Here is a 122099-nt window from a genome sequence, read left to right on the forward strand (position 1 = left end):
CTGAAGGTAGATAGCACAGCACCTTGGAAAATGCAAGGCAATTATCTCTCCACATGGGCTCTGTGGGAAACTTGCTGGGTACAGGGAACATAGTTTCAGAACTCAGCGAGTTGTGTTTTGAGTTTTTGGCTCCTAGGAACATGAAAATGGAAGGCAGAATACTGCCAAAATTATATGTAAACTGGTGCATTTTACCAAAATGGGGCTGGATTCCCCCCCTGCCTCTTAAATGGTGCTAATCCTCCATAGGTAACTCACTGTTTCAGCATGAGAGAACTGTATTTTTCTCATTAAACATACCTACATCCAGAAAAGGTCAAGGAAAGTTATTACGGTTGCAAAGAAAAGCACACATAAGAGTTAGGAAACGTCACCATTTTTATACACACACACGCTTTTGCCAATGAAAATAATTCACACCTGCCAAGCAGCAGCTTGTCTGTCAATCTCAAAATTAGCTGGGTGGGTAAAAATGTTTGCAATCTATAAATATTTGGGAAAAATTAATTCTAGAAAAGAAGAGCAAAACCCAAACTGTAGAACACTTAAAACTATTTCCATTATCCTCTTAACAGAACCAGCCCTAAATACACAATCTTTGCAATCATACACTTACGCGAGGCAGTTAAAGTGGGCCACCTTTTCCCACAAATAGTACTCTCTACCCTGATTGTAAGCTACAAAGAATGAACAGAAGGCGGCTGATATAACTTCACCTGCAGAATTTGATCAGACAACCTTAACTTCTCAAATAAAGGTCCCACTTTACACATTTCAATTTGTGGTGAACTGTGAAAACTTTTCTAGAGGGGCATAAAATGTTCTGTAGCGGGTGGGAAACGTTGGGGTGCGGGGACGTAGTCAGGGCAGCGCAGAGACAGCGAGAGCTAAAAAGAGTTGTTCTTTCCAGGCATTCAAGCAGTCGAGTGCTAAAACCTGATCTGTTTGCTTTCCTAACACCTGAAAAGCACACCCCCAAAAATACATGCTTTAAAATGATGCCTTCAAGCAAATGAGTAGCAAAAGCCTCTGCCCAACTCTAGAGCTAGTCAAGCTATTTCAAAGCTAGATATTTTTGATAGGATAAACTTTGTCATAAAAAATGTTACCATTCTGTGACCCTCTCTACCCAATGCCCAGGGAAGGTCAATGGACATTGGGCCCTCTAATGCCCTTAGGCCTAATTGAAAATCCAAGCCTAAACTAAACGTAATTAAACATTTTGTTCTGTAAAGGAACTGCACTTCTTTAAGGGCTGGTCTTAATTCTCCTCTCGCTTATGCTAGTGTAAACTGGGAATAACTCCATGAGCGCTACACTGATGTTGTGAGCGCAGAAGGAAACCCAATGTACACAGGCAGCATGGGTGGGATTACGAAAAGCACTCAGCATTTGGCCAACTCTGGCTCCACTGTGAAACGGGTGGGAGTTTTAATCATTGACTCAGTGGGGAACAGACTCAGGTCAACATTGAGTGCTTTCAAAAATCTCATTCTATACGCCGATCAATTTATAATTACATCTAGCTCTTATCTAGCACTTTGCATCAGTAGCTCTCAAAACACTTCAAAATCGCTAATGTATTTAGTCTCTCAGCAATCCGGTGAAATAGGAGAGGGTTATTATCCCCATTTTACACATGGGAAACTGAGGCATATAGCGGTTGAATGGCTTACCAAGGTCAGTGGTAGAATGCAGAATTCAACTCAGGTCTCAAGGCCTCGGTGCGGATCCTACATACTGGCCCATCCTTATGGCACAAATTGGCTCAGTGTCAGCATAATAATCCCTGCTAGTAACAGACTTTCATAGATGTAATGATGTGAATAGTATTACAGCTCATCTTTGAGCGTTGCACCTTTCTCATGCCTTTTCAATGTCTTACAGCTACCATTTATATTGATCTATGTGGGGCAGTACTTTTCTTTCCAAAATCTTGTGATTTCAGCATGACTTTCTCTCTGATAATAAGGGTACATCGTCTTCCTGGCTCCTGGCTGTCAGATCTTTGCTTTGTAACACACAGCTTGGGAAAAAAGAAAGTGAAACCCTCAGAAAACAGCTGATGTATTTCCTGAAAAAGATTAGGGTCAAATAAAGTGATCACATACGGCTGGAGCCCTTATTAAATACAGACATCCTTATAATAATAATAATATACTGGGGTATTCAATTACAATTTATATTACAGTAGCAGCTAACGGCCCCAACTGAGATCAGGACCCCATGTGATGTCCAGAATGTATGGTCTTTCTGAAATGAATGGTCTGATGGAATATATTTGCCTTTTAAAATAGATGTATGCTACAGCATCGATAGGCACAGTATAAAAACCTGGAGAGAGAGAGAGAGAGAATTTAACACAGAGAAAAATAAATCATCTGGACAGTTTCAATCTTTTCTTTAATTTTCTCACCTTTTTTTCCTCCCAGATTTTATGAAAAGGTTGTCAAGATGCACAGTATCTCTCATCAGATATTTATTTATTCATTTAAAATATTAATATGGGAGAATCCTATTACAATACTGCCACACAGGAAGAAGCAGCCAGAAACAGACATGGATTGCAGCCCGGCAGACAGTATTAAACGTAACACCTTTTTTCCCCTGCTTTTATTTTATCCCTTCATTGACTCCAGTTGCAAAGAAATCTGCAAGTGCTTTCCCACCATGCACAGGAAACTGAGTTGTACAGACACTGTTTGTTTGAAATGGTAAAATATAATCGGTGTCAGGCGGAGATCCAATATGAGTGGCCAAGATGTCAGCCTTTAGTTACTCACTTTTGAGGCCTGATGTGCAGAGAGTACTGAGCACCCACTCTCTGAAACTCAGGCCCCTTTATTATAATACCTAGCTGTTCTCGTCGGTGGGTCTTGAAGTATTTACAAAGGAAGTCAGTCAAAGGAAGTTACATATGGGGAAATTGAGGCACAAAGTAGCAAAGTGACTTGACCAAGGTCACCCAGCAGGCCAGGGAAAAAATGCAGGTCTCCTGTATCCCATTCTGGTGCACTACCCATTGAGCAACACTACCTCCCTCTTTATGGCATCTCCAATTGGCCACCCCACAACCTGAGGCACTCAGCCTCACTTGTCCTTTTGAAAATCTTGCCTGCGGATGTTTTTAAATGCTGACTTTATTTTCCTTCCACTCCAGTAGACACTGCAGCATTGTGTTTTCTGGATGACTCCACCTAGCAGAGACGGCACAGAGCTCAGCCCCCTGCTTCCCTTGTTCGTGCTCAAACTCAGTGGTCAAAGTTTGCTCGTTGCAGCTCAGTTCTCATAACACCACATTTAGCACAGCTTGCCCTTTGTACTGGAGAAAGGAGCAGGGCTGAACTGGCATCACCTGCCAGCTCTAGGGAAAGCAGCCCCTCCAGGCCACAGCTGAGGGCACTGGAAGCAAGGCAATGTGGAGAATCTCACGCTTGGCTTTCTCTGCAGATTCGGCATAAGTCTTAGACTGGCTCTAGTCTCGTCCCCTCGCTCCTGGATTTTCCAAAGTCCCCAGCTCCTGTTGTTATTTTGTATTGTGGCCACAGCTAGGGGCCCCAACAGGGATCAAGCCCGCCTTGTGCTAGACCCTGGAAAAGATGCATGACACAACAATGAGGACAATAGGGCCCCGTGGCGGGAAAAGCTGCCCCCAGCTGTGGGGTCGTTTCAGAATGGGCCCGCCCCCAGCCTGTGCCAGTTCACCAGCTTCACTTGTGGCAGTGGTTTGGCGGGGCAGGCATGCCCGCGCTAGCTTGAATGCAGCCCGAGTAACAATAGCGGTGTAGCTGCTGTAGGATGCATGATGGCATTGGCTAGCCGCTCCAGGCTGTACCTTAGGTCCTGGGAAGGCTGTGCTCTGGAGGCTAGCCAATGCTGCCAGCCTGCTGCCATTACCCGAGCTAGCTTTGATCTAGGGGCATGCCAACACGGGTTGCAAGCACACCTCCTGACTGCAGGACAGACATAACCCGCCCCCCACATGTTAAAATGGGCCCTCCTTGGGGCCTGCTTCAGTGTACTTGGGCATGTGAAACCAAACAGCCCCTAAAACTAAGGGCAAAAAGCAGGGTAAGGACAAAGGCCTGCTTGAGACTTGACTGCCACAGTCTCCATGGGCATACACACACTCGCCAGGTCTGTTCACAGGAGTGGGCACACGCTCAGTAGCATCCAGAACATATTTTGACACGCAAAGCCCATCGTCCCATGACACGGGGTGCTGAGCACTTTTGAACAGCTGACCCTTGACCTACAGGTCAGCGAGACATTGGGTGTCATTGTCACATAGCAGGTGTGCATTCCAAGAGCTTCCCTGCGTACCTGAAAGTGGTGAGATTTGCACACACCTTGCTGGAAAAAGCCATTCTTTGTCAGCAGCCACCACTTTCTTGAAAGGGTGAAAGAAAGAAGAATTAGTAGGGGAAGCTAAAGTGGATGGGAACCTGGGAGACAGTGACCATGAGATGGTCGAGTTCAGGATCCTGACACGAGGAAGAAAGGAAAGCAGCAGAATACGGACCCTGGACTTCAGAAAAGCAGACTTTGACTCCCTCAGGGAACTGCTGGGCAAGATCCCCTGGGAGAATAACATGAGGGGGAAAGGAGTCCAGGAGAGCTGGCTGTATTTTAAAGAATCCTTATTGAGATTACAGGGACAAACCATCCCGCTGTGTAGAAACAATAGTAAATATGGCAGGCGACCAGCTTGGCTTAACAGTGAAATCCTTGCTGATCTTAAATACAAAAAAGAAGCTTACAAGAAGTGGAAGATTGGACAAATGACCAAGGATGAGTATAAAAATATTGCTTGGGCATGCAGGAGTGAAATCAGGAAGGCCAAATCACACCTGGAGTTGCAGCTAGCAAGAGATGTTAAGAGTAACAAGAAGGGTTTCTTCAGGTATGTTAGCAACAAGAAGAAAGTCAAGGAAAGTGTGGGCCCCTTACTGAATGAGGGAGGCAACCTAGTGACAGAGGATGTGGAAAAAGCTAATGTACTCAATGCTTTTTTTGCCTCTGTCTTCACGAAGAAGGTCAGCTCCCAGACTACTGCACTGGGCAGCACAGCATGGGGAGGAGGTGACCAGCCCTCTGTGGAGGAAGAAGTGGTTCAGGACTATTTAGAAAAGCTGGACGTGCACAAGTCCATGGGGCCGGATGCACTGCATCTGAGAGTGCTAAAGGAGTTGGCAGATATGATTGCAGAGCCATTGGCCATTATCTTTGAAAACTCATGGCGATCGGGGGAAGTCCCGGATGACTGGAAAAAGGCTAATATAGTGCCCATCTTTAAAAAAGGGAAGGAGGAGGATCCTGGGAACTACAGGCCAGTCAGCCTCACCTCAGTCCCTGGAAAAAGCATGGAGCAGGTCCTCAAGGAATCAATTCTGAAGCACTTAGAGGAGAGGAAAGTGATCAGGAACAGTCAGCATGGATTCACCAAGGGTAAGTCATGCCTGACTAATCTAATTGCCTTCTATGACGAGATAACTGGTTCTGTGGATGAAGGGAAAGCAGTGGACGTGTTGTTCCTTGAATTTAGCAAAGCTTTTGACACAGTCTCCCACAGTATTCTTGCCAGCAAGTTAAAGAAGTATGGGCTGGATGAATGGACTGTAAGGTGGATAGAAAGCTGGCTAGACTGTTGGGCTCAACGGGTAATGATCAATGGCTCCATGTCTAGTTGGCAGCCGGTATCAAGTGGAGTGCCCCAAGGGTCGGTCCTGGGGCAGGTTCCGTTCAATATTATCATAAATGATCTGGAGGATGGTGTGGATTGCACCCTCAGCAAGTTTGCAAATGACACTAAACTGGGAGGAGAGGTAGATATGCTGGAGGGTAGGGAGAGGATACAGAGGGACCTAGACAAATTGGAGGATTGGGCCAAAAGAAATCTGATGAGGTTCAACAAGGCCAAGTTCAGGGTCCTGCACTTAGGACGGAAGAATCCAATGCACCGCTACAGACTAGGGACCAAATGGCTAGGCAGCAGTTCTGCAGATAAGGATGTAGGGATTACAGTGGACGAGAAGCTGGATGAGTCAACAGTGTGCCCTTGTTGCCAAGAAGGCTAGTGGCATTTTGGGATGTATAAGTAGGGGCATTGCCAGCAGATCGAGGGACGTGATCGTTCCCCTCTATTCGACACTGGTGAGGCCTCATCTGGAGTACTGTGTCCAGTTTTGGGCCCCACACTACAAGAAGGATGTGGAGAAATTGGAGAGAGTCCAGCGGAGGGCAACAAAAATGATTAGGGGACTGGAACACGTGAGTTATGAGGAGAGGCTGAGGGAACTGGGGATATTTAGTCTACGGAAGAGAAGAATGAGGGGGGATTTGATAGCTGCTTTCAACTACCTGAAAGGGGGTTCCAAAGAGGATGGCTCTAGACTGTTCTCAGTGGTAGCAGATGACAGAACAAGGAGTAATGGTCTCAAGTTGCAGTGGGGGAGATTTAGGTTGGATATTAGGAAAAACTTTTTCACTAGGAGGGTGGTGAAACACTGGAATGCATTACCTAGGGAGATGGTGGAATCTCCTTCCTTAGAAGTTTTTAAGGTCAGGCTTGACAAAGCCCTGGCTGGGATGATTTAATTGGGCGCAATTTGATTAATTTGAGCAGGGGGTTGGACTAGATGACATCCTGAGGTCCCTTCCAACCCTAATATTCTATGATTCTATGAATGTAGCTTTACGCAATTAACATGGTAGCAAATGGCCTTAGCGTTGCTCCATATGGTGTGTAATTTAAATCATGCATCTTGAATGCTGCTAAAATTGATACAACACAATTTTAAAGTGGACAGATGTTTAATTACACAAATTGCCTCCATTTCTGAGATTTTTTTTTAAACAAACAATAAATAGAATCAAATCGGACATGCTCCCCTGACATTGAGGCATCCAAAATAGGTTTGGGGAAAAAGAAGTGTAAATCATGGCACATGCCTGAAATTCTATTTTTACCCTTAAGAACACAACACTAGTGCCTGGGAGTGGTTTCCATTCACTGTGCTTATGCTTTAGTGTAAGTTATTAGGCTGGCGGAGCAACCTATCGTCCAGGTCAGGGGGCTGCCCAAATACAGCTCACACAATGTGGAATCAAAATGACAAAAGGAAAGAAACTTCGGAGGCCCAATCCTCCTGCCCTGACACAGCCATAACACGGAGGGGTGGCTGACTTTAGGAGTACAGCCAGCAAATTCCTCCCGTTCCTCAGAACTCTTGGGGGTGCTCACTTCTTATTCAGGGAGATGAAGCCCTGGCTGGAGATAGAGGGACTGCGGGAGAGGAACTGACCTCGCTGGATAAGGGTTGAATTAACACTTTTTGGGGGGTGGGGGTAGTGGGGGGAGGGAGACAGACACATCTAGGTTCCAAAGAGAAAAGGAAGAAAACCAAGGAGGGGCTGAGATGTGTTCCCCCGGGTCCTGCCAGTGCCCCCTCCCCCCCCGTCCATTAATGTCACCTACCTAATCCCATTCGCTGCCGCGAGCATGAGGAATGACTCACCTGCGTGCCCGAGGCTTGGACGGTTGGGGCCTTTGTGCATTTTGAACATTCCTAGGGCCACACAGAGCTGCAGACCTGTGACGGTACCACCCCACTGACCGCAGGCCTGGGTGAGACATGCATAATTTATCCCCTCAGGAGTAAGGCTCAGTGCATCCTCTGTGGGGAAAAAAAAAAATAATAAAACCCTATAACCAGCGGGGAGCGGGCGGGGGGAGGGGAGGGCGAAATGCCATAAATTTTAATTTGGAGAGGTTCCTCCTCATCCCCCGCATTGGTGTTGTGGGGTTCTTTGTGATAACTTGGGGCCTGATCTGGCCAACACTTGCTGGCAGGTATAAAGACAGGTCCTGTTCCCATTGGAGTCAATAGCAAAACCCAATAAACTTCAATGGGATCAGAGTCAGGCCATTTATCGATTCCTATTGCAAAAAGCACCATTGATTTAAATGGAACTCCACGCCCTAATCGATGCTAGGTAAGGACTGTTTTGTAGCTAACAGTGCTTTTGTTGGCAAACAATTCAAAAAGTTTTTGCAAGAAGGAAAACAAACCCTAGATCACTGAAAGTTTGAATAAGGTAGATGGGGACATGTACCATCCACTCACTCTGCTGTGAGCCGATGTCACAGGGGAAAGGGTAGGAGGGTTTAATAAGGGGAATCCACATACCAGAAATCTGCTTTCCTGAAATGAAAACTAAAAAAAAAAAAAAAAAATCAAGGCGGCCTTCTGCAATGTCACTTGTTCTTTTAGAATGCAGATATTAAGTGTCTGCAATGGCTGTTGATCTGTGCTTTTAACTCCTCTTCAATAATATATTTTGTTGCATGACATGCCTGTAAAAGCTAGCCCCTCACGGCATAGTCACATACTTGGTGCAGCTTTATACAGAACTGACGTAAGACACTCCTAGTTTTCATAGCCCAGCAAAAAGAGAAAATAAGGCAAAAACAAGGTATATCATTAGGGCCTTACCAAATTAACGGTCCATTTTGGTCAATTTCAGAGTCATAGGATTTTAAAAAATCATAAATTTCATGGTTTCAGCCTATTTACATCTAAAATTTCATGGTGGTGTAATTGTAGGGCTCGTGACCCAAGAAGGAGTTGTGTGGGGGGGTCACTGAAGGGGGGAAGGGTTGCGGTATTACCACCCTTACTTCAGCGGTGCTGCCGTCAGAGCTGGGCAGCTGGAGAGCGGCGGCTCTGAAGCCAGAGCCACTGCCAGCCGCAGTGCAGAAGTAAGGATGGCATGTATGGCATGCATGATATTGCCACCCTTTCTTCTGCTGGTGGGATGCTGCCTTCAGAGCTGGGCGCCTGGCCAACAGATGCTACTCTCTGGCTGCCCGGCTCTGAAGGCAACGCAGAACTAAGGGTGGCAATACCGCGACTCCCCCCGCAGCTCCCTTTTGGGTCAGGACCCTCAATCTGAGAAGCGCTGGTCTCCCCTGTGAAATCTGTATAGTATGGGATAAAAGCATGCAAAAGACCAGATTTCACTGGGGGGAGGTAGCGGGCGGGGGAAGAGACCAGATTTCATGGTCCGTGACACGTTCTTCATGGCCGAGAATTAGTTAGGGCCCTATATATTATATATGCAACTATGATATAATGCTTATAAACGCTAAATTTGCATATATAGTTAAGCCAAGCTATTTTCATTGAGACCCCTCCTTTCCTCTCAGAATGAAATTTTGCAACATACTCCTTAAAATTATACCTCTTTATAACATTTTGCAGGAGAGATACAACTTTCTCAAATAAGGGCTGTTTTCAATGACTTAAAGCTAAAATGTTCTTTTAATTATAGTTTCAATCCTTCCACCTGCATTTCAATGTTTGATACAAAGACCAGTTTACAAGGTACACATACTTATAACCCTTACTTGCATGAGTAATGATTATATTAAGACACATGATTAGTTCCATGGAGGTCAGTTGGCCTACTCATATATGTAAGAATTAGTTATGTGATTAAGAATAAACTAATCAGGCCCATACTACAAACACGATATTGACCTGTATTTTACTTTGGGACCTTCGAGTCTGAGACTCAAAATGTATTCAATTTCCAGTCTTCCATATACACTTTTCCATCTCATTTTAATCGGGGCACATCTCCTTACATATATTTTTGTGGGGTTGTTTTTATATTATTTGAGTGAACATTAGTAAATAAACTTTATTTTAAAAGTTGATCTAGCTTTAATATGAAATTTAATTCACAAATGAAATATGTAACCATTTCAGAGCAGGATCTTGCATCAGGGTTAATTAACTTCACTCCTTGCACCTTGTCAAGGTTCCTTCCCCACTCTGAACTCTAGGGTACAGATGTGGGGACCTGCATGAAAGACCCCCTAAGCTTATTCTTACCAGCTTAGGTTGAACGCTGCCATGACCAAAGTGTTACACAAAGAACAGGGGAAGTGTACACTTGGAAATATCCCCCCAAGCACTAGAACCCCTTTTCTGGGGAAGGCTTGATAAAAATCCTCACCAATTTGCATAGGTGAACACAGACCCAAACCCTTGGATCTTAAGAACAATGAAAAACAATCAGGTTCTTAAAAGAAGAATTTTAATTAAAGAAAAAGTAAAAGAATCACCTCTGTGATGGTAAATACCTTACAGAGTAATCAGATTCAAAACATAGAGAACCCCCCTAGGCAAAACCTTAAGTTACAAAAAGACACAAAAACAGGAATATACATTCCATTCAGCACAACTTATTTTATCAGCCATTTAAACAAAACAGAATCTAACGCATCTCTAACTAGATTGCTTACTGACTTTTTACAGGAGTTCTGACCTGCATTCCTGCTCTGGTTCCGGCAAAAGCACCACACAGACAGACAAGACCTTTGTTCCTCCTTCCACCCCAGTTTTGAAAGTATCTTGTCTCCTCATTGGTCATTTTGGTCAGGTGCCAGAGAGGTTATCTTAGCTGCTTAACCCTTTACAGGTGAAAGGGTTTTTCCTCTGGCCAGGAGGGATTTAAAGGTGTTTACCTTTATATTTATGACACCCTTTATATTTATGACACACCCATATAAAGTCTTATTGATTTCAGTGGGACGTCACTAGAGTGCAAGGTCCAGGATACCACAACTTGGATTTGGGATTTTACTGTATATTGTAACTCCCAGAGAAGTGCTGAGACCGTATTTTCAGGATTTAAATTTGAACGCAAATGTATCTCAGATTTTTAAAATAAGAACAGCAATTATTTCTAGAAGGGGAAACCCTACTGATCTAAAACCCAAAACATTTACTTTTGCAAAATCAGTAAAATTAATGCTTCCTAAAAAATCAGCAAATACTAGTGATGAATTCAATCCATTATCAGACTGATTATTGTTTGGAAATATATTTTCAAATTTATCTGTTCCACAGATAAACCAATTTGTTATAAAAAGACATCTACGCTTATAACCTTGTAACTCAGGTTTTCAAGAAAGTTCACGAAGGAATAGCTTGGTTTCAGTATTAACATAAACCTATCGGCTGTTCAAATAAGCAGGCATAAACTAATTATTTACTTGTCTTTCATTTGATGATCAGGTTTTCTGCTTGCAAGGGCAAAACGTAGGTCATTCTGATCCTCCTTCCTGCTCTCACAATCTAGTTCAGAAGCTCTGTTTTTCTGCAACCTTCTGCTGTGTATACATTTAAATTTTCCTACAGTCCCCAGAACTTCAGTTGCTGACAGAATGTTAACACCACCTATCAAATGGGAAGCAGAATCTATTTTCAGAGCTTCAAAATTAATTAAAAAGCATCCACTTTGACAGGGTAAATAATCATGCTTAATATTGACTAGATAACATTTGAAGTAATTTACAAAGCAGGGAAGAGTATAAAGTGATTGTCTTCAAAGATACAGTTGGTATTTGTGTATGATCTGATATTACAACTACCAGGGAACACCGATATTGATCACAGTGCTTGAAAACTCAGGACCGTAAACACTGAGGCTTTTGTACCGATTTTAAGAATAGTCTTTCAAATATTGTTTTTTAAAACAGTCACTGAGAAGACTCAGGGCACTGAGGATATTGCTCATGCAAATTTTAAACTACAGGAGCGTACAAAGCATCTTTCAATTGCATCCTTTCCTTCCTTCCTTTCTTTCTTGGCTTTACTGAATCTAAAAACCAGCAATGTAGATTTCCTTTTTATTTACTCTGGCAATTGAAAGAGGAAGATGCAATTTGATGTGGTGAAACCCGTTCCTTCTCTGTTCCTCCTACAAATCAAAACAAATTTACAAAGACAAAAGAATGGATTCTTTGGCTTGATATTCACCCTTAGCCACCCATGTATCACACATAATTAGCAAGTGAAACCTACAAATTAGATGTCGTAATTTGGTAATTATACCACAGTCTGGTACTTTTTAACCTTTTCTTACCCAAACTAGAACACTCAAATGTTATTTTTGTTTTTCACAAAACAAATGGCAAAAATGAATGCCCTATCTGCCCACATACTGTCAATCTTTCATTCTGAAAATGGAATATTTGTGGTAAATTAAGTTTATATATATCATGGAAACATGCATTATTGTTCTAAATGTAGGATGTCTATCTAGGACTTTAATAGAAAGCTAATTACAAAAAAACTTCACATGTGAAGGCTAGGGACATATGCCCGACCTTATTCACACACCCACAAAATGCAGTATTTACTGTATTTCTTAACCAAAGATATGTACAAGGGGATTGCATATTAAAGAAAGTTGTGCATATGAATGTTGGCGTGAAAACAACTTGCACTGTTCTAACAGTGTAACATCCAGGCATTTTATGTGCAGTGCCTGCTCTATTTATTAGAATTGTTCTCATGAAAACTCGAAAAAGATTTGCTTATGTTAAATGAGTAGTCAAGTGATCCTTGCCCTCCGCGCACACTCACAGAGAAACTGCAAAGAGAAGAGAAGCAGGATACATATTTTATAACTATTTGCCTATATGATATGATGGGCCTGATCCAAAACAGATGAAAGACTCTCACAGATTTCAATGGATCAGGCCCTCTATTTGTTCGGACACTCATTTGTCATAACTGAGTAAGCAGCCCTTTTCAGTATCTCCTGAATCTGGTAGTTCTTAGTCTTAATTTATAGCTGGAAATCTGATTAGAATCAACATTTTTGTTAATTGAAAAATTGCTCCCACACAACAATACCATAACTGAAATCGGGGGAAGGAAGAATAATTCTTTCAAAGGGCTTTAAAGTGTGGGGGGAAAATTCTAAAAATGATTTGCAAATTGCTGGAAACACAAATAACCCCTGCTGTTGATCTCAGACCATTTGGTTTCTTCTGCAGTGTAATTATTGTTACCCAGCTATGGCCCTGATTCTGAAAGCCTAATTTTAAACACATGACCAGTCCGATAGGGATTATCACTATACAGGAATATGCAACAGCAATGTTAATGCCATTGGCTATCAAAGATTGATTCTTTGGTCTATTCTGCACACCTTGCTATTGTGGTATTTATTTAAAAGAAGGCTTGAAAACAAAATAAGTTATGCTTTTCAGTTCTCTCATTGCAGTGTCTTTTTTCACCCCACTAGCCTTTGACTGTCTTCCATTCCCATTGGCTGGGCAGCACTCTTTGGGAAATGTCTCTCTTCTCAGAGGCTGGCAGTAAAGAGCACACATTAACTAACAGGCTGATAGCTCTTGGAAATGCTCTGGATATATCAATATAATTAGAAATCCAATTAATATTTTTCTGTGCCGGCTTTTTCAAACAGAAAAAGCCAGTTGATAGTGCTCTAAGGCTTTGCTATTTTTACTTAATGGCACTAGGGAAAGTGCTGACAAACGGCTCTTTCGTTCCTTTGATGAAGTCCCTGATAGCAAAAGTAAATTAAGGCCAATCTTCCCAAATTGTGACATAAAACTTAATAAATAACTGACTGTCCTTTTCTTTTATAACACTCAAAATGAGCTATTTTCTAAAATACCAGGCTGACCGGATGCCAGCTCATGCCAAGGGGCCCCTGCCTCAGTGGAACACTGACAAATAGAGCTGGATCAGCCTGGTTCACCTCTGTGTTAGTATTGTTAAAAATAGGTATTAGAATTATGCAAATGTGCTAGACTTTATTGCATGCTTGTATGTTGCTGTCTGCATTAATCTGACTTATAACATCTGCATCCCATATTGTAAGGTAATATTTAAGCATTTGTCTTAAGCCTCTGGGACTGTGTAAAATCACCAGACGGGAGGGAGACATTAACTAGCATAAAGTGCTGATCTCCAACAGAAGGTGTTACATCCTGGCCAACAAGGAAGGCCCGTCAACACCAGACAAACTATTGTGAAACATGAAAGGGGACAAAAAACTTTGTTCATTGGTCTCCCTCCAGCCCCATGAAGATGAGTCATGCAAGTGAATTTCTCCCATCAGATAACTTTGCAGCTCAAAGCACAAGTGGGGAAGGGAATAAAAACTCCTAATCAAAAGGAACTGTATCTCTATGCTACTTAGACTCTGGAGGGCACAGTTTTCTAGGCATAAGCAAGAGATCCCTAGCTGTTTAGCCTGGGTTAGCCCTAAAGGACGTGTAGAACTAGCGTATTCTAGAAGCTTCTATTATCTTCTGAAACTTAAGATTGTAACTCATTTGTGTACATATGTTTACCTGCTTTAAGCTTGTAAGTAACGCTCTTGTTTCCTTTTTCCATTAATAAATCTGTATATAGTTTATTACAGGACTGGCTACAAGTGTCGTCTTTGGCGTGAGATCTAAGGAGCAACTGACCTGGGATAAGTGACCGGACCTTTGGGATTGGGAATAACCTGAGTATTGCTGGTCTGTGCTGGAAGGGACCATCTATCACAAAGGCAGGCTCGTCTGGGTGGTGAGAGAGATCAGAATATCCAGGGCGACTGTCTATGCCTCCATGTTCAGGCTGTTACAGTAACTGAGGAATTAACACTTGATATTTGGCTGGTGAAATCTAAGTGCAGGACTCACAACCAATTTAGTGTTTGCGCCCTGCTCCTTATTTGTCTGCTCTGATGTTGGTACTTGTGCTCTCGAGCCACTGCAAGACAGCTTGACAATGGTAAAAATTAAAAAAAAGCCAAATGATAAACTAATCTTTTGCCTGATTACATTAATGCAGAAAATGTTATGGAAAGAGGAATACAAAAACACTTGAGCAGATGTTTTACTGTTTTTAGAGGGCACTTTCTTCAGTTCTAGGCTAATGAAGATGGGTTGCAGGGCTTTATCGTTTTAGGATACGCTACTCCTTGCAGTCTGATAACATAAGAGGGCATTTGATGCCACGCGTTAACTGGAAAGCAAACATACAAATAACAATACAGTGTTTAGCACTTTATGGCATTTTCATCTTCAAAGCATTTACCTGTTTAATCTACACAACTATCTGAAGTGGCACTGATCTAGGTTATTAAGGTATATGCTTATACGTAAACATATAATTCTATACAATATACATTTCTTGTCTTTCATTTCAAAGGATTGTCACCAGTCCTCTGACAATGCAAAACCAAACACACACTCTGAAGAGATGAAAGACAAAATAAAACCCAATCATGTAAATAAGCCTTTGTCACTTTTCCCAGACTTCAACTAACAATTGGGAAAGTATGGACCACGTGAGGGAATTCTAGATAACTTAGGTCTGGATGTAATCAGAGCCCTTTCTTCAGCTGTTGGGTTTGGTTTGGTTTGAGTGGAGGTCCGCTACCAGCAATGTGACCTGGGGGGATACACAGGGTCATTATGGCAGTAGCCAAAAATCACGGTTTTCCCTCAGGTCCCAACCTGCAGTTGAACCCAGCAGTGCACACCCCAGAACCTGTGTGGAGCCTCATTCACCTGAGACATACATTGCCTTGTCCTGCATCTCGTGTAGTCATTTATTCTGTGCAAAATAAGTGGAAGACACTGAGCACAATTTTCTAAGCACCTGAGTGATTTAGGAGCCTAAATCATATTGAAAATCAATAGGACTTAAGCCCAGGATGGGGCGGGGGGCAGCTGGGAACACATGATAGGTTGTAAGCTGTCATAGGCAAGCAGAAGTAATTAATGGCTTGTTTTTTCATGCCAGAATGGAGGCGATGGAGATTAATTTCCCCAGCGTGGTGACCATTTGGGGAAGGGATTGATTAGCAGCCACACATAACCCTGCTCTGCTGTCACATACAGTGACCCTGAATCACCTGGACTAGCCCCACATCATGCAGACCTGGCAGAGCACAAGGAGGCCTGTGAAAGAATTACATCTCCTGGGGCTGAAGGCCATTCAATGCACCACGGAGGAGCATCAGCCCATGCAATCTCCTCCCAGCGGCCTGTTTGCACAGCCTCAGGGAAGCAGTCAGCACAGTGACCTCGCTCTACTTCTGCGGCACTGGCCTGTTCTCCTAATGCTCCCTTCCCCTGTCCTCACCTTTGAATCCTCGGTCACTACCAGCAATACGTTACCCTGAAGCACCCGACACCCTGCCCATCTCACTTTGCAATGCAGCTGTTGCCCGTTTTCAACCACCTGCCCTCCTAATCACTTCACTATTTCACCTCATCCATCTGTTCTCCATTCCCCTTATTACTTTCCATCCTCTTCTCACCCCATGAGTTCCTCTGCCTCGTCTCCTACCACCTCACCTCCTCCCTCTTATCCCCTCGACGCCACTGCCTCCTCTCCCCCATCACCTCAGCATCGTCTCCTCCCCTCACTCAAGCGTCATTCATACCTCCACATCCTTCTTATTTTTCAACTTGCTTCGCCCAGTCCAGGCCCGCCCTTCATACCAGATGCCTGCCTGTCCTGCAGAACAACTCTGGAGAGGTCACAGGACTATGCCAAATTATGGCCGCCTTTTGTTATCCATGGCTAATTCTGCAACTTGTCCCAGCTATCACATTCCCCCTCAGCTCTTTTTCCTTCTCATAATTGTTAACTCTTTCTGTCCTCCGTCATCTTCCCAGCTCATTTCTGCAGGCCAAAGACTATGTACTTGGGTCCCCTATCCAAGAAATGTTTCCAACTGCTACTACGGCTTACTCCTCCACTTGTCTCCTCCTAGACTTTCCTTCCACCATCTTTCTCCTGCCTTCTGCCCTCTCCATTCCATGGCCCTAAGGTCACTGATAGCCTCCTCCTTACTATAACCACCCCTTCCTGTTCTTCTCCATCTCCCCAGTGCCTGTGAAACTCTTCCCTCAAGGCTAGCTCTCTCCTCCCCTGGTTCCACCCTACTCCAGGCTTCCATAACGCTATGGTATCCCTGTCTTTTTCCTACCTTGCTGGCCATTCCAAACTCTTCTTCTTTGATGGCTCCTCATCCTACCCTTACTCCATACCTCTTTAGGTGCCACGGTTTAGGTTAGGTGCCAAGACCCTCACTGTGGCTTATTCCCAATGTTACCTCTCTATGCCTGGCCTCTTCTTCAATGACTAGTCCTGAATCTCCAGGACTGGACAGATATTAAGCATGGCATAGCAGACCAACAGAATTGTACAAGTTAGAGGTGGAAAAGTTCTATGAGCTTATCCACTCCAGCCCCATGGGGTCATTACATGATTATTTCCTACCTACCTACATTTACTGGAGATGTATTTATTCTAGTTATAAACATCCCAAGGGATAGCCATGGAAGGTGATGGGGTACAGAGGAAGTATAGAGGGGGACAGGGCAGAAATAATTCTTTATCCACTTGTAAAACTTTCAACATTTTGTATTTTCTGGATATAAGTCTCTTAGGCACTTAGGGGCCAATCCTCCTCTACTGAAGTAAAGGGGAATTTTGTCATTGACTTGAATGTCCTTCAAGTTTTCAAGATAGCAAAAGGGGCCCTCTCCCCATCCCCATATTGTTAGCTACTTCCACATTGCACCCTGACGTAACTCTCTCACATAGCTATATCTTCCATGGACCTGCTAATGTCTGCTGGAGGGGGGCCTCACAAGACCTGGTGGGGCAAGGGTTCCCTTCCTCCTGCTGCTGACCTCATACATCAGCTTGGTTGACTAAAAACACAGGGAAATTCCCCCAAACAAAAAACTTTATTGAAACAAGCGTGACGGTGGAAAGTGTGTTCCAATGGAGTCCACAACACTAGTCAAAAATTCTACACGTTAAAAAAAAACCTCCAACAGCAACAACCCCAAATGACCCAATTGTTAAGAAGTCTGGAAATGAACAGTCCAGAGATTCAGCCAGTTCCTCACTGCCCTATAACCACTGGCTCCAATTTGGGGTTCCACTGTGGCCCCTCTTGATTAGCTCCATTGAAGGAAGAGAGCAGAAAAACCAGCAAGCCAGCCTCTCGGGAATTCTTTCTGCACAGGAGGATTCCCCAGGTGACACAAAACCTGCAGAATGGCTCTGTGCTACCTTTTCCTGCAGTCCCCGGAACAGGACTTGTCTGGTTTACATCCGAGTCAAACCACTTCCTGGCCAGCCACAGAATCTAGGGCGGGGTGAGCACCCTTCCACTTTGCCTGCCCTTCTGCCCCAGCCAAGTTGCACCAAAGCTTATCTCAGCCACAGAGCGACGATCACTCTACCAGACTTACCCACCCGACAGTAACATTCCCCGCTTTGCAATCTGCAAAAATATGTGTAAAGGTCAAATGGACAAATTCCTGGGAGATGATGATGCTGAGAATTTGACATTTATACCGCAGTAGCACTGACAGAAGAGTCAGGGCCCTGTTATGCTAGAGACGGTACAAACTTAGGGTAAAGCTCTCTTGCCCAGAGCGCTTACAGAGTCCTGCTACTGTGCTTGGAGAAGTATTATTATTTCCGGAGGAGCTTTTCAACATGTCAATCAATCAATCTTCCTTCCTTCCAGCAAGGGCTTTCCTAGTCCATACTAAAGGGCCTGAGATGGAAGAACTGGCCCAGTTTAAAGAAGAATCCCAGGAGACTTCAATATGAACATAAAAATAAACTGACTTAATTTGATTAATTTCTCTCCATTCCAGCATTGACTACTTGAGCTTTTAGTTATTTCAGCTTTCGGAAGCGGGGGGTGGGGGGTTAAGAAACTGGAGTAGGGGACAGCCAGCCTTCCAGCCCACCCCACCTCCCTCTCCTTGCTGCAAGGGGAAAGGAATTCACTCTGCGGATCTGCTCTCTGCCAGTTCCATTGCACAGCGAGCCTGTGGTTTTCCTTTATTTTATCACTGAAGGAAATTAAGGTCAGCACTCACAGGGTTAATGAGGGGGGGAGTGGGGAGAGGAACTCTGCAATGTTTTCCTAGCTCCAAAGTGGAGGCTTGCGTGTCTCAAAATCGGTGACAAATGTTCCAGCCGTTAAGCAAAACTTTGTTTATATTGCGTGCCTCTCAACAGAAATGAAGAACTGGGGAAACAATCCACACAAGTGCCTGGCAATCTACTCTGGTTCTCTCTTAGCGAATATGACAAGCTCACCTGCTGCGGGAGGCTGGAAATAAAAAGGACAATCTCACACTATCAATAAAACATGAGCCCCAGCCCAATTGCAGGCCGAGTTAACCACCAGAGACCGAGTGTAATGCTTCGTTTGGTCGATGATGGAAGTGCTTTAGCCTGAGGTAACTTTCGGGGAGGCCATGTTTGCGTGCAAGCCTTCACTTAAAGCGAGACAGGGCAGCCAAGCTAATGTTCACACGAGTGTAAACGTACAGAGAAATGCACGAACCGCATGAGATGTTACATCACTCAAGCCAGTCAGCTTTGGTAGTGGCCTCATGTTTTATTGAAGCTTCCTCCTCAGAGGACAGCTAAAAATTCACTCAGCGCCTGCAGAGAAGTGTCTGTTTTGGCTGTAGAGAATGGTTCCCAATCACAGAAAGATAAAAACATCAAAATAAGCTAATAGGGATATGCCTTGAAATGCAGTCCCTAGTGGGCATGGGGCCAGGTTTCAGGGGGGGCCACATTAAGCACAGATCAAGGGTTTGCAGTGCGCAGCCGCACTTGGATCCTGCGAGCTGCGATACGGCAGGCAAGCAGCTGTAAGCGGATGCTGCTCTAGTGAAGGCAAACAGGCAAGGGAATTGGCTAGAAAGATGGAGAAACCCATCCTCAGAGCTTGTTATAAATCAGTGCAGGGCGGAGAGGTTTTCCCCCCTCCCCCCATCAAGCCAAAGGGGTGTGCATATGTCCAGGGGTGGGCAAGGAGAACTGATTGATTGTGTTTCCAGAATTCATTAGCAAAGTCTGGATAAAAATGGGTGAGATTCTCTTCACTGCTGTAGGCCTCTGTGGGGGTGCAGAGAGGCTGTCAATCGCATGCAAACGGCTGGGAGAATTCCCTCCGCACAGGTTTGGCCTCGGACAGCTATAGACTGTCCTACGTGGGCCTCATCACAACCCCGCCTGCAGGGGGTGTGCCAGGAGTAATGAACCCCGCCCGCCAACTCCCCACCCTGCCCCACGCCTCTGGAAGGCGCAGCCCCTAACTATTTGTTCCAGGAAATCTTTAAATCGCTGCAGGCATTAATTCTGCTTTCTTGCTCTTCCTTTAGATAAATTCCTGAGCAAAAATTAGCATCGGTCCGTTTCGATTTTGAGTTGTCTCCTAAACCATAAACTTGCTGGGGCAGGGAGTGCGTGTGCGCTGTGGGGGTGGGTCCTGATGCTTGTTTGTGTCCTTATGTGCGTTTGTGTCCTTATGTGCAACCGCTCTAGGAAGAATAAATACAGAATTATGACAACTGCTCAGTTCTGTATGTCTTTGCCACAATCCTGGTTTGTTAGGTCTTTGAATGACACTACCATTAATATTCATTCATGGGGCAAATGATTCAGTTGGGGGTGAGTTTAAAAAGGGTATTTCCACTGTGTTTTAGTTGGAGTGAGAGTCTTTTCAGCATTATTACAGACTCCTGGTGAGCAGGGATAGAATTACAGCTTTAAATCGCACGCTGAGTTTTGAGTCTGTGTGTAGCAGTGTGTGGTGGGAGGTAGACGGGTGTTTGTTGCTTAGAGTAACATGTGAGAAACCTCTCTCCTGACCCAGTTTGCCAATTATGGGTCAGAGCTGGGGATAGAAAATGCAGATTTTCTCTTCATCTGCTAAATTGCAGGGGGTTGGCTGTAATTATTAGCTACAGCACTTGCCTTTGGGCAGTGGGACTGGCTGGCTCATTGATATATTATGTAGGCCACTGATAAGAAACAGCATTGTCAGATCAGTACTACAATGGAGGATCAAAGGGGATAGGTGAAATGTTTGCATAGCTATTTAGTCATCTAAATACATACATTATTGGCCAAATAATTCACTGTTTACTGACAAGTAATAACCACAACTAAAATTCCTTTAAAAAAAAGTTTTTTTGGCATGTAGTTAGCATTTTATCCTTTTTTAAATTTTAGTGTACAGAGGGGAATTGTATATGAAATTCTATCACTTACAGCAAAAGTTTAAAGAACTGCTGATATCTCCTGGAAAACTTTGAAAAACCTTCTGTTTAGCCTGAGAACATTCCATTTCTCTATCATATATTTTTCTGTTTTTCTTCCTGTTTTGTTTAATTATGGATAAGTGACATCCAGTGACAACAAAGCTACCAGAACTTTGGCCAAGATATTAAAAAATAAGGATCTAAAATTAGGCTTATAAATAGAGCTGTTCAGGAAATTAATTCCTCCCCATCCCTAATAAAACTTCAAAGAAAAAAATCATTAATTTTTTTCTTTGAAATTCTTCATGTTTTGGGTAACAGAAAACTGATTTTTTCCCCCCTGAAAAATGAAAAAAAAAAGTTTTTGGCTGAAAATCCATTTTTTTCCCTCATAAAAAACAGATCTCTTTTCCCTGCAAAAGGTTGATTAATCAAAAAAACATATTTTATGAAAAAAATGTTTGGTGGGAAGTGTTTGACCAGTTTTTCTCATAAGTTTATATTCAAGATTCTACATAAATTGTCTGACTTTCACAAGTATTGACACCCAGCAGCTCCCATTTACTTCAGGGAGATGCTAGGTTCTTAGAAGTTTTGAAAATCAGGCCACTTATTTAAATACTTAAGGAAGGATCAAAGAGTCTAACCTTAGGTACTGATTTTTTAAAATCATGGCCTTTGTTTCTGAAGAATTTGTCTACTGAGGTTGATGCTTGTTCCCAACCTGGAGTCACTACGCTGTGAGAGCGCAACTGGTGACAACTAGGGAACGGCCCAGACTGCAAACTCTGAATCCATATCTGGACTAATGCCTCCTCCTCCCATTGCTAAGTAGATAAGCTGACTACTTAAAAATCTGGACTACAAAAATTGGCATTATACACATTTTGGGGAGGTTTGCTCTCTTACAGGTTGATTTTCATAGATTCATAGAGTTTAAGGGCAGAAGGGACCATTATATCAGCTAGTCTGATCTCCTGCACAACACAGGCCATTAACTGTCATTCAGTTATGAAGGGCAAATGGCAGTTAGATGAGTAACTCCCTTTGAAAGTCAGTGGAAATTGGCCACCTAACTGCCCTTTGTGCCTTTGAAAGTCTCCCCTGTTGTCCCCATCTCTTAGAATTCTGGCTCACAAATATACAAATGAATCCTAGATGGTCTCGGGCCAGATCCTCACCGAGCCTATAGTGACCTCAAGAGAGCTACTTTGATTTACACCAGCTGAGGATTTGGTGGTTTGGCTTTAGGCTTCAATGCCACAGAATGCAAGAATGTAAAGATCTTCTTAACTTGAAACCGTGACCTTCACTCAGCAACAGTTCGGCCCGGGTCATTGATTTTATTTGGTCACAGGTTAGAATGAATTAGTTGGGGATTGGTCCTGCTTTGAGCAGGGGGTTGGACTAGATGACCTCCTGAGATCCCTTCCAACCCTGATATTCTATGATTCTATGAATGGGTTTGGTTATTTAGCAATGAGCAGAGCTGGCCTGAGCTTTTCAGCCAGAGCTGTAAAACAAATTTTACCCCCTCAGCAAGTATCAGTGATTCCTGTCCGCCATTATCACACAAGACCCACCTCAGGACTTTGGACTGGGTTAGAAAAATGGGTCTTTAGGGCATGGATAAGGCGTGAAGCTCAAGAAGGAGAAGGGAGAACGGGCGGGGGCGGGGGGTGGGAGGATGGGAAAAGGAACTGGAGAAAAGCAAGAGAAGTGTAGGTGAATGCAACTGTAACAGCCAGCGCTGCAGGGAAATGAACTAAAACTCGGTCTGAATCTCCAGAGTTTGAGCTAAAAGAACCAGGCTCGGGGGTGGCGTGGGGACTTGTAACAGCCTCGCATCCTCTGCAGATCAGGCCCAGAGGGAGTGGCAACATGCTGACCAGTGGGCTCCACAAGCAGGAGGAGTGCAGAGGAGAGAGAATGCAGAGATTCAAAGCAGATGCAAGACAGAAGAAGAAGAAGAAGGAGGGGAGATGAGATACACAGAAAGTGAGACAATAAAATGTAAATAGCCATCAAAGAATGACATCAAATAGAACACGAGTGAAAAATCGGCCTCATGAGACGACGGGTGGAGATTTTCAAAAAGGGCACACAGCACCAGGTTAGCTGCTGCTGAAGATGATTCTGGGTACACAGCATTTTTGAAAATCAGGTTACCTACTTTGGCCAAATTTAGGCCCCCTACCCTGGGCCCTTAGGTTATGCAGGAGCAGGTGGTCTGCAATGACAATAGTAAGGACCCTGACTTGCCATCCCGTACAGTCAGAGGGAGTCATATGGGCCTGTGGAGATGGCCTGGCATAATATACAAGTGAAGGTGGAGTCACCACAGGTAAGGGCAGGGTTATGTAAATGAGCCCGTCTAGGTGGACCCCATGTCAGCAGCAGGTAGCAGAGGGCCTGCCGCGGGTGTCCTAGCCTATAGTGGTTTACCTCGCCAGTCCTGGGCCAGAGGGAACGTGGCTCCCACGCATGTCGTGCTGCTCAGCTGAGCCTCGGCATCCTACCAGAAAGAGAGAGGCAGGCCCAAAGACAGCCCTAGCACAGGCCAGGTTGTCCCGCTGACACAAGGCCCTTGCCCAGGCTGCAGCATGCAGGCGGACATTGACCTACCCAAGGACTTTGGGGATTTGCATAGGACTTGCTGGGTTGTGAGAAACCGGCTTCACTTACTTCCTTTCAGTGCAGTAACAGCCACTCCTTACACAGCCAGGGTGTGATATGGGAGATGGCTTACACAACTGCTCAAACAGCCTATCCTGCAATACTGGCGTACCGTCTTCCTAAAACCGGCCTTAGCAGCTTCACCTTAGGCCTCTGGTTTTGGAAACAGAAGCTGGTTTGAAAAGAAACCAGATCAGTAGAATGGGGGAGATGAAAGCAGAGCCGGGAACAAAACAAAGAAGAGGAGAATGTTTACGTCAACTGACATTAGCGAGAGCCGCTGTGTTCTATTTCTGTAATCATTTTCTCACTACGTTGGCAAAGGTTTTGGTCTTTCCATGAGTCGTGAGACTGGCTTAAAAAATAACGAGATTTAAGATGTAATAAACCTTGGATTTTTTTTTTTTAATGTGCATCTGGTTTTTGAACCTTTAGGGGCCAAGCTTTCAAGCTTCTCTTTGCAGTCATGGGGGCTAGAAATTTTTTTTTTTTTTTAAATGAAAGCTGAGAGTCTCTCACACACTCACATGACTCCCGGGGCCAAGGCTTTGACAAACACAGCAAATATCACTAGACTTGTGCTGAGCTGGCAACACTTTCACACACAAATAAATTAGAGGAACAGCCCCCATCGTGCCACTGTTTCAGCTGCTGTTGCACTTTGCAGTGTTGGTGCAGTCACACCCATTAAGGGAGGTAGTGGTGCCTAGGGGTTGGACTCAGAAGACCTAGGTTCAATTCCCAGCTCTGCCACTGGTTTATTGGGTGCTTAAGGCAAATCACGTCCCCTCCCCGTGCCTCAGTTTCCCTGTGTTTAAAGGAGATAATGATACAGGCCTCTTCATAGAATCAGAAGATCAGGGCTGGAAGGGACGTCAGGAGGTCATCTAGCCCAACCCTCTGCTCAAAGCAGGACCAATCCCCAATTTTTGCCCCAGATCCCTAAATGGCCCCCTCAAGGATTGAACCCACAACCCTGGGTTTAAACAGGCCAATGCTAGACTTTGATAACTATGGACGAAAAGCACTGTATGGGAGTTAGGTAGCATGAAAAGGACACCCTCTGACAAACAGCACAGTGTCAGCTCTGTCTCAGAAATCTAATCATAGCACAGAGTAAAAATCCAGACGCTGTTTCACTTCCCCTTCTCCCTCCATCAGATCAACTGACGGAAAGCGGTTGTACAGCCAGCGAGAAGTGGAGAATTGTGGGCCCATCTAATCACTGCTCAGACAATCGGCCACGCATTTGGAGAAGGTTAGGGAAATAGGACAGTGAATCATAATCAAGATGGCGGGGGGGAGGAGAGTGAAAATCATACCTGTGGCAAAAATATGGATCCTGCTAGGGGAGGAGGAAAAATCAGAGCCAGTTGGGAATATGTGGCCTGCCTGTTTCTTTCTTTACAATAGCTCTGGGTGATCTCCGCAATCATGTGACTGCCTCCTGCAAACACCTGTATGTGTCAGAGGGATACAGCTGTACGGTGCCTCTGCTGATCCATTAGCAGCATGTGCCGCGTGCCAGTTGCTGGCCTTTAGGGAAGAAGGAAATGCATTAGAGAGATGGAGGCAGACACAGAGGGAAAAAAAAAAAAAAAGTCTGCAACCAGACTTAAACCTGCTCTTCTGATTGCTGCACTCTTAATCTTCATACCTTACATTGCTTCCCCCACCCATCTTCCCTTTTGCTCCTTCATGCTGTAGCAAGGGTGTTGAATATAGTGCAAGCACCGCCATAATTTGGGGGTAATTACTTTACATTTTGGGGGTCCCAGGTATCTATGTGGTATCCATCCAGCTCTAACAAACAAACAGAACTCCACAAATCCCCCAGCACTGCATAACCAGCCAGCAGAACTGCAGACAGCGTGTGTTATAATGCTGTATTTTCAATGACTACTTACAGAGGAGGCATTCCTCTCATCCACTATTCATATTATGACAGCACCAAGAGAGCAGGGGCTGAGTGTGTCAGGCGCTGCATACACAAACCCCGCCCCAGAAAGCTTACAGTGGAAATCATTATTCCCACTGCACACACACCTAACAGGCACAGAGGGAGGCCGTAACTCAGCCAGCATTACAGAGGTTGTATTTTCACTAGGAAAAGAGATGGATTAACTCATGGATTTTAACTTGAGTTTACTAACTTGGTGTAAATTCCTATGGAAGACAAGGCAGGTAGGTTGCAGTTGTCACATAAGCTAGCAGGTCATGTGAAAGACTAGGACCCCCCAGTCCTTACCCTTACCTGCTAACTCATGTGAAAGTGATGAAGTGCTGTGTCTTGATTGGGATTTTACCTCAAGTTAAGACACTTCCCCCACACCCACTCCAAGTGAAGACGCTGGCCAACAGGAGGGAGGGTGGTTGTGCTAGGAACAGAATGCAGCTCGCCGGAGTGCCGGTGTCTGGCCTGAGCCACCAGACCACCCTCTCTAGCCATTTACTTGAATCATTGAACTGTTTTATTTTGTAAAGAGAGGTCATGATTCTCCACTGTTGTGCACCTGGCACAGTCGCTTGCAGCAGGACAAAGTTGAGGTAAAAATGGAACCCACTTAGGATGTGCTGTGTTATACGTACTTTGCACAGGTGGGCATGACTGCTCAAGGTGCAAGGCACAGAAGAATCAGGCCCAGAGAGCTGACAAATGCTTCACGTCACGTGCTTTGTTTAACATATTCACTTTTTTCTTGTTCACAGTCTACATTTATTTCTTTGGGTTTAAAATACACCTGCCCATCCCCGCAGGTACAATACAATATTTATTTACAACACCATGCAAACATATAAATGGCTACAATTAACCCCTCACCCCATCCAAAGTACAACTCACCCTGTCCATTCAACCGTCCTCCCTATTCCACCAGGGAATCCCCAGTGCAACATTCCCTGAAAGGGGAGATTGTGGGGGGTTAATTTCAGGGCCAAGGCGACATCACTGAATATTCGCTGTCTCCACTCTTACTCAAGCCTGTTCACAGTCCAACCGCAGGAGAACCATCTTTGCGTTTTGCTGAAGTAGTAGCCTTGCAGGTATTGTCATCCTGCCATTTTCTCATAAACATCCTATAGACCGGGGGTAGTCCATTGTTTTGTGTCAAGGTCCAAATTTCTTGGTCAAGGTATAGTCTCGGTCCAGACTCCAGAGACATTTTTCATATGGCAATAGCAACAAAAATAAATAATAAAACAAAACCAAAAAGATTTTGTGGTCCGGTCAAAAGCGTCTGGTGGTCCAGATTTGGCCCCCCACTCCATCAGTTGACTACCCCTACAAATAGACTTATCAAAAACAGAGCAGGGACAGATTTTCACAAGTGATCAGCACCCACAAGCGGACCTGGTTTTTCAAAAAGTTCAGCTCCCAGTTAGTCAATAGCCAAGTCCCCGGTTTAGGGTCTGCAGAAGGATACTGCCCATTATGTGTTACATCAGCAAAGCCACCAGGCGGAATGACTGATCAACATTTCCAGTCTCAGGTCTCCTAGATTGGCATTTGATCTTACACAAGTAGAGATTTAATTAGAGAGGGGTTGTTAATAACTTAACAAATGCTAATGAAGAACAGTCTGAGTGCCCTCCCTCTGGCAACCTAGTAATAGCAACATGCCTAACACTACATAGGAATAGCAGATCCAGTTAAGTGAGAATCTAAATGGGGTTTGTCACCTTTGACAACAGTGACTCAAGGCAGTCAGGGCCCCTTTGTGATACTAGCCTGAGTAGGGATGAGGAAGGAGCATGAGTTGAAGCTCCTGGGCACAGTTTTATACCTCCAGGACTCCACTGAACTCAGCCAGGTTCACCAATCAGATCCATGGAGTTCCTTAGGAATTCTTCCATCAAGGAGGAGAGTTCGCTCAGCTGTGGTTCTGTCCCATTAATCTATTGATCCCACAGGATCCATGTGGATCTCAGGGGGTCCGCAGAAGGCAAAGGAGCATCTGCATTAGATGGCACGTTGACTCTGCTCTAGGTCCAACCAACATGCTGCTTCCTGGGTCCTCCTGTACTAGCGCATGCCCCTGAAGGAGGATCTCCACTACACACAAGGGCAAGCCAGTGTATGAGAATACAGCCTCTCTCTGTACTAATTTCTGTTTGTTCCCAGAACAAGTTTTAGGAGGAGAATCTGAAGCAGCCTCGCCGACTCCCCCACCTCCTTGAAGCTGTGCCAGGATAAAACCCTGCAATGTCCCCATGGAGGAGCGTCAATGGGACTGGGAAGCAAAGGGGTGTATATGCCACAGGTCTCCAGGCTCAGCTCCAGCTCCGTGCACTGATGGGGATATGGGACTACACTCCTCTGTGCCTTAGTTTCCCATCTGTAAAATGGTGGTGAGTAGCACTGACATCTCACAGGCGGGTGTGGAAGAGTCATTGGATGCGTAGGTGTAAAGTACTGTGACACTGAGGCAATACATGAATACCATTATTGTCCTTAAGAAGTATCCCTTGTATTGAGTAGAACCTGCAGCCACAACTTTGCAACCTTTTCCTTTCTGATCAGCACTCATGGATCCCTTTCTCTTAATATAAACAAATACTCCTGTAAATTTGAACTTTAATGAGTAGAAGTGAGCGTCACGTAAAGAAAAAAAAATCAGTTCAAGTTACGGATTCCAGATCCGGTTATTTCTCCTTGGAATGCACCAGGGATTTGAACCTGCTCCCATTCCAGTTGATGGAAAGGGCCTCCATTGAGCCTAGCAGCATGGGCTCAAGCCCTAAGTCTGGGGCAGAAATCAAGAATTCCCCCAGTTGTCAGTTACCACTATCCTAATCTCTGCATCTCAGAAGAAAAGCAACTCTCGGGCCAATGTTTTCAAAGATAGGAGCAGAAAGTTAAGCTCCTAAGAGCCCTTGTTTAGACTCCTAAATAAGAAGGCTTGGCAGAATTCGATTTTTTTTAATGTAATTTCAACAGATAATATGGATGTTTAATTGTAAGTATTTTTTTCTATTTTATCCATTTATATTTTCACAATTATGCAAAATGATGGGTTTTAGCCATTTTTTTCCTATTTTTATTTATTTAAATTTTCACAGTTGCAGAAAATTATGGGAGAAGCAACCCATGGTGGTGGTCGGGAGGACACAGACAATTATTTAGTGACTGCAGACATTAAGATTCAAAAAGTCACAGCTTTACAACCATTAAAACACAAAATGCCAGCATCTCACGTCAAAATATACACATCATAAATATCTTTATCTTGAATTCTCATAAGTTCTCAAGCCGCATTTTTCTTCCTGTGTCTATTTGTGAATTCTGATAATTATCCACGGAAATATTGTAATTTGTGTGCGTTCACGTGTGTGGGGGGGAGTGAAACTGACGTTTACCAACATTTACCAATAAAAATCTAATCCTTCCAAGCCTATAAAGAAGCCATCTGATTTTCAAAACTGCTAAACTCCCAGTTAAATTAACAACAGCTGTGTGGTGTTCAACACTTTTGAAAATTAGCTCATTTACTTATGGGGAAATTTTCAAAAGAACCGAAGCCCCAAAAGAAGCAGAAGTCCCACTGATTTTCATGGGCACATGTATTCCTAAATCCCATAGGTATCTCTGACAATCTCCCCTGTACATTCCTAAATAGGGACTTAGGAGCCAAACTTTAAACTGCTGGTTTTGAAAATCTTGAACTTAATTTACTGTTGCCAAACCAAGACACAAAAGGACACCATATTCCAATTCATATGCTTCTCTCATGGGGGGGGGGGGGGCATATTTAAACAGACCGATATCTAGATAGACAAAATAGACTTGATAGATCCTTGTGTGCTCAGCACAGCAGGAAAGAGGCTGACCACCCACTTATTGTTTTGCATATTCCCTTGCGGTTAATATTGTTGCTGAGTTATAATCTCTTGTCCGTCTGACAGCCGTAAAAAGAAGAGCAGTTTAACTGTAGTTCTAACCCTACATTATAAGGTGACAAACTGGATCCAGGTAGTACTTTTGGCATAAGACTGTAGATGGGGGGGTTGGGGGGGGGGAGAAGAACAGCCCCTGTTTATTGTAAGTGAGCGCTCCTTGTCACTTCAGATTTTCTATTTATGTCCCTGCTTGGAGCTTGTCAGCCCACATGGATTAGAAATTAAACTGTAAACAAGCCTTTTCCATTTCCTGCCTAAGGAAGGATTAGCATATATTAAAACATGCTCAGGGGCTTTGCACTTTCTGTAATGAAACCTGTTCAAACAAATTGATATGCAGCCACTAAATAAACTTAGCAGCTGGAGGAAACATGGTTCTCTTTCCTAATTTGCCTCCCCCCCCCCCCAATCAACCTCTTCCCCAAATTAACGTCATCCATTTTGGTTTCTGTAACTAACCCGGGGTGCACATGTTCTGGGCAATGAATTTGGAATGGGCAGAAGAATAGATCCGCAAAGCGAATTCCCGAAGCAAAGGATGTGGGACTTGACTCTGCTACCAAAACCACTCACACGGGAAAGAGCATGCGGGAGAAAGGGTAAGTAAACAGGACAGCACTATATGCTAGGGGCATTAAGCAAGTATCAGTCAGACGGTCTGCAAACACCTTCAGTTAGGGTGACCAACACCCTGATATTATCGGGACTGTCCCTATATCAGGGGCGGTGTCTTATATAAGCAATTTTATCCCCCACCCTCCCCCAAAAAAGGTGTCCCAATTTTTCATACTTGCGATCTGGTCACCCTACCTTCAATAACAGTCTGAATGGGAGCTGAGCTTGTTTGAAAAAATCTGGCCTTAAGTGTTGTTGGTTTGTTTGTAAGTTACCAAAATGACACCCGAAAACTGCCAGTCAGACTGCGACTTGGATCGGAAGGTTTGTTTCATTAACATTTGGCACCACTATATAGATTGAGGGGTGGGGGTGGGGAACAGAAGTAAAGATAAAAGTATTGCCGTGAGCGAACATCAATGGTTTTCGTAACGGCGGTGCTGAAAACACAACAGCATTTAAGTCATTAGCATCTAGTTCATATTAAAGATGCTTCTTAAGTGGCACGCATCAGTATCGCTTGTACCCATGTGGCACATTTGTGCAGGAGTTGGCTGGTCCTCTTTCATAGCAGCTGTATCATTGCAAGGAGAGACCAAGTACTTCATTATCTTACTTCCTCTTTCCCCTAATCTAAGTCAGAATCTTCGTATTGATATTAGTATTAATTCCAGTAGCAGCTAGGAGACCAAACCACAACCAAGCCCCATTGTGCCAGGCGCTGGATACAGATGGAATAAGAGGCAGTCCCTTCCCTGAAGAGCTTTTGATCTAAATAGACAAAGAAAACATCATCATCCCCATTTCAAAGATGGGGAACTGAGGCCCAGAGAAGTTACGGCTGGGGTTTTCCACCGAGCCCATTTGAGTACTTCACTCCTTTTAGGTTCCTTCTAAAGCCCCAGCCAAACAGACTTGTCGGAGATCCTCCAGGAAAGCCGCGGCACAACCAGGAATGAAAGCCAGAAATCCCAAGACCCAGGCCAGTGCCTTAACCATGAGTTAGGTTGCGTAGGAGGCAGTTTTGGCTGGAATTAGCCAAGCACAGGTGTTACCATACTGTTCAGCCTATGACCCAGGGCTAGAATCAGCCTTGGCATATACAAGCAGGATGTGTTTATTCCAAACCTGACGCTGCTAACACCTATTGTAAAGCATTTCCTTCTGGGTACCTCCACAACAGCTTTTGCACTAAACCATAAAGAGCGTTTAGTCGAAGATAAATGGGAAATAGGCCCTGGCTGTTATGAAATGAAGTCTGCTTTCGTTGGGTTGCCATTTGCTGTTGTCACTGGGTGCTGGATAGCTTTCAGGTAGCATCTGAGAAGTTACAGGAACACTGCACTTCTCAAGCAGGTATTTCACTACAGAATCTGCAGAGATTTTGGGAGCTACACCCATAGTAAGGGATCTAAGTATAGTTCCCTTTTGTAATTCCCTCTTGGTCTTTGCTACACTTTCAAAATCGAGCTTTTCCCGAGATAGTAGCCTAAGTAGACTCTGGAGCTGCAGCTGAGAGTTCTATAAACCACAGGAGAGAGGAAAAACAAAGGTGTGTGAGATGCTGCTGACAAGGCTGTGGTAATCTGCAATGGGCTGAAATAATGTCTGTGCTGAAAAAGCCCAGATTTTTATTACTATTTATATTACAGCAGCATCTAGAAACCCTAACCAAAATCAGGACCCCAGTGGTGCTAGGCTCTGTACAGACACACAGTAAGAGACAGTCCCTGCCTCAAAGACCTTGCAGTCTAAGTAGACAAAGTGGGAGGCACAGAGACTTGGCCAAGGTCACACAGCTATGCAGAAACCCAGCCAGGAATGCACTGGACTTCCCCACTAAGACAAATGGAATCGTGTTGCACCGTATAACTACAGAGGTGTTCTCAGACAGGCGGCCTTGCCGTGAGTGAAAGATTTTTCTTGGAGAGAGGCACTGTCTGGTGCCTGGTTCTCTCTCTGCTCCAGCTAGGAACTGATCTGCAGTAGCCCCATAACATGGCTCAGATTATTTCATGCCGGCTCAGCTGCACTGGCATGGGCAAAGCCACACCTAGGCACTGCCCCTCTGCTCCAAGTCCTCTGTGCACGATGAGGAGTAGCAGCCCCGTGAAGGCTGCTCCCCACCCTCCTTGTGCTGTGTTCTGCAATATCAGTGGCCTCTGCAGGGGAGTAAAGCAGCCCACAACGTGGCTGTAAAGGACACAGAGAACAGGAGACAGAGCTGCTGCGCATGGTGGTGATTCTTTGGTTAGCTTCTACTGCCCATCTCATAAGACGAACACAAGGGGACATTTAATTAAATGGAGAGGTGGCCCATCCAGAAGTGCTAAGAGGAAATACTTCTTCCCTCAACATGTAATTAGATTTTGGAACTCATTGCCTCAGGATGTCATTGAGGTCAAGAAGTTAAAAACCTCCAGGGCTATGGAAAATCAGAATATCCAGAGTGGTCATAATTAATGACAACCACAATTCTGGAAGGGATATAAAACCTCATGCATAAGCCAGTCTAATGTGGGGTAATCTGCCTTCCCCCATATCTGCTTGCTGTGGGGTTCTACCACCTTCCTCTGAGTTAACCGGTAGTGGCCAGTGTCAGAGACAGGATATCAGATTAGATGGATCAGTATGGCAATTCCTGTGTAACCGAAGAAGTGTTTCCTTCCTTCTAGCCTCGCCCAAGCACTTTCTGTGCTTGAGTTTGCCTAAATAATTCAGAGCAAATTATCCAAGTAATTCATAATACCAAATAACTCCGGTTGAGCCGAATTAGTTTGCAACCATCTGAACAAACAAACTATAGCACTTGGGAACCAGGGCACCTGCCGGGGCACAGTGTCCCATAGCTGGCCCATCTCCAATATTTAATTAATCTGTCATCTTTCATTAGATCTCTGTGAAGCCTCTAAATATCTTCCACATCTAAGAAAAGAGCCACATTTATGAGAAATTGACCGTTGCTGCATCATATAAACCTAGCAGGTTTAGTGATTTCAGTCTCTTAAGTGCCCATGTAATTTTAAAGGCACACTGGCCCTTGATTACATTGTAAACTCAGTGACATGAGTGGGAATACAGCAATAAAGCACTTGTTTGGTAATCTTTGGTTACAGCTCACAGTGACAGAGGAATTAAATTAGGTCCTGAGTATGGTTTATTGTTACATATACTCCAAAAGGAAATAGCTACTTTCTACCCTGTGGGCCTTTCTGCTCCCTGAAATTTCTATTAACAAATCTACGGTAATAGTTTCATGGGAAAGAATTAATTTTCAATTGCAATTCCAGATCCTTCTGTGACAAGGACAGTAGGCTGGTTACAGCCTTTACAGAAGCAGAGCCACTCAGCCCCAACATTTCAGGAGGAAGCTTGTGCTTAACTCATGAATGTGCAAATTTCCCTTTTGCAGATGTTCACTTGCAGAGGAACAGTGCACAACAGATGACATTTGTGGCAGGTGAAAAGGCGCACATTGCCTTCCAACACGCAAAGAATGGCTTCATTTCTTGGAGATTTAAAAAAAAAAAAAAAAAAAAAGCCATAAGTTGTCTGCTGTCCCTGCCTTTAAAACTATAGCACCGACTGCTGTATAATTAAGGAAACATTTAAATGTGTGGTTCCACCTAAAAAGACCATGGCTAGTGGTGGGGATGGGGAGGGAAAGGGAATGAAAAATGAGGTAGGGTCCGTCTCCAGGCACTGAATGAAAGCACAGTGAATCTCTGCATGAGACAAACACTATAGGCAAGACTGGGTCCTGCTCTCCCAGCTTTTCTGGGGGCTCTGCCCCTTTTCTTCCCGGAATGGAGGGAGAGCAGGGCCCAGAAAGGGTGGAGCCTTGACCCTGCTCCCCCGGTGCTGAGCAGAGGGGAATGTAATCTGGTACTGGAACGTGCTGGTAGCAGATCACTTCTCCCTTGGGAGAACCAGAGACTCAAGGTGTGTCTACACTTCAAACCGGAAGGGGTCAATGGCAGCTGGAGGAGACATACCCACACTAGCTCTGAGCGAGCTGGCAAGGTAAAAATAGAACGTAGGCGCAGCGATGTGAACGGCAGAAAGGGCTAGCTGGCACGCATATGCAGAGACAACCCACGCCCGCGGATAGTGGGGGGAAGCGGCTTCAGCAGATGTTACTGAGCATGCTCAGTACAAGCCAAGCAGCAAATCTTGCGTGGGAGGGAAATGTGACCCCTCGTGCCCGCCTCCTTGCATATGTCTACACTGCAAAAAAGAAAAACAATGCAGCAGCAAGTCTCAGAGCCTGATACACACTCAGGCTTGCACTGTGGCACTAAAAAAAGCAGTGTAGACACTCCTGCTCAGGCTGCTCAGTGAGGGGTTTTTTTTTTTAAGCTCCAAAAGCCTTAGTCTATGGACCTTAATTCTGAGATTCGGTGCTGTGAAGACATGCTTTATTGCAATGTGGACACGCTCACTATCCCGCCTCCTGGGCTGCTTAGCTGCCCTGGTGCATCCAGCCATGTGTATAGTATCAATCCCTCTGTAAACATGTAACCCTTCTGCCAACTGGAGATGACAGCAACGAGGGCTGGGTTCAATACAAAACAGAACCAGCTCAAGCCCCCACCCAGTAATCTGGGAAAACTTACCATCGCCCCGTATGCCTCTAAGAGGCAACACTTCCACTTTCACAAGCACCAAGTCTGAGTACAACAAAAGAGAATTTTTGTTCAAAGGGAAAGGGAACCCAGCATTAATCTGGGAAACACCGCAGCCACATTCAAAAGTATGTGACCATAAGCAAAGCAAACCCAACCCTACAGTGCATTGGGTAGCGTCCCCTGCCTCGGTTTCCCACCTTGCAGTGGATCAGTCCAATGGAGGAGTGTCCCTTTAATACATCACTCCCCTCTCCCTCTGCGACACCACACTCACAGTTGCTGTCCTTGGTTATCGAAGACCCAGAGTTCAGAGGGGTGTTCACAGGCGTTCACTTCCCACCCCAGAAAGGGGAAGGAGGACATCAAGCTACATCTCCGTGGTCACTGTGCACCTCAGCATCTTGCGGTTTGCTCTGCTTTTCCCTGCTGCTGCTCCTGCAATGCCACGTTCTGAGGTTCTACCACGGAACCCACATCTTTAGTGATTTCACTGGGTAGCAGGGAACCTCCCTACCACTACCACCTCTGTATTATCTTTCATTTCACCACCCTTCCCTCACCATGTCTAAGACGTGGCCCCTAGACCTGCTTATCAATGATTCAGCTCAAGTAATCACTGAACAGAAACCATGACTCTCAGTTGAGTCTGATCAACTCCACCTTTAAAACAGTGGAGAAGGGACGGAAAGGTCAAATGATACCTAAGACTCTTTGGGCAGAGTTCATACCACCAGCTAGCAGCAGGAACACCCCTGACCCCATCTCTTTCACTAGCATTTGGCATCCCTACCCCATGCTTTGTGAGTGAGGTTCAGTTTAGGGTGACCCTTCCCCCCATCAGTCCAGGTATAATTCTGCTGCCGTCTACCCATACAATAAAGGATAACATTTCATTACCCCTGTACTCAATATTAAAGTGATTTGTAACCCAACACCAGCCCAAAGTGATCATTTTGGCAAAGCAGCTCCATCATGCTGTGCATCTAGGCAGGGTCGGAGCAGCTGTGCAAACATAGCCTGGTCCTGAAGTCTTTTCCCCCCAGCTCATCACTAGATGTCAGGGGAGAGCTCATTCAGACCCTGCTAACAAATGAGATTTGTCAAGTCCCTGAATTGACAGCCCCAAGCAGTCAAAGATGATGAGTCAGGTCCCAAAATTAATAAGAGTGGCTTAAAAATAACAAATTTTTTTTTTTTTTTTTTTAAAAAAAAAAAGAGTATACATTTTAGGAATTTTTTGTTGCCTTCTGGTTTCTGAGCCTTTTATATGTGCTTGTGTCACATTTTCAAGCTTTTCTACATAACCATGAGGAATAGAAACTTATTTTTTTATGAAAGCAGAGATTCTCACATGAATCCAGAAGGTGGAGCTTTAAGAAAAATATCAAATCTTGAAAAATTCATAATAAAATTGCAAGTGCTGATAACACTGAGTCCCATATATATCAACAAAGCCCACTGAGCTTAGATTGTTATGGATGTCTTAGAAATACCTAAAATAGATGGGTGAGACAGATATTGTACATAACAGACCTTCCAAATGGTTGTACTAGCAGTGAAGTAATTTCTTCTTATGGTGAAGATGATATCCCAGATGTAAACCCTTTGGGTGGGTAAGGGCTTAGAGGAACATGTCTTTACCATGCGAGACTTGTCCACCAGTTACATATACCCACAAAGCAATACAATAACATGTGCCACAACTTATACGATACAGCTGTTTACATCTCTGCCCTTTTCTAACGGAGCGTAGATTTACAACAAGGCGCAGCAGGGAGGATCATAAAGAGTAGCCCAGGTTAAATTGGCCCTTGATTAGTTCCTCTGCCTTGGTGCCACTAAGTTCCTATATACGATCGAATCGAATCCTGGATTCCCCAAGTTACGCTGCCCTTGAGAGCGACAATTATCATCATCATCACTTTGGGGTGTCACTCCCCCCCCCACCCCCCCCAACACCTGTACATAACAAATGGAATGCACTGTATTAGTTGGACCCAATAAAGAATGTGCATAATTTGTTACCGAGTTAATTTATGCAGTGGCTGTAGCCTGGAAAAGAGATTTTCATAGTGGTGACCGGGCAGTCAGCCATTGGATTCCCACTGATGTTAATAGGATTTGATCAGCTAAATCGCCATGCTTTGAGTATTTAACCCTAAATTATACAAAGTGTGATGTGAAATCCCATAACAAAAAGTCTCCACTCTATCCCTCTGCACTGTGTGGTGGCAAGACCACCTACCTGACCGGAAAAGAGAACAAAAACATTCCATATTCTTCGTGGGACGCCCAATCCTAACTGGTGCTGAGCACCTCCTACAAGGTGCTAAGAACCATCAGCTTTCGTCGGTTGAGGACTACCTGCCTAATGGGGAAGGGGGTGGGGGCAAATGCAACCAGACAAGATCACAAATGCCCAGATCTTCAGTTGGTGTAAATCAGCATCAATAGCCCCTTAACTTCAATGGACCGACTTTGGAGGATGCTACCCAGCACCCTAAATGGATCAAACTCTGTCCCTCAATGACCTCCTCCCTTTCCAAAAGGGTCATTTTAAACAGTACAAAAGCACCACAATGCCATCTTGTCCTTTCCTCTTTAAAGGATACTGTTAAATAAGTATGAAGGGCCAGATTCTGGAAACCTGACTGATTCCCTCAGCTTCTGTGGGAATCCTCATAGAGCGAGGTGCTATTTCACACTACGTAAGGTATGAAAGCCAGCTCTGTCAGCTTCAAGTATCAAGCACCTACAAGCTTCTACTGCTGTTTCCAAGGCCAGCTTTAGGGTGACGGGCTTCCCAGTCAGTTTCTTCTTAGAAACCCCCATCCCCTCATACTCTTGCCTGCCAGTCTCAGTCAGTACTCTCCGGACCCAGTTTTACTGTAGTTCAGACACTAGCCTGGATTTTGGGAGACCCAGGTTCAACTCCCAGGTCTCCCAAAAAATTCTCGTAGGACCTTAAGCAAGCCACTTAGTCTCTCCGTGCCTCGGTTACCCATCTACACAATGGGGATAATTGCACTGCCCTACTGCACAGAGGTATAGGAAGGATAAATACATTAAAGACTGTGCGGTGCTCAGATACTACAGGAATGAAGGCCATATATGTACCCTGGGTAGTAGTAAATATTGACATTACAGTAGTGTGCAAATGGTCCTTTGTGCCAGGCACTGTCCAAAACAAGATTTTCCTGGTCCTGGAGGCCTTCCAATTGAAGTAGGTCTACGCTTGGAATGGGGCTGTGATCCCAGTGCCTGTCGCCGTGCTCTCGTTGAGCTGGAGCACTGAAGGCAGTCGCGAAGCCGTGGTAGCGTGGGCACAGGCTAACCCCCAGAGTACAGCATGCCAGGGTTCAGGCGGGTTTGTACACAGCATGGCTCGCCCATGCCACCACATGCCGCTGCCCGTGCTAGTGAGGCTACACGACTATTAGTGCACTGGCTGGACGACAGCTAGTGAGAGGTGTCTATGCAAGCGGGGAAATCACACATCTGTTCCAAGGAGAGCCATACCCACAGACCGACGAAGGATAGGTAACTGTATGTTAACTTCAAAACTGTCCTTTCAGCTGGAGCGTCCTGAACTCCCTGCCCGCCTGTTCCAGAAGGCAAGCCCACGGGCACACACGGCCGGCTTATTCCTGCATGCCCGGACCGCAGGACTGGGTAGCCTGCAGTCTCAACCTGGCTCACTGGGACTACTGCCATCTCAAATATTGCACAACAGGGCTTGACTTTAGAGGGATCTATTTCTGCTATAGACGGGTTATTTTGAATCTCTTTGCCTTACTGTACTTTCCAGATCTCCCAGCAACCTCAGCAGCAAGGCTCTTACCCGAACTCATGGACATAAAGGCTGACATGGGGAATTCAACAGATCATTCACTTTGACAACGCAGGTCATGGTGTGCTCCGTTTACCGGCCAGCCCTTGGAAAGCGACAGTGCTGTTGGAGGACGAGCCCCACGAAGGGAGAGCTCCACTTCAATGGGCTCCTTAGCATGCTGCCGTTGGGTACAGTGCATTCTCGGGCTGCACGCTGCACAGTGCGCTTCATGGCAATGGATTGATGTCGCTGGCGGGGGGAAGCTTTATGAAATATTAACACGTGCATTAAGTCCCGGAAGCCTGGCACTGCTGGGAACACAAGATTCCTGTAACTTGGGGGCGACAGATGTAATACCAACTCAGACGGAAGAATGGATTTTTACCCATTTTAAAAAAGTGAATTCTCTACATTCAGGCCCAGAGCCTCAGCTGCTGAAAATCAGCATAGTTCCAGTGAAGTCAATGGGGCTACACCAGTTTACATCAGTGAGATGTACACTTCAGTTTCTGTGGTAAAATAAAATTGGTCTAGGAGTATAAGACAAAAAAAAAACAACAAACAATCTACTACAGTAACCAGAGCTCACTCTTAAATCGTGCTTTTCATCCATGCGATTTCCCTCGGTAAAGTGCCATTCTTCCCTCTTTGCAGATGCAGAAAACACAGGCTTCGAGAGGTGAAGTGACTTTCCCAAATCACCCAGCTGGCCAAAAGCAAAGCCAGGAAGAGAACTCAGGTCCCCTGGGTCTTAGGGTTTGTCTAGATCGGGATGGCCAACCCGTGGCTCTTCAGAGGTTAATATGCGGCTCCTTGTCTAGGCACCGACTCCGGGGCTGGAGCTACAGGTGCCAACTTTCCAATGGGCCGGGGGGTGCTCACAGCTCAACCCCTGGATCTGCCATAGGCCCTACCCCTGCTCCACCCCTTTCCACCCCCTCCCCTGAGCCTGCCGTGCCCTCACTCCTCCCTCCCTCCTGCCACGAAAGAGCTGATCGGGAGGTGCTAGGAGGGAGGGGGAGGTGCTGATCGACGAGGCTGATGGGGGGCTGCTGACATATTACTGTGGCTCTTTGGCAATGTACACTGGGAAATTCTGCCTCCTTCTCAGGCTCAGGTTGGCCAGTCCTGGTCTAGCTCACCAGTTAGTGCGCAGCAACCTGGGAAAGAAATCTGCAGTGTACGAGCATGCTGGGGGGACCCTGATACATACACTAAAAGCTGCGTCGTGAGGGTTGACCAACTCCCATGTCAAAGCTGGGGAGGGGAGGGATAGCTCAGTGGTTTGAGCATTGGCCTGCTAAACCCAGGGTTGAGAGTTCAATCCTTGAGGGGGCCATTTAGGGATCTAGGGCAAAAATTGGGGATTGGCCCTGCTTTGAGCAGGGGGTTGGAGTAGATGACCTCCTGAGGTCCCTTCCAGCCCTGATATTCTATGAAAGCACCCTAGGGAACTTTTAGTGTGCGGTCGCAGGGTCTGCATGAGCAGTCAGGGTGCAGCACGCTGCTTTGCTGCAGATTTCCATCCCAGCTTGCCACCGACTAAGGCTGTGTCTACTCTTACGGCAGAATCTAGAATGCTTGCACTGCGTGCCCAGCTCGCACAGGGACACACAGCATTTCGACGGTGAGGCACAGCTTAGGCGAGTACAGACACAGCAGAACCTTTGGGTACATACCCGACCTGGCTCTCCACACGCCCAAGCAGCGCCTTCCCCATCTACACTGCTGCTTTTAGCAAGCTTCATCCACACCAGAGTGTTTAGCGACATGCAGAAGGAAAAGGCTCTGGCAGCATCCGGCTGCTGGCACCTTTTACTGTGTGCATGTTGCTATAGCCTCTAGTGTGGATGAAGCTTGCTTTTTCACTGTGGCGTGTAGCCATATGCCACCTGCACGCCGCTGCAAGCGTAGACAAGGCAAACTGGTCATCTGGACAAGGCCGGAATCCACTGCCTCAAGCTTGCTTATTAAAGGAATATTAAATTCCTGCTGATGCCTCCTGCAACTTATCCCGTTTAGAGAAATTTCTGTTGTGTTGCCTGCATTTCTCACGCCCGATTGTGGATCCGTTACTGGGAACACTTGCAGGCGAACAAGGCTTTCGTTGCAAAGGGTTCGTCTGCTCCCGCTTCTAGTTCTCCACCTGAAGCTATCATCATCTCGGACAGTACACATGGCTGCTGCTGAAATGATGATGATGTAACTGGCCACAGGACTATGACTCTGAGAGGCCAGTAAATAGTGGGAAAACATCAGTTCCCCGCGCAACAGAAATCCAAGTTTAATGCAAATGTTTACAGCAGCAAAAACCCCAGAGGGAATTAAAAAAATAAAAGTGAATCTCTTATACAGAATAGGCTCTAAACAATGCACTTCAAAACTTTCCAGGTCTCAGCTGCTCTTTATTAACACATTTGCTTCACTGTGTCATTGAGGAGATGCTCCGGACAAGATCCTTGGATACAACGGGTAGCACGCGGCTCAGCTCAGGAAGGTGGTGCCTTTGCATGCCTCCAGTGAGTAAAAGGGATCTGGATCCGGTTTAGGGTGTCTGGAACAGTGCTGCTCTGACACAAGCAGAGCAAAAATGTACAAGAGTGCGGAGCATTGACCTATATCTGTTCTCATTAAAGTTGCTGAGAATTTTACCATTGCTTCCCGTGGGAACAGAGATAGGCCAGCACTGAGCATCTTTGAAGATCCCACCTATAATGTATAGGGCCACAGTGAAGAATGACACAGGTGCAAGTCTATTGGCAGGGTAAGGTATGACTCAGTGAGAGTACAGGTAACAGAATTGGTCCTTCAGCAATAGGGTCTATTAAAGACGAATATTTGGACTTATTTCACACAGAAATATATACAAGGTACAGAATCAATATTCCTTATATACTAGCCTTATTACAGTCATGTTTCTCACAGACCTGGAAATATACACCTGTTAAGGCTAGTGAAAATTCCATTCATTGTTATGAAAATATGCCATTTATTATAAACCCATGTGCCTTAGCCACTGGCTCATGACATGAGACCAAACCTCAACCAAACATCAGTTTAGATCGCAATCTCTTTGGGGTAGTGGACTGTCCTTTTGTTCTGTTTGTACAGCACCTAGCCCCATGGGCTCCTAGGGGCCACGGTAATTTAAATAATAAATGGTTTACAATGGCATCGATACTCAGCCGCCCCTTTTCAACTTACAATACAACAGATGGAAAAATAAATTGCTTTTAGGCCAAGGTCAAGTGAGCATTTGGGACCAGGCTCCAAACTAGCTCTCCGGCAGACTCCACATTCTGTAGATTTGTGTTGGAACACAGTGCTGGGATGTAGCACCGAAAGGCTTAATGGAAGACGCAGAGGTTAATTCCGGCTTCCTGATCGTGCACACAAAAGTCATGCTGTGTGTTACACTTTCAACAGTTACTTAAAGGAAATTACATACAATTAATTTGCCACAGCTATCTCGTTTTAGCCTAATTAAATGCCTGAACACTTGTTTTAACAGAAGATTTAAAAATAAGCACAAGTTCAATGTATTCTTTTTAGAACAAGGCCATACCATGTTTATTACTTATGGAAATTTCCTTAATTACACAGCTAGGTTATTTATTGCATTTCCATCCTTTTAATAGCCACTAGCTCTTTAATTAACTCACAGGAGCAAGAGGTGTCTTGTTAATTGTTAATTAAATAGTTTTAAATAGACAATAGACTGCAAGTGGTAGATTTCCTTTTCAATGGACTGAAGAGTTGCTGGAAGGCCTGAAAGTGCTTGATACGGTCTGCTTCAGTCTGCAGGTGAAACCAATCAAAACCTCCATACTTCAATGCAGAGGAAAGGGCTGCAGGGCAAAAGCGAGATATTGGCAGCCTGGTGCGTAGGGTGTGGCTCATCAGACATGATTTAAAGGTTCGGAATGTTGGTCTCCCCGCCCCCGGCAAAATTCCTCCAATCAAGAGACAAAAGACAAAACCTCTAAATCAATCCCGAGCAGAGAACCACATCCGAAACGAACGCACCATGGTCTGAAAACAGTGCACACAATCGGGGATTTATTGCGCCAGTCAGACGACAAGAGGGCCATTGACTAATCTTCTCCAAGCACTCCCTGGGTGACCTATCTGCAAAGGTGGCACCAATGTGCTTCAGGCTGCCAGCAGACATTAACATCAGTGGTCTGACACCCGCACTCGGCCTTGCTCTCGTAAATGGTTCCACGCTTTGCCGGACTGTTTATTTAAGGGGGATTAAATGCTGACCTTGGATGTGGAAGGAAACCACTTTCATTTAATATTGTGCTTTACTGCTCGTAAAGGGGACTCAAGTGTACTCCGCACTGCAGCTGTATATGGTAGGTGAATGACAAACATGGCTGTCAGTATCCATCATTTCTCACTTATCTAATATTTACAGGCAGGAATCATCTTGGTGTTCTGTCTTTGTATAACAGCTAGCTCAATGGGGTCCAGGTCCACATCTGGAGCTCCTATCATCATGCCAATATAATAATGACCGACGCATGCCTCCATACTATTTCAGCGAAGTCCAGATTGGAGATCTGACCACTGCTCTAATGTTACGGGAGGTCATTGTGTTCTACTCTCTCACCAGAGATGTGGAGATTCTAAGGCTATTTGCACTGGGGTCATCTAGTCTGGCCTCCCACATAACACAGCCAAAGAACTTCCCCAAAATAATCCCCAGAGCATATCTTTTGGGGAAAAAAAATGCAATCTCGGTTTAAAAACTGCCAGAGATGAAGACTCTCTCTCATGACGTTTATAAGAAGGAACAGATTTTCAAAAGAGCTCAGCTCCCAGTTTGGACTCAAAGGCCAGGCTTGGAAAAGCCAATGGGCCGGAGGGGAATATTCAGCCACTTAGCAGCAGCAAGGTCCCGTGGGGGGGGGGAGTGGCGGTGGTACGAGAACCAGGAAGTGAAACTATCTAATTTATCATCATTGTCCAAACGGAGCAAAATGCCAAAAGCAAACAAAATTAGGAAATAAATGGGGAAAATTAATTTAGATTTTCCAAAATCTTGTCTGTATAGATCACAACAGATCGTACTTAATGTGTAAAATCCTGACGCCCCTGAAATCCTTGGCAAAAAACTCCTATAATATTCAGCCGGGCCAGGATTTCACCATATGACTTTTGTGTCACCTGTGTCCCTTTAAATATACAAGGGTCCATCGCGTAAGGCATTATATTACAAATTCCTCAATAAAACAGACTTTTATTCCAATTTATACCATATTTATAAGTGAGTTTGTTAGATCTTTGGGCAAGGACTGCCTTTTTACTATTAGCTGGAATTTTAAAATGGAGGTACTTAAATCCATATTTAGGCAGCTAGGTTAAGAACCATGATTTTCAGAAATGCTGGTCCCTCCAACTCCACTGTCTCACAGAAGGATCTCTTGCATTTGCACTAGTGACTGGGGGAACCCTTGGGGAATGACTGAACTTTCAAAATAATCAAATAAAAGGGTGAATTTCAAAGGATGATGTCTAAATTACTCCCATTCAGCGGCTGTGTTCCATTGCCCAGAGGTCAATGAAAAAGCTCCCGTTGAGTTCTAGGGGTATTGAATCTGGTCCACTTTGTCTGCAAACATACCGTTTGTGTACAAAATGGACATATGAATTGCACATGCAAATACCAGTTTTGTACACACAAATGTGTGCCTTGTGGGTGCAGTGAATGCTGATGAACATAGTAAGCAGATCTGAGCAGCTAATGTATAGATGACAGAAAAATTGCCTAAAGGATCAAATGATATTAAATCCACAGAAGGTAGTTATGTCATGTATAGCAGAGGAAGGCTGATCCATCCATTGCTTTTTGTGGATCCATCCGCAGTATACTTTAGCAAAATCAACACAACTACAGCAATTCTGTCGCCTGGAAGCACTAATTAACTAGATACATAATGAAAGATGCACAATCTAATACAAGCACACAGAAATGTGTACATCAGTCTTGAAACAAATAGAGAGGGTGCTTTTTACATACCCAGACATACATTTTTGTTAAAAGCTACTATTGTAAATCATTGTTAATGTCCCAACATTACTACAGAGATGAGCAGAATGACAATTATTCTGTACCAGGGCAATATGTAGAGGGTGTGCGCACTTCCATTTCAAAATTAGAAATAAAATTGATCTGTGCCATTAAAGCCATGTCTCTGGCTGTTTTATCATTCCACAATGCACTGTGAAAACACAATAAGGGAATACACAGAGTGGCAACTTACAGTAATTCTTTATAGAATGCACCGGTATTGAATACGTCTGGAGTATATTGATAAACAGATCCATTGTAATAACCAGTGGATGCAATGATCACACCATAGTTAACCTTCATGGGACCAATTTTCATCAGGGTACATGGGGTTGGGGGAGGGAGAATGAGACATAAATCCCATTAACCTTAATGGGAAGCGGGGGCCAGCGCCTTGACTGGTGTAAATTGGAATAGCTCTACTGAAGCCAGGATAGCTAAACTGACTGACATCAGGATCTGTCCCTGCAGGAGTCTACTTCCCCCCGCCCCCCCCTTGACCAAACTAAGACTTTACACCTGGAGGTAAAACTGCAAACGGGGAAGCACTGATATGAAATAGAGAGCCTTTTAGATTGTTAGAGCAACAATAAATGCATTTTTAAATATCACAATTCAAGAGACCCCGAGCAAAAAAAAAAAAAGTCTACTTTGTGAAGAGTTACAGCAATAATCTGCTCAAGATATACCAGTAAGCTTAGAAGGACCAGTCCTGCTTGTGCATATGCACGTTCATCCTTACCCATATATCTCCATCCTTTACAACTGGTATCCATGGAGACAATGGAGGGCGAAGGTCATGATTTTGCAAAGTATTTCCTCAGGTAATTGCTCAATTTTCATAGCTCAGTAGCAGCCACTGGTGAACAGTTAGGTTATGTCCCCTTGGGCTATCCATCATAGATATTTGCCAACTCATTCATTTTTAAATGACCTGAAAGAAGCCTTTCTAAATTGGAAGCTATCAAGGCTTCTGTAGCATCAACAGAGGAAAAAACAAGCCAGGAGTGACCCCTTAGCATTCATATCCAAAGCCTGCACACAGAGGCATAAGGATGGCAAAGAAGGGAGCTATTGGCTGTTTGTCTCAGCAAGTACGTAATAGTCAGCCAAGCCTGTCAGTGTTCCTTAATTCCTGCAGCAACCACGCAATAAATAAGGGACATTTCATGGGTTGATGCAGAAACATGCTTTCATTATTCCTGTAACAGCACCTGCATATTGTTTGCGGGGGGGGGGGGGGGGAAGGGATCTGATCCTGAATGGGGTAGTCATCACCACCACCACTGAGCAAAGCCTAATGACAGGTAACGCACCCTGCATTGACTTGGACAATAACCATTGTGAATACAATTTTCTAGCATCGCCATAACTTTCGTATGGAATGGCACCTGGCTGCATGAACTGGCCCAGTCCATGCACATCTCTGGCTGTGTTAGGCTTACTAAGGGGAAAAGCTGACAGGCGGCCACGCGTCAAGGTCAGAGAAGTCTTTGTCTGGGCCTCAATCAATCATCCTGTCACTAGCTGCTTTTCAGGGAGGAGCAGCTCAGCAAGGAGACCAATGTAAGGACTTCCCTTCACAGGTTCTGATCAGGAAAGCAAACCTTAACTGTAGAATAACAATAAAGAGGAAGACTAAGGGCTAGATGATACCTCTAAGCAGAGCCATGAGCATAGGTCCATGTGTGAGCTGTACTGGACTAGTCTGCATCAGGAGATCCCAAAGACATCCCTGGGAATCTCAGCTCCTTCCCACATCTCCCTGACCTAGGACACCGAGGGGTGTAAGAATCGGCCACAATTTAAGATACCCTTCCCTGGGCCAGCTCAGCTGCATGCACCGGGGACTTCAACCCGATTCTCCCTAGAAGAGTGCCCTAACCACTGGGATCTACAGTCAATCACTTGCTTTCTCTGGCCCAATGAACATTTAATACAAAATGGTACAGTTTTAAAACAGGAGAGGCTGAGAGATACCTCACCCAGAACATCCCACAGCCTAGGGCACTCTCCGGGGAGGTAGAAGACCTCAGTACAAGTCCCTGGTCCAAATTACAGTGGGGATTTTAATCTAGATCCAAAGATGCACTGGAGCAGATGAAAGCCAGGATTGAGTGTTTTTTAAAATCCCAGCCAACATACTGTCAAATGCACAAAGTTGTAAATAGCCTGAAAAGGCAGAAGAAGAAGAAGAAAAAAAAACCCATCACATTGTTTTCCCCTCTAATCTCTTTCCATTCCAGCATCTCAGTTGTTACCTGGAGCTATTGTTAAAAACAGTTCCGTTAGAAGTGCGATTTTTAAGTTGACAGTTTCCCTTTAATTTTAAAGGATCTGAAAAACATTTCCAGTGTTGGACAGATTGAGTTTTAACAACACGACAAACACATCCATTTGTTGATCTCAACTCCTCGCTATCCAACTTCAATTAACACGATAAAAATGTGGCAGGAATCCAGTGTTGTGGCATTTGTCTAAGTAGCACATGGCCTAGCAGTTGGAGAAAGTGTTTGTCATTGATGAATGATAGCAGATAATTTATGGTGTGACACCTGGCCCACATAACCAGGTGGATGGGGGGGGAATCAGATATGATGCTAAAAAAAAAAAAAATCTTTCAACAAAACCAAAAGAACCATTTACCTTACAGAAGAGACAAATAAGAGTGAAACAATAGAAGTATATAAAATAATGAATAAAGAGAAGGTAAATCAGGTTCTCCAGCCAGTGTGGAATGAGACAGGGCACTTACTGCAGTAGCTTTGAGTGGATTAGACCTATTCTCTATCAACTGCCCTGATTTATTTCCTTTCTTCTTCCAGATGCAATCCAAGGTGTTAGTTCTGCCTAGCACATGGTTTGGGACATGGATATTTTAGAGAGCAGTTTTCCCTGTATAGCAAGGAAGAAAACTGAATACATTGCTCGAGAAGTAAGTAGCTCTCTTTGGGAAGAGATCGGCCTTGATTAAATAAAAGTCTGTAAATAAGTAATTTGATAAGCCACATCTAAAAATCATACAAACTGTATAAATATTGATTGTTATCTGATGAATGATAATCCAGACATCAGTGAGCCAAAATGAAAAAAACTCATTTTATGAAGTTTCCTGCCTGGGATTTGCAAGATCGTCGGGCTAAGCTGCAAATCCTGGAGTAAGGCACTTCTCAATAGGAGTAAAGGTGGCAGGATCTGTCCCATTGGTGCAGTTTCTCCTTTTACGTACAGTGCTCATCAGGGGTGGTGGGCAAGCTGTGCCTCTCCTGAAGAAGCCTCAGAAGGTGCTGTGACACAGCGATAGCCCTCGGAGACCATTCCTCTCCTGGCCCCAGGGGCCAGTCATTTATGAGCAGTCTATAGCAGCAATAAATTGTAGTCCTTCCCGCTTCCACCTGCTCCCACGCATACAAGCTCAGCTATTCTGGGCAGCAGGTAGGGCTGTGAAGCTAAAGCACTCCCCCAATTCCAGAGCCCTCCCCCACACATCTATAGGGAAGGAGCATTCCCCATGTGCTCCTGGTACCTCAGGTTCTAGAGGGAGCTCTGATCCCAGCAGCTCCCCTAGGCAAGCATGCAATCCAAGTCCCAATTTGCTCTTGATGCTCTCCTAGACTAACCCCCTTCATCTTCCCTGGGATCCCCCAGGAAGGCATGGACGAGATTGAGCCTCTGGATTGCTATGACTGGCAATCGCCTGTAAAGGAGAAGCTGCTGGCAGGAGGGTGTTTTTGTGAAAGCGGTGGTACTAGTGTTTATGAAACACCTCAGTTCAGTGAAGGTGTCATAAGAAGTTTTGTCAGATGCCTTCCCAGCCATCCCCATGCCAGGAGCAGGCTGCATAAACAATGCTCATAGCATGGCCAAAGTGAGGCAAGAGAAATCCTGACCGTTGTCAGACAGATGCAAACTTTGTACATGTCCTCCAGCGTTAACAAAAATGGCTGCAAACAGAGCTGTATTCAGCTGTAACATAGGATCCTTCTGAAAGTAGACGATGCTGCTCGGAGTTAGAGGAGCACTGCAGGCCAACCCCTCGGATGTACACCCACTTGCAAGTCTCCTGGTGTGTAGCTCTAGATAATATATTGTAACGCGTCCGGGGTGGGTGTATCTTGCTGCTGAACGGCTGTACCGCCACTAGGACCTACCAAATGAGGACAGGGCTGGCTATCTGGACACCGTGTGGAATGCAAAGGAGAAGATCTCCAGGAACAGTGGGGAATATTAAGGGCAGCCACATGGCCCCAAAGACTCAAGGCACCCGCAAAAAAAGCGGCATGGGCCCACCAGTGGCAGCAGTCCCCACCCCACCTGAGTCCCACCCTTCTCTACTGGGGACAGCAAGTGCAGAGCTGAATTCAATGCAGTTCCCGTCCTGGTTAACTTCCACATGGCTATCCATGGAGTCACAAGGGTGCCCAAGAGCTGCTGCTCCTCGGCTCTCTGCCTAATTCCCACAGATTGGCCATCGAGGGTGTTTTACATGGTCCAAGGGAAGGGCAAACACTCAGCGGAAGCACTGCCCCCCCTTCTGCCCCTGCTTTTCCTCTCCACCACCTGCATACGGGGCGGGGGCTGCAGGGCACACAGCAAGAGAGGAGTTCTGATTATTTGCTCCTGTCTAAATAGTGACTATATTTGAGCTTGATGGGATCAAGCCCTTCTGGATGAATAAACCAGCTAAGGACACCTCCTTGGTTCCTAAGACAAGTTGCTCCATGTAGTTGACATTTGTATCCTGGAATATGGACACCATCTGGTTGGAATATAAAACTCCAACAAAAAACATTGCTGCCTTCCCAGCCACAGAGTTTCCTCCCTACCTCCCACCAGACCCCATTTGCCATGATCCGTTAGGAAGCCTTCTCCCCCAACTCTGACAGCTTCAGCTACAGTTTCCTGGCATCTTCATCCTAACCCCCTCAGCCAGCAGTCAGCATCCTGTTTGCAATCCGGTGCATCCCCCTGGGTACGAACTAGCTGCCCCGGGGGCGGGGGCAGGACTGCACTTGGGTGTCTAGCCCAGGCCACTGCCTGCACCATTGCAGCCATGCTGCTATTTTTAGTATGCTGGCTGGAGCGGAGCTAGTGTGTGGATGTCTACCTGGGCTTGGAATTACACCTTCCAGCTGCTGTGAAGATGTACCCAAAGTCTTCCAATACTGGGGCTTTCACTTGCTTTTTCTCTTTATGTTCTTCATGGTCAGAAGAGGACCTTGTGTGTGAAGACATTATTGCTTAAGGGCATCGATCCTCCGAGGAGGCTGTATTGAAATGGCGGGTTTTACTCACTGGATATCAGGTAACATTTTGATATGGGATAGGTACAAATATTAAGCAATTGTAAAACATTGCAGTTGCAGTGCTGCGGAAATGCAGCTGCTTCCAGGGTGGAAGGTGGCAACCCCACAGAACACAACACACAGTGCAGGCTTGCAGGGGAAGGAACTTAAGCTTTTTAGAATTAGGCAGTGAGACTATGCAGTCCAGTGGCTAGAGCATTCAGAGCCTCCGGAGTGCTCTAGCCACCAGACCAGGACTCATGGGCTCTACTCCTGGCACTGCTATTGACCTGTTGCGCGACATCAGGTGTGTTGTTTCACCTCAGCTTCCTCTTCTACCCTTTATTGGTCTTCTCCATTTAGACTGCTCTCCTTGATGCAGAGGTTGTCTTTTACTATGTGGCTGCACAGTGTTTGGGGGCCCCCCATTACAGCCGGTAAGCACTACAGTAAGCAAACTGTACCGACAGGAGAAGAGAGATGGGATTTTGGGAATGTTTTCGGTGATCAGGCTGAGCTATGGGAATGATGAAGACGACTACTGAATACATCAGCCTGTCAGGGGTCATTAGGATGTTAGAAAAATAGCCAGGATGGATAGGAAATGAAGGATGGTAGGAGGAGGTTGTCTACAGTCAGCCTGGGAGACGGGAGATCTTCAAAAAAAAAAAAAAACTTCAAATAAATGTGGGCAAGCTTCAAATATATATCAGGGATCAAAACCCAGACCTGCGAATATCTGCTTACCAATAATTAGGACACTGTAATTTTTCGAAAGAACCTGTATCTCAAAGAAGGCCTTTGGGCCAGATTGTCACAAGTGCTCAGCCCCCAAAATTGGGGCTGGGTTTTTGAAACAACTCTGATTCCCATCTAGGTACCTGCATGAAGGGGTCAGATTTTCTGCATATTCAGAAAATGCAGAGAGAGCATTTTATCATGGCTATTTTTATTATTGCATTGGTGCATACAGATAAAGAGGAAAAATAGCCATTTTGCTATTGGAGAGACAAATTCAAAAGGAAACTGTTGACTTTACATAAAAAGTCCAAAAGCACAAGAACTAAAAACCACTAATAAAGACTAAATTTCATGTACTCTAGTTAGAATTGGAGGGGGAATGGGAAGAAACCAATATTTTTTTAATAGGATGAGCAAGTCAGCAATCTTTGAAATCTTATTAATCTTTGAAGACCCAGGGGATGTTCAGGTAATTGAAAAGAACGGGAATAATACAGTAATTTCTAATAGCTCAGCAATGCTGCATACGTACACAAACACTGAACCCTCAGTGAAATAATTGTTGTACATTGCTTAGTGAGCAGACAACATGGCAACACTTTGCAGCTGGTAAAGATTTTTTTGTCCTCCCTTAATGCAAAATAAAGGGGAATTTTATGCATGTTTTAAGAATAAATCAGTGTTTAATTTATGTATTTGCCAACTGTCTTATAAACCAAACCAATCCATCTGAATCTTGAAGATGCCATCTATTTCCCATATGCTGAAGGTGATGGTTTAGTCCAGAAAGCACTTGAGCAGAGGATGTACTAATTAGAAGCCACTTTGCCAGTTGCAAACATCCCAGAAAGCAGCTATTTTGGGAGACCCGCTAAACTGAGATCACAACCCTGCTCTCTGGATTTTCTCTTGCAGCCTCAGGATTTTTCCTTTCTGCTGTGCAAATGCAGGAGTCCAAAGCAAAATGCACGTTCTTCAAAAATCAAACAGTGTCTGATCCAGCAAGGCATTTCAGCAAGTGCCTAGTTTTAAGCAAAAAATCTTCCCATTGACTTCCACCGGAGTACTCCTATGGTTCAAAGTTCAGCAAACCTCTTTAGCATGTGCTTAACCAAGGCTAGGCCAAGGTTGCCACAGAATTGCAAAAATACTGTACACAACTTGAGTACAATACTAGCTTTAGGAGTGACCTAGGTTACCTTTCTGATGCCTTGCCACCTATCTTGCATCTCCCAGCTAGTCCTCTGCCTGCAGGATTCCCCTTCCCCTCCTGCTAGCAGTTCACCTGAAGGACTCTGAAGGGATTGGAGGATACTTAGATAGACGGAAAAAAGCAACAAAAGTTGCGGGATCTCATCAAGATGCCACTTTTCAATGCCCCTGAAAACTTCAGCTTTGACAAACCTTCACAATGGACAGAGAGGAGGCAGTATTTTGCAAGATTTCAAATTGCTACAAAACTCCAGAAAGAAACTGAAGATATCCAAATATGTTCTTTAATTTATGCTATGGGGAAGCAGGCAAAACATATCTTTAAATCCTTTTTCTTTACTGAAGAGAGTCACAAAGATGACTATGAAAGGGTTCTGGCTATGTTTGATGCCTACTTTATACCCCAGAGAAATGTGGTTTATGAAAGAGCATGTTTTCACCGGAGAATTCAAAGACCGGGGAAAATGTTGAATGTGTTAAAAGAGCTCTGCAGGCATTGGCTGAAAACTGATTTTGGAATTGCAAAAACATGAAAATATCAGAGACAGAATGGTTATTGAGTTAACATAAAAATATTTCACAGCAGCTACAATTAAAAACAGACTTAACCCTACCCACAACTATTTAAATAGCAAAGCAGTCAGAGATGGAGAGACAGCAAAACCAAGAGCAACTCACCAAACTTGAACAAACAAGAAAATAGCTTAGAAGATGTTAACAAATTCAGCATGAGAGCTGTAAGAAATTATCACTGAGACAAGGAGAGAACTCTCAAACTAAGAGGGACAATTTCCAGTCAAACACCAAAGCCTTTCAAGCCTAAATGCAGAAGATGTGGAAAAATTCAGAGTCCTCAGATGTATGTTTTGCCAAAGGTACAACTTTAATAAATGCACAAAATATGGACATTTTGCAGCTGTTTGCCACACGAAAGCAGTCAGGGAGTTGACTAATATTACAGGCGGCCAGGCATCAGCAAGCATATAAAGAATAAAGTATCGGCATGTGAACACTGCAAAATTAACAGACCAGCACAAAAGAACCTTTAACACCACCTCTACCAAACAGACCCTGGACGAGACTAGCTGAAGATTTATGTAAATTTAGAGGCCATCATTTCCTGGTTGTAGGGGACTATTTTTCCAGATATATAGAAATAATGTACTTGAAAGACATAACATGTCAGTTTTATCAAGAAACTCAAGTGCAGTTTTGCTCACTTCAGTATTCCAGAACTTGTGATAGACAATGGACCACAATTTGTGTCATTCCAAACTAGATAGGATTTGATTTCAGCCACATATCATACTCACTGGCTGAGTTGTCATTCACTGCCACTATGCTTCCCCCCACCCTCACTTCAAAGGAATATTTCTCCTTTCTCACACAGTTTTTATGCACTGTCTTTCTCCTGTTGGAACTGACCAAGCAGGAGATGAAATTCATTATGATTGTGATGCTCTCCTAAGCAACCAGATGCAAGACAAGTATTGTACTGTTCTTCAAAGGGACTACTCACCTACTTATGTCCTGTGCTGGATGAGGGCCTAAGACAGTGGGCTGTTTTTTTTTATTGTTACAAAACTATATAAATTAGAAATTTGGAGAGTTGTATGCAATAATGATTAGTCTAATGTGGCAGAGTTATTTTAAAAAATTACCCTGGTGCACAGAAAAACAGTGAAACTTATTTTGTGCATGTGGGGACGGGAGCATGCGACTTCAGCCAGGGTGGAAAGAGAACTGAGCTACTGAGTTGGCATGTGCCTAAATACCTTAGCATTGTTCATTTCCTCCACTTGCCCTATGCTGCTTCTTCCAGCCCTGCCTCAGATTTCAGTGTAATGCTTGCCAATCAGTTACAGTCTTTGGCCCCATTGGATGACTGTCACGGGAGCTGCCCAATGGTGCGCCACTAATGAGGCGGCTTAAAGAGCAGCTGGGGATGTGCAATTGTTGGATTAGGGTCAAGGCCAACAAAGCAAATGGATGAGAGAGACAGAGGCTGAATGACTGCCAACAAGCAGGGTTTCTATTATCCTGCTAAAGCAGGACATTCATTACCGTCTATTGTAACATAATTTGGGTTCAGTCAAGCTGTCTCTCCCTCTCCTCAGATTTACAATTCAAAACTATGAATAGGCCAATGAGCACATTGTCCCATGTGGCCACGTTACCCTGGGAGAGAAGGCATGTCAGAAATGAATGAGGCATAAAGTCCAAACTCAGGGTGAAGCCAGAGCCGATATCTCATTACTGGGTGCTGAGACATAAGGGTAATGTGCCAAGAGATTTTTGCATCTCTCTGATGCCTGTTTGCTCATTGAGCAGAGACAGGATTTAAAAAAAAAAAAAAAATTAAAAAAAAAAATCCTTGTTTATCCTCGGGGGGGGAGGAGGGAGAACAACCCTCCAAATCCTACTGTATCCCAAGAATAATTTCACCTCATTTTTGGATAAGGCTGCTCCAAAGTTAGTTTTCCATTAAGATGCAATTCTTTTTTAGTCCAACTTTTTCAAGCTAGTTCCTGTTATCATTTTAACTACGGGTGGGTCTGTGATATTCAAAAAAAAGTGATATGAACAAAATGGACTTAAGACCTTTTTTCTGCTCCTCCTCCTAGAACAAAGCTCCTATTTTAAGTCAGATAAATGTAACCTTTCCCCACTGATCTGCAGTAATTACACAGTTTATTACTGCTTAGCTTCATTTTTAAAGCCCGCCTGCCATCTGGACTAAAGGAAACATAGCGTGATTGTTTGTGTGCAGTGTATGGCTAGGAAAGCAATGGGCTTGGGTGTTGAATTGAAAACAAGTACACTAATTCATAGCACAGGAACCAAAGCCTCGGTGAGAAAGTTAATTATGCTCAGGTTTTTTTTGTTGTTTTTTTTTTTTTTGGGGGGGGGGGGGGGGGAGGAGAAAGAGGAGGATTTCTTTTAAACAGAAAATCCCTTGCTTCAGCCAGACATATGACAGGGGCAGGCAGCTACACAGGGAACAGTAGGTGGACAGTGGAAGTTGCTCTTAGGGCCTTCAGTGGGCTTTGGATCAGGTTCTTAAGGCTAAATTAGGAGTTCTGAGCAGGAAGAGAGCCATCTCCATAGGTGCTGGAACTAGGGGTGCTGCACCACCCTCTGGCTTGAAGTGGTTTCCATTATGTACAGGATTTATAGTTGTGTTCAATGGCTCCGAGTACCCCCACTAAACAGATTGTTCCAGCCCCCCTGTCTGGGTCAAAAAAGAGAGACAGACAGATCACAGAGAAGGGATGTTGAATGTAGTTTTAAATTGATTTTAGATACATATCGGGCCCTCATTACCATCATATCTGAGCACCTCACACAGGGTTTTTCTCCTCGCAGCACCACTGAGATAGGGCCATGCTATTATCTCCATTGCACACATGGGGAACTGAGGCACAGAGAGGCCGAGTGACTTGCCCAAGATCACACATGCAGCTTGCAGAAAAACCAGGGAACTGAATTCAAGACTCGAGCTAGGCGACTTTTTCTGATGTTCAGAGGTGCTCCCATTCTATTGGAGCTGTAAGTGCCTAGCACCCCTGAGAACAGAGCCCACAGTACTGTGTACAAGACAGGAAGTGTGCCCCTTTAGGAGAGGCTCTTTTTTGTGCTGTGTAAACAAAAAAATATCAAAGCAAACTCAGATTTGTGCAGAGAATTAAGGGACAGACGGCAGAGCTGACACCACATGAGAACACACCATTTAACCAAACTTTAGAGCGCAGCACGCAACAGTGGACATTCTCTTGAACAAAAAAAAGCAAACAAATAATGGCTAACTCATTGCACAACACACAGACTTGTGAGAATGAACAAACAAATATTGGATCCAATATAATGATAGCATTTAAGTACTGTTGGTGAAGTTAACAGAAGATTCAGATTTTAGGGACAGAAGGGATCAAGTTCATCTAGTCTGAGCTTCCACATAGGGGCCATATAATTTCACCCAGTTATTCCTACATGCAGCTCAATGACTTGTGGGGGAACTAAAGCAACTCTTTTAGAAAGATATGTAGTCTTGATTAAAAGATTTCCAGGGATAAAAAGACCCACCACATTCTTTGGAAAGCTGTTCCAATCATTCATGTCCCTCACTGTTAAAAATTTGCACTTAGTTGTATTTTGAATTTGTCAAGTTTCAAATCCCGGCAACTGGCTCTTGTTTTGCCTCTCTGTTACATTAGATAGCTTTTAGTATCGGATAGCTTCTCTTCATGTAAGTACTTCTAGATCACAATCAAGCTGCCTCTGAACCTTCTCATCAATGAGATCAATATATTGAACTCCTCTGGAGTCACTCTAAGGCAAGTTTCCAGAGAGAATTCCTAAACACACCTACTAATCCTGGAACAGGATTTCCCACTGACCTCTCAATACTTTGCCCCACTTTCTGCTCCTTGCAGAAAACCCTTGGTAGAAAATGAGCCTTGAGGCATCTCTGGAACCAAATCCCAGCCCTGATGAAGGTTGGGCCTGATCCAAACTCCACTAAGTCATTCCAAGTGTTTGTTGTCTTCCCATTGGATACAGCTGTGAAGCATGAAACAACTTTCAGAATCTCAGACTTCTCACTAAGACGGTCCAATCACTGGCTTCCTTCTGTTGACACCAGATGGTGGCTCTCATCTGAAGAGCTTTGGATCAGCTGCTGTGGCATCATATCTACATATGGGACTTATATGGCCTTCAGCACCATAAGCATCTTCCATAAATTAAATGATAGATTATATGGGGAGCAAGAATGTGTCAGGTTTGTGATATCCAAACTCCCTTATGATGAAAGCTGGCCATAACATTTCAAATGATTAAAAGTGTAGTAAACTCTTTTTCACACACTCAACCAGCCCTGGTGGGAATGTGATTTTACTTAATGCTCAATTTTTACTCAGGATAATGTAAAAAAATGCCAACATTCTTCACTTTTCACCCTCCCCTCCTAAAAATACATAAAAACCAAAACTGGAATTGGTAGCCTCATATGGGCACAAAAGCAGCAAATTCATTTAGAACTAAGTGAATAACCGATTTTCTTGGTTTTGCTCCCAAACCAGAACTGGAAGGTTTTTTATTTTTTGCCAAAACAAAATAATTTAAAAAAAATGTTTTTGGTCAAATGAAGTATTTTGTTTGACCCAAACATGGAATGAAGCACTCCCTGAAATCTTAGGGTTGGGGGTGTTCACCATTGCTTGGTGGTGGAGTTTTCCCCCCCCCAAAACACAAATATAAATAAAACCATTTCAAAACAAAGTCAAAACAGTTAATTTTGAAACTGTCAAAATGAACCGTTTAAACCATTTCAACTTTTTTTCAAGCTGTATTTGACCTGAATTCACAAGTAGGTTCAGTGCCCTGAAAAATGCACTTTATAGCAAATTTACTATTCATCGTAAAAAAAAAAAAAAAAAAAGTCACCCAGTTCTAGTTTCAATCACATTTTGAAGGTTGCCATCTAATGTAGCTAATCAGCTCAGGAAGGCGATTTAGTACAGATTGCCAAGGAAGCGCAGAGCATTGTGCACCGTCAAATAAAAGCCCACCAAACCGTCCCCTGCTCAGTTCACGCCACTTTGCAGTAGACTGCTGTACAGAAGCAGGAAAATTTATGCAAGAAATGCCATGCATGCAAAAGTGTGTTAGCAGACAGATGTCACTAAATGCTGACAGCGGTTGTCCTACCACCCACTCACTGCAGACAGGTTGGGGGGCAAGACTTTCAAAATAAGAGGCTAAAGTTAGGCTCTTAATTCCATATTTAGACACCTAAGTAAATGGCCTGAAACATAGACTTCATTGGGAGCTGATAGGCACTCAGCACTTTTGAAAGAAAGAAGCTTAAAAAAGGATGGGGCCAGATTTTCAAAAATGCTCAGCATCTGGCAGTTCCCCCTGGTATACAGCAGCTTGCCCCAGATGTCAGTGGTTCAGAATGACAGCCCAGGCCACGTCAATAAGTGCCTAAATATGGCTTTAGGAGCCTACTGTTACCTGCCTATTTCTGACCATCTTGGCCACGATGTTTTCTGGCCATCATTCTGGCTTCTCATTCGAAAGGCTCCTATCAAGAGGACAGGGGTGCTCTCAGTCACCAAACAGGAGACCTCTCCAGCAGCATTTTTCTGACCACCACCATTTTAAATTCCCCTGGGAGGTTAGACGCCATCAAGGCTTTGGTGCTAGGTCTCCACAGGACTAGCAGATTGAGCACGGGAACGTCATGAAATGCTCCGGGTTTCATGGCATGCCAATGCAGCCACCCCTTTTCATTTCTCATCGGTCATGCTACCACACAAAGGCACAGCTATGGGTCCCTTTGGCCAATTTTCTATCCTTGACTTTGATGGCTGCTTCCACAACCGAGTGTGTGTACGGCCTGGAAAAGCAAGCCTCTTTCACCCATATGTTCTCAGGCAGGTAGCCAGAACATATCTCGAATGAGTTTTGTTTCCTATTCACAGGAGACTCCTTACAGGCATAACAAGCCTGACTGCATTTTTTAAGTTTATACATTAACACTTTCTTCAGCTCTCAAGACACCCGTTGCTAGAGTTAGGGTGGGATTTTCTAAAAAGTTTAGAAGATTTAAACACTCAGATCCCAACTTAGTGGAGTTGAGCATCTGGCTCCCATAGGCCCCTTTGAAAATCTTAACCTGGAATTCACATCTTCACTGACTTGGCTAGAATTTGTAGCCCACTAACAAGAACATTTTTCAATCTTGCAGTTTCATGATGCCCACGTAGCACTTCGTTGGACCTGGGTGACATTTTCAAAAGTGCCCAAGCCAATTTTCAAACATGACTTAGTTCCATTGGACTTAGGCTCCTCAGGGCCAGAGGTACAAAAGCATCTGGGTGCTTAGAGATGCAGACAGGTGCCTGGTAGGATTTATACCCATGCTGAGGGATGGGGGGCGCTATGCATGCACGTACACAACATACCTCTTAAAGAAGCATGCAGTGTAGACATGCCCTAAGTGATTTAGGTACCTAACTCCCATTGACTTGTGCGTTAGTTTATGGACGGATAGAAAGGTATTTTATAAAGGAGGAAAGAGCTAGGAGGCTCCGATGTCTAGAGAATAGGGAAGTGGACTGGGAGTCGGCAGACATGGATTCTGCTTCCAGTTCTGCTACAGTTGGGCTGGCATGTGACTTTGGGCATGACTCTTCACCTCTCCTTTCCCCATCTGGAAATAATTATGCTTCCTTTCTCCCACTCCTGATTACTTAATGTGTAAACTCTTCAGGGCAGGGACTGTCTTACTATATTTCTATACAGCGGTTCTCAAACTTATTTGGGTCAGGACCCCAAAGTGGGTCACAACCCCATTTTAATGGGGTCGCCAGGGCTGACTTAGACATGCTGGGGCCTGGGCCAAAGCTTGAGGGCTTCAGCCATGGGTAGCAGGGCTCAAGTTACAGAACCCCTCCCTGGGGCTGAACCCCTCAGGCTTTGGCCCGCCACACCTGAAGTGGCAGGTCTTGGGTGGGCTCAGGCTTTAGTCCCCACTCCTGGGGTTGTGTAGTAATTTTTGTTGTCAGAAGGGGGTCACGCTGCAATGAAGTTTGAGAACCTCTGGTCTCTACAGAGCTTAGGTCAATAGGGCCCTGATCTCAGCTGGCACAACTGGAATATAAAGAACAATAAATTATAATAAAGTGTGTTGCACACCACCTCCCTAGGACATCAACAATCCAAGCAAAAGACCCCATGATTGGCCTTAAAAGGATAATTGTCATCACAAAGCGCTTTTCAAGGTCAGGCAATGTCTGCAATTTAAAAAATCTGCATACTTTCGGTCTAATTATCACCCCTCCCTCAATAGTTCCAGGAACGCATTATTAAGTCTGTTGATGAAAACGGGAAACATTATGCTATTTTAATACTTGTTTTCCTGTCTCATTAAAGTGTCATCTCTGCATCTCCCACTCCCTGTTTTTGAGCCAGCCAACTTGGAAAACAAAATTAAAGCTCTGTCACAGGCATCAGTGATCAGTGCTGGAATGGGAAATCCAAGTGAGAAGAGTGGCATAAGTCAGCTCTGCTAACGTTCTGCTGCTTTTATCGGTCCTCAGTGAGTTTATTTCATTACTGTCTGAACTCAGCCCAGAAAGAAACCATTCAAAACAAATTGGCCCCAAATCAGATCCAGAAGGAACTGTCAGGGGAGGGAAGGGGACAGAAAGCCCCTTAAAAATTAAAAGCTAATTGCTCAGCCCAGTTTGCTAAGGAGAATGCTGGATGGTGGCACAATGCATCAATCAACGCCATTTACCTTTGGTGAACTGGGTTTCAAGCCTAACCTGGTCCCAACTTGTGACACGTGATTGATTGTGTTTGCTAGAGCCAAGTGATTCATGCACAGCAAATCATTTACAGTACGAACTTCACCTTCTTTTACTACTATCAAAATGTTGACAAGCAATTTCCTGGCCAAAGATGCGTAACTAGCCAGTACTTCCAAATTAGAGAATTGGGAGATGACAAAGACCCTTCAATAGCATCCATGTACTGCTTTTGTTTTCTGTACTTTAACCCTTTGAATTCCCTTTCGAGATAGTTCTGCTTTGTACTGTATAAGTTATGCTTTTTCCTAAAATTTCTTCCCAATCAAATTGCAGCATCAGAACAAACTACTACTTTAGGTTTCTCAACTACAGCTGGAAAAGAAATTGATGGTGTAGTCCTTAGCGCTAGCTTTAGCATTTTATTTTACACAACAGTAATGCAAATGAACCGATAGGCCTGTATTCTGTAAGACAGTGGTTCTCAACTTATTTACCATTGTGAGCCGCATCCAATATGACCTGTAGGGCCCTGTGGATGTCACATGGGCTGCAGCTCTGTGCTGATTGGGCTGCAAGTGGCCTGCAGGTTGAGAACCATGGCTATAAGACATTAGCTGAAGCAGTTAGCATAAGGCTTTGAAGTCTGAACTTTGACTCAGGTAAATGGACTAATGGTCACCCTGCATTTTGGTGAACTGGGAAACGTACTTAAAAGGGAGTTTTATACCAGGAAAAAAAATAATCACAAAAACATTGAATTGATACTTAGCTTGGATATTTTAGCATAGAATATTGGCAAATGCTTAACCGTAAACTTGCCTTGGAAACAAACTGACGTACATGGTAATAAGATTATGAATCAATTAACCTATAGGCTAAAGGTCCACAACATTATTAGGGTGAGGAAGTTAGATATGGACAAAGGAGGCTGGGCATTTGAATGAATATTCATAACAGCCCCTTGTGCCTATAATAGGCCAGACTACCACGTAAGAAGGGTCAATCTCTCTGCACCACTGGATTTGCTGGACCTTTTTCCTCTTACCACCAGATGCCCAAGGAAGGCTGTGATTATGTGTGTGGGGAATGGTACAAGATAGTGCTTTAATTCTGTATTTGTTACCTTTTTATGTGGCTAGAAGGGTTTGTCTCTTTACTAATTGTGCTAATAAATTAGCAGAGTTTTGCTTTGCCCTCACTGAGTGTCTTCGTTGTGCACACTGGAGTTCCAAACTAGACACTGAACTTGTCAACCTTGATTGTGTTGTGCCATATTCAGAGACTAGAACTCTACAATCCCCTAACTTTTTAAATTAGAATTAATTGGAAACCAGTAATGATCAATAACCACTAAAGAAATTGGGCAACAATGTTTTCCTGTCTTTTGGGGGGAGGGAAGAAGGGGGACAAAAATGGCTGTTGCATGTGTTTTGGATTTATGATCCTAAGTGCTGGTCTACACTTGGACATTTTTAATTAGAGGTATAGTTCAACCAGACAAAAAGCCCTAGGGTGGATGCAGTTATATCAGTATAAAAAGAGCGTGTAGCAGTATGGTTTATGCTGATTAATGAACTAGTATAACGTTATTTCTGCATCCACACTAAGGTATAGATCAACAACTATACTGGTTAAAAAGAGTCACATCCTAACTGACAGAGTGATGCTGGTATAAACTGTCTACTAGTATAGCTCAGGCTTAAGTCACTTGGGAGGGATTTTCAAGAGCCCCTACTGTGTTAAACTTATGTTCTCCTGGCCGTCTGCCAGTTCCTTACCTTTTGCTGTGCTCACTAGTAAACAGCCGACCACCATCTTTAACCTAGGAGGGCAGTGAAAGAGACGAGGACATGAAGCATAGGAGAACTGTGCTCTGGCTGACTCCAATACGGTTGCCCTCAGTAGAAGTTCGAAAGCTTGCAACCTTCTCTACACTTAGCAATTATAACAGCCTCCTCGGCAGCTGCCCATGCTAGCCTGGCATTAATTTCCAACTCCAGAGGGCAGGATATTCTTTGGCAGCCAATTTGTTTTTTGTTCTGGGAAGTATAGTCAGGCAATAAAGTATTCAGCATTTATGAAATATTAACACCAGGATAGCAGAATCCATATAACATTTCACTGGGGAATCCAACATGCCTCTTTCTCATCATGGGAAGTGGGGAGAGAAAAAACAAACCACCATTGGATGAAAATATTAATTCTAAAGTATAACACAAGGGGAAAAAATGCTCCATTTTAGGAGAAGGGAGAGCTAAGTCCAAGTCCATGCTTTGCCACAGACTTCCTCTGCAGCCTTGACAAGTCACTTAGCTTTTCTATGCCTCAGTTCCCCATCTGTGCAATGGGGATAACACTGCCTTGGTGCATAGGAGAGTTGACGGTAAATGCATTAAAGATGGAGGTGATGAGATGGGGACCACAAGTTCTTTAGACAGAACCTGGGCAACACATGTAAATATGCAAAATGGCTATAAAAATCTCACCTTAGTTTGTCTCTTATCATTTTATCCTCCCATAAATTTTTCTATCCTGCACCAATGATGGAGTAAGATTTAGAGATGGAGGAAAAGATATGGGGAGAAATACCACCACCTTGTTTGTCATGGAATAAACAAACGAATGATTTTATTTCACTGCATCAGAATCAGAAACGTTTAATGCATGTTTAAATGAAAATGAAATCAGGTAAGATGAAAGAATATAACGGCAACACAAATAAGGCCCTTCCAGAGATAATGCTGATTAGACCATCAATGGCATTTTCCATTAAGAAACTGATGAAATTGAAGTAGAGAGCTAAAAGGGCATTTTAAATGTTGGTGACATTTGAAGAGCAAATGTGAAAGCTGATGGTGTCAGGATCAGAACTGAAGGCCCATGAAATCATTAAGGGGTAACTTCTGTCTTGAAAAAAGTGTAAAAATGCAGAAGAGTTCTCCTGAAATAAATCCTAAAAGCAAAATCACAATGGAAAGAATTCATATTCACTAATGCCAAGACTCCAGGAAGATGTCCAAACAGCACCTTTTGCAGTTTGCCAGGGCCAGTTACCCCCAAGTAAATAAAGTGTTAACAGCAACACCGAATCAAATATTTTGAATCTCTAAAAAGATTCAGGTCCAGCCCTTGTTTTGGGAGAGGCTTGGATAGTTTTGTAGTTGATCTAAATAAAGCACAACAATTCTTCTATGAAGATGAGCAGCATATACAGACTCCATGATGTGGCATAAGTGTTTTCAGTACTCGTTCGTGATGAGCCGTGTAACTTGTTGCTTCACTGCTTGTGAAATCTGAGATTTGCCCAGTGGCATTCCGTATTAGCGCTCAGTTAGAATTGGTCACAAATTTTTGGCCAAAAACAATTTATGAAAAAATGGGTTTTATCCAAAACACACAAATCCATCATTCTCCACAGGAAAAGGAGATTTGACAGCATTGAGTTTTTCCCCATAGGAAATAATTGAATTGTTTCATTACCGTTATTGATGCATTTTCCCCTTTGCTCGTTATTTTTGTCAAACAATGGAACAGAACCATGTGTAGTCGGGGGAGAAAAGGGGTCCCCACTCTTTTCTCCCCTCCCCAACTTGAGTAGTTTGCAGAACTTCTCCAACTTTGGAAAAATTACAAGAGGAAAAAGTAAATTCTCTAACATCTCAAAAGTTGTAAACTGGCAACGTGACTAAGCTATAGGCTGAGATTCATTTTTCCCCCACTCTTAACGTCTCCAACTTTGGAAAAGTTTGGAAAAGAAAAAAGTTCACAAGCCTTCTACTTCTACAGCATTCATGATAATGGATTTAGTGGCAATTCAGGAATAAAGAGAGGGTGGGGAAAAAAAGCTCAAAATTTGGAATTTAAACTAATTGTTAATTTTTGGTTTTTAAAATCCAAAATGAAACAATTCAAACTTCATTTTGCTTCAACATTTTCCCATCAAAATTTGAATTAAAATATTCACATGAAATTTTTTTGCTCAAAAGGTCATAAAATCCAATTTTTCAATCTGCTCTAATCTAGACAGAGTGGGGTTTTCAAAAATGCCTAAGGGAGTTAGAGACAATTCCCATAGAAAGTTAATGGAATTTGGACATCTTGTAAGTGCTTTTTAAAATCTCAATACACACACAGCACGTGTGTTCATATAAATACTGTTATATGGATAAAACATGCAGTAGAGTATATGTGGATTTATAATTTCATAACAGAGTTTACATGCTCTGTCCTGACTCAAGCACTGCAACCTAGAAGGTCTTAAAGGTTTCTGTATGTATTAGATTGTCATATGCAGCACAAAGGTGCCTGATAGCACTAAATATGCCTGGTGATGACTGGAATAAATCTGCTTCCATCTCTGTTGTAGCTTAGGCCTTTGTGGCATGTCATTTCTGGATGTTCTGTTTTACAAGATTGAAATTGTCCAAAGTCACCTACTATTAGAAGCTGGATCAATACAAAAAGGGATTTACTACCTGGCTGAGTGCATAAATCCACAGTGATTAAAGCTGGGACTGGAAAACTATTGTACATACATTGGAGTTTTTCCTCTTTCCGCTGAGAAAGGAAATGAAATGCATTAATGTCAAGGATAGAGTCTGGATCTGAACACGTTTGTGACCCAGTTGAAATTATCTAGGCCTCATTTAAACATGCTTCTCTCTTTCTCCCCCACGTTTAAAATAAGTGCATATTTTTATTATAGGCAGAATGGGTTAACTACTCCTTATAGTACATCAAATATCCCTCCCCCACTCCAAACTGTGACTTTTCGGTTAGAGAAGAGTGAATGTCCCAGCCAATAATTTATTCAGGTAATGTAGCCTCTTTCTGCAGCCTATCACTTGAAAATATTTTATTCAGAATAATTGTTGGTCTATAGATAGCTTGTAAGCAGTTTAAAAATCAAAAATTAAGCATCTGAAGTGGGCTGGGTAGTTTTCATTGAACTTATAGGTTCATGGTACAATTTCTCTCTTCTGATTGAATGAATGTGGCTCTTAAAACCAAATGTCTGTTTCCAAATATTCATATTTACAAATGAAAAGATTGCTTTCTGAAAATATTCTCCAGTCACCACTTAGAATTTGCTGGTTCCGTGAGCATTCTTGTTAGTAAACCTGTTTGCAAGAATGCTTGTGGAAAGTGAACATAAGAAGAGCCGCAAACGTAGCTGAAGCGAATGTAGTTTTGTCCAGCTCTGGTGACCAAAACAAAGCTACATTTTCAAAAGAGCCCAGCTATTGCTCTTACTAGGAACCCCTGGGAGCAGAGCTCTTTTGACAAATCTGGCCCATAACATCTAGGCCAGGGGTGGCCAACCTGAGCCTGAGGAGGAGCCAGACTTTACTAGTGTGCATTGCCAAAGAGCCACAGTAATGTCAGCAGCCCCCCACCAACTCACCCTCCCCCCAGCTCCCAGCGCCTCCCACCCACTGGCAGCCCCACCGACCAGCACCTCCCCCTCCCGATCACCTGTTTTGTGGTGTGCAGAAGGCTCTGGGGGGGAGGGGGGAAGGAGCAGGGGCAGGGCCTGTGGCAGAGCCAGGGGTTGAGCCGTGACCACCCCCCAGCACATTAGAAAGTTGGCACCTGCAGCTCCAGCCCCAGAGTCAGTGCCTAGACAAGGAGCCGCATATTAACTTCTGAAGAGCTGCATGCGTCTCTGGAGCCACAGGTTGGCCACCCTGATCTAGGTGCCCCCCCCCTCCAAAAAAACAGCACACACTGAATATTATGACTTACATGCTTTGGGTTTTACCACTGATTTCAATGGGCACAGAGCTGGGCCAATGCTGAACACCTTCGAGAAGCACCCCCTTTGTCTTCCCAATCCAAAGCTGTGTGGCATCCCAGGAGCTCTTGCATTGACTTCAGTGGGCTTTGGATCAGGCCCCAGAACTTTCAACTGCCCCCCCCCCCTTTAACTACAATGGGAAACTCAGAGCTGTACTCATGCAAGAGATCATTAGTTAAATGGACAAGTTAAAAGACATACGGTCCTGTGTACAGAGAGGAAGGGCACAGTTCTGCCCTTCCTTGGTGAGAAACAAGTGTGAAAAGAACCCAAACCCCTTTCCTTGCATATTGGCCATTAATTATTAACACACGGAGTGCCTAGCTGGATTTTTAAGAGCAATGTCTGCCAAGACAGACACGAAGCACGGTCACAGCAGATGCGTTGGAAAGAGCCTCATGCTACAGTTTGCGTTTAACCAACCATCTCCCTTTAAAGAGGTCTCTGGGTGGAGGTTTGGGGCTTGTCACTACACAGCTCCTGTCAACGGGCCAAACCCTGGGGGCCTCATTTAGAGTTTGTTTGTCCAAGTAAGGGCAGAGTACAAGTCAGAGGCCTGGAAGAGCCAGCAAGCTACCTCAGTGGCTCATGTCCCAGAGAACACTGTCCAGCCATTGGTCTCCTGTCCCTTTTCTTCAGGGCTTTGGTTTTATTTCTTCAAAAATAAAACTGTTTAACACAAGTCCAACCTAGCAACCATGTCCTCTCTCACTGGCCCTGGGTCCTCTGCAGGAGCCTGTGTAGCCCATAGGATTATTTTACTTATTATATCCTACTAATCCAGCCAGCAGTATCAGTTAATATATTTCTTTCTGAAATTAATCAATTTTATTCTTATATTTTATCAGTATTAATTCCTTGGAATTTAGGATGTGTTGAGACGTGTTTCCTAATAAGTTTTGCTGAAATGCAAGAAGCCTACGAGCCTGTAAGATCTGCTATACAGCAAAAAGCATAATCAGTTCTGAATAGGTCAGCATAAAAGCTGGCAACCTTTGGCACAGAAGAACAGTCCCTGAACTTTAGGGAATCAAAGGGACGAACTATCCACTTATCTGGCATCTACAACCGGTTGGTAACCACAGGGTTCACCACAACTTGGAGATCACCAAGAGAGCCTAGGTTGGCAGTTTTGGAGTGAGATACTTAATCCTTATTAATATATTTAGAGAAGTGTCATAATCCACTAACCTATAGGAGAAGGGTACCTATAAATTTCTTGGGGTATGGAAAAAAATTTGGGTATAGTAAGTTGGGCCTGAATTACATAGGTCAGGATCCTAAAAAAATACCATGTAAGAGAGCTCTTGTAGGCTCTTCTACCTCCTCAAGCTTCAGTTTCTGGGAGTGCTTTTTCCAGTTTTCCTATGCTGTATAGACTATCAGCTCAGCTTGTGCAGTACAGTATAACTACTCAACATTCCTAACTATTTTGGAAGCCAGCACCAACGTGTAATTGGGCATGCCAGGAGTAAGGCTGGTTCTTCACCTCCTATTACTGGGTCCTCAAGGAAGGGTGTAAGTATGTTCCGTTAAGGTACTTACAATAAAAATGTTACCACCAGGAGTTTTGGAATTTTTACTGTTTTGCGATTATAAGTTTCATAGCATTTATTATTCTGTTAATTTCAATAAAGTTATCAATTTGGTATGGTCCTCAGCGTGTGTGTTCTTGCCAACCACCCTGAGAGTCCTCTTCCAATATAGAACTCTAAAGTTCTTGAACTCTGTAGTCTGAATTGGATAAGAACCTATAAATCTTCTGATTAGCTGCGATCAGTGGCGAGCCATAACAACTCACATCAAATTCAGGTCTACACCGGTCTACTTCCTGACTGACCTGGGAGCACTCTTCTACTTCCCAGCAGGCAGTCATATGACTTAGTCAACTGACCCCCTCTCCTGGTGGGTTTGATAATCCTCTCTGCAACCTCCCAGTCCCCAACACTTGTCCTCCAATGGGTTCTGCTAAAGAGCAGTGCTCCCCCCACCCCTGCTTACAGAGACAGACTGCCAAGTTGCAGCCTGTTCATGCCTAAGGGTCTGTCCCCTGCACACACAAATCTCTGCCTCCTCACCTGGGAAGGGTGGTTGCCTGCCTCTAAATGTAGAAACACCATCCCAGCCACTATGGACATAGAAGCCCTCTACACCAACATTCCTCACAAAGATGGACTACAAGTCATCAGGAACAGTATCCCCAATAATGTCACGGCTAACCTGGTGGCTAAACTTTGTGACTTTGTCCTCACCCACAACTATTTCAGATTTGGAGACAATTTATACCTTCAAGTCAGCACGGCTACTATGGGTACCTGCATGGCCCCACAGTATGCCAACATTCTTATGGATGACTTAGAACAACACTTCCTCAGCTCTCATCCCCTAATGCCTCTACCCCACTTGTGCTACATTGGCAACATCTTGGTCATCTGGACCCATGGGAAGGAGGCCCTTGAGGAATTCCATCATCAAGATTTCAACAATTTCCATCCCATCATCAACCTTAGCCTGGACCAGTCCCCACAAGAGGTCCACTTCCTAGACACTACATTGCTAATAAGCGATGGTCACAAACACCACCCTATACTGGAAATCTACTGACCACTATACTTACCTACATCCCTCCAGCTTTCATCCAGACCACACCACGTGATCCATTGTCTACAGCCAAGCTTTAAGATACAGCTGCATTTGCTCTAACCCCTCAGACAGACAACCACCTACAGGATCTCTAGCAAGCATTCTTAAAACTACAGTACCCACCTGCTGAAGTTAAGAAACAGACTGACAGAGCCAGAAGGGTACCCAGAAATTACCTACTACAGGACAGGCCCAATAAAGAAAGTAACAGAATGCCACTAGCTGTCACCTGCAGCCCCCAACTAAAGCCTCTCCAGCGCATCAAGGATCTACAACCTATCCTAAAGGACAATCCCTCTCTCAGACCTTGGGGGACAAGCCAGTCCTCACTTACAGGCAGCCCCCCAACCTGAAGCAAACTATACACTAAACAAAAATACCAACTCAGGAACCAAACTCTGCCATAAACCCCAGTGCCAACTCTGTCCACATATCTATTCAAGGAACATCATAGGACCTAATCACATCAGCCACACTATCAGAGGCTCGTTCACCTGCACACCTACCAATGGGATATATGCCATGTGTCAGCAATGCCCCTCTGCTATGTACATTGGCCAAACCGGACAGTCTACACAAAAGAATAAATGGACACAAATCTGACATCAGAAATCATAACATTCAAAAACCAGTAGAACTCTTCAGTCTCCCTGGTCACTCAGGCCTAAAAGTGGCAATTCTTCCACAACAAAAACAGACTCAACATGAAACTGCAGAACTGAAATTTGTAAACTGGACACTATCAGATTAGACCTGAATTAAGACTGGAGTGGTTGGGTCATTACAAAACCTAAACCTAATTTCCCCCTACTGTTACTCACACCTTCTTGTGAACTGTCTGAAATGGGCCACTTGTTACCATTTCAAAAGTTATTTCTCTCCCCCTTGGTATCCTGCTGTCAATTAAATAGTCTCATTAGCACTGACCCCCAACTTGATAAGGGAACTCCCATCTTTCCATGTACTTTGTATATATACACACACACCTGCTACTGTATTTTCCACTTGATGCATTGGATGAAGTGGGTTCTAACCCATGAAGGCTTATGCCCAAATAAATTTGTTAGTCTCTAAAGGTGCCACAAGGGCTCCTTGTTGTTTTTAAAGGTAGGAGATGTCAGCCCTGCAGAGCCAGGCTCCATGTTCTCCCCTAAGTCAAAACCCAGTGTCATCTAAGGAAAACCCAGTGTCATCTAGTACGGTCATTCTCAAGTCCCATATCGCATATCTGGGATGCCAGCTGAAGGCTTACAAGCCTGCATTTGCATACAGGGAGATAGACTGACAAGGGATTGCGCCATGCATTTGACAACATGCAAACACTCTGCTCACTGCCGTGCGGCCAACACTGCCCTTTCCAGCATGCGGTCCACCCCACCCAGGCAATGGGATGCTCCTGTGTTACTTGGCTCTTTCAGAGGTCATGGATCTTGTAACATGCTGGTTGTGTGTAGGAGGATCATTTCTCTCCTGTATGGAATCAGACCTGCTTGGATGTGCCACCACCCTCAAGGCCACACAGTAGAATCCCATCCACAGGAAGTAGAAGAACTTGTGTTCTACACTAGCACCCATGAAAGAAGTGACTGGTCAAGTTCTGCCTGCCCCACATTTGTCAAGAAAAGAGAAACACCTGGCCCCCAGAGAGTTCTCTCTGGTCAGGCAAAACACACTAGAAGCACTGAATGTGTTGGTGGGGTACAACGGTAAAGTTTCTCTAATGAACCACGTGCTCCAGTCCTCTAAAGATTTTTGCAAACTGGCAATAGAGAGACAGCAATAGTGGTAGTTAGCACTGTGCCTGTGATAATCACAGCGTAATCATGTATGATGCTACTTGCAGTTCCTTCCATAATCACTGTAATTTTAAGTGAATTGAGTGCCATTTAAGTGACAAGATTGTTCTGAGTGTCAGCAATACATGCATCCAAACTTATACCAGCTTCTAAGATGTTCTTGGCATGGAGGGCTTAATGGCATTTAATGTTTGTAAATCTTGAGATGAGTTAAATGTTAATTACCACTGGAAAAAAAACTCTCAAGCTGAAGTATGCAAAGAGTGCAGCATACTTACTGTTCTTACTATATTCTCTTCTTTCTAATCATTCAGTAAACACCGCATGGCCTACCAATAATAAAGACATTTGATTTTTATTTTGATTTGTTTTTGTTTTTTTTAATGCTTATTCAGGAATGAAGTACGCTTTTGTTAGAGCCAATTGAAAAATGGAGAGGGAAAACACCCCCCCCCCCGCCCCAAAATCAAAATGTCAGTTTCTTCATTTCACCAGGTTCAAAATGGACCCTTCACTTTTCAGAATTTTTAATAAGAAAATTAATCAAAACATTGAAATGGCTAGAAAGTTTTAGAAAACTAGGTTTTAGTATAAATGAAAAGTTTCCATAACCATTTTGATGAGTCAAAAATCATGGAAAAAAGTTAAATTTTAAGGAAAAGTTATCTAGAAAAAAGGTTATTTGTCAATTCATAAAATTTCAAGCAAATATTTCAACAAGCTCAAGGTGTTATAGCTTGGATTTTGAAAGACAAAGAAATTAAGCCCTCAACTCCCCCTGACTACTTGCCCATCTGCCATTTCTTCCAGGTGAGTCCCTCAACCTACCAGCATCACTTCAGTTTTGTCTAGCTGACTCAAGCCCCATCTAGACATCATCCATGCTCCTTTCTCAGCCAGGCATCTTCACTGGCTGAGTCAGACGAGATACAGCTCTAGAGCTGGATGGCACAGGCATTCTGAAGAGACTGTAGTGAATGGCCCCCATGCACTCACTGGAGGGGAGAAAACTCACATTTCTCTAGATCCACACATGAGAACAATCCCAGAGATAAGCCACTGCACCCCCTTTGAGGACACTCACTAAGAAGCGAGCAGACCCAGCCAAGAGCAGCTCCTTTCACTCCAACTATGGTCTGCAATACATCTGCTGATTTTTTAATCTATTGGCGGGGGGGGGGGGTGGACCATTGATCAAGATAAGCAACACAACCTCTGTGTTGCACCTGCATCTGCACCCCAGATTAACATGGGGTCAAGGAGATCCAGGATTTCTAAGTGCTAGAGTTCTTGCTGCAATCTTTGCAACAACCCTGACCAAAAATGGAAGATGGTAAGTGGCCCGGCTGCTTGATGACAGACTGTCAGGTGGTTTCCTGAGCACGTGCTTGCTTCAGAGAAACTAGCTGTTGTGTATTTGGTTGTCATGTTAATAGCACCTTGTTGTTGCTATGGCAACTGGGTTAGATTATTAGGGGATAGCCCAGTCAGTTTTGGCTGGTTTGGTTAGTTCAGTGTGTGGAAAATAAATGGCTGCTTTCATGGCTCACAGCTCTGTCTCTCAAGTGATTTCTTCCTAAAACTGCTGCCCCCAAGGATACAACACAGTGGCGACAAGGATGGGATCCCTGTGCTGCCCCAGCAACAGAAGGAAGTAGAAGTCAAGGTAGAAAAAACTTACCAAAATCTTTTAGCTGTTGGAAGGGGATGAGAACTGGCTTGTTGGCAAGGACTGTGAAACCTGACACTAAAACCATGGCTACACTTACAGGGCCACTGGAACCTTTTGAGGAGAATGTAGTGCAATGGCATGTGTATACGGAGCGTTTTGAGCTCTCTGTTATTGCAAATGATGTTACAGAAGAGAAGAAGGTGCCAATATTCTTAAGTGTTGTGGGGGCTAAAAACCTACTCCCTGCTATGCAGCTTACTACACCCTGTTAAGCCTGAGACCAAATCTTACAGTGACATTGTGGAAATCCTGGGGTCCCATTTTCCCCCCAAACCACTGGTCATTGCTGAAGGATATAGGTTCCACAAAAGAAACCAAAAAGATGAAACAGTTGTACAATTTGTTTCATCTTTTTGTTTTCTTTTGTGGAAGAAGATTGATCTGAGTCAAGCGTATTTACAGATGCATGTCGATGAGAAGTCCCAAGAGCTGTTGACTATTGTGACTCATAAGGGGCTTTATAGATACTGTCACCTACCCTTCGGAATAATGTCTGCTCCTGCCCTGTTCCAGAGGGCTATGGACCAGATCTTGTGTGGCTTGCCAGGAGTTCAGTGCTATCTGGACGACATCCTGGTCACTGGAAGGAAAGAGGCTCACTTAAAGAATTTAGAGGCTACCCTACAAAGACTGGAAGAGTAAGGCCTACGAGTCTGCAAGGACAAGTGTGAATTCTTCCAGCCTTCTGTTGAATCTTTGGGACATATCATTGATGCTATGGGTCTTCATAAGGCCCCTGCAAATGTTAAGGCTATTGTGGAGGCTCCCCTGCCTCGAAATGTTAGCCAGCTGTGCTCGTTTCCAGGACTATTGAACTATTATGGAAAGTTCATCTCACAGTTAGCCACACTGCTAAAACCACTTCACAAACTCTTTGGTCAGAACAAGACCTGGAAGTGGACTGAAGCCTGTAATGTTGCATTTAACAAAGCTGAAGATGCATTGCTAAATTCTGAAGTTCTAATGCATTTGGATCCATCTTTACCCCTACAATTGGCCTGCGATGCCTCCCCTTATGGAGTGGGTGCAGTCGTGTCACAGTTATGCCTTTGGGAGAAGGGAGACCTATTGCTTTTGCTTGCGCTTCACGCACTAAGCAAAGCAGAAACTAGCTATGCCCAAATCGAATGTGAGGCATTGGGAATAGTTTTTGGAATTTGGAAGTTTCATCAGTACCTGTTTGGGCGGAACTTTACTCTTCTTACAGACCATCAACCTCTGATGTCAATTTTTGGACCCTACACAGGCATTCCCCCATTAACTGCTAGTCGTATGCAATGCTGGGCATTGTTACTTTCAGCGCACACATATGAAATCAAATATCGGAAATCCACTCTGCACGGCAATGCAGATGGTCTCTCAAGGTTGCCTTTGCCAATCAAACATCAAGATACTGCCCAAAAGGAAATAATCTACTTTGAACACAGAATACAACCATCACTGCTACTCAGATAAAGAAGGCAACTCGCATTGACCCCGTATTGCCCCAAGTTAAGGATCTGGTGATGTATGGAAAAATCTCGATGAACTTCTCTGGTCTCACCCGACCTTGTTAACTCTGTCCTCCTGGACATGTAGGTATCGATCCAATTTGGTTGTTTGTTGTGGGGGAGATGTGTCATTATCCCACCATTACTGAGATCACAGATGTTAGAACAGCCACATTCTAGTCACTGTGGACTAGTGTGCATGAAGGAAATTGCACAAAGCTATTTTTGGTGGCCTGGATTGGACAGTGCTATTGAAGAGAAAGTAAGAGCTTGTATGTCATGTCAGGGTGTCTGGAATGCACCCCAGTGGGTGCCCCTACACCGATGGGACTGGCCTGAAAACCCATGGCAATGTATTCATGTTGACTTTGCTGGCCCCCTTGAAGGAAGCACGTTCTTGGTGGTGGTAGATGCCCATTCTAAATGGCCAGAAGTCTCTATAATGCAGTCCACTACTGCAGAGAGTACTATCCAAAAACTACAGGGACTCTTTAGTCGTTTTGGTCTGCCAGAACAACTTTTGACAACAGACCACAGTTAGTCTCTCAAGAGTTTCAAAATTTTATGAAGGCAAATGGGATACACCACATCACTTCAGCACCATATCATCCATCCACCAGTGGATAAGCTGAAAGATTTGTGCAGACAATGAAACAAGCTTTGAAATCAGCAAGGGGACAACATTCCATTCAAAAGCATCTGGACACCTTCTTACTTTCCTACAGAAAGGCACCTCATGTTACGACCAAGGCATCCCTGGGCTTTCTAACGGCGGGATGACAGCTGTGCACTTGCTTTGATTAGCTGAAATCTTCTGAACCCTGACAAATTGTGCAACATCAGCAGCAATATCAAGTCATCAGACGTGCACCCAGAGCAAAAGACCAAACCTTTAGCTTGGGACAGCCAGTTTTGGCTTGAAATTATACTTCTGGAGCTAAATGGGTCCCTGCCACAATCACTCAAACAGGACCTGTTTCCTACACAGTCCAGACTGCAGAGAATCTCACCTGGCGGTGATATGTAGATCAGCTGTTGCCAAGTCATGCCAGTCCTCAGGACACATCTTCAGTTGATTTGTCTGACTTCACCTCTTCTGGCGAGACACCGAATCAAGAATTGCCTGTTCCTGACTGTTCTCCTCCATTACTGCTGGCAGCTCAGATACCCCCTTGCCTGGAACAAGCTGATACCACCTCCTCACCCATTCGCGCTATGAACCCTGAGCCCGTTGTCAGGCCTGCACCCAAGGTACTTTCCAGTGCAACACCAGAAGTTTGCCATAATCCACCTAGAGACAGAAGACCTCCTCAATAGATGAATCTTTAGCTAGGGTGAACCCATTGTTATGGGGCAAAATAATCGCCAGGGTTTAGCTGGGAATGGAGGCAGTCTACCAGCCTTCTCTAGTTTAGAGTTTTAGTTAGGGGATGTTCTTATTAAGGGGGGAGAAATATGTTGTGTATTTGGTTGTTGTGATTACAGCACCTTGTTATTGCTATGGCAGCTGAGTTAGATTATTAGGCAATAGCCCAGCCAAAACTGGGTGGTTTGGCTAGTTCAGTGTGTGGAAAATAAATGGCTGCTTTCATGGCTCACAGCTCTGTCTCTCAAGTGATTTCTTCCTAAAACTGCTGCCTCCAAGGATACAACAAAGTGGTGACAAGGATGGGATCCCTGTGCTGCCCCAGCAACAGAAGGAAGTAGAAGTCAAGGTAGAAAAAACCTACCAAAATCTTTTAGCTGTTGGAAGGGGGTGAGAACTGGCTTGTTGGCACTGACTGAAACCTGAAACTAAAACCATGGCTACACTTACAGGGCCACCGGAACCTTTTGAGGAGAATGTAGTGCAATGGCATGTGTATACAGAGTGTTTTTGAGCCTTTTGTTATTGCAAATGACGTTACAGAAAAGAAGAAGGTGCCAATATTCCTAAGTGTTGTGGGGGCTAAAACCTACTCCCTGCAACACGGCTTACTACACCCTGTTAAGCCCAAGACCAAATCTTACAGTGACATTGTGGAAATCCAGACCAGCCTGTCTTCTTTCCCTCAGAGGGCTTGGGTGGGCAGCATTCTCAAGCCATACATCAGTTCATACCACAAGTCCCCAGTCTGGCAGCCCTACCTCTGTGTACTTCCAAGTACCACCCTGACTGCACGGGGTTCTTCTCTTTTAAGGGCCCACCCCAGGCCTAACAGGTGCAGCAGGTTGGGGCTGACTGATCACAGGTGTTCAACCCCCCGCCCACACACATGCTTAATTTTAAGCACATGACTAGGCCCACTTCAGCATCACCACTCAGACAAAGCTAAGCATGTACAGCATTCTGGGATGTATCAGCAGCACATTGTAAACAAGACACGAGAAGTAGTTCTTCCACTCTACTCCATGCTGATAAGGCCTTAGCTGGAGTACCCTGTCCAGTTCTGGGCACCACATTTCAGAAAATGTGGACAAATTGGAGAAAGTTCAGAGAAGACCAACAAAAATGATTAAAGGTCTAGAAAACATGAATCCACCACACTGACCTATGCCACTTAAGCTAATGGAGTGACTGATAGCAGTAGTAGGTTGTCATCCTCTGTGTGGACCAGCACTAGGGGGAGATGCGACACTTTGCTAGTGAGTTTCACAGATGTTTGCTGATATCAGAGGAATGGTAAGATTTTGAATCTTGGATTCCTTTCCAGGCTCTGGAGAGAAGTTTGGACTAGTGAAAACCCCAGTCCCATTCTCCTCACCTAGGTAGTCCCAGTTTCCAGTCCTCAGGTATCTCATCCCACCAATCCCCTTGCCTAGCTACTCCAAGTTCTCCCCCAACACCAACAGCTCCTTGCCCTCATGTCCTTGCCCAGCCACTCCTAATTCCTACCTTTCACCTCTCCATCTAATCTGTTTCTCTTCTTTCCTCCCTCCAGTAACCCACACACCCCACTTCCCCATCCCTTCTGGCTACCAGTCCCTGTCACCCTCCCTGGGCTCCTTGTTCCAACCTACTTCCCTTGCCTCCCCACTAGGTCTGGTGCTTGCCACCCCCCTCCAGATTTCAAATCCCTGCTCCAAACCATGGGGTGAGAGAGCTTCTTAAAGAATTTCATATGATCAAAACAATGGATTTTTCACTAGCCTCCTTCTTGGAAATGGCTGAATCACTTAAGTCATCATGGATAGTTCTCTGAAGATGTCCACCCAGTGTGCAGCAGCAGTCAAAATGGGTTGTTAGGAATCATTAAAAAAAGGGATAGAGAATAAGATGAAGAATATCTTATTGCCCTTATATAAATCCATGGTACTCCCACATCTTGAATACTGTGTACAGATGTGGTCCCCTCATCTCAAAAAAGATATACTGGCATTAGAAAAGGTTCAGAAAAGGGCAACTAAAATGATTAGTTGTTTGGAACGGGTCCCATAAGAGGAGAGATTAAAGAGGCTAGGACTTTTCAGCTTGGAAAAGAGGAAACTAAGGGGGGGATATGATAGAGATATATAAAATCGTGAGTAGTGTGGAGAAAGTGAATAAGGAAGAATTATTTACATGTTCCCATAATATAAGAACTAGGGGCCACCAACTGAAATTAATGGGCAGCAGGTTTAAAACAAATAAAAGGAAGTTCTTCATGGAGTGCAGAGTCAACCTGTGGAACTCCTTGCCTGAGGAGGTTGTGAAGGCTTGGACTATAACAGGGTTTAAAAGAGAACTAGGATAAATTCATGGAGGTTAAGTCCATTAATGGCTATTAGCCAGGATGGGTAAGGAATGGTGTCCCTAGTCTGTTTGCCAGAGGGTGGAGATGGATAGCAGGAGAGAGATCACTTCTGCTTATGACCTATGAGGGAGGATTGAAAACATTGGGTGTGTTTAATCTGGTGAAGACAAGACAGAGGGGACATAAGTTTTCAAGTACATAAAAGGTTGTTACAAGGAGAAGGGAGAAAAATTGTTTCTCTTACCTGAGGATAGGACAAAAAGCAATGGGCTTAAACTGCAGCAAGGGAAGCTTCGGTTGGACATTAGGAAAAACTTCCTGTCAGTGTGGTTAAACTCTGGAACAAATTGCATGGGGAGTTTGTGGAATCTCTATCATCGGAGGTTAAGAACAGGACAGACCAACACCTGTCAGGAATGGTCTAGTCATTACTCAACCCTGCCTTGAGTGCAGGGGACTGGACTAGAGGACTACTGAGGTCCCTTCCAGTCCTACATTTCTATGTATGTAAATATTTACTGGAATTTTTCCTTAGGAATTTCTGCCTTTTTCTTTGCATATTGTTGAGCCACATTCAAGGCTTAAAGGAACAAGCCTAACACATTTTAACAACTAATCTGACATCTCACATTCCCCAGAGGCTGAGAGAGAAACTCTGACTCTAGGGAAGTTAGGGTCCTTTTGCCATTTACTTCAGAAGAGGATTTCACCTTTTGTTCTCAGGCATGGGACAGATATCTGTTAAAACTTCAACAATTCATTTTTCCTATTTGTAAAAATTCCCCCTTTAAGAGGTTAAAATTAGAGCTAGGTGGAGAACAGAAATTCCATTTTGTGAAGGATTTGGGTACAAATTAGGGGGAAAAAAATTCTCTGCAAAGAAAACATTCTAAAAAATTAGTTGCAGATCATTCAAAATGTTTCATTTCAATTTTGAGAGCTTATTTTGTATTACAGTATAAAAATTTAAATTCAAAACAATCATTTTAAAATAAAATGTTTTGTTCCAAAAAACATTGAAAGGGGATGCTTCAGCATTGTTGGGACTCTTCCATTCCTCCCCACTCCTGCCCAAAAGGAAATTCTGGTAAAAGTTACCCAGTTTTGCAAATTTAGATAGAACTGCATAACCCATCAGAATATAGGTCCACCACAGTTTCTCAAATCAATGCCAGGTAAAATCCCATCAGGGCAAACTTCCCTCTTCACTGAAGGATTTTTCCTCTTCTTTCTGAAGCTAATGATTGTGTTTTAAACTTGTTCTTTAACTTCGAGCACTTTATAGAAGAAAGCTAAGTGACAGGGAGAGGTCATTCCCAGCAGGGGAAGACATATGTACACTAGTGCTGCTTGAGCGGGCACCTGAAAATAGCAGAGTGGCCATGGGGACACAGCTGCTGTGTAGCCATAGCCTGTGTATCCACAGTTGTGTACTGCTCATGAACTTTTAGGGTAAGGACCCAGGAAAGAGATGAAAGGAGCTAGTCAAAGATGCATTTTTGTAAGAAATGGAAAATTTTTGTTCAAGAAAATTTCTGGGTTTGTCATTTTCTCAAAAAAATTTGGTTTAATTGTTGAAAATTAAAATGTCCACCAGCAACTGAAACCAAGTTTTGGTGGACATTTTAATTTTCACCAATTAAAAACCAAAACTTGTTGAAAAAAGTCAAAAACAAAGATGGCAAACCCAGAAATTTTGTTCAGTAAAAAATGGCCATTTGACAACACAGAAAATTTTCTTGGAGAAAAAACCCATTGATGAACATTTCTTGTTTGGCTCTGGAAAGGAATTACTTAGAACAGTAAAAGATCATAACTGGAAATAATGGGATGAAATAAAGAAGGGTAGTTTCAGAATGACTATTAGGCTGTGCAATAGCCTCTCAAGGGAAGCAGCAGAAGCCCAGCACTTGGAACATTTAAAAACAAAGCTGAAGATAATACTAATGAACGCACAAGAGAGAACAATCATGCATTGACAGATGCCCTAGTGCTCGGATTCAGGAAAGCACTTAAGCATGTGCTTTAATCCCACAGAGCTGGGGTATGTGTTTGTTGTTATTTTTTTAACCTCAGCTAGGTGCTTAAATCCTGCTAACTGCTTCCCTGAATCAAGGCTTAGTTCTTCAAATGTGCCGAGCCTCCCCACAGCTCTCAGTGAGGCCAACAGGTGCTGCTGGGTGCTCAGTTCCTCTGAAAATCAGAGCAGAGTTTTCGGTGGCTAAATATGGATTTAAGAACCTACATGTAGGATTTGAAAAGCTTGGTCCTTGTAACAACGTACCGAGCCGTTTATTTGGATCAACGGCACAACATTAGCCTGGCCTTTTCTCTAACTCTTCTCAGGCATCAATAGGATGATGCTCCTGCACTAACAGAAGGTTTGAAAACTGTGGCCTTAGTTTCTTGCCAGTCTAGTAGTGTTCTCCTTACTGTTGCTATTGGTGAGTTCATAAAAAGTTTATCAATGCTATTTTCCTCTTTCTATGACAATCATCCACCCCCCGCCCCAATATTATAACTGAGTAGGAATTAGTTGGCTCAGACATTGATGGGGACCTCAGAGAGAAAGCTGAACTCTCACCATGGGCAGGCAAAGACAGGGGTAGATAATAGCTTATGTACAAGGTCTCAGGCACAGAGAAGGTTGCCATCTCCCTCCACTGTGGGCATGGAAAACCATGTGACCCAAGAATCTTATTGCTAGCTGGCAAAAGGGCACAGAAGGGGTGCCTAGAGGTTTCAGGTATCTCCCAAGTCTGGGATGAACCTTCTAGTTCACTGAAGGTGGTCATGTGAGGTCTCTAGAAAGGGCTTGTGTCATATTGATCCTCAATCATTGAGGGATTATATTTGAGGAGCTGTGTATACATAATGAAAATATGTTTTAAAGTGTGTCACCAACCAAAGAAGAAACCAGGTTTCTTCCACACACGAGGCAAGATCTGTATTCATCAAAAGGGAAATGAAGCATTGTAAGCCAACACAATGGAGGCCCCCTTTACAGATGGAGTCAAAGTAAAGAGCACACAGGGAAAATCGAAGCTCCTGGTTGTGATTGTTCTCCAGGTACCTAGAAGAGATTGTCTGGGTGGCTAGCAGACTGCAGGCATCAGGGAGATGGTGCCCTGTGTTTAACTGGCTAAGTCTCCCTCTCACTGAAGGAAGCGGACTCTCAGTCCTGGGTACCTGGAGAACAATCACAACCAGGAGCTTGGATTTTCCCTGTGGTCTAAGGGAGTTAGGCACCTACATGTTTGAGGCATCCAGAAGGTGCCTAACTCCCAATGACTTACCCCTCGTTAAATCTCGTAAGCTCCTTCGAAAATTCCAGCTAAAGTACAAGTATTAACAGGGTATGCAAAAAGTATTATACCCTGTGCATGTAGACCCAGATCCATCACTGGTATTATTCCACATGTGAATCTGGCCTGGTAAATCTGGGGTAGCTCTACAGGGATGTGATTTCTAATTGGTGCAGTGCACCCTTAACATGCATCAGGAGGGTCTACATGGACAAATCATGAACAGCACAGGAGTGTGATTTCTAAAGCACACTCCTATATGTAAGCAGGGGGAATAGTCCCACTATTGTGGGGAACTTTTCTGGCTTCTGCACTACCCCGGTGAAGTGGGCTAGCGAAAGGATCCGAGTCCTTGCTCCCACTTCCTTTACCCAGCGGCCTCCCTGCCCTTGAGGGCTCCCCTTCCACTCTGTCTGGCAGAGTCCTCGTAACCCCAACAAGGCTGGGCCCAGGATTCCTGGGGGGCTCAACCCCCAACCCTGCTGCGGTCACCTAGGGCAGGGGCCAGGGTGTCCCCACTCCAGGGTACTCTCTCTGCACTGGGCACTTCTCTGACCCACTGACCATTACATACAATTTAAAGCAAATGCAAGTTATTTAATCCACAATTTTAAAAAGAATAAGGAAAAATGGGAAAAGTTAAAGGAAACATCACAAACAGTGTCTCTGGAATGTCCGGGCAGTTCACAGTCTGTTCCTTGCAAGTCCCAGGCCTTCTTCTCGGGCCCTGGCTGTGCTGTAGGGATGCTGTGGGTTGGACACTTGCTCTGGTGGTGGCCACACGCTCTCAGGGGTAGGACCCTTCTTCCCAGCGTCGACCCCGCCCTGTCAGGGTTATGATCCAAGCCTGGCCTGCAGAGTCTCCTGGCTGAGGTGTCTCCCTGTGCTGGGCCCGCTGCCCAGGGTCCCCCTCGCTCTCCCCAGCTGCACCACTCTGTCTTTGCACTGCTGCTGCTCTGCCTCCAGCTCCCTGGGCTGCTTCTTTGGCCCCTCTGCCTCTGGTTGCTGCAGCTCTGCTTCCAGGACAGGGTCTGCTCTCTCTGGGCTGACTTTCTGGTCCCTCTGGATCTGGCACAGCTCTGCTCCCCAGCTTAGCTTGGGCCCTTGCTTTCTCCTTAGCTCGGGCCCACTCTGTCTGACCCAGGCAAATCCAGCTCACACAGAGGATGAGACCTCCCTGGCCTCCTGATTAGCCTGCCCGCCCTGTCATTCAGGCTGACCTAGAGCATTGGCCTCTCCCCATTGTTCCTGGGGACTATCAGTCTCGGGGTCCTGATCTCCTATAGATGTTTCCCCTTTTAGTACTGGGAGCTAGCCAACCAAAACACCCCCACTGAATGTTAGTAAGGGGGCAACAGTCCCCTTACATATAGAGCACAGCACCCCATCATGTAGACAAGCCTTAAAATATACTACTCTTCCCAAAGGCAGTTGTTTCTTCCCCAAGAAAGTCTCAATCATCTCTTCCATTTAGAAGAAGGGGTAATCTAATCTATTTCAGAGCAGGCATTCAGAGACTCTCTCCCTAGAAACATCGGTCAGAGTTGGGAAGTAGCTGCCTCTGAGAAGGGCCAGAAGATAAGAATTGTAAGTGTGTACTGAGAATGCACTAGGTTATGTTCATATCCACTCTCATTAGTCTGTTGCTGCCCGGAATGGATTCAAATGGTATCATTTTCTGTTCCTATACAATCTTTGTCTCACACACACAAAAGAGAGTCATCACATGTTAATCCACCCTCCATGCTTTTTATTGTAATTTTCACAGGTTGCATTAGAACAATAAATTGTGTTCCTCACAAAACCATGCACCAGCCTGATAAATATCACTTTGGTGCCCTGAGATACAAATCCACAGGCCAGATAATGGAACAGAAAAATGAACAGCAGGCCAGACAGTGCTATCCTTTCTCTCAAGGAGGATCAGCTTTGACCACAAGTGCATTTGCTGGGGCAACTTGTGAAGTAAAATGAGTCTCGCTGCGAGTGAGGGGTTCACACTGACCAGCTGAAAAACAAATACCTATACCGCGAATCACTCCCACCGTGCACACACCCCTCCCATTGCCCAACAAAAAATGCTAAAGCTAGAATGTTCTAACAAGTGTTCAGTGATGCTCTAACTCTGCTCCCACTGAAGTCAATAGGGAAATTTCCACTTAACTTCCCCAGTGCTAAAATCCCACCCAAAGTCCCCAGAACCACCCCTTGCCTTCTACATAAGAAAACAAATTGGGGAAACCAACCCCACTTTTAAAAACAAACTACACAAGCATGGAGCCATGCTGTGTAACTTACAAAGAACCAGATTTGGATAGCCTTACTCCACTTGAATAGCATCTTACCCCACAAGTTGTCTCATTGCTTATAGTTAAGCAGGTGTTTAAGTGATTTGCTGGATCAGGCCAGCATGCTCAGCAACAAGCCTGGCTGGAAAACAATTACTTTTTGTGAAAAATACTCAGATATAGACTCTCAGCTATTGAGGTCAGAAGGGACCATTATGATCATCTAGTCTGACCTCCTGCACAATGCAGGCCACAGAATCTCACCCACCCACTCCTGCAATAAACCTCTCACCTATGTCTGAGCTATTGAAGTCCTCAGATCATGGTTTAAAGACTTCAAGGTACAGAGAATCCTCCAGCAAGTGACCCGTGCCCCATGCTGCAGGGAAGGCGAAAAGCCCCCAGGGCCTCTGCCAATCTGCCCTGGAGGAAAATTCCTTCCCGACCCCAAATATGGCGATCAGCTGAAACCCTGAGCATGTGGGCAAGATTCACCAGCCAGATACGCAGGAAAGAATTCTCTGTAGTAACTCAGATCCCACCCCAAATGTTAAAGTTTGAAAATTTGTTATTGTTCGGCCACGGACTGAAAACAAGGCCTTTCAAAAATTGTGAGAAACAAGCAACAGCCTCCAGAATAGCCAAAAAACTGGTGGTTGGGGGCTCACCTAGGATGTGGGAAAGCTTGGGTCAAGTTCTTGAGCCACATGATTTAGAACAGGGACTTGAATCTGGGTCTCTCCCACTGAAAGGGGGTGCCCTAGGTACCAGACACCTGATTATTCTGGAGGTGGGTCTCTCTTGGGTTTTGATCTGGAATTCCATTCTGGACTTGAAAAACTGTTTCAATGAACGAGCATTTTTTTTCCTATAGGAAGAAGTTTTAGAAAAAGGTTTTGACCAGCTCTGTTCAGCACCTTGCAGGATAAAGCCATTGATGAACTTAGTGGGGGTGGGGAGGACACAAAACAAAACCATCTGTGTAGAATGTACTGCAAATATGCAGCATGCAATTTCCCAAAAAGTTCCCCGCCCCCCACAAAAAAAAAACAGGTCAGAACATTAGGGCCTGAAGGTGAAATTCAACTCATCTGCTGCACAGATATCCAAAGTAAATTCTGCACCCTTGCCACATAAAGGAGTCTCACTGGCATGTATGGGATTCAGTCCAGAATATGAACGACTAGCAAGGCTGGGGAGGAGAGAAAAGTGTTGTCAGAGACAGCTTCGCCTGAGTAAGGATTGCAGAATCCAGCCCCATGTGCATTGTCCTTTAGGGCTCTGCTTCTGGAAAGCACTGAAAGTATATGTATTCTTACTAAGAAAAGCACTTACATACATGCTTAACATTAAGCATATGCTTAAGTGCTTTCCTGAATCAGGGTCTAGCTGTTCATAGCAACCTTGCTTTGTTCAAATTTGAACACTGGCCTTCTGATCTATTTACAAACAATGCCATTTTTAAAACCTGTCTCCAAAGTTTTACTTTTAAACATAAAAATGCAAAATTCATGCAATCGCATATCACTGCTCTTTGGGATTCATTTTGATTTTTTGGCCTCACTTTTTAATAACTTAGATAATATAAAAAAAGTTTCTCATTTCAATGATTTAGCAGCACATTATTCCCCTTTGGTCATAAGCGTGTTTTGTTTTTTTAATATTCTGCTACTTTTATCAACTGCTTTTCTGGGCCTTGGGCTTTTCCAAAAATCCAGTTGTAATTAATAATGTTCTGTTTGTTTATCCATGGCTCCTGGCTTTTTAAAGTTCAGATTCTTTGTCTCTAATCCTAAGTGAGGAGTCTTAAGCTGGTAGTCTAACTTTGGGAAGATCCGAATGATAGAATGCCCAGTGGAGTTAGAAGATACTCCATTGATTTTTTTTTGGCCTTGAGATGCTCTTCTCAATGAGAGGCATCATGTGGTGGTGTAATATATCTGACTGGTACTCAACCAACATCGGCTGCTGGAGTATTCAACAAGTAACAAAGGAAAAGATTTTTTGAATGATAATTCAATATACTGGTCAATGTTTCAAAAGCACCCAGCAGCTCTCCATCATCCCTCTCTTATATAGATTTTTCCACCACCAGTAGGTGTCAAAGCACTTTACAAGAGGTCAGTATCATTATCCCTATTACCCAGGTAGGGAAACTGAGGCACAAAGCGGAAAAGCAAATTGCCCACGGTCACCCAGGAGGCCAGTGGCAGGGCTGGGCATAGAAAGTCTCTTGAGGCGCTGTTCAGTGCCCTGTCCACACATGGCCTCTCCTGTATTAAATACACTTACAAATCTACCGTATCCATCACCACCACAGAAGCTTCCCTATTAAAGTTAGCACCATTTCAACACCTAGCTCCATTACAACAGCTAAGCCCCAAGGCACTAAATGATTAAACCTGGGAGGGCAGGGAGGCATTGTCCCACCAGTGCTATTGTTAGCACTACAGCATGGACACACTGGCGGACCACTAGAAGATGAATGCTGAGTATTAGTGTCAAAGACTGGCTGACTGCCCCGGTAGAGCTATACCATGACACCAGCAATCACAGCTACTAGCAGTCACAGTACTGCTGGCTTTTGAGGTCCTCTCTTTTCAGAGCAATTCTGTCCTACCACATGTGTTCCAGAATTGCTAGCATCCTGCCAGCTGAAGACAATTGATCTCACATGAGGAGTTGCCCAGCACAGGGCACATTGGAAGACAGGTTGAAATCCATCTCCTTCCTTGTCTCTTTACATTTCCAAGAACAAATCCCAAGCCACAGCACTCTGCTGGAAGGAACAGTGGGAGTTGCCAGGAGTTAGACTGGAAGAATCTGACCACTGCTCTATAACAGCCCTAGTGAAGGGTGTGTACAGGTCACAAACAGCAATCTAGAGAAGTCATTTTTTAAAGCTATGCCAAGGCTATGGGGCATTACGACTATCCTGACATTCAGAACATGCGGTCATATCCCCACAAGGGGCTGCATCCTCATCACTTTACTTATTTTAGTAACCCCACTCAACTAAATTGGGCTACTCATGTGAATAAGGCAACATGGAATTGCTCAATTACACCACAACCTCAGGATCTATTAAGCACACTGCAATCCTCAAGCCCACTATCTGGCCTCTCTTGACTACCTAGGTTAATGTGTTGAACAAATATCCAGCCAGTTGCAGGCCATCCTCTAGTTTTCCATGCACAGGTTTTGCTCATGCAAGAAATGGAATTACCCCATTTATGCGAGCCAATGCAGTAATGGAACACTTTGCCACATTTACTCATACAAATACCAGTTTGCATGTACACGTGTGGGCAATTGTGCGCAGCAAATTGTGTACCCTAGATTATAGGCCACTTGAAAAAATTGGCTGTGCGTGTCCCAGATCATAATCTGATTTATAATTTGGTTCCATTACTGGTATTACAGTAGTGGTTATGGGCTCCATGATACCAGGCACTGTACAAACATGTAATAAGAGACAACCCCTGCCCTGGACAGTCTTTAATCTCAATAGACTAGACAAAGGGTGGGAGAGGAAAGAGACAAAGGTGAAGGGCTAGATCCATGTCAGGGCTTAGGTGTCACAGATCAGTGGGGGAACGCCTAGTCTTTGAATCCTGCTGGGGTTTAAGCTTGAGCTAGGGCTCCAAGTAGCTCGGTGGCATAAGGACTTACGCAGCTGTGTGATGCCCACCAATGGAAACTTGGGGAAACACAGGGGATTTTGCCAGTATAACCCGAGGTGCCTAGGGAATTTAGGTGGTGGCTGAGGATCATAGCGGCACCTAAATGACCTTATTTAACACTTGGGATTAGAGGAAGACAAGAGGGCAAAAAAAGCTTATCTTAACAGTGCAGCGAATACTCAAAGCAGTCCTGGGAGGTGGTTACTGCTACTTTTATTCCTTTGCTTACCAGAGACCGGGCTTTGCTGTCATGAAAACTGGCATATGGACTTCAGATGACATCTAGTACAAACCTCCTCCTTCTCCCCTCCCCCGCTTTCTCTCCTTTGCCCATAAATCAAAGGAGAAAGGATCAAATGGACAAAACAACAAAGTGGTAAAGTGCTCACTTCAGGGTTGTAGCCAATCTAATTAATTTTTCATTTAGGTCTGATGTATTAGAGGCCAATCAATCGGGGATTATGTTTACAGAGTTGTAGAAAGAGGAGACCAAGTCGTCATTTGTTGTCTAGGCTGTCCAAATTAGTCAGTTAAATGATCCTGGGGGAGAGCATAAAGGATATGGAGAGGTTATTGTAAGTATCTTTCTTTTAATTACAGACCAGATAGTCAACACTTTCTGCAGCCCTTGACTCCATGCCTGAAGGACAGAGCTGGCTCCTTGGAAGCCAGATGGAGAGTGATTTCTGCAGACCCAGCTTTGGGAATTGTGCATGGTTAGTTACCTCACCCCCATCCCAGCAGGGGTAAGCACTCAGGGGAAGGTATGTAGTAGTTAGCCTCCTGATGAGTCCCCTGGGAGTTACTGGGCCTAATTCTCATTTACGCTAGGGCTGTACGAAGGGGACTTAAATGGAGATGTACCTGCAATTCATGCTCGCTTCAAGGCCCTTTAACACTTACTCTAAGGTCCCTTCCCATCCCGCTGGAAGTGCAAATCAGGCCCAATAACGGGTGATATTTAAAAAAAACAAAAACGACACACCTTTGTGTTGTGCCTAGCTCCCATCAAAAGTCCATGGCAGTTTGGTGCCAAATTCACTTAAGAAAAATCTCACCCAGTGTGCCTATTTTTGCCCAACCACTTCCTACCTTCTGCTGAATACTCACCCATGTAGGGCCAGAGTTTCAGAACTGCTCCATGCCAATTTAGGCACCTGAAGAAGTGGCCAGATTTTCATATGAGCTCAGGACGTTGGGCGCTGAACTTCTCTCAAAATGTGGCCATAAGGATCATAATGGGAGCTGCTGGGGGGGGGGGGAGAGAAGAGAGAGAGAAGGGCCTGAGCCATTGTGAAAATCTGGCCCCTTTAAGGACTGTGGCATCATAAAGCTCATGGATATTGTATATGGTACCACCACAGATTATGAAACCAGGAAGAATGTTGAGAATTTCACTTCTCTGTTTAGAGACTACCAAGATGGCTGGTAGCTAAATGCCCCCACTAAGAGAAGACTTTTATAGAATATCAGGGTTGGAAGGGACCTCAGGAGGTCATCTAGTCCAACCCCCTGCTCAAAGCACAACCAGTCCCCAACTAAATCATCCCAGCCAGGGCTTTGTCAAGCCTGACCTTAAAAACCTCTAAGAAAGGAGGAGATTCCACCACCTCCCTAGGTAACCCATTCCAGTGCTTCACCACCCTCCTAGTGAAAAAGTTTTTCCTAATATCCAACCTATACCTCCCCCCACTGCAATTTGAGACCATTACTCCTTGTTCTGTCATCTGGTACCCCTGAGACCAGTCTAGAGCCATCCTCTTTGGAACCCCCCTTTCAGGTAGTTGAAAGCAGCTATCAAATCCCCCCTCATTCTTCTCTTCCACAGACTAAACAATCTCAGTTCCCTCAGTCTCTCCTCATAAGTCATGTGTTCTAGTCCCCTAATCATTTTTGTTGCCCTCTGCTGGATGCTTTCCAATTTTTCCACATCCTTCTTGTAGTGTGGGGCCCAGAACTGGACACAGTACCCCAGATGGAGTTATGCTGGGTTTGTTAAGGAACTGGGTTCTAAAAAGCATGAACTGGGTTAACTTGTGTGTCTTGTATGAGACTGAGCCCATCAGCACCTAATAAATACAATTCTTGTTAGTTATTGATGAGAGATGCTGGATTATTAGCTCTGCAGACCAGACTTCTGTGTTGATCTACAGAACGGGTACTTATTTTTGATAGTGTTTGTTGTGGTAATGCTTAAGGGTCAACCAAGAAGAGGTCCCAAAATGCTTCCATTTAGTTTGTATGAGATACAGGGCAGGGGAAGGGGCAAAGTGAAAATGTGATGGTAGCAAACAGCAGGTTAGTCTCCACCCCCCCTTTTAAAAAAAAAAAAAAGTGGGGTTAGGAGGGAACCAGCTAAATGGAAAGAAAAGGGAAGGGAGGATGGGGACAGTACAGGGGATGAGAGGGGCAGATAAGGAATGAAACAGATGAAGGAACTATGAGGGAGGGGAAGAGAACAGTTGGAGCAAACCCCTGACCAGCACAGAAATTCCAGTCTAAACTGTAGACAGGTCCCTGCAGGTAACAGCAGCACAAGCTTTCACTGATTGTGTGCATTACCACAGAGCTTTGAGGACACATCAAATCACGGCCCGTTGTGCTAACTGTGTGTTTGTACAGCAGGAAGAGAGAGTCCCTGCCCCAGCAAGAGCTTATTGGTCTAAGAGACCAAACAGAAGGGGGGGGGGGGAGAAGAGTGTAGAGAAACTCTGCCTGAACTCTGTATTTCAGAGGTTTTTTATTTATGGTTTTAAGTAGAAGCCACCCAAACTTTTATCACAACACTTAACACCACAGATAAGTAAATATATAAGGGGTGGGGGGGGGAAATAGCTCTCTCTGTCATCATGGCTGTTCAATTCACACAGACTCAATGTGAAGGGAAAAAAAGATGAACAAACAAGGAATGCCATTCTACCAACATTCAATAATCAAGGCGGTCAAGAAATTGCCACCTTTGAGAACAGATATTACTTACAATTCATGAGTAGCTATCAGAATTAAGGACCAGCTCATGCAGACCCTTATGTATGGCCCTGATCCTGGTACCATCTCAGCTATGCGTGTATGTGATGTCAGGCATGGGCATAAATGCAAACAGGATTGGGGTCTAAGTTATGATAAAGGGGCAGCTGTTATTATTGCTTATTTATATTACAGTAGCACAGAGCTCCAATCAGGGCACCATTGTACACACAACAAAAGATGGTCCCTACCCCAGAGATCTTTGATCTATATATTTTTTCATCTCTCTAGTTCCCAGAGAAAAGTGCAAATATCCTTATCTCCAATATCACAGACGCGTCTTTATCCACATGATGCTAAAAGATTCTTCTTCTTCCATGGAAGTCAATGCAAGGGTCTTTTTATCTATAACCCACTAGAGTTGGATTTTCAAAAGTGCCTATGTCACCCAGATCCCCGTGTCTTATTCAAAAGCCAATGAGCTTGTGCTCCCCGAATCACACAGGTGACTTTGAGGGAAAAAAAAAAAAAAAAAAAAAATCAAACCTCTATTCATTTTGAAGCCAAATCCAACACAATGTGTTTAGATTGCCTGGGAGAAGAAAAGACTGGCTAAGACTCCAGGCCAGATTTTTCAAAAGAGACTGACCAGCAGCTCCCATTTAGGCACCTAAATAATGGATTTTCAAAATGCTTAGAGCCCGTTTAGCTACTTAGGGCCAGATCCTCATCCAGTGTAAATTCTCAGGGCTCCGCTGACTTCAGATGAGCAATGATATTTTACACTAGTTGAGAATTGGGCCCTATATTAAGGTACTCTAAGGTAGCATACTCACCACCCATAGCACCTTCTTGTGTCAGGGGCCCTTGTCTCCAGCACCTCCTGAAGGCTGTTTGCCTCTGGCTGGGTCTTCTGTGGCTCAAACCTCAAGCCAAGTCACAAGGTACACTCTCCTTTCAAGGTACCAAAAGGTCCAGCTGAAAGTCCAAGCTAAATACTCAAATGATATTTCAGTGGAGCCCAGGAGGGGCAGAAGAACTAATTTAACAACCCTTCCTCAGGGCCTCCCCACAAGAGCCTGCCCTGCTCCTGCAGAGGTCTTCCTTTGCTGCCTCTCATCTTAACAGGATTTCCCTCACTGCTTCCCTTCCCCAGAGACCCTAGCAAATTCCCCTAGGGAGCTCCCTGCATACCCTAGCACAGGAGTTCCCCCACCAGTCTTCTCCCTGTGGGTCCTCCTACCTGCAAGAGATTTCTGCCTTCTCTACAATCTCTTCCTCTAAACTGAGCTGCCAGCTCTATGTAAGTAGTTCTTCCTGATTCCCTGCAGCTGGGGTCACTAATTATCAATAAGTGCAATATCTCCATCAGCTGGGGGCTAGCTGGTAGTTCACAAGCAAGGCTGAGCCTTGCCTGTCTTAAAGGGCCAGCCAGCCTCTGACGGGTACCTATGGTGGGATTGTCAACACTCTCTGTCCTGTACAATCATGCCAACTTCATTCCCTTCCAGATGGTTCTGGGACAGTTGGTTTCATTTCTAACTCTCACCATCATGCCAGTTTTCTCCATTGGCAATAAGGACAATAGGCCTCGCTAGCGGACGGATGGTCCAGAGAGGGCTGCTTCATCTCTGTCTGAGGCAGGTTGCTACTTTGCATCTCAGTTTTTCCTTTCAAGTCAGCCTCTCCTCATGGGGGTATGGATAAAGCAGCTTTAGATACTCTTAACATTTTCCCTAGTGACTCCTTATCAGAGTTATCGCTGTCACGCTGCATCTTGGGGGAGCTCAGTGTCAGTGTTCATCATGGAGGATGAACCTCGCCGGGGTCTCCTGTCGCACAGGGATGGACCCGCTCCCTGCTCCAGCTCCTTGTCCCTCGGCGCAGTGTGGTCAGGATGAAGATAAAGGGTACGTCTACGGTGCAATCAGAGGTGTGAGTGCATACCTGCACTAGCTTTAATCTAGCTGGCATGGCTAAAAACCGCAGTGAAGACACAGCGGCATGGACCCTGGTGTGGGGTGGGAATGAGAGTACATAGGCTGGGTTCTCGGGAGGCTTGCACCCACCTCTTCACTGCTATGGTTAGCAACATTATAGCTAGCGTGCGTATGCCTACCTGAGCTGCACTCACACCTTTGATTGTAGTGTAGACATACCCTAAGGCAGAGGGCCCCAAACTGTGCGGCACAGTGGAACCCAGGCCAGCCTCCACAGGGGGCAGGGAAGGAGCGCCACCCAGCCCCTCCCCACCCCCAGCTCTGCTCTGGTCCCGCCTCCAGCCACGTCCCTGGCTCCCAGCCCCATGCCTGGTCCCAGCCCCACCCCCAGCCTTGGCCACTGGCTGTGGCTCCGTTTCCAGCCCTGAGCCAAGGCTGGGGTTGGGTCTGGGAGTGGAGCCTCACCTGGCCATGGGTCTGGCCCCCACCGCAGCCTGACTGTGGCTCCTTTCCCGCCCCTGCCCCCAGCCTTGGCCTTTGGCCATGGCCCCACTCCTGACCCCGCTCCCAGCCTCAGCCTCACCCCCAGCTGTGGCCCCAGCCTCATCCCCCTTACCCCTGTCCATGCCCCCGCCCCTCCCGCATCCAGTGCCACAGCCCCGCTCCTGGCCCCAGCTCTGAGAGACATAGGGGGGTGCAGACAGGGTAAAGGGGGCCTGACCCTCAAAAGTTTGGGGACTGCTCCCCTAAGGTAACTAAGTGGCTGGATTTTCAAATGCGTTCAATCACCCAACAACATCCGTTTGACATTCTCCTCAGGGCACACAGCATTGTAAGCCACCGGGTTACCCTCTGCCTCAGCAAGGGAGAGCTTTGCTGGGACTTAAACTGTGTGTCAGCTCCCTGTCCACCTCAACTGCAAACTCCCTGAGACTCTGCCAGTCTGAACCTTGCCTTACAATTACAGCACCATAGACATGTAAGGACAGAAGAGACCTTAAAAAATCATAAATTCCAGCCCCCTGCACTAAGGCAGGACCAAGTAAACCTAGATCATCCATAGCGGGTGTTCGTCTAACTTATTCTTAAAAACTTTCAATGATGGGATTCCCCAATTTCCCATGGAAGACAATTCCAGAGCTTAACGACCCTTGGAGTGTGGAATGCCGCTCCGGTGGGTGGAGTCAGCTTGTAGATGGAGTGAGGCGTGGCGAGGTGGACTGGATCAAGCTTTGTGATGACTGGCGTCAGAGGAGGAAAGAATCGCCGGCTCGGATTCAGAGCACTGCTTGTGTGTGGGTGTGCCCTACCTGTGGGCAGGGCTGTCACTCATGCGTTGGACTCAGCAGCCATCAAAGAACTCATTGGCGCATACACCATGCTCTGGAAAAAGTAGCGGTGCCATTGAATGATTGATTGAGTCAGAAAGTTTTCCTAATATCCAACCTACATCTCCCTTGCTGCAAATTAAGCCCGTTACTTCTTGTCCTACCTTCAGTGGACGCTGGGAACAATTGATCACCATCTTCTTTATGACAGCCATTAACAGATTTGAAAACTATGGACCCCCAGCCTCAGTCTTCATTTCTCAAGACCAAACATGCCCCATTGTTTTTTTAACCATTCCTCACAGGCAAGGTTTTCTGAGCCTTTTATCATTTTTGTTGCTCTCCTCTGGCTAGGGTTGTCAACTTTCCAATTTCTGCTCCGGCCCCTCCCCTTGAGGCCCTGCCCCCTGCTCCACCTCCTCCCTCAAGGTCCTGCCCTCCGTTCACTCCTGTCCCCCCTGCACCCCGCCCGGGGACCTCAGCTTTCTCCTCACCCCACCAGTTACCTGCAGGGTGTGGGGGAGGTTCTTTCCATAAGCCACTCACTCAAGTCATAGAATCATAGAATCATAGAATATCAGGGTTAGAAGGGACCTCAGGAGGTCATCTAGTCCAACCCCCTGCTCAAAGCAGGACCAATCCCCAATTAAATCATCCCAGCCATATAACAAATCATATAACAAGTCTGTGGAGGAGCTGGAAATGGAACCCATGAGTCCTGATTTCCAGCCCCCCTTGCTCTAACCCACTGCCCTCCCAAGCAGAGGATGGAACCCAGGAACCCTGGCTCCCCCTGCTCTAACCACTACCTCCCGCTCCCCTCCCAGAGCCAGGGAGAGAACTCAGGAGTCCTGACTCCTAGCTCTCCCCCCACCCAGCTCCTTCAGGCCCCCAACACCCAGACAAGGGATGGTCCCAAACACACCCAGGCATCCCCTGCCCATCTGGATCCAGGGAACTGGGTGCAGGAAGCTGCTCGCTTCCATCTGGGGACCTTGCCCCATTGTTCGTAGCCCACCCCAGCCCCTTCCTTTCCTTAAAATCATGAAATCTATCATGTCATGGTCGCTTTCCCCCAGATTGCCTTCCATCATCAGATTCTCTACCAATTCCTTCCTGTTGGTCAGAATCAAGCCAAAAATGGCTGTCTCCCAGGTGACCTCCTCCATTTTCTGAAATGAAAAGGTGTCCCCAGTACATTCCAAACTCTTACTGGAAATTTTGTGTTTTGCTATATTGCTTTTCCAACAGAGGTCTGAGTAGCTACAACACCCCATTACTACCAGGTCTTGTGTTCTGGATATTTCTGTTATTTACTCTCATCCACTTCCTCAGGTAGTGGTCTGTGTTAGACTCCTACCATGACATCCCCCGTATTTTTCACCCCTTTTATTTTTGCCCAGAGACTCTCGACTGGTCTGCCTCCCACCCGTTGCTGGACCTCAGAAAATGTGCCTGTATTCTGAATATATAATGCAACACCTCCTTTTCACCCTGACTGTCCTTCCTGAGCAAGCTAATACCCTCTATAACAATTAACGGGTCATGAGACTTACCCACCACATCTCTGTGGTGCCAATTAAGTCACAATTTGGTGTATGTACCAATGCTTCCAGTTCTTCTTGTTTATTCCCCATATTCTTTGCATTTGTGCATAGAGATCTAAGATGTTGAGCAGATTTCCCCACTGGTTTCCTCCTTGCTGCACCTATGACCCTATTGTATCTTTCCATGTACCCCCACCTCCACCATCTAACCCTCTGTTCAGGTTGCATTTTTTCATACTGTCCTGTGGGCTTTTGTCACATGCTCCCTTTGAATGTAGCTGGTGAGGTGGTGCATGAAGATGCTCTTCCCTTTCTTGGTCAGGTGGACCCCATCTCTTCCCAATAGACCTTGCAGGTAACAATCAGTAAATCCGAGTTCCCCAGTGACATCTCTCTGCGTGTCCAGCTCTTCTCACTGGGCACTCACAGAAATTAGTAAATTCGCTGCCTCCAGAGAGACAGTGCACACACCAGTCTCTCAGTTTAGCTGAGGTCCCACACTTCACTTTCATATACAGCACTGAGATTGTTTTCTAACAAAACAGAATAAGTGTGTTAATAAAGCACACAGATTTAAGTGATGCCAAGCAAGACTAAAAGGGATAAAAAAGGGTGACAAACAAAACATGCTTTCTAGTGCCAAAAACTTAATTCTAGCAAGCTATAAAGCAGTTTCTCACTTACATCAAGGTATCAGCAACTTCAGTCCTTCAGGTAGGAGGGTCCACTTTTCACAGAATCAGAGGCTGCTGTTCCCTTTCTTCCCTAAGTGATGGATAACTAGGACGTCTTTTTACTCCCTTTATATTTTGCAAAGTCCATTATGTTTGCCTCATGACCCAAGAAGGCAGTGCTTAATTTGCAAAGAAAGAGGTGCCAAGGCTCAAGCAATTAGATGCCAGGGCTCAAGCAATTTTTTATATTCATAACTGATGCAGCAAGCCAAGAGGTGCCAGGGCTATGAATTTCCAAGCCTAGACGTGCCAGAGCTCAGCCCTGGCAAGCCCTGGCACAAATTAAACACTGCAGGAAGACATTCTAGGGGTTCAGACTCTGGTGTGTCCTCTACAGTGTTTACCAAACTATTTCCTCTGCTGCTTGTTAGCTTTGTTTACCCTATATGTAAATATACTTTCATTGTCCTCTGCCTGTAACCAAGCCAAGCAGACAGGTAAAGCCACATTCCTTTGTCTAGGGCAGGCTTGTTTATCCATTGCCTCCCAAACATATTATCAGAACATATTTCGAGCACACACATATAACTCTGTATACACAACCTGTATGTACATCAAACAATGATATTCATGACCAGTGTGGCATCAGTTTTTATGTGATACCTTATAAGACACTGTTTGACTAAGTATTTTGACAGCAGTGTTTTGAGTGGGTCCTTTGCCTGTTGGCATAAAGAGGGTATAGGGTCACAGTGCATCATTGCCAATGGGAGCTGAACCTTTTTGACTATCTGACCACATCGTTTAGGTGTGTAAACGTGAGCTGAGCAGTGAAGTCCTTCCCTGACTGTGGGTGCCCACAAAGCACTTTTGAAACTTCAGCCCTAATTCTGCACAGAAAGCTAAAACACCTTAACATACACATGGATTTCATAGACTTCAGTTTTATACATTTAAAACTATTGAAACTAACCTTTTCTGTCCATACCATGGTCCTTTGAATTCAGACTCTGAGGAACAAGGAGTCACACAAAGCAAGCATTTATTACTCAGTTCACCATATGCAACCTGTCAGCAGAGGAGACAGATTAATCAGAAAATGTATTTCTTTGACAGCACAGCTTGAAGAGCTTGGGGAGCCTGAATTCCTTTCCCTTCCATCATGTTTGCTTAACCAAAGGATTTCTAACTCCCTGTCCCACCCCACCCCATTTAAATTCACCCCAATGACAATGTGCCTTGCAAACCCCTCTATGATCCCTGTGTACCCAACAAATTCCGCCCACCCTGCTCATCTGAAATCCATCCACCCCCAATGAGCAGATCGATCATGCTCAATGAAGCAGATAACCCATCCAAGGTTGGTAGTATCAGCATGCTGTTTTTCTGTCTATTTTAAAGGAGCTGGTGAAAGACCGGCCATCACAGGATTATAGCTCTGTGTTTCGTAGATTGGAGTACTCGCTCACCACAGGGCAGTGAGAAGCTGTGGACCTAATTAACCATTCTGAAACCTTTTCGTTATTTTAATGAGTCCTTCTGAAGAGCTCTCCCCACTGATAAAAGGCACATGGAAGCCAGGCTCTCTCGTTATTTCCCAAACGAGAGCAAAATGGGGGGGGGGGGGGGAGTAAAAAAATCCCTGCACAAAAAATGACTCAGGCTGCTGTTGATGTTACCTTTTGAGTCTATGAAGGCAGAGAAAATGATGATAATGTTCCCATTTTCCAAGCCATCACAGATGGTGGAGAGCTCTGTTGCTGTGATGCCTAAGGTGTCAGAGGCTATAGACGACAACTCAGGCTTTGATCACAATCAGTTAACAAACATAGTCCTCAAAGGACAAAGAGAACTTTAAAACAAAAAGCACAGGGACTAACTCTTAGCAACAGAATTAATAACCCTTAGTAAAACAGACCTGCTTATAGTCATTCCCATTCTGTATCAAAGATAGATATTAAGCTTTCCCTCGCCAAGCACCCTGGCAGATAGGGTCAAATTCTGCTCTGAATTTTTTAGAGCTAATGGGTCTAACCCCTTTAATAACACCACAGCTTTCAGCTACACTGTAGAGTAGACACTGTGTACTGTAAAAAGAAAAGGAGGACGTGTGGCACCTTAGAGACTAACAAATTTATTAGAGCATAAGCTTTCGTGAGCTACAGCTCACTTCATTGGATGAAGTGAGCTGTAGCTCACGAAAGCTTATGCTGAAATAAATTTGTTAGTCTCTAAGGTGCCACAAGTCCTCCTGTTCTTTTTGCGGATACAGACTAACATGGCTGCTACTCTGAAAACTGTGTACTGTGTCTACTGTAATACAGAGTGCAGTACCACCTGCTGCCACCAAGGACTCCAGGTGGGGCTGCAACTGCCTCAGTATACATGGCTGCCCCTGGGGTCTCCTGGCCTTCATAGAATCATAGAAACATAGGGCTGGAAGGGACCTCAGGAGGTCATCTAGTCCCACCCCCTGCACTGGATTAGATAATTGCCAACATTTCTGCAATTGCTTCAGCTAGTTTTTCATCAGGCACTGCCAACATGAGTACATCCAACTTATCTACATATTCTTTAACCTGTTCTTTCTCTATGTTGGCTGGCATTCCTTCCCCCCCTTGCAATGTGGATTGTGTTGAGTATCTGGTCACCATTAACCTTTTTAGTAAGGACTGAAGAAAAATAGGCATTAAACACCTCCGCCTTCTTGATGTCATCTCCTTCCCCACTAAGTAGAGGATCTACACTTTCCTTCGTCTATCTCTTGCTCCTAGTGCAGTGGTTCCCTTGGGGGTACACAGAGGTCTTCTGGAGGTACATCAACTCATCTAGATATTTGCCTAGTTTTACAGCAGGCTACATACAAAGCACTAGAGAAGTCAGTACACCTAAAATTTCATACAAACAATGACTTGTTTATACTGGTCTGCTATACACTGAAATGTATGTACAATATTTATATTCCAATCGATTTATTGTATAATTACATGGGAAAAATGAGAAAGTCAGCAATTTTTTAGTAATAGCGTGTTGTGACACTTTAGTATTTTTATGTCTGATATTTGTAAGCAAGTAGTTTTTAAGTGAGGTGAAACCTGGGGGTTCACAAGACAAATCAGACTCCTGAAAGGGGTACGGTAGTCTGGAAAGGTTGAGAGCCACTGGCCTAATGTATTTAAAAAATCTCCTCTTGTTGCCTTTCATGTCCCTTGCAAGGCCTAACTCATTTTGTGCCTTAGCCTTTCCGATTTTGTCCTTGTATGTTCGTGTTATTCTTTTGTATTCCTCCTTAGTAATTCGTCCTTGTTTCCACATTTTGTAGGCTTCCTTTATGATTGTCCGGTCATTATAGAGCTCCTGATGGAGCCATATTGGCCTTGGTGCACACAGACTGCAGGCAGTGATGGGAGGAGGCACAGAGCAGGGAATACAGGCTGAAATGGGGCTGACTCGCCTCAGTCCTACAGAGGCAGAGCGTAGTGTTCTATGTACATGCTCCCTGCGGCCAGTTCCTGGAGTCACTGTCACGCATGGACTGCAAGTCACAGAGCTAGGAGGCACTGAGGAGGGAACACGGGTCTCTTCAGTGGTAAATACACCATCGACAGAAGCAGAGTTAGGCCAACACTGAGCACTTTTGATAACCGCAACCTATGGTTTTTATGATAGGGAGATGAGGACACCAAACCCCCACTCTGTAGCCATCAGTTCCCAGCCCTGCAGGCTGATTTCAGAAGGTCAAATGCACCATGGGGAGGCCGGCTTCTTTTTTTTCCCCTAACCCAATCAGCTCGCCCAGCTGTGAGAACACTCAAAGCTACCACCAGCAGCTTGTGAATACCCGCAAGGCACGGTTCTGCTCCCGATGGTGCCTCCTGGCTCTCTGCAGGGCAATAACAAGTAGTAGTTAGTAGCATGGCCCAGAGCTCTCATCTTTCTCATCTACTCTGGGTTCCCCATTATTCTGTATCACAGCAGTGGCTAGGAGCCCGAATGGAGCGAGGTGCTGTACATATACATATTGAGAGACACTCTAGGCCCCAAAGAGCTTTCAATCTAAACAGGGAAGACAGACAAAGGGTGAGAGGGGAAACTAAGGCACGGAGAAGAAGTGACTCACCCACGGCCACCCAGCAGGTCAGTAGCAGAGCCAGGAAGAGATTCCACATCTGCTGAGTCTCCAGTCACTCTCCTAACCAGCAGGTCACACTGCTGCCTTTGCTGCTGTTTGTCAAGTCGAAGAGAAGCTGTAGCCAAAGGAATGCAAAGAGCCATTTAAAACTTCCTAAAGCAATCAATCCACAGGGTTTGGTTTTTTTCAAACAAAAAAATCTTATTTGTGACTAGCTCAATGACAGAGCAAGTCAAACACTAAGAAACAAAAAGAGCAGAGCCCTGGAGCTGGTCAGTGTATGTATTGCAGTTACAGGTTAGCTTTTCTAGGAGGAGAATTCGCTGCACATTGACTCTTAGGAACAGATGGCAGGCAGCACTGCAGGTGCAGCCCTAGCTGATCTAACAGGCCTGTCCTCTCTGTAACTGCTGAGCAGTTCCTGGCTTCCTAACCCAGGAGCTGGACACACGGACTTTCAGGAGACTGACAAAATCTCTTGGTGAAGCCATTCAGGGTTTACAGGCCCTTGGAAGATGGTGTTTGGCAGGAAAGTGGCTATATGGTGGCTTTCATGTTACAGCCATATAAGTGGGGAAGGACATGTTTTGAATGCCTCTCTGCAGCCAACAAGGATCTCTGCCAACCTGGGCTTCAATGTCCAGCAATGTGACACAACAGCAATCTAGACAAAGCAAGTTCTGGCCAGCTGCGTATGAGCCAAGAGTAGAGGTTTCCCTTCTGTGCGGGGCTGAAAATGGCTCCTGTGTTGATCACGGGTGCATAGAATGGGCTTAATAAGCCAAAATGTTTATTTTGTTAACTATCCAACCTACTGTTATAGGGGCTTGAGCCCTGGAGACTCTGTGGAATGAGTGTGACCAGGGTAATCATGCCAGACTGATTAATGACTGGAGTGGAAGCTAAGCAAGAGTAGCTCTTAATGCAAGCACCAAAAGAATTTGCTGCAGAGGTCATAAAAGCACTAAACCTATTATCTGTGTGTGTAATAAACATTATCCAAAGGAAAGAGATTACAATGTGTAGGAACACTGGAAAATCCATAAATGCCAAAGCTATTTTCAGCTAATCTGCATTAACCTACTAAACTGGCATATTAGCACATAGGATTAAAGTGTAACCCTAAAGCCAGTATGTTGGGGATTCTAACATTTCGCTTTAGCGCAAAAGTGGTAATTTTCTGATACCTTCCAGTACGACAGGCGAAAATCCCAACCCAGCTGATCAGAACTAGAGAAACAGCTAACTGGCCCCTTAGTTCCAATTCACAAGTTGTCTAAAATGTGTTGGCTCATCTTCTCAGCTGAATAAAGCCACGTAGATTTTTTTTAAAAAAAGGAAAGATATTCTTGCAGATCAAACCTATACAATCCCATCTCCTTTGGCTCATTTGGTGGGAGGTTCCACGCTGCACCTCTTCTATGACAAAGCACAGAATTTGCAGGCCAGCGACTGGTGCTCAAGCATTCTTAAATCACCTTGGGGTATGTCTACACTGCAGTTAGACACCTGTGTCACCTGATTTGGGCTCACGGGGCTCGGGCTGTGGGGCTGTAAAATTGCAGCATAGATATTCAGGCTTGGGCTGGAGCCAGACCTCTGGGACCCCGCAAGAGGGGAGGGTCCCAGAGGCCAGGCTCCAGCCTGAGCCCAACTGTCTGTCACAGTTTTACAGCCTCACAGATCTGGGGCTTTGATGGTGACTTTGCACTGCTCCAGTCCTTTTACCCAGCGCAATGGGGCCAAAGCAGTGGTTAGGATCTCACCTTTGTTTGCAAATGAATGAGTTATTTTTACTCCAAAGAATATGCATGGAAAGCAAAACTATAACAAATAGTAGTGCAAATATACATCCTCAGCCATTAGCACCCTTGCAGCCATTTTGAAAAGCTGTGGAATTATTTCAACATTCACCCAGAGGGAAGAGCGCCACCTGCTGAATTCCCACAACCACTTTCTGCAAGATTTTTATTTTATTTTTCCTTGGACAGTTCCCATCAATGTACTGACCTAACCCAGCCCGGCTTAGTTGGTGAGATCTGACAAGGTCAGAATAAAAAGCCGGGCAGAAAATAATGACACAAACTTTCACTGAAACTTTTGTTCTGAGTTTAGAATGTCTGGATAACTTTGTATTTTATTTTTTTCTCTCTCTCTGATTCTTGGTTTTAGCCAGGATCTGAGTCACAGAACTGCTCCTCCTATTTATCCAAACAGAACTTCCAAACTTTTTAGAGTGACTCATTATTAATTGCACACCTGGAATAGAAGTTATACTCAGACCTATATATCTTGGTTAATTAAAAGGAACATCTGCTTAACATACAGCATGGGATAAATGAGAGTTCCTTTGAATACAATACTGATCTTTTTTTAAACACAACCAGGAATGAAATAGTAGAATATATATTGACCTAGACTCTTACCTGCTGATTGGATAACCTTCAAAGAGCAGACTTCTTGACACAGTCCATATCCCCTTGGGACAACTTAAGACTTAAATATTGCAAGTTCAGATAGAGGCAGGCTGGACCAAAAGATCAGAGTAGGGCCCTCTATGTTCTGAATTCAAGTACAAATTCTAAATGGTAACAGATGACTCCAGAGTGCATATACACTACAAAGCTAGTTCATGCAACTCTCCTTCAGTCTGTTAATTAAGCAGAGGCTTTTGAATGCAAAACAGCCTACTATAGTCTTATCTTCCCATGTATATAACCAGAATAATTTTAACTATCTAGACAAGATGAGTGAGGAAATTTCTTTTACTGGACCAACTTCTGCTCGTGAAGGAGAGAAGCTTTTGACCTACACAGAGCTCTTCTTCGGGTCTAGATATCCTGTATCTGTCTATCTATAGGTCTGTGCAGATTAGAGAGAAGGATGGACAATGCATGGTGGTGTCCTATAGTGGATTAAATATCTAATAGGCATGATATCAAAATAATTTCTTTGCTTATGAGTGGTAGAGCCATGAATGAGGATGTCATGTCTCAAGGTCTCCAACTCATGCCAAAAAACCCTTCATATTACACTATTCAATATTTTGTTTATCCATTATATGCTACAGAAAAACTATTTTAGGATATTTAACAGAGTATAAAATATTTTTATTTGGAAACTGGTTTTATCCCACTGCACCTGGAACACAAATGCTGTAGTTACCATGTGTCCGGATTTTCAAAACTACGTGCCTAAAGTTAATCATCATGGGCCCGATTTTTAAGAAAGCTCAGCTTGATAGCTCCCATTTAGGCACGTAAGAAAGTGGTTGTATTGTCAGAACAGCTTAAAGCCATTTGTTCCTATTGGTCTCAGAAGGCACAGCTGGGTGCGGAGCACTTTTGAAAATATCATCCCAAGATTTTCAAAACGCTGAGCATTCAGCAGCTCTCACCAGTGGCGGATTAAAGCAGACCCCATGACCAGGGGCCCAGCCAATTTGGGGGCCCCTGCAGGAGTGACGGAACCTGTACAGAAGTGGGAGGACCACCAGTGCTAGAACTGTGGCCGCACCCCCTGCTCCTCCTCTTCCTCCTCTGGGGCCCTGCCCCCTGGCCAGGCCAGAAGCCGGGGCTGGGCTGTGGTAGGATGACCATATTATTAACCCTCCACCCCCAGTTCAGAGATGGCCTGAGTCCCTCTCCCTCTCCCCATGTGGAGCTGGCCTGAACCGCTCTTCTACCACACACAGGGCTGGCCTGAGACCTGCTGCTGACCCCTCCTGCTCCCCTCCCACCCCTCACCCCCCGAGACCCTTTTTGGCAAAACTGTGCATTTGTCCCGATTGCTCTTGACAACTGGTGAACAGCTGGCAAGTGAAAGTTGGCCAAACGCCCTGTTTTGCCAAAAAAGTCAGAACGTATGGGGCAGGGCTTAAAAAGGGGACTGTCCCAACCAAAACGGGACGTGTGGGTCACCCTAGGCTGTGGTAAGAGGCGCCCAGGGAGCCCAGGCCGCTGTAGGGAACCCCTCCACCTGCCCTGGATGGGGGGCCTGGATACCCAAGAGAGGCCCTGGTCCCATGTCCCTGCCCCCTGGAGCGCACTGCCCAGGGCAGGTGGAAGGTCCAGGGCTCCTCACAGTGGCCTGGGCTCCCTGGGCAACTCTTTCCACAGCCCGGCTCCAACTTCTCAGTGAATCAATGGGTGCTCATCATCTGTGAAAATCAGGTTAATTACTTTTGTGCCTTGGGAGGCTAATTTTAAATGCTCTGATCTGAAAATCTTGTGTATGTACATACTGCATGCACATCATTTCCTGAAACAGACACAAACTATATTGTTTTTCTACAGACTGTAGCTTGCTTTTCATCAGGAACCAGCTGAATGGCATTTTGTGAGCTTTCTCTGCATAACTGGATAGGCAGCTGCTAAGCAAAGTTGCAGTATGTTGAAAGTGAGCAGCATTACACGTAGGAACTGGGGGTTGGAGGAGAGATGGGATAAAGTTCGTAAGGCATCTTCCTGATTTAAAAACCTAATTCCCAGTTTCAACAGTGACTTGAGGCCCAGATCCATTTAGGTGCCTAACTCCCATTAGGAGCTGATTTTCAAAATTTTACCCATGGTCTTGTTCTGGCCGGCCTGTCCTGAAAAGACAAACAGATCCTACAAAGTCTCTTGGAACACAATACCTCCATTCCCAAGCAATCATAGCAGGGCTTCGTGCACATCAGCACTTTCAAAGCTAATTTTCTCTATATATACTGAAGTAAATGTAGTTGTCTAAAGGGAAATATGAGAAGTGGGAATGGGGAGATCATTTAAACATGGCCTTTGTGGTATTATTCTTAATTATCACACTGTCTATTAACTATATAATTTCACAGTTCATTCACTTTAAAGGTTGTGGTTAGGAACAGGTCCAGTGGTCCTTGGAAAAGAAAGTATTCATCTTCTAGGGGGAATGAGAATATTGTGGATGTGGCGGAAGTAAAGGGCTACTCTCAGCAAGGATTCATTCTGAAAAGCACAGGCATGTGAGAAGGAACCGCAGCCCTTTAAACACATCCGTCAGCAATGATGCTCTGCAGCATTTAAAGCAGAGCTATCTGTAGGTGCCACTGAGCTTTCTGAGAGGCTTGTCTGAGGTGTCCATGTTCATAGACGTTTGTAAGAGTTTGTTCTTTTTAGGGAGTGTGCGTCTCTTGGCTCCACCAGAGCTACATATGGAATGTTCTTAGCACCAGAACTGACGGAATGCTGGGTATTCCACCAACTATTCCCCACTGCTCTCCAAATCTTCTCCTTGGAGGAAGACCTACGGTTAGGCTCCGAAGTCCACAATGAAGCACCCAGATAAGTGGGGTGTGCTGCTGCACTCAGGTGTTCCCGTATTTTAGATCTTGGCCAGTATCTCTATGAGCACGTACCCTGAAAATGAAATCCTCCCGCTATTATTGTTGTGATGGTGCCTAGGAGCCTTAGGTGTGCTAGGTGCTGTGCAAACACAGAACAAAAAGAAGAGGCTCAAAACTCGTGTTTTCTGCTCCTGTTTCTTGGAAGCATTTCACTCCCTTGGAATCAGCAGCACTGCACCTGTCACTACTTCAATAAGAATGGTTAAAAGGGGATTTCATTCCAGAAATGTATTCTTTTACATTTCTAACAATGTCCCCATCATATATTTCCCTGGGCACAAGAATAAAATTCTTTCAAAAGTACAGAAATTAGTTGGCAATATCAATGACATATTAATAGATGTAACCCAGAATTCCACATGTAGGCGTGGATTCATCCCACCATCACCGCTTCAAGCGAAAACCTGAATAAGCAGATGGGCTTTACTCTGTGAAGGTCAGCTGTTGTGCTCTGTTTTTGGACAAAGGGGGGAAATGAACTGCAGAACCAAGGGACCTGCAGCTTCCAGGGACTGAAAGCAAGACAACATCATCTCATTTCAACTGCCTTGACTAGAGCTGGTGAAGTGATATTTGCAAATAGTTTATTTGGCTTCTTTTCCCCACCAATTGTTGGTCTGATCTATGTGGTGTGGTGATGCGCACTACAGAGGTGTGAATTCTAATGTGTATCAATGTGGTGCATACTAACTGGCCCGTGTGGACCCTGCCAGTTTGCATTAAGAGTTCCCTCATGTACATTAACATAATTCAGGACCACATTAACGTGCACTAAGGAATCCACACCAGCAGAATCTACACAGGTCAGATAGTGTGCAACATATTTGTGCACATTAGAATTCACACAAACACACACCCTGTAGGGAGCACTGCCCATGGATAACCCCATCAAACTGAGCAGGGCTGGACAGCAGAGAGTTGCTGAGCAAGCCCTTGCCTCCGGAAGAAAATGAGCACTCGGGTCATTTGTTGCTGGTCATTTAACAAGATGGAGTGGGCTGTGAGGAGAGCTTCTCAGGCACTGCTGTTTCTTTAAGGGATAAGTAGGGTTCAAATGGAAGGGGGGAGTTTGTAGGCTAAAGGAGAGAAGTAGAAGTGGTCATTGCAGATGAAGAAGAACCTTGCCAAAGGGAGGAAGGAGAATTAATGGAGAATTGGTTGGATGGGGACAGACTTGATCGGGGACAGAATCTATAATAGCATTGATTAAAGAAAACAGAACTACAACTGCAGAGACAGACTTCCACACAGCTCAAGTTCTAGCGTTGTCCTTGTTTACCAGGGATGGCATTCTGCTTGGGACTCTACACAACATATGGGGTCATCTAGTGCCCGAACAATTTATTGCAAGTAAACATACAATTACAGGCAGAACTAATTTGTGGCCAAAACTGATTTATTGGGGGAGTAAAGATGTGCCAATGAGAATTAAACAAACATGACCAGGAATGAGTCTCTTGGGGCATGTGGTATTGTAGGTATTTGGTCTTCAGATGAGACAAGGTCTGTGAAATCTTTCAAACCCTGTTCTTCAGGAATAGACTAGCTAAGAACAGGGCAGGTAAAGTATAAATCCATTCAGAGGGTTTAACATAACAATGTCACATGATTATGCAAACAGGGATTCATGGATTTTCACTCTTTGTTATGGTAATTTTCTAGGTCTGCTCAGGTGACATTTGATAGGCACGTCTCCATTTGAATGGGAAGAGTAATGGGATGTTATTTTTTTGAAACATTCTGTCCCCTTCAATATTGAACAGGGTATCTGTTTTGCTGACCATTGTGCAGGGACTGAAATAGTTGGCATTCAGAGTCTCAGTCCAAATTTAAGCACCTAAATAAGTAGCCAAATTTTCAAGAGTGTTAAACACCGACTAGGTTTCAGAGTAACAGCCGTGTTAGTCTGTATTCGCAAAAAGAAAAGGAGTACTTGTGGCACCTTAGAGACTAACCAATTTATTTGAGCATAAGCGATGCATCCGATGAAGTGAGCTGTAGCTCACGAAAGCTTATGCTCAAATAAATTAGTTAGTCTCTAAGGTGCCACAAGTCCTCCTTTTCTTTTTGCAAACACCAAGTAGGACACAAAGGCCATGATTTTCAAAAGTGGGCTCCTGAATAAGTGGCCTGATTTTCAAAAGTGCTGAACACCCAGCAGCTCCCTCTGACTTATTTAGGAGTTTGTTTGAGGCCAAATTTTCAAACAAGCTCAGCAATAGCTACTGGGTGCAAAGCACTTATGAAATGTGGCTGATTCATTTTGGTGCCTAAATGGGAGCTCATTGGAAAATCCAGCCCTTGAAGATCAAAGAGCAGGCAGTGTTTCAGTTGCATTGTCAGTGAAGCATGCATGAAATTGAAATGGGAGCACCTTACAAAGAGAAAAATAAACTACTAGTTAAGGCTGTAAATTGACAAGTTGCATTATTCTGCTCCGGACCAATCACTGTTATCGCAGAATCGTCCTACTTTTTCTAAGGGATGTTGCCATAGTGATTCTATAGAAGCTGCGAAACTGCCCTGACTATTTATCATGGAGATTGAAATATATTATGAAATGGTCTTTAATATACTATAAATTATATATACTGTAATACCATATTCTATTATAAAATAGGCTTTAAATAACACATGGTGGGACACAAGTAGCTGCTCCAGAGTTCAGGTGGACGATCACGTCCCATTATAAGCCTGATTTCCAACCTTCCTAATGACCCCAGGAAGAAATCAATCACCCTGAGATTTCACCTGCCACATTTGATTCTAGGGTAGGAATTTTCTGGGAAGGTGGCGGTGGGGGACAGAGGCAGGATTTTGAATTGAGGGTGTTTGGAAACGTTACCCATCATTAGTTTTTTAAAATGTATTGATAACTTTTCTTTTGGTTTACCTCACCAAAGAGGCCTGACCAGTGAACCCCAAATGTCTTTGCTGAGAAGCAGCTCCTGGGGCGAGATCCACACAGGGCGTTTAGGCTCAACATTGCAACACCTATCTTTAGACACCCTGCTGCCTAGTAGAATCCACTGCCCCAAAGCAAGGGCCAGCCTCCCTATACAATGCATGAGGAGAGCAAAAGCCAGCACACTGAGAAGGGAGCCGCCTAAGCTAACCAGAAGGAAATGCAGAGAAGAGGGGTGGGGCTCAGGCCTCAAAGGGAGGTGCCTGCAGCTGCCTGGGATTCACAGCCCTGAGCCGACTCCTGGAGCTAGGAACTTAAGCCAGGTCTGCCCTTTCTCACAAAAAGCTGAGGAAGAGGAGGTGGAAGTCCCCACTTTGCCTGAATAGGGACTAAGGCTCCTACTTGCTCCATGAGTGCACCAACCACTGGGCTAGGGCTCCCTCAGGGTTGTTGCCTTCTGCATCAGATCAAACACACACTCTCCTGGTGAAGCTGCCTCCTTTGTATAAAATACTCAACCAGCCATTGGAACCAGGGCTTGAACCTGGCTGCACGGCCATCCCAGCCACATGTCCTCACCACTGGGCTAGAGAGTTATTCACATTGTCTCACTCTGGCCCAATTAATTTTCATTTAAACAAAACAGAACAGCATCAACAGGAGAGCCTCCCAGCCCAGGATGCCCCACAGCCATTGGTTAGGGCACTCAAGGAGTATTTGGCAGACCTGGGTTGCAACCCCACTCTGTCTGAGTCACAGCAGAGCTGAAGCTGGGTCTTCCCCATCCTTGGTGAGTGCTCTAACTAGCAGGTAGGAGGGGGCACCACTGACTCTGGTTTGGGTGGAGCTCAATCAAGTAGATGTGCCCCAAGGTGGCTTCTGAGCATGCCTACCAGATTAAGCCCGGCCGGTAAGACGGGGGGGGGAACACTCAGGCAAGTGCCAGGTGTCAGGGCTTAGGTGGCTATGCACATGTCCAGAGGCAGACATTTAGGTGATATGTGGACTTCATTGCTGGAAACCAAGGGAAATGTAGGCCCTTATAAGGTGAGGCAGCAGCTGAAATGGGGATTTAGAGGATCTAAATGTTGGACTTAGGCATCTAAAGCTGCAGTTAGGCACCTAAATCCTTTTGTGAATCTAGCCCACAGTTTATTCCAGAAGAGGTGGGGTTAGTAGGAGCATTATAAAGCTGTTTATCATAAAGGGCATGTGATAAATTATACTCCTCCTGTGCAGGAGGAGTCAGGGTGCAGACTGGAATAGAGGTGAGGAGTTCGATCAGTTTATCCTTCCAGTTCCCACAGGGAACAGATTAGAGACCCCAAAGCCTACGTTAGCCATGGAGCATCTCTGCAGCCACCCCACAGTCTGGGAAGGAAGATCTTCTCAACCCTGTTTCCCAACCATGAATCATCCCAGGACCTGGCTTGGCTCATGAGACCGACTACTGAGTAGTGTATTTTAACCTAGGTGCTTATAATAGTCTCTCCTCTATTCATTTCCTGCTGCTCTTTGTTAGGAAGGAAGGAAGGAAGGAAAACATAGCCAAAGCAACACAGGGTTACAGTAAATGATATTGAATGTTGTCATCTCTTGCACTCAATCTATCATTTCACTGATTCACACTTGCTTTTGCATTCCCTCGTCCATTTCTGGATGAGGGAAGTAAAGCATTAAAATAAAAGCCAGAGAGAGAGATTTCACAGACTATCTATACTATTACATCACTATTTGAAACCAGAAGGGCCCAAAATGTGCTATCTGTGAACAAGTAGATCAAAACATAGTAAAAAGGCCAACACACAAAGCCGCCACAGGGAAGAAAGGTATTTTTTTCAGCCGAATCAAATTAGTAGTAGCAGAATACGTAAAGGCAGCAACTTTTCAACTTTTTCAGCACCTGCCCTATTAGCCTGTTTAAAGTGCTCTGAGCAAATCATTTGCATTGGAAACCCCCCGCCCCATATTCTATCAATTTCAATGCAGCCATCTTGTCTGCTTACAAAGATCCTCAAATGCATTTGTTATTTGAAACGATTCCCTACTTTTGTTTCAACAAAAAAATGTCGTAACTTGCAAATTGTTCCTGAACAACTCACTGGGAGTCGTTATGTACAGTTTGCACTGGGCTGGTTAGGTCATGGGTTGTCCACCTCAACTGGATGGCTTATGTAACGAGATCGTAAATTCTTTGGGGAAGGGATGGTCTTTCTGTTCTGTGTTTTTACAGCACCTAGCACCATGGGGGTTCTCGTCTGTGACAGGGGCTTCTAGGTGCTACCACCATACAAATAATGCTACATATTAATAATAATTCATATAATGGATAAATAATATCCATAATAAACACAGTGTGCATTGTGAACAGCTAACTTTACAACTACATAACCAATTGAGAATCCACTGTCGAACTTAACATTCCCTTTTTGCAGCTATTTGTGCTACTGAAGTTCAAGCAGTCCCATGATCCTGGGAAGTGAACATTCAATTCCAAAGGTGCAGCTCCATCTTTGAGACACTTCACATTCACAATGAACTTTCCCCCTGGCACTACCCAATAGTGGAGCGACCAGTTTATGGCCTGATATCATGTACAGCTTGCCTTGCACTTTAGGATTTGCTCTGTCCCCTGATGTGTTGCGTCGGATGAAACCTCTAGGATTGTACTTAAAGACTGCAGGTTTTGAGGATTATACCTGCTAAGGCAGTGGTTCCCAAACTTTAACAGCCTGTGAACCCCTTTCACTAAATTGCGAAATCTCGTGAACCCCCTCCTAAAAATGAATATTTCCAGGGATTTAAGTTTAAATTTCCTCCGCACTCCATGGGGCTCCTGCTGCTGGACTCCGTTGACCGCCCCGGTCAACTGAACTCCACTGGGGTTCAGGCGGCCGGCTCCCCTGCTGACAGGGGCAGGGCTCGGGCTGCCAGCCCCAACTGCCCGGCCCCGCTCTCCCTGGGGCTCGGGCTGTCTGCCCTGCAACCGGGTCCCACCTGCTGCCGCCAATGCCCGGGGTCCTCTGGCCGCCATGAGCGAAATTTTTCTGGCGAACCCCCTGTAACGTTCTGCAAACCCCAGTTTGGGAACCACTGTGCTAAGGGAAGAACCGAGTGTGTATCTTCACCAAAGATACACAAAGGATCTGCAGGAGAGCGAGTCCTGTGCATCAAAACAGAACTGCATGAATCCCTTTGGTTTCAGTTTATGTAAATTCACTTGTACCTAAGCTGTAGGGTTTTTCCCACAGCAGTTCAATCCCTTCAAGTAACCTAGGGCTATCAGGTTCACATGCTACTAAAGCTAGACCAGGAATCCATGTGAATCTCCGGATAAGTCTACGCTAGAAACGCTACTGCAGCTGAGCTGCTGTAGCACTGTAGTGTAGACACTTGCTACAGCGACAGAAGGGGCGGTAGCTAGGATGATGGAAGAAGTCTTCTGTTGACTAGTGGTGTCTACACTGGGATTTAAATTGGATTAACTATGTTGCTCAGGCGAGTGAATTTTTCACACCCCTGAGCAACGTAGCTAGGTCAAGCTAACTTTATAGTGTAGACCAGCCTTCAGTTGCACTCACTGTTTTCCCGTGAAGCAGACAAGTTGCTCTGCAAGTTGCTAATTGAGCAATGACCCTTATTAAATTGGCTCTTTGATGTGTGTGTGGCCAACTCAAAAGTCACCCCGATAGCCTGGAAGTGGTTCCCTCATGTCAGCAATGAGTTAATCCCACCGATGAGCATAAGGAACTGCAGAGATCTGAGATGTAGCCATAAAACTCAGAGAAGAACCCTTTAGCATGATAAATGCTGCATGTATCTTATGGATGTAAAACATTAAAATTAAGCATGGCACTCTATACTCACTGCTGGAGATGCTTAGCTTCTGGTTAAACAGCACGTCTCATTTGAGTATTATAATCTTTGGGTCTTTACTTTTTGTCACATACTTATTGCCCATATCATACAATGGACCTTATGTTACGACAGGTCTTCTTGGTCTCTCTTCTCAGCGGTGAAGTGGAATACTTTCCTTTTAGTTTTAACCCATTTGATTCACCTGTAACATTGGGTACAGCTTGCTTACAGCTGTGTCGGTTGCTTACCCTCAGTAGCGCCAACCCTGAAGACTTTATGATCACCCTACTTCTGCTGAAGATATGAGGAGTTTTGAGTGTGCCAAAAACGTGCTAAGAAACCAGATGTGCACTTCTCCTACTGCTGCCGATACTGTGAATTGTTCTGCTACTTTGTCCTGCCACCTGCTAAACATTTCTTTATAACCCTTTACTGGGTATAAGCAGATACTACTCTGTTGTGTAGACTAAAAGCCACCAAATATTGTGGAACTTGGCCAATTAATGACCAAGACTGAGAATGTTTAATAGGAGATAATGTTTGCACTATATCTCATGCAGATGTGCATTCCCCAGCAGGCCATCCCATGTCCTGATCCCTTACAGAGCACTGGCTTTGTCTCCTGATGAACTGTTCTAGCAATCATGGATCTTTGCCGCCAATTCAGCGATGTGCTTAAACATATGAGTAATTCCCTTTAAGTCAACAGGGTTGCCTACGTACAATTGAACACTCAGGCCCTGTGCATAGCAGTCATTTCCTCCTCCCCCAAATATCGTGTAGCCTTATTAAATAAACAGCCCAGGATTCCACTCACCTGCCTCAAACAGAAACGATCATTGCATGTCCAGCAGTCCTCCACATATGTCTTTTTCTCAAGCAGTTCTAATTTCACTCAGAACAAAGATACTGAGTGCCCCAAATCCTGGTAGAGTTAAAGGTCTAAAACACCCGAACAAGCAAAAACTTAAAACAAATCTCTTCCCTTGTTAACTTCACGCACTGAAAGGAAAGTTCTCACACTTTGAACCTGCAACGTTCCTTCCTCTGCTCTCCAAAGTGAAAAGGGGGATATGTGCACAGAAGCGGAGTGACGGCAAGGATTGGTGAACATTGAGGAGGTGTGCATGAGAGGGTAAGAATATCAAGGTCATCTACATCTGCCAGTTCTCTCCCTCTCTGCTACTCTGTGCACCTGACTGTAGAGAGTTAAACTTAGGTGATCTGGGTTAGCCTTGCATGAGTGAGAGCAGCCACATGAGAAATAACACTCATGGTGCTGTAACGCCCTGTGTTGGGACACTGGCACTATACTCACCGGGGTGTGGGGCTAAGACTTCTGGAGATACATCCCATGGTTCTTAGTGCTGCAGGAAACTGAATTCCTTCACAGTGCAAATTCTGGAGACCATCTGTCCTTTCCACGCACATCGGCAGAGGTGGTATTAGCCCGGCAACTCGTTAATGTAAACTTCTTCCAGCTTGGCACACTCCAGCTTTCTGTCCCCTGCCTTTGTTCCGACAAGTGGCAAGACATGGACACAACTCACAGTGATGACCTGTGCCAAACGTTCGCACTAATGCAACTCTAATTTTGGCAGGCACAATCGGAGGGCTGGTTCAAAGATTTGTGAGGAGGCCCATTGAGCTGGTAGGCCATGTATCAACATGCAGTAGGCCTGGTGGGGAAATGTCCTTGAGATGCACGTGTTCAGCCAACCAGTCATTGATTTCACCGGCAAACAGCTACTTCTGGTCACCAGTCAGCTGGACTTTTCAAAAACTGGGGTTTCCACAGAATCCCAGTGCTGCCAACTCTCACGATTTTATCATGAGTCTCTTGATATTTGGTGCTTTTTTTGAAGCCCCAGCTCATGGAGTCATGTGATTATGTGAGACTCTCAGTTTTCATTTAACAAAAAAAAGTAAGTTTCTAAGCCTCATGGATGTGGAAAAAAAAGCTTGAAAATGGGACCACTAAAGGATATCACACTGGAAGACAAAGGAAAAGACCGCTAAATTATTATTTTTTAAAATTTCATGATTTTGGCAGGCCTAGATCTTGATTTTTGAATGACTGGGGTTGCCTATACTGGAATCAAGCCTTTGACATTTAATAATTCATACGTCTTCTTCACATCGTTTTCTCCTATTGGTACAATCTTTATATTTAGCCATGTTCCACAGTGCAAATTCCTGGGCAAAACTAACTCCACAGAAATCAGGAAATATCTCAAGTGACTCAAATCAGAACTTCACCGAAATTAACGATGGCAGCAAAGACAGATAAACAATTCACAGGGGGAACACAGCAATTGCCCAGACTAGATCAGACCAGTGGTCCACCTAGCGTACTGTCTTCTAGCAGTGGCTACTACCAGCTGATTTGGAGGAAGATGCTAGGAATCCTGTAGTAACAGTTATGATATAGCCTGCCCAGGGAAAGTTTCTTCCTGTAGTCACCAGACATTGGCTTATGCCCTGAAGCATGAAGAGAGATGATAACAAACTCCCTTTTTCAAATGTTACCTGGTTCCTGACCGCTACACATCAAAAATCCAATGAAATTGAGAGTGTGTCTACACAGGGACACTCAGGATTTGTCTACACTGCAATGGAAGCCCAGGGTCAGTCTGACTCAAGCCTTCTGGCTCGGTGTTTGTAAGCCCAGGCTTGAGTGTCCACACTGAATATTTACCTTAGGTTTGTAATTTCTGAACCCGGGTCTCATACCCGCACTCAGGTATCTACATGGCATTATGCAGCCTTGAGTCAAACTAACCTATCCCAGGCTTCCTAGCTCTCTTCCCAGCTGTCCTTACCCTAGTCCTTTATACATGAGGCACTGTGGAAAAACTTGACTGTCCATCCCGCAGTAAGTTGTCGCAGCCTCCCAATGCATCCAGCCAACCCATCTTTCAGGCCTGCAGGCTCCTGTCAACTGGAGCAAGCAACATGGCAGAGTCACTATTTGAAGAACTTGTCTTGCTTGGGCTTTCACTCCTGTGTCAGCAAACAGGCAGAGCATCCATGAGATACCGGTGGACGTTTCGGCAGCAACTTCTGACCTACCGTAGGCACCTATTGAAAGAAGAGGAAGATAGTGATTCAGACAGGGCAGACAAACTGTGTTGGATACAACTTCCCAGTTGTGCTGTACCTGGACTATCTTTATTCTTAGAAATACACATTATGTGAGCTCATGCAGTGATAGTAATAAATGTTCTTAAAAGTTAGCTCAATGCTCAGGGCAGACCCAGGATCCGGTCAAACTCCTCGTAAGACAGAGAATGATAGAGACCTCCCAGAGATGTGGTTCTCATCCCTGGCTTTACAACAGTTGCTCTTGAGCCATTTAATCTGCTCCCTGGACCCAACACCCATCCAGCAAATCCCCAAAGCTGCCAGCTAGCTTCGCTATTTCCTGGTCTGCATAGTCATTACTGGAACTCTTACTGAAGTTGAATGTCTTGCTTGCCTCACACCAGAGATTGACCAAATCTGGCTGCAATCCTGTGACCAGGCAGCAGCGTGCTTGCCAAAGGACTTCTTGTTAGTAGCCATTGCGAATGCACAAGACGGTTCACTCTGTTTGCAGCTGAGCAGTCGTAATAAAATGGAAGGATTAAATGCCAAGCACCTGTGCTTGAACCAGGGCATTGCTTCTATTTCCTGGGAGTCAGTTGGCTAGTTTGGGGATAGAAATGTCTGAACACTGGTGCATGGGACTGTGGAATAGTATTGGCAGACTCTCAGGACACAAGTCTGGGGGATCTGAGACCATGCTGCAAAATGATGGAGTTTGGACCAGAGTCTCAATGGGACTTAGGCTCAAAGCCACCCCTCTTGCCAGGTCTAGGGCCTGGAGGGCTTACTGGCCCAAGTTGGACAGATTTGTTTCTACACTAAAGGGGATCTGGGCTCAAGCTTGAGTCTGAGCCCTGGCTTACATTGCATATAGACATAACTTTCCTGAGGGTAAGACCAATCAGCTAAAGATGTGAGCAGAAATTAAAGCAGCCTTAAATTCACTGAATCCTCATTTAATGCTCAATGTAAAGCATCCACACTGGGGTATAAGGTGCTTTAACCTGTATGCCCTGACTTGATACCCTTAGTTGATTCGCCTTAAAATTTCCTGAGTGCCCCATGTAGACATGGCTTTAGTTGACCCAGATCTGCCATCCATGACAGAGATAAATAAAATATATGCTCTCCATCCAGCCTAAGCAATGATATCCTTCTGCATTCATTCACCTAGTAGCTTTAAAGAAAAGCATATTCAGCATTAGAAACGCAATCTCATCTCAGAAGGAAAAACTAATCCTTCCCATATCAGATTACAATTCAGGCTAAAATATGATGTCTAATATATTCAGCGACTCTTCGTGCACTATCTTTAACAAAATTGTGAGATGATGGTTATGCAAGCTGGTTCTTACTAGAGCAATGCAAGTTGTCACTTCTGGTTGATGCCCAACTTCAAGGTCAACTTCAAGACAAATCCAGGAACGTTGTTCAGGCCAGTTCTCCTTTTTATCTCTTTTTCAGTCATTTTGTATGCAGCAGTCTCGGTGGGCATGCTACATTCGGAAATATTTCTGATAGTCATAGAACAATTAGAATAGACAGCCTGTATCACTGATTACTTTTCCTGTTTACATTACATTTTTAAAATGTGGACTACTAAATTGTCAAAAGCATTTCCCTAAATTGCATACGCAAAAGATGCAACTGCACACATAGGAAAGGTGATTGCACATGCTGTTTGCAATCTCTTCATGTTCTAGGTATGATTTAGTTGGTTGAAATCCAGCTGCATGATTTGCATGTGCAGTTTAGGGGCATCATTTTAAATATTTTGCTCTTTGTCTATTTTTCTTGTCACTGTCATGAAAATGTATTTGCTGTCCATTTCACATGGAGGAAAAGTGGATGGGACATTGAGCAAAACCTCATTAGTACTGCAAGTCTCCCACAGCACAGTCAAATTTCAAATCTCTGGACTTTCAAAATTCGGAGTTCATGTACTTGGTCATGTGCTCCACGTCAAGCCAATAGAGCGGACGGATGCATGCACAGAACAACTGACGTCTTTCAGGTGGTTCCCAAAGCAAGGAGAAGGAACAGGATCATCCCCACCTGTCCAAGGGAAAAACAGTACAAAAAGGGGTTATATCAGTTAGACTGAGGGAAACCAACAGATCGATACAGTTAAGCCTCCATATTCAGAAGTGACTAGTGATTTTGGCTGCCTCCATTTTGGGGGGTCCAACTTAAGACATCTTAAAGGGACCTGGGTGTCAGAGGATGAGTGCTTAGCACTTTCTGAAAACCAAGTCCCTTTTAAGGTATCTTCAGTTGGACACCCAAAATCACTCGTCACTTTGAAAATGTAAGCTTAAATTGCGCTATCTGCAATATCATTATTGTGCAGATGACCAGACCAAAGAATGTCTCAAGTTCATCCAGTGTAGCTCTAATATTCCCCAGGTACACTGAACCAGAACCTCTTAGCTGAGCACCACAAAACACAAAGCCAGAGGCGAATCAACATATTCCCTTTACAAGCTCCTGTGCTCCATCCTGAAATATTTAATTTTAAATAACGTGCCTTTTAAAGTGCAAATCAAATCTGGTCAATCATATGTGTGCGGGAATCTGAAAAATGGCCACAGCGAATAATGATGAAACCAGCGGTGGATATTTAAAACAAGCAGAACGGCCGTGTGTGCGCCAAAAGTGCTCCTTTCTCATATGTTTTAACACCACTTTGATAAGCAGAGGTAAAGAGCCACCTACTTTCTATGGCAACTTATGAAAGGAAGAAAAAAACCAAGGCAATAGTCAACATGTACAGCCGGGGGCAAACCAGCAATCCCATCCCATTTACAGTGATGGAGTGTGACATAAACCACAGCACCATCTCATGGCAGCTTTGTGGCTAGATTCCATCCTCCTGTTCCAGCCACTGTGAACCACCCATGTGGCACAGAATCTGGCCCTCCCGGCTGAGAATTCTCCCATTATAAGGGAGCTGCCAACTGGAGTAAAGTGGCAAAACCAGCTCCTATGCTACTGTCTTGTCATACCCTGGCATGGTGTAGGAGGATGCATGTTGGAGTGGATGGTGCTCTGACAGTTCTCCACTTTTGTAAGGTCCCATAGGGTGACATAAGAGAGCAGGTGACACAAGAGAACCAGGTGACATAAGATAGCAGCTCCTAAGCTGCTCTAAAACTTACACTGATGGGCCAGGGCCAGCACAGATTCCCCAAGGGAACTGAATCAAGGAAACTTAAATGACTCCCTGACCCCCACCCCGCACTATGCTGATCTCAACATAGAAAAAAATCTAGACCTTTGTTCTTAATGATTACTTGAAACATCATATTTTCTTGAAAGCAGCTATTCCCAAGCACTGGTTGGAGGACCACCAGAGATATGGGGGCACTTGCTGGCGGTCTGCAGGGACCTGGATCTCCTCCTTGCTTCCAGCTGCTAAACTGTATTCAGAAAAGATAAAACCATACGAAATACTTTTCTATTATGCCTACTCCATGTCACCAATTGCTGTAGCTGCCAAAGAGATGTCACCCAATTGCCAGAAGAAGAGGGAGAGGTCTGTACAACCAGGGCAGTAATGAATGAGAAGAATTGTTGACATTAGACTGTTTCTGTTAAGATGCACTCCACACTGCGACAAACTGTGAAACAACCATCGCTGCTGTGTGGGACAGGAAGTCAGAAATCCTGGGGTTTGCCTCCCCCGCCCACCTCTTCCAAGGACTCTCTGTCCATTCCTGGACAACTAACTGACTCTGCCTCAGTTTCCACATCTGTCACATGAGGACAAAGATATAAGAACATAAGAATGACCATACTGGGTCAGACCAATGATCCATCTAACCCAGTATCCTGTCTTCCAACAGTGGGCAATGCCAGGTGCTTCAAAGGGAATGAATAGAACATGGCAATTAACAAGTGATCCATCGTGTCGTCCAGTCCCAGCTTCTGGCAGTCAGATATTTATGGACACCCAGAGCATGGGGTTTCACCTGTGACCATCTTGGCTAATAGCCATTAAGGGACCTATTGTCCATGAACTTATCAAATTCTTTTTAATCTTTAGCCTTTTTAAACTTGTTATACATTTGGCCTTCCCAATCTTGCAGCGATACCATGAAGGTTAGTGAATGACTGTTTGGTAAGTGCCTTGAGATCCTGAACTGAGAGGCACCCTACGCCTGGCTTTTGTTGCTATTATTCAATCTGGTCTTTTTTAGTATCCAGAGTTTAAAAGTTATAATGAAAACATCTGTGGCAGCTTGAATTAAACATCAGTCTTCAGCTCCCACTGCTTTCTCCACATGCTCTAATCCTCCTGGATGACCAACCATGTGCCTTAGTGCATAGCTACTCAAATTTTTACACTGCATTCATTGTGATCACTGAGTCACTACCTTATATTTCCTCTGATCTTCAGTGTTCACTCCTGGCTACTTCAGTATCCTGTCACAAAAATCAAATCAATAAATAAAAAATAAATAATAAGTTTGTGCCTTGTTCATTTGATTGTGAGAGAGCGTGCCTGGAATTGTCCCTGAATGCTCTGGGATCCATCCCAGCCGGAAGCAGACAGAATTCTCTGGGTAACCTTGCTGGGGTAAGGGGTGTTACCCATCAGCTGTGAGTTCGGCAGATAATATTACAAGTGGGTGGAAGTAGGAAAGTAGTACATCTTACGCTAATTTGCTATGCTTGGGTGTCAAATTCAGCCCAGGCCTAAGTCAATGGGAGCTGCTCTTACTTATACTGGGACCAAATTGGATTGCATTGGCACTTTGTGTTTTCCAGTGCCTCAGTTTACAGCCTTATCCCCCGAACCTGAGAAGACTTACTCATGGGCATAACTTCAGCCACACAAATAGTCACACTGAAGACACAGGACCTACTTCATATTTACACTGCGGCTACTTTGCACTGCTCTGGCAGTGTAACGAAGCCTTAAGGTGAGCATAAGTAACATTTACACTCGCCTGAGGTTCCATTTACACTGCTGGAGTGGTGCAAAGTGACCGCAGTGTAAAAGGAAATTAGGCACACAGTCCATATAGTTAGGTATATGAGGTAATCTCCACTGGTTCTTTTATTAATAGAATTTCCTAGGTTTTTGTTGTTGTTGATGATGATGCTAGTGGAGGTGGTTTTTTAAACAAATACTAATGAAAAATGCTACCTATTTTCCATAGCCTCATTCTCAGAAATGGTTTCAGCACTTTTGCTGAAACTTTGTAAAAAACTTCAGCCTGGCAGATGGAAAAAGTCAGCCAGATGGAAGTTATAAGCAAGTAAAAAAAGTGAGATATAATTGAAATTCTTAGGTCTGGCTACATTTGAGCTGGGAGGTGCAATTCCCAGCTCATGTAGATGTGCCCACCCTCGAGCTAGCACCTAAAAATAGCAATGTAGCTGTCATGAATATAAAGGGAAGGGTAACAACCTTCCTGTATACAGTACTATAAAATTCCTCCTGGCCAGAGGCACAAAATCCTTTTACCTGTAAAGGGTTAAGAAGCTCAGGTAACCTGGCTGGCACCTGACCAAAAGGACCAATAAAGGGACAAGATACTTTCAAATCTGAGGGGGGTGGGGGTTGGGAAAGGTTTTGTCTGTCTGTTCTGTGTACTTGCAGGAGAGAGATCAAAAAAGCAAGCAATCCAACTCCATTCAAATTAGAAAGTACTAGAAAGGAAATGCATTAGTTTACTTTTGTTTTGGCTTGTGATTTTCTCTGTGCTGAGAGGAAGGTGTATTCCTGATTTTCTTTTTGTAACTTTAAAGTTTTTGCCCAGAGGGAAGTCCTCTGTGTTTTAAATCTGATTGCCCTGTGAGATTAGCTTCCCTTCTAATTTTACAGAGGTGCTTCTTTTACCTTTTTTCTTTCTAATAAAGTTCTGTTTCTTTTAAGAGCCTGACTGATTTCTCTCTTGTCCTAAGACCCAGGGGTTTGGGTCTGTGATCACTTTGTAACCAATTGGCTAGGATATTATTCTCAAGCCTCCCCAGGAAAGGGGGTGTAAGGGCTTGGGGGGATATTTTGGGGGAATAGGAACTCCAAGTGGTCCTTTCCCTGATTCTTTGTTAAATCACTTGGTGGTGGCAGCGTACCCTCCCAGGGCAAAGAGTTTGTGCCTTGGGGAAGTTTTACCCTAAGCTGGTAGAAATAAGCTTAAGAGGTCTTTCATGTGGGTCCCCACATCTGTACCCTAGAGTTCAGAGTGGGGAGGAACCCTGACAGTAGCCATGGCAGCCCAAGCAGCAGCTTGAGCTGGCTGCCAAATTATATGTCCAGGGGTCAGGCGGGATTGTATTCGGGGCAGCTAACTCGAATGGCTGACTCTGCAACCACTGCTAGCTCAAGTACATCTAGCACGGGTACCTCTAGGCAAGCTGGGAATCACATATCCCAGCTCAAATGTAGCCAGACTCACAGGCATCTCGAACTATAGACACTGCTGTCAGCTCTGTCTGTAATAAGAATGTTGCAGAAGATATTTCAGCATTCCTCTTCACAAAGAGCCAGACTTTGGAAAGCTTTCCACTGGCAGTATTTCCTTTAGGTTTCTTCTCCACTCCTGGACTTATGTTGGCCTAATTCCATTGATCACTTCAGTGGAGTTACACCCAGACAAAATAAATAGAGTGAAGAATCAGGTCCATTGTCTTTAATGAGAGTTCCAGGAGTGGAAGGCCCACCGTTTTAAAAGATACAGGAAGTATGCCTTGACCCTTCTGAGTCCTGCTGTTATTTTTCCTTGCTAAGAATCCAGGTCACCACTGGGTAAGTAGCATACGTTTCTCGTGCCCTGGAGTACTAGAACACATTTGACAGCAGCACCATCAAAGAAGTGTGTCTCCTTGTTACAGGAGATGAAGCCAGTAACTGCACCATATGTTTCAACAAGACATGGAAGCAGAGCCAACATTAGTGAAAACACAACTCTGTCTTATCTTTTGTCGTCTTGGAACATCTAAATTGCATTACTATGGAAATGAAGCTGGCAGCTCTGTGAGACTGAAAACTTCCAGGAAATTGTGGTTTGTTTGTTTTGTTCAAATGCTCTTACTGAAATGACAGATGCTAAAGTTAGAGAAGCAGGAGCAGTCTGCACGTGTACATTCACATCAGAAATATCTCAACTAAAGGTGAAATTTTAAACTAATTATCTTGCCTAAAAAAACGAAGCTCCCACTGTCTGGACTTACTAGACATATATTGATCTTGCCAAAAAGCACAACAATATTTACTAATTGCCATATTTTATCAAATGGGTCTCTATTGTTTACATTGCTACAGAATTTCCATGGAAACAAAAGATTTCAGCCGGGCACAGCACTACTGGAATAGTAAATATATGGCAATGTGGGAGACTGAATGACGCAGGAGCTTTGCGTAGCAGAGACTTTCATCTCCAGGGAAGGGGTTCTGAAAGTGATTCATTAAGTTGCCCTGTAAACAGTCTCCTCCCAAGTGCCCCCTGGTGGCCTCAAGGAAGCCGCGAGAGTGGCCACTTGCCTCAGTTTCCTTCTTGAGTTCAGAGTGAGTCCAATACAAGCATGTCCTCATGTCCCTCACAGTGTATTAACCAAAACACAGGGCAAAAGTCCCAAGCCAGAAGTCCCACAACATATTCCTCATCAATCCCGTGCTCATAATCTTTAAAAA

General features: G+C 44.6%; 1 long non-coding RNA gene across 2 annotated transcripts; it reads right to left on the minus strand.

Moving 5' to 3' along the window:
- Positions 1–2389: 2389 nt before the first annotated feature.
- On the minus strand, positions 2390–90902 carry LOC122465537. Of its 2 annotated transcripts, none has more exons than XR_006290456.1 (4): positions 90868–90902; positions 90461–90578; positions 7518–7676; positions 2390–3590 (listed from the first exon to the last, which is right to left on the minus strand). It is a non-coding gene; the product is annotated as an uncharacterized LOC122465537 (long non-coding RNA). The 2 variants fall into 2 exon arrangements; XR_006290457.1 differs by lacking the exons at positions 2390–3590; positions 7518–7676 and adding exons at positions 87050–87197; positions 87768–87902 and having other exon boundaries at positions 90868–90895.
- Between the last annotated feature and the right edge of the window lie 31197 nt (positions 90903–122099).

This window comes from Chelonia mydas, chromosome 4, assembly GCF_015237465.2.
Source record: "Chelonia mydas isolate rCheMyd1 chromosome 4, rCheMyd1.pri.v2, whole genome shotgun sequence".
Classification (NCBI taxonomy): Eukaryota; Metazoa; Chordata; order Testudines; family Cheloniidae; genus Chelonia; species Chelonia mydas.